This window comes from Oncorhynchus kisutch, linkage group LG10, assembly GCF_002021735.2.
Source record: "Oncorhynchus kisutch isolate 150728-3 linkage group LG10, Okis_V2, whole genome shotgun sequence".
NCBI lineage: Eukaryota > Metazoa > Chordata > Actinopteri > Salmoniformes > Salmonidae > Oncorhynchus > Oncorhynchus kisutch.
The window spans coordinates 46,883,348-47,027,526 of record NC_034183.2 but is presented as its reverse complement, the minus strand read 5'-3'; the positions used below and the strand labels follow the sequence as shown (position 1 = coordinate 47,027,526).

The following is a 144,179-nucleotide window of genomic DNA, read 5'->3' as shown; positions in this document are numbered from 1 at the left end:
TCAAAATGCATTGCTGCCCTTTAAAGACGTCACTCGTTGCTTTAAGCCACAACCCACTGAATGGAGCAAACTTATCTCAAAGTCTGTTCAAGAACATACAAGAATGTTTTAGGAAAACGTGTCGTACAGTACAAACTGTTCCACAACGTAGTCGTTCAAGCAAACTGAAGGCACCCCTGGTTCAAAGCCTAGTTGGAACAAAATCCCGAAGTACCTGCGGCACTCAATACTCCTACTCTGAGATTCTTTGTGAATATCATCAATGCAAAGGGTGGCTATTTTGAAGAATCTCAAATATTTTATTTATTTATTTATTGATCACTTTTATGGTTTCTACATGATTCCATATGTGTCATCTAGTAGTTTTAATGTCTTCACTATTATTCTACAATGTAATACAATTGAACAGTTGAAAAATGGGGAAGTCAAATTATAAAGACAAACGGTCACGTTCTGACCTTAGTTCTTTTGTTATGTCTTTGTTTTAGTATGGTCAGGGCATGAGTTGGGTGGGTTGTCTATGTTCCTTTTTCTATGTGGTGTTTTTGTGTTTGGCCTGGAATGGTTCTCAATTAGAGCAGGTGTCGTTAGTTGTCTCTGATTGAGAATCATACTTAGGTAGCCTTTTCCCACCTGTGTGGGTGATTGTTTTCTGTATTCACCGTACAGGACTGTTTGTTTTCGTTCGTGCTCGTTATTTTGTTTTTGTGTTCATGATAATAAATTATCCATATGGACACTTACCACTCTGCGCATTGGTCCTCCTCTTCTTCCATCACAGATGAGCGTTACAAAAACACTTGAATGAGTATGTGTCCAAACTTTTGACTGGTACTGTAATTCCTTCTCACATCTATCTACATGCTCCCCTCTCACCTTTTCCCTTCGCTTGTGAACTTCAGTGCACAACACATCAGCTGTCTGTGAGCAGGTGAAAAAACCTTTCCAAGTCAAATCTTCATATCATGACCGCTAACCGCTACAGACAGCCTACATTGTTGTCACCATATTAGCTAATGTCATAGTCAACATAGCTACTAGAACTAACGAGGTAGTAAACTCACTACAATCATGCAGTATAGTGTACAGCAAGCAGTTTAGCAGTTACACCGGCAGACACCGGTGGCAATAAATGTGTAAAACTAAAAGCTTACATTGACTTGGAAAAGTTTCAGTGTTGAATAGCCATAGCCAGCTAGCTAACATAGCATCCCTGTCTGTTTGTGCCGGGTGTTTGAGTAGGCTTAACTAGCTAGCTGCATTTGACACTAGCTAACTAAGTAAAAGTGAAAAAATATATACTACGAAATACAGTTAGCTTTCCCTCTCCCTCTTGCTTCTCCTTAATGTTGGAAGAAATTAATTTGTTGAAAAACCTTTTCAACTATCGTCTTTCTGACTCTGAGTCAACTCCACATTTGATGCACTGCAATGCTAGCTGTAGCTTATGCTTTTGGTACTAGATTCATTATCTGATCCTTTGATTGGGTGGACTACATGTCAGTTCATGCTGCAAGGGCTCTGATAGGTTGGAGGATGTCCTCCGAAAGTTGTCATAATTACTGTGCAAATTGACGGAACCATAATCCTCCTAGGTTTTGTATTGAACTCAATGTACCCAGAAGAGGACAGAAGCTAGCTGTCCTCCGGCTACACCATGCTGCTCGTTATGGCGCACACCTGTCACCAGCACCTGCGTGTCATTTGACTCACCTGGACTTCATCACTGATTACTACCGTCCCTATATTTGTCACTCCCTTAGGGTCCTTCCCCAGGCATAATTATTTCTGTTCCTGTGTCATGTCTGTGCGTTGTTCTTGTTTCTTATTTTGTATTATGTTGTGTTTATTTATTAAAACACTCACTCCCTGAACTTGCTTCCGACTCCCAGTGCACATCGTTACACACTGTTTTATTTTCATGAAATTCACAGAGGAGGATGGTTCTCCCCTTCCCCCTCAGAGGAGCCACCACTGGTTAAAACAGTAACAAAGTTTAATGGCTGTAATAGAAGAAAACTGAGGATGGATCAACAACATTGTAGTTACTCCACAATACTAACCTAATTGACAGAGTGAAAAAAAGAAAACCTGTACAGAATACAAATATTTCAAAACTTGAATCCTTTTTGCAACCAGGCACTAAGGTAATACTGCTAAAAATGTGGCAAAGCAATTTACTTTTTGTCCTGATTACAAAATCTTATGTTTGGGGCAAATCCAATACAACACATTACTGTGTACTACTCTCCATATTTTCAAGCATAGTGGTGGCTGGGTATGATTGTAATTGTTAAGGACTGGGGAGTTTTTTAGGATAAAAAAAACAGAGTGGAGCTAAGCACAGGCTAAATCCCAGAGAAAAACCTTGTTCAGTCTTTTTTTCTGCCAGACACTGGAAGATTAATTCACCTTTCAGCAGGACAATAACCTTAGAAACCAGGCCAAATCTACACTGGAGTGGCATACCAAGAATACAGTGACTGTTCCAAGTTACAGTTTTTAGTTAAATCTGCTTGAAAATATATGGCAAGACCTGAAAATGTTTGTGTAGCAACAATTTGATAGAGCTTGACAACCAATTTGATAGAGCTTGAAGAATTCTGACAAGATAATGGGCAAATGTTGTACAATCCAGGTGAGCAAAGCTCTTAGGAATTTACCCAGAAAGACTCATAGCTGTAACCGCTGCCAACAGTGATTTTAACATGAATCACCTCAGGGGAGTGAATACTTATGTAAATTAGATATGGCTGTATTCACATAATTAGCAAGAATTTCTACAAACATGTTTTCACTTTGTCATAGAGTAATTGAAAAAATACATATTTAATCCATTTTGAATTGAGGCTGTAACACAACAAAATGTGGAATAAGTCATGGGGTATACATTTGGTCCTCCATAGAACCCCCATTCCCCCCCGAGAGAAAGAGTTGAAATAAATATATTATATTATATATTCTCTATATGTAACACCACCATCATAAGAAATTAGGTTGTTTAAGTTTTAACCAGTAAACCAGCAACGAATTGCTAGACAGCGGTGGTAGGCCTGATCACCGACAAACAATGAGACAGCCTATAGGGAGGAGGTCAGAGACCTGGTAGTGTGGTGCCAGGACAACAACCTCTCCCTCAATGTGAGCAAGACAAAGGAGATTATCATGGACTACAGGAAAAGGAGGGCCGAACACGCCCCCATTCACAACGATGTGGTTGTAGTGGAGCTGGACGAGAGTTTCAAGTTCCTTGGTGTCCACATCACCAACAAACTATTACGGTCCAAACACACCAAGAAGGTCATGAAGAGGGCACAACACCTTTTCCCCTCAGGAGACTGAAAAGATTTGGCATGGGTCCCCAGAAAAAGGTTCTACAGCTGCACCATCGAGAGCATCCTGACCGGTTGCCATCCAGGACCTATATATACTAGGCTTCGTTCTTGGAAGGCCCAAAAATTGTCAAAGACTCCAGTCCATAGACTGTTCTCTCTGCTACGGCAAGGCAAGCGGTACCGGAGTGCCAAGTCTAGGTCCAAAAGGCTCCTTAACAGCTTCTACCCCCAAGCCATAAGACTGCTGAACAATTAATCAAATGGCCACACAGATTATTTACATTGACATACTAGAAATTAGTGGCTAATTATCTTAAGTAAATAATGAAGTATCACCAGAATATTAATAAGAAAAAATCATCACAAATACAAGACCTGGTAAGTGTTTTATAACTTGGTGAGAGGAGGATGTTACAGCACATTACGGTGTGTGACTGTGAGAGTCTGGTGGCAATTACCTTTCTATTGTCCTGTTAGAAATAAAGAAAAATAAAATATTTTAAACTACTCACCAACTCTGCTCAAATTACTGTCTTCAAAGTTCGTTCGTGCCCAAGATAAATACACTTGAATTAACTTTTTTTCCACAAGATGCACTAGCTTTTACTTTGTTTTGATTAAATATAATTACCTGTACTTTGTGCCTTTATGTGATCCAACATTAGAATTAAGACATTTTAATCAAAGTTCTTTTCTTTTAATCGTTAAGAATTAAGGGCTTGATTTAATCCGTAGCACCACAGCGCAGTAGAAATTTTAAAGGCAATATCCCAGCATTCCTGCATATAGACTGCATTCATGGTAAACGTCGCATATGTCAGTTCAATCGGAAATTACCTTTAAATTTCAATCGCGCTATATTGCTTAACTTCAGCGATACAGATTGAATTGAAAACATTTTGTAACTTCAGGCTGGATGCTCCTAATCCACATTAAATTACATGACAACATAACCCGTTTGTGGAGTTGTTGTGCAGGCTTTGTGTGTCAGCATAAACCAAATACTTCACTTTGTGTCACCTACACAGCACATTATGTTTACCTATCTCAAATTCTCGAATAGTACTGGTTGGGCGTGTAGACACTTCTCTATTGTTCCTCTTTAAAATGGAATTCTGGAACAACAACAACAAAGGGACAATGGCACCCAACATTCCCTCCCAGAATGGTTAGAGCAGGTATCTTGTGACCTGTGGTAAGACATTGAAACAAAGCAGCAATAGGAGGAGGATGTGTGAACCACCTCCATACACTCCTTCTATAGTGTACTAGAACGTTTTAACGTTTCCTTTGGTGCGATGCCTTTGTCCCTGCTAGACATTGGAGAGTCTTTAAGCCCAAGGTAGTTATTTAGTTAGGCCAGAACACTAGTACAATCTTACCAAAAAAAGGTGTTAAGTAAAACCATATACAATCTTACATAAAAAAAGGTCTTAGTAAAACCATATACAGTAGGGTTCTTCGGTTTGTCCCCATATTTGATGCTATATTTATAATTATATAAAATATATGCAACAAATCTTCTACCCACAGGTTTCTGTGCCAACGCACCACAACAAATAAGCAAAGAATACTGACTTCGGGTGCTTCCACATTATCTGCACAGTTTGGTTGCTGGAATTATATTTTGGACGAACGTGAGCAGATAGCCTACAAAATACTTTTGAAGTAACCTAATCAGATTAAAACATTGTGACTGGTTGTGTTTATGCCACACGTAAAAGGTAATAAATAAATAAAAATGTATGACAAATATTTAGCCTATAGGCTATTAATTGGAGAGGAGGCAGAGCTAGCTTTAAGCTTCCTGATTGTGTTGTGTGACAAAACTGCACATTTTAGAGTGGCCTTTTGTTGTCCCCATTACAAGGTGCACCTGTGTAATGATAATGCTGTTTAATCAGCTTCTTGATATGCCATCTATCAGGTGGATGGATTATCTTGGCAAAGGAGAACTTCTCACTAACAGGGATTAAACTAATTTGTGCACAAAATCTGAGAGAAATAACATTTTTGTGTGTATAGAAAATGTCTGGGATCTTTTAATTCAGCTCATGAAACATGGGACCAATACTTTACATGTTGCCTTTACATTTTGGTTCAGTATAGTTTAAGTATTCTCCTTAATCAATTTCCGTTCTGAATGCGGGTTGCGCATTAATAAAAATTCCAGCTGTTGGATATCCTAACTCTGTCTGGATTCCAATAGGAATTACACATAACTTTGCAAACCATAATAATGTGACTTGCGGGCCTGATATGGCCTGTAAACCAGGAGTTTCCTAACTCCACTGAGTTAGGTTAAAACTAGGCCAGCAAAATAAGGTCTTATGACCTCATGTAATGTATTTTGTCAGATCGTTTTAATGATAATATTAGCCTTGGTGAAAGCCACAGGCCTTTTAAAGGAAAGAATTCAACAAGCATGTCTGTGTCACTAACAAATACAGTCGTGGGTGGTAACTCTACAATTCACTCAAAAGGAAAAGCTACTCTGGGAAACATTGACATTAGACTTTACACCATACACCATTTCATTACATTTCACTCTCATAGAGTGGCTAAAAATAAGAAACACTCAAACTGCTCTTTCTAGTATCACTGCTCTTTATTAAGCTTTACGTATCGGCCTCAAGGCCTTCGTCAGAGCTTTTGATCAATGTGTGGATTTCTTATTTTTCCTCATCTTACTCAACTGTTAACATGCACCTGCAACAAAGATAGCTCAGCTGTGCGAGTGCATTTTGATTTTTACTCCACTGTAGAGTGAAATTGTGTGATTTTCACCACAGTAGAGTGAGTGCATTTGATATTTTCTCCAGAATAGAGTGAAATGCCTATTAGTTCACTCCAGTGTATTGTGAATTTCACACAGGCAGTGTTTTTTTCCCCTACTCTGTATGGGTTACAGAAACACTGAAATGTTAACATTTTAACCTTTTGAAAGTGTGAAATTCACTCTATTGATGCATATACACACTGCAAAAGTGTTACAATTAACACTACAACAAGTTATTTTAACACTTCCAATTTTAGTTGTAGTCTAAAGACAAGATTAAATTGACAATAGTCTGATGGGTGACAATATTATCCATTTCCTGAATGAAGATACTGCAGCGCAGCTTAGCGTGGGTAAATGACAAAGAAGGGAACAGAGCAACTTTTTCAAATTATCCTTCATGTAAGTAAGATGTTTTGATTTCATAAACCATTGTTAAGAGCAGGTTCTACGGTTTCTAAAACACATACATTTGCCAAATAACTGAAGTGGGCTCCATTTGAGTACTTCCGGCGCCGACAGAGATGGCCGCCTCGCTTCGCGTTCCTAGGGAACTATGCAGTTTTTTGTTTTTTTACGTGTTATTTCTTACATTAGTACCCCAGGTCATCTTAGGTTTCATCTTAGGTTTCATTACATACAGTCGAGAAGAACTACTGAATATAAGAGCAGCGTCAACTCACCATCAGTACGACCAAGAATATGACTTTCGCGAAGTGGATCCTGCGTTCTGCCTTTCACCCAGGACAACGGAATGGATCCCAGCCGGCGACCCAAAAAAACGACTTCGTAAAAGAGGGAAACGAAGCGGTCTTCTGGTCAGACTCCGGAGACGGGCACATCGTGCACCACTCCCCAGTATACTTCTCGCCAATGTCCAGTCTCTTGACAACAAGGTTGATGAAATCCGAGCAAGGGTAGCATTCCAGAGGGACATCAGAGACTGTAATGTTCTTTGCTTCCTGGAAACATGGCTCACTGGAGAGACGCTATCGGAGTCGGTGCAGCCAGCTGGTTTCTCCACGCATCGCGCCGACAGAAACAAACATCTTTCTGGTAAGAAGAGGGGCGAGGGCGTATGCTTATGGCTAACGAGACGTGGTGTGGCCACAACAATATTACAGGAACTCAAGTCCTTCTGTTCACCTGATTTAGAATTCCTCGCAATCAAATGTCGACCACATTATCTACCAAGGGAATTCTCTTCGATTATAATCACAGCCGTATTATATTCCCCCCCAAGCAGACACATCGATGGCTCTGAACAAACTTTATTTGACTCTTTGCAAACTGGAATCCACACATCCTGAGGCTGCATTCATTGTAGCTGGGAATTTTAACAAGGCTAATCTGAAAACAAGACTCCCTTTATTGTATCAGCATATCGATTGCGCAACCAGGGCTGGCAATCATTGGATCATTGCTATTCTAACTTCCACGACGCATATAAGGCCCTGCCCCGCCCTCCTTTCGGAAAAGCTGACCACGACTCCATTTTGTTGATCCCTGCCTACAGACAGAAACTAAAACAAGAAGCTCCCACGCTGAGGTCTGTTCAACGCTGGTCCGACCAATCTGATTCCACACTCCAAGACTGCTTCCATCACGTGGACTGGGATATGTTTCTTATTGCGTCAGACAACAACATTGACGAATACGCTGATTCGGTGTGCGAGTTCATTAGAACGTGCGTTGAAGATGTCGTTCCCATAGCAACGATTAAAACATTCCCAAACCAGAAACCGTGGATTGATGGCAGCATTCGCGTGAAACTGAAAGCGCGAACCAAGGCTTTTAATCAGGGCAAGGTGACCGGAAACATGACCGAATACAAACAGTGTAGCTATTCCCTCCGCAAGGCAATCAACCAAGCTAAGCGTCAGTATAGAGACAAAGTAGAATCTCAATTCAACGGCTCCGACACAAGAGGTATGTGGCAGGGTCTACAGTCAATCACAGATTACAAAAAGAAAACCAGCCCCGTCACGGACCAGGATGTCTTGCTCCCAGGCAGACTAAATAACTTTTTTGCCCGCTTTGAGGACAATACAGTGCTACTGACACGGCCTGCAACCAAAACATGCGGCCTCTCCTTCACTGCAGCCGAGGTGAGTAAAACATTTAAACGTGTTAACCCTCACAAGGCTGCAGGCCCAGATGGCATCCCCAGCCGTGCCCTCAGAGCATGCGCAGACCAGCTGGCTGGTGTGTTTACGGACATATTCAATCAATCCCTATCCCAGTCTGCTGTTCCCACATGCTTCAAGAGGGCCACCATTGTTCCTGTTCCCAAGAAAGCTAAGGTAACTGAGCTAAACGACTACCCTGGGTCTCGACCCCGCCCTGTTTAGAGTTCCTCGGCGTACACATCACAGACAAACTGAATTGGTCCACCCACACAGACAGCATCGTGAAGAAGGCGCAGCAGCGCCTCTTCAACCTCAGTAGGCTGAAGAAATTTGGCTTGTCAACGAAAGCACTCACAAACTTCTACAGATGCACAATCGAGAGCATCCTGTCGGGCAGTATCACCGCCTGGTACGGCAACTGCTCCGCCCACAACCGTAAGGCTCTCCAGAGGGTAGTGAGGTCTGCACAACGCATCACCGGGGGCAAACTACCTGCCCTCCAGGACACCTACACCACCCGATGTCACAGGAAGGCCATAAAGATCATCAAGGACAACAACCACCCGAGCCACTGCCTGTTCACCCCGCTATCATCCAGAAGGCGAGGTCAGTACAGGTGCATCAAAGCTGGGACCGAGAGACTGAAAAACAGCTTCTATCTCAAGGCCATCAGACTGTTGAACAGCTACCACTAACATTGAGTGGCTGCTGCCAACACACTGACTCAACTCCAGCCACTTTAATAATGGGAATTGATGGGAAATGATGTAAAATATATCACTAGCCACTTTAAACAATGCTACTTAATATAATGTTTACATACCCTACACTATTCATCTCATATGTATACGTGTATACTGTCCTCTATATCATCTACTGCATCTTTATGTAATAGATGTATCACTAGCCACTTTAACTATGCCACTTTGTTTACATACTCATCTCATATGTATATACTGTACTCGATACCATCTACTGTATCTTGCCTATGCCGCTCTGTACCATCACTCATTCATATATCTTTATGTACATATTCTTTATCCCCTTACACTTGTGTGTATAAGACAGTAGTTTTGGAATTGTTAGTTAGATTACTTGTTGGTTATTACTGCATTGTCGGAACTAGAAGCACAAGCATTTCGCTACACTCGCATTAACATCTGCTAACCATGTGTATGTGACAAATAAAATTTGATTTGATTTGATTTTCAAAATATCACTGCTGTAAATTTACAGTGATGAGGTAATGTTTTACAGTAAGAAAAACAGAACTGTGAAATATTACAGCATCTCTGCTGTAAAGGAATATTACAGAATTAAGCTGGCAACTCTACTGCCAGGATAATGCTGTAAATGTACAGTGAAATTCCCACTGAAATCTAAATGTAAGAAAAACAATATATTTGTACATAAAATACATTTATTCAAATTGCTAACAACATTAACAAATTAACAACATAATTGACAATAGAAGTAACAGTTAACACATATGTAACGAAATAAGAGCGTCATTACGACCCAAATGTAAAAACTATATTGTGTGCCTGTGTGTGGGGTGTGTGGGGGAGAGAGTGACAAAGAGAGAAGGGGAGATGGATTTAAAATTGATATTGTGTACAATCCTAGATCAATGTTTAGGGTTAAATAATTGGGTAAGCGGGTTCAGAGGTGAAAAAAACACAACGGAACAGTTGGGCAGGAGAGCATCCAGGAGAGAGAAGTCAGCGCAGCATCAGGTGTTCCTCATGGGGCTCCGTAACAATCCTCCTCAGTTCCGATTTTGTTATCTCTACTCACCCCAATATTAGAAAAATAAAGAATAGAATGAGAGACAGAGACCACCACCACTGTTACTCTGAGTAAAAAGACAGGTGAAAAGGGACATATCAAGCTCGTGTCCTGTGTGCGTATGTGTGTCTGTGTGTACTTAGTGAAACTCAGTGAGCTCTTGGAAGAATGGGGCATTGTAGGGGCTGAGAACAGCTGGCTTCCTCTGGGCCACTTTGTCATGCACTTTGTCCCATCTTCAGGGTTCATCATCTTGGGTTGATTCAAACCTATAGCATATATCCAATATAGTTTATGAAATCAATTGAAGCTTTGAACAAATACAAATAAGACAGCAAGATAGCTAGGGTTTGAAGTATTTCTAACTAATAAAACATTGCTATAGCCTACACAATACCACAGTTTTTTTTACCAGACTCATATTTTCTTTCTGTGACACCAAAGGTTTGCATACTACTGTTAAAAAAGATCAAAGACTCCAAACACCCAAGTCATAGGTCATTGTCTACAGTTGACACTTACATGCGACTTCTGCTATCAGAATACGAAGATTGCATTGAAAAAACAGGTTTAGATGTACAAAGGTGGTCTGATTGTGTTCAGATCTAGTTGACCACTTCAGGCCTTTGATAAAGTAAGACTGGGTTTTATTTGAGTCTCTTATAAAATGGGTAATAGTAATGTATAGCAACCCCAGGTGTAAATAATAAATAGCGGTTACATCTCGGGAAGTTTTGAATTGTCAAGAGGAGTTAAATAGGGGGTGTCCGCTGTCACCATATCTATTCGTTATGGCAATTGAAATGCTAGCTATTAAAATCAGATCAAATAACAACATAAGACTGAAAACTTCTTCAATCCGCCAGTGCAATGGACAACCATAGAGGTCCAGGAGAGTACAAACACGGGTCAGACTTTCAGACCCAGTGAAGCACGCAATCAGCCAAGCCCAGACTGCAATGTCAGACGAAGTGGACACAGCAAATGCACCACAGGTGGGTCCCACTCAGTATACAGTCGTGGCCAAAAGTTTTGAGAATGACACAAATATTAATTTTCAAAAAGTCCACTGCCTCAGTTTGTATGATGGCAATTTGCATATACTCCAGAATGTTATGAAGAGTGATCAGATGAATTGCAATTCATTGAAACGTCCCGCTTTGCCATGCAAATGAACTGAATCCCCAAAGAACATTTCCACTGCATTTCAGCAATGCCACAAAAGGAGCAGCTGACTTCATGTCAGTGATTCTCTTGTTAACACAGGTGTGAGTGTTGATGAGGACAAGGCTGGAGATCACTCTGTCATGCTGATTGAGTTCGAATAATAGACTGGAAGCTTCAAAGGGAGGGTGGTGCTTGGAATCATTGTTCTTCCTCTGTCAACCATGGTAACCTCCAAGGAAACACGTGCCGTCATCATTGCTTTGCACAAAAAGGGCTTCACAGGCAAGGATATTGCTGCCAGTAAGATTGCACCTAAATCAACCATTTATCGGATCATCAAGAACTTCAAGGAAAGCGGTTCAATTGTTATGAAGAAGGCTTCAGTGCGCCCAAGAAAGTCCAGCAAGCGCCAGGACCTTCTCCTAAAGTTGATTCAGCTGTGGGATCGGGGCACCACCAGTACAGAGCTTGTTCAGGAATGGCAGCAGGCAGGTGTGAGTGCATCTGCACGCACAGTGAGGCGAAGACTTTTGGAGGATGGCCTGGTGTCAAGAAGGGCAGCAAAGAAGCCACTTCCCTCCAGGAAAAACATCAGGGACAGACTGATATTCTGCAAAAGGTACAGGGATTGGACTGATGAGGACTGGGGTAAAGTCATTTTCTGACGAATCCCCTTTCCGATTGTTTGGGGCATCCGGAAAAAAGCTTGTCCGGAGAAGACAAGGTGAGCGCTACCATCAGTCTTGTGTCATGCCAACAGAAAAGCATCCTGAGACCATTTATGTGTGGGGTTTGTTCTCAGCCAAGGGAGTAGGCTCACTCACAATTTTGCCTAAGAACACAGCCATGAATAAAGAATGGTACCAACACATCCCCCAAGAGCAACTTACCTCAACCATCCAGGAACAGTTTGGTGGCAATCAATGCCTTTTCCAGCATGATGGAGCACCTTGCCATAAGGCAAAAGTGATAACTAAGTGGCTCGGGGAACAAAACATCAATATTTTGAGTCCATGGCCAGGAAACTCCCCAGACCTTAATGCTATTGAGAACTTGTGGTCAATCCTCAAGAGGCAGGTGGACAAACAAAACCCCACAAATTCTGACAAACTCCAAGCATTGATTATGCAAGAATGGGGTGCCATCAGTTAGGATGTGGCGGAGAAGTGAATTGACAGCATGCCAGGGCGGATTGCAGAGGTCTTGAAAAAGAAGGGTCAACACTGCAAATATTGACTCTTTGCATCAACTTCATGTAATTGTCAATAAAAGCCTTTGACACTTATGAAATGCTTGTAATTATACTTCAGTACTCCATAGTAACATTGACAAAAATATCTAAATATCTAAAAAATATCTAAATACACTGAAGCAGCAAACTTTGTGGAAATAAATATTTGTGTCATTCCCAAAACATTTGGCCACGACTGTATACAGGCAACAGCTCCTTCAACGCCAGCTGATGTTCACTGTATGCAGACTCTAATCAGCCTGCTGGACCGTGTGCTGGACAGAAGACACAAGTGACACTCCTGCAATGTCACCACCAGCAGCACTAACTCCTCAGTACTATACAGAACAACTGGAACAGAAAAGTGTGTGACGTCTGTGGAGCTCTACGCTGACCACTCTACGCTGATGCACTGCAGAATAGAGAACCTCTGCCTGTCATGTTTTACTCCAGGCCATTGGAAGAGAGACTGTCAGGGATGCAGACCCAGACAGGTCGACAACGTCCAGGGGGTGCCATCGGGAAATGAGGACACCCACACTTTGAGAGGGGAAGTGTGGAAGTAGGGCCACAATCCCTCAAGGAAGAAGACTTGGATCTTCTATACATAAACACATATTCAGTAATGCCAGCAGACTGTTGTGTATTTGTTCAGGGGTCAGCAGAGTTGCAAGCTTTTAGTGAGTTGCTTTATGCACAGGTTTTAGTTATTGACCAATTTGAACTGAAGGGCATGCTCAATTTAGGCTTGTCTTGCACTCTTAGTGAAAAAGCAGAACAAAAGTTGAGAAGCAGTTGTCCTACCAGAAGAAAAGCAGACCAGATATAGTTGTAGTTGGCTGTGGGGAGAAACAGACCCATCCAAAATGCATGTACGAGCTGAAGCTACAGCTATATGGACTTAGGTGGGTTGTCCCTACTCTAGTAGTACCAGGTCAGCTTAACCAACTCATCATACTGTAGGTTCCAATGTCCTAAAAAATAGAATGCACCAAATTAAGGAAAACAACCAATTCTGGAGACGCATTTCCAAGGAGGAACATCATCCATCCCCTAAACATGAGCAGTTTCTCGAAATGATGACTTGCACGACCCGATGGAGGGGGAGCAAAATGCCAAGCAAGGTGGTTACAGTCAAGCTGACACAGGCAGTCACCCTACTCCTGAAACACGAACACCTGCTGTGGGGAAGGCTAGCTAGCAATGTTCCCATCTCTCTAGGCAGCACAGTCATTGTCAAACCATGTTCATTTCAAGCTACGCCAAGAGACATCCTCAAGGGGAGGATCATCACACCGATGTTGTTACATCTGCCCCTGCCACTCCCTCTACTTCTCATCACGTGTCTCCCTAACCTGCCACCACTCCCCCAGTGCTCTCTCCCACTCTCTCTCTGTGTGGGTGTATCTGATTGTGTGAGTGGAGAACCGCCTCAGGCAGCCAAGCCTACACTCGACACACCCCTAATCAACCACAATCCCAATGCCTACAAAACCCAATACGAATACAACACGTAAACCCCTGTCACACCCTGGCCTGACCAAATATATAACGAAAACACAAAACACTAAGACCAAGGCGTGACATATACACAATCACAATAAATCCATGATTTATTTTAGTCAGGTTTAAAGAAACCTTAGCTGGGAAGATATGCTTATACAGGGCTTGTGAAATTATTCACTCCCCTTGGCATTTTTACTATTTTGTTGTCTTACAACATAGAATTAAAATAGATATTTGGGGGGTTTGTATCATTTGATTTACACAACATGCCTACCACTTTGAAAATGCTAAATATTTTTGGTGAAACAAACAAGAAATAAGACAAAAAACTTGAGCGTGCATAACTATTCACCCCCCAAAGTCAATGCTTTGTAAAGCCACCTTTTGTCTCTATAAGCTTGGCACATCTAGCCACTGGGATTTTTGCCCATTCTTCAATGCAAAACTGCTTCAGCTCCTTCAAGTTGGATGGGTTCCGCAGGTGTACAGCAATCTTTAAGTCATACCAGAGATTTGAACACCAAACATGTTTGCTTATTTTTTTCTTTAAGCAATGACTTTTTTTATGGCCACTCTTCCATAAAACCCAGCTCTGTGGAGTGTACAGCTTAAAGGCACCATCAACTTAGTGAATGTAAACTTCTGATCCACTGGAATTGTGATACAGTGACAAGTTAAATAATCTTTCCGTAAACAATTGTTATAAAATATACTTGTGTCATGCACAAAGTAGATGTCCTAACCGACTTGCCAAAACTATAGTTTGTTGACAAGAAATCTGGGGGGGGGGGTAATAAACCACTGCTAAGTGGTAATAAACTGTGGTGAGACTTCAGGAGTTAATCCATGTATGTGCGCTAGTGAGTTGGAAGGAACTTTTGAAGCTGCTTTCTCCTGGTCGGAGAGGAGGAGGGACATTTTAAAACCTATGACGTCATATGTGATATATAAACTGTTGTACATGGTACTATGACCAGAGCTCTTGAAAATAAACCCTACTGATTAATTTTGAGACTGGTCTCTGTCCATTTTATGCAAATAAGTATCTTACAAATTCTTAGAAATGGGCAGAGTGTTCTAATTGAATGGGTTAATAACATATAGGAAATAAATTCCTCTAACAAGTGGCCTGATAGGGAGATGACAAATGCATTATGTACCTTTCATCACCAAAGCCATGTTAAACTGTACTGCTGAACTATTCAACCCTTTTGTTAGTGTCAATTCACATACAATATTCAGTTCATAAGCATTGACTAATGTCTCTAGGACAAGGGTAGTGAATCCTGGTCCTGGAGTGCCGCAATTAGTAGTTGGTTAGGCCTGCATTCAGTACATAAAAACTTCATAAAATGTTAAATTGAACAGAAGTGGCGCAGTAGTGAACGACCGGTTGAAAAACTGGGAAGGGTTGGGTTGTGAGTTCAAAATGCACTGCTGCCCCTTTAAATACGTCACTCGTTGCTTCAAGCCACACCCCAGCACACCCACTGAATTGAGCAAACGTATCTCAAAGTCTGTTCAAGAACATACAAGAATGTTTTGTTCAGTACAAACTGTTCCACAACGTAGCCGTTCAAGCAAACTGAAGGCACCACTAGTTCAGAGCCTAACAAAAACCTGAAGTACCTGGGCCCTGGCCTGTCAGCAATGCCACTCCACCTGAAAGGCAACAAAAACATGAATAAGGATGACCTTTGTCTGTAATGTAATCAAGGTGACAGACAGTGACACATTCAATACAGCCTTGCACACTATTGCCTGCATCTAGCTAATCTAGGGTGTAATCATTAGTCCAACAGTTGCAAACAAGAGTATCTATTGGACAAATTCAGGTATGTTTGTCCCCGTTTCGTTTTTCCACAGAATCTGCGCAATGAATACACCCCTGATCACACGCAAACACAGTTCACATTCATACTAGACACTTACAAACAGCTCGTTGTATATACAGTGGGGTAAAAAAGTATTTAGTCATCCACCAATTGTGCAAGTACTCCCACTTAAAAAGATGAGAGGCCTGTAATTTTCATCATAGGTACACTTCAACTATGACAGACAAAATGAGAAAAAAAATCCAGAAAATCACATTGTAGGATTTTTTATGAATTTATTTGCATATTATGGTGGAATATAAGTATTTTGTCACCTACAAACAAGCAAGAATTCTGTCTCTCACAGACCTGTATCTTCTTCTTTAAGAGGCTCCTCTGTCCTCCACTCGTTACCAGTATAAAAGATACCTGTCCACAACCTCAAACAGTCACACTCCAAAATCCACTATGGCCAAGACCAAAGAGCTTTCAAAGGACACCAGAAACAAAATTGTAGACCTGCACCAGGCTGGGAAGACTGAATCTGCAATAGGTAAGCAGCTTGGTTTGAAGAAATCAACTGTGTGAGCAATTATTAGGAAATGGAAGACATACAAGACCACTGATCATCTCCCTCGATCTGTGGCTCCACACAAGATCTCACCCCGTGGGGTCAAAATGATCACAAGAACGGTGAGCAAAAATCCCAAAACCACACGGGGGGACCTAGTGAATGAATGACCAGCAGAGAGCTGGGACCAAAGTAACAAAGCCTACCATCAGTAACACACTACGCCGCCAGGGACTCAAATCCTGCAGTGCCAGACGTGTCCCCCTGCTTAAGCCAGTACATGTCCAGGCCCGTCTGAAGTTTGCTAGAGAGCATTTGGATGATCCAGAAGAAGATTGGGAGAATGTCATATGGTCAGATGAAACCAAAATATAACTTTTTGGTAAAAACTCAACTCGTCGTGTTTGGAGGACAAAGAATGCTGAGTTGAGTTGCATCCAAAGAACACCATACCTACTGTGAAGCATGGGGGTGGAAACATCATGCTTTGGGGCTGTTTTTCTTCAAAGGGACCAGGACGACTGATCCGTGTAAAGGAAAGAATGAATGGGGCCATGTATCGTGAGATTTTGAGTGAAAACCTCCTTCCATCAGCAAGGGCATTGAAGATGAAACGTGGCTGGGTCTTTCAGCATGACAATGATCCCAAACACACCGCCCGGGTGGCTTCGTAAGAAGCATTTCAAGGTCCTGGAGTACCCTAGCCAGTCTCCAGATCTCAACCCCATAGAAAATATTTGGAGGGAGTTGAAAGTCCGTGTTGCCCAGCAACAGCCCTAAAACATCACTGCTCTAGAGGAGATCTGCATGGAGGAATGGGCCAAAATACCAGCAACAGTGTGTGAAAACGTTTGACCTCTGTCATTGCCAACAAAGGGTATATAACAAAGTATTGAGATAAACTTTTGTTATTGACCAAATACTTATTTTCCACCATAATTTGCAAATAAATTCATTAAAAATCCTACAATGTGATTTTCTGGATTTTTTTTCTCATTTTGTCTGTCATAGTTGAAGTGTACCTATGATGAAAATTACAGGCCTCTCTCATCTTTTTAAGTGGGAGAACTTGCACAATTGGTGGCTGACTAAATACTTTTTTGCCCCACTGTATCCTGTACCAGTCAAAAGTTTGCACACACCTACTCATTCAAGCGTTTTTCATTATTTTTACTATTTTCTACATTGTAGAATAATAGTGAACACATCAAAACTATGAACACATATGGACTAATGTAGTACCCAAAAAAGTGTTAAACAAATAAAAATATATTACATATTTGAGATTCTTCAAAGTAGCCATCCTTTGCCTTGATGACAGCTTTGCACACTCTTGGTATTCTTTCAACCAGCTTCATGAGGTAGTCACCTGGAATGCATTTCAATTACAGGTGTGCTTTGTTTAAAGTTAATTTGTGGAATTTATTTACATCTTAATGCGTTTGAGCCAATCAGTTGTGGTGTGACAAGATAGGGGTGGTATACAGAAGATCTACAGAAGCCATAGTTGGTAAAAGACCAAGTCCATATTATGGCAAGAACAGCTCAAATACAGTGCCTTGCGAAAGTATTCGGCCCCCTTGAACTTTGCAACCTTTTGCCACATTTCAGGCTTCAAACAAAGATATAAAACTGTATTTTTTTGTGAAGAATCAACAACAAGTGGGACACAATCATGAAGTGGAACGACATTTATTGGATATTTCAAACTTTTTTAACAAATCAAAAACAGAAAAATTGGGCGTGCATAATTATTCAGCCCCTTTACTTTCAGTGCAGCAAACTCTCTCCAGAAGTTCAGTGAGGATCTCTGAATGATCCAATGTTGACCTAAATGACTAATGATGATAAATGCAATCCACCTGTGTGTAATCAAGTCTCCGTATAAATGCACCTGCACTGTGATACTCTCAGAGGTCCGTTAAAAGCGCAGAGGGCATCATGAAGAACAAGGAACACACCAGGCAGGTCCGAGATACTGTTGTGAAGAAGTTTAAAGCTGGATTTGGATACAAAAAGATTTCCCAAGCTTTAAACATCCCAAGGAGCACTGTGCAAGCGATAATATTGAAATGGAAGGAGTATCAGACCACTGCAAATCTACCAAGACCTGGCCGTCCCTCTAAACTTTCAGCTCATACAAGGAGAAGACTGATCAGAGATGCAGCCAAGAGGCCCATGATCACTCTGGATGAACTGCAGAGATCTACAGCTGAGGTGGGAGACTCTGTCCATAGGACAACAATCAGTCGTATATTGCACAAATCTGGCCTTTATGGAAGAGTGGCAAGAAAGCCATTTCTTAAAGATATCCATAAAAAGTGTTGTTTAAAGTTTGCCACAAGCCACCTGGGAGACGCACCAAACATGTGGTGGCGCTACAAAGTATCAACTTAAGGGGGTGAATAATTTTGCACGTCCAATTTTTCAGTTTTGATTTGTTAAAAAAGTTTGAAATATCCAATAAATGTCGTTCCACTTCATGATTGTGTCCCACTTGTTGTTGATTCTTCACAAAAAAATACAGTTTTATATCTTTATGTTTGAAGCATGAAATGTGGCAAAAGGTCGCAAAGTTCAAGGGGGCCGAATACTTTCGCAAGGCACTGTAAGCAAAGAGAAATGGCAGTCCATCATTACTTTAAAACATGAAGGTCAGTCAATCCGGAATATGTAATAAACTTTGAAGGTTTCTTCAAGTGCAGTCACAAAAACCATCAATTGCTATGATGAAACTGGCTCTCATGAGGACCGCCAGAGAAAAGGATGACCCAGAATTAACTCTGCTGCAGAGGATGAGTTCAGTAGAGTTAACAGCACCTCAAATTGCAGCCCAAATAAATGCTTCACAGAGTTCAAAGAACAGACACATCTCAATATCAACTGTTCTGAGGAGACTGTGTGAATCAGGCCTTCATGGTCAAATTCCTGCAAAGAAACCATTACTAAAGGACACCAATAAGAGACTTACTTGGGCCAAGAAACACAAGCAATGGACATTAGACCGGTGGTAATCTGTCTTTTGGTCTGATGAATCCAAATTTGCGATTTTTGGTTCCAACCACAGTGATTTATTTAGAATTCAAGGCACACTTAACCAGCATGTCTACCACAGAAATCTGCAGCGATACACCATCCCATCTGGTTTGCGCTTAGTGGGACTTAGGACTAGGCGATATGGCCAAAATATCATGGTATTTTTCTCATTTTTGACGATATTTCATGTTTTTGATTAATAAACGTTCTAGTAGAGCATGACCTTAGGGTGGCAACACATATATTCTAAATGATTTCAATGGGTCTTTCTCCATTCAGATTGTTTTATATTGTTCAATTCAACTTCAACCTAAAATAATTTCCTGCATTTCCATCAATTTCTGTATTTCCTGCACTCATTTGAGATCATTTCTCAACTGCCACGATATGGGCAAAAATTCTGGGCCTTATTTTTAACCAAATGTTGCAATTGCTTTTGGAATCATGGAAATAGAATGTTTATTATAATTCTATAGTTAGAATATAAATAATAGTGGGCACTTTGAATACAGTGTTTGACAACGAATGAAAATGCCATGAACAAATTATTGTGACCGGGTAGGAACCAAAGTGATGTTCCGTGTTTCCTAGGGAACCCTATAATCTTTGACTACATGAAATCTTTATTCATATAGCCAACAAATTCATGCTTCGACCTAAATCTTTGATTTAGAAAATACTGTTGCACAAACAACATGCGGATTTAGGCCTGCACCATCACTGGTATCAGGCTGTATTAGCTAGCTACGTTTGCTTTGTTAATAGCCAGCTAACTAGCGATTAGCATTAGTGGCTAACCCGATTTAGCTTAACTTGCTAAGAAAATACAAACTAGCTGTTTACAGATGTAAGAAACACAAACTAATATTGTAATTATATAACGCTTGTGGATTTATATTAAGATCAAATTGGAAACAACATTGTTGTCATCAACATTTTTGCATGTGCTGCATTGACCATGAAGACTGAACGAAAGTGTCTCGTGGTCAAGCAACAAAAAATGCGCTCCTTGAGTGACAGGGGATGGGACTAGGTCTGTGTGGAGAGAGAGAGAGAGGAGAGGAAAGACTCAAGTAGCAGAGTAAACTATAAAAATGGACGTTACTAACGGCGTGTCATATTTAACAAACCAAACATTCAAATACCATTATAGAAAGTAAAGTAAAAACCCAAACCAGTCCATGCATCAATACCGGTATATAGTAAAATACGGTATACTGCCCAGCCCTAGTGGGACTATAATTTTTTTCAACAGGACAATGGACAATGACCCAACACACCTCCAGACTGTGTAAGGGCTATTTGACCAAGAAGGAGAGTGATGGACTGCTGCATCAGATGACCTGGCCTCCACAATCACCCGACCTCAACTCAATTGAGATGGTTATTGATGAGTTGGACCGCAGAGTGAAGCAAAAACACCCAACAAGTGCTCAGCATATGTGGGACCTCCTTCAAGACTGTTGGAAAAGCATTACTCATGAAGATGGTTGAGAGAATGCCAAGAGTGTGCAAAGCTGTCATCAATGAAAAGGCTGGCTACTTTGAAGAATCTCAAATAAAAAAATATGATTTGATTTGTTTATCATTTTTATGGTTACTACATAATTCCATATGTGTTATCTAGTAGTTTTAAAGTCTTCACTATTATTCTACGATGTAATACAATTGAACAGAAGCGGCGCTGTAGTGAACGGCCAGTTGAAAAACGGGGAAGTCAAATTATAAAGAAAAACTGTCACGTTCTGACCTTAGTTCTTTTGTCTTTGTTTTAGTATGGTCAGGGCGTGAGTTGGGTGGGTTGTCTATGTTCCTTTTTCTATGTGGTGTTTTTGTTTTTGGCCTGGTATGGTTCTCAATCAGAGCAGGTGTCGTTAGTTGTCTCTGATTGAGAATCATACTTAGGTAGACTTTTCCCACCTGTGTGGTGTGGGTGATTGTTTTCTGTTTTGTGTATTCACAGTACAGGACTGTTTCTTTTCGTTCGTGCTCGTTATTTTGTTCATAATAAATTATCCATATGGACACTTACCACTCTGCGCATTGGTACTCCTCTTCTTCCATCACAGATGAGTGTTACAAAAACACTTGAATGAGTATGTGTCCAAACTTTTGACTGGTACTGTAATTCCTTCACGCATCTATCTACATGCTCCCCTCCTCTCACCTTTTCCCTTCGCTTGTGAACTTCAGTGCACAACACATCAGCTGTCTGTGAGCAGGTGAAAAAACCTTTCCAAGTCAAAACTTCATATCATGACCGCTAACCGCTACAGACAGCCTACATTGTTGTCACCATATTAGCTAATGTCATAGTCAACATAGCTACTAGAACTAACGAGGTAGTAAACTCACTGCAATCATGCAGTATAGTGTACAGCAAGCAGTTTAGCAGTTACACCGGCAGACACCGGTGGCAATAAATGTGTAAAACTAAAAGCTTACATTGACTTGGAAAAGTTTCAGTGTTGAATAGCCATAGCCAGCTAGCTAACATAGCATCCCTGTCTGTTTGTGCCGTGTTTGAGTAGGCTTAACTAGCTAGCTGCATTTGACACTAGCTAACTAAGTAAAAGTGAAAAAATATATACTACGAAATACAGTTAGCTTTCCCTCTCCCTCTTGCTTCTCCTTAATGTTGGAAGAAATTAATTTGTTGAAAAACCTTTTCAACTATCGTCTTTCTGACTCTGAGTCAACTCCTCACCACATTTGATGCACTGCAATGCTAGCTGTAGCTTATGCTTTTGGTACTAGATTCATTATCTGATCCTTTGATTGGGTGGACTACATGTCAGTTCATGCTGCAAGGGCTCTGATGGGTTGGAGGATGTCCTCCGAAAGTTGTCATAATTACTGTGCAAATTGATGGAACCATAAGCCCCCTAGGTTTTGTATTGAACTCAATGTACCCAGAAGAGGACAGAAAGCTACCCAACAAAGTACTGTTGTATTGTAGACCATTGCAAAACAGCGTGTTTTAATAAATTATTTGGTCAAGTGAATATATTTATGGCGCGTCATCAGACTCACCTGCACTCCATCACTTCCCTGATTACCTTCCCTATATATGTCACTCCCTTTGGGTCCTTCCCCAGACGTTATTATTTCTGTTCCTGTATCATGTCTGTGTGTTGTTCTTGTTTCTTATTTTGTATTATGTTGTGTTTTTTTTTTTTTAAACACTCACTCACTGAACTTCCTTCCCTCCAAGCACACATTATTACAGAATAATGCCTCACCTAAGGGAAGCATCAGGGACTGTTTTTTTCTTATTTTTTCGGTGGGAATGTCTTGGGGCCGCTACAGAATCCCCTGCCTCAGCCGGCTCGTCAGGCTCCACTGCTTCCACCGGCTCGTCAGGCTCTCATGCCTCAGCCGGATCACTAGGATCCCCAGCCACTTTAATAATGGGAATTGATGGGAAATGATGTAAAATATATCACTAGCCACTTTAAACAATGCTACCTAATATAATGTTTACATACCCTACATTATTCATCTCATATGTATACGTATATACTGTACTCTATATCATCTACTGCATCTTTATGTAATACATGTATCACTAGCCACTTTAACTATGCCACTTTGTTTACATACTCATCTCATATGTATATACTGTACTCGATACCATCTACTGTATCTTGCCTATGCCGCTCTGTACCATCACTCATTCATATATCTTTATGTACATATTCTTTATCCCCTTACACTTGTGTCTATAAGCTAGTAGTTTTGGAATTGTTAGCTAGATTACTTGTTGGTTATTACTGCATTGTCGGAACTAGAAGCACAAGCATTTCGCTACACTCGCATTAACATCTGCTAACCATGTGTATGTGACAAATAAAATGTGATTTGATTTGATTTGATTTGCCATAGCCGGTCTGTCAGATTCCCGCACCCCAGCTGGCGACAGGTTCCTGCGCATCAGCAGGGGTTACCGGTCCGCTCCTGATCCCCGGGATCGTCCCTTTGGTTGGCGTCCTGCGGCTGAAGCTGAATAAGAGTGGGTACCATCACGTATGCTCCCTCTCCAGCACTCTAGGTTGCCATGCTCCATGGCAAGGTTTCCTGCGCCTCAGTAGAGGTGACTGGCTCCTGATCCCCGGGGAGGGGGTACTGTCATGTGTGCTCCCTCTCCGGCCTCTAGGTCACCAGGCTGCTCGTTATGGCGCACACCTGTCACCAGCGTTACGCACACCTGCGTGTCATCAGACTCACCTGGACTTCATCACTGATTACTACCGTCCCTATATTTGTCACTCCCTTAGGGTCCTTTCCCAGGCGTAATTATTTCTGTTCCTGTGTCATGTCTGTGCGTTGTTCTTGTTTCTTATTTTGTATTATGTTGTGTTTATTTATTAAAACACTCACTCCCTGAACTTGCTTCCGACTCTCAGCGCACATCGTTACACACTGTTTTTATTTTCATGAAATTCACTGAGGAGGATGGTTCTCCCCTTCCTCCTCAGAGGAGCCACCACTGGTTAAAACAGTAACAAAGTTTAATGGCTGTGATAGAAGAAAACTGAGGATGGATCAACAACATTGTAGTTACTCCACAATACTAACCTAATTGACAGAATGAAAATAAGAAAACCTTTACAGAATACAAATATTTCAAAACTTGAATCCTTTTTGCAACCAGGCACTAAGGTAATACTGCTAAAAATGTGGCAAAGCAATTTACTTTTTGTCCTGATTACAAAGTCTTATGTTTGGGGCAAATCCAATACAACACATTACTGTGTACTACTCTCCATATTTTCAAGCAGAGTGGGGGCTGGGTATGATTGTAATTGTTAAGGACTGGGGAGTTTTTTAGGATAAAAAAAAACTGAGTGTAGCTAAGCACAGGCTAAATCCTAGAGAAAAACCTTGTTCAGTCTTTTTTCCACCAGACACTGGAAGATTAATTCACCTTTCAGCAGGACCTTAGAAACAAGGCCAAATCTACACTGCAGTGGCATACCAAGAATACAGTGACTGTTCCAAGTTACAGTTTTTAGTTAAATCTGCTTGAAAATATATGGCAAGACCTGAAAACCAATTTGATAGAGCTTGAAGAATTCTGACAAGATAATGGGCAAATGTTGTACAATTCAGGTGAGCAAAGCTCTTAGGAATTTACCCAGAAAGACTCATAGCTGTAACCGCTGCCAACAGTGATTTTAACATGAATCACCTCAGGGGAGTGAATACTTATGTAAATTAGATATTGCTGTATTCACATAATTAGCAAGAATTTCTACAAACATGTTTTCACTTTGTCATAGATGAATTGAAAAAATACATATTTAATCCATTTTGAATTGAGGCTGTAACACAAAAAAATGTGGAATAAGTCAAGGGGTATACATTTGGTCCTCCATAGAACCCCCATTCCCCCCCGAGAGAAAGAGTTGAAATAAATATATTAGATTATATATTCTCTATACGTAACACCACCATCATAAGAAATTAGGTTGTTTAAGTTTTAACCAGTAAACCAGCAACTAATTGTTAGACAGCGGTGGAAGGCCTGATCACCGACAACAATGAGACAGCCTATAGGGAGGAGGTCAGAGAACTGGTAGTGTGGTGCCAGGACAACAACCTCTCCCTCAACGTGAGCAAGACAAAGGAGATGATCATGGACTACAGGAAAAGGAGGGCCCCATTTACATGCCCCCATTTACAACGATGTGGTTGTAGTGGAGCTGTTGTAGTGGAGTTTCAAGATCCTTGGTGTCCACATCACCAACAAACTATTACGGTCCAAACACACCAAGAAGGTCGTGAAGAGGGCACAACAACACCTTTTCCCCTCAGGACACTGAAAAGATATGGCATGGGTCCCCAGAAAAAAGTTCTACAGCTTCACCATCGTGAGCATCCTGACCGGTTGCATCCCCGCCTGGTATGGCAACTGCTCAGCATCTGACCGTAAGGCGCTACAGAGGGTAATGCGTACAGCCCAGTACATCACTGGGGCCAAGCTTCCTGCCATCCAGGACCTATATACTAGGCTTTGTTCTTGGAAGGCCCAAAAATTGTCAAAGACTCCAGTCCATAGACTGTTCTCTCTGCTACGGCAAGGCAAGCGGTACCGGAGTGCCAAGTCTAGGTCCAAAAGGCTCCTTAACAGCTTCTACCCCCAAGCCATAAGACTGCTGAACAATTAATCAAATGGCCACACAGATTATTTACATTGACATACTAGAAATTAGTGGCTAATATGTGTATCTTAAAGTGGTCCTATGGACAGATACTCCAATCTCCGCTGTGGAGCTTTGCAGTTCCTTCAGGGTTATCTTTGGTCTCTTTGTTGCCTCTCTGATTAATTCCCTCCTTGCCTTGTCCGTGAGTTTTGGTGAGCGGCCCTCTCTTGGCAGGTTTGTTGTGGTGCCCTATTCTTTCAATTTTTTAATAATGGATTTAATGGTGCTCCGTGGGATGTTCAAAGTTTCTGATATTTTTTATTACCCAACCCTGATCTGTACTTCTCCACAGCTTCTGCCCTGACCTGTTTTTGAGAGTTCCTTGGTCTTCATGGTGTCGCTTGCTTGGTGGTGTCCCTTGCTACGTGGTGTTGCAGACTCTGGGGCCTTTCAGAACAGGTGTATATATACTGAGATCATGTGACACTTAGATTGCACACAGGTGGACATCATTACACTAATTATGTGACTTCTGAAGGTAATTGGTTGCACCATATCTTGTTTAGGGGCTTCATAGCAAAGGGGGTGAATACACACGCACGCACCAGTTTTAAATATTTTTTTGTTTTTTGTTTTTTTGAAACAAGTTATTTTTTAAATTTCACTTCACCAATTTGGACTATTTTCTGCATGTCCATTACATGAAATCCAAATAAAAATCCATTGAAATTACAGGTTGAAACACAACACAATAGGAAAAACACCAATGGGGATGAATACTTTTGCAAAGCACTGTAAGTCCCATGCCATTACTTTATATTATATGATTTTATAGTAAGAAGAATATAATTAAACTTAGCTGAATAAAATAAAGAATATTTTTCCCATTCTGGAGCGAGTGCACAAATGAAGTGGCTATGTTGAAAGTGAGAGTGATCACTTGAAGCAGGTCACATATACTTGATTTACTGTACAGCTACAATGTATTCGGAAAGTATTCAGACCCCTTGACTTTTTCCCCTTTTTGTTACATTACAGCTTTATTCTAAAACGGACTAAATCATTTTTTCCCCCTAATCAATCTACACAGAACAACCCATTTAGACATTTTTGCAAATGTATTAAAAATTAAAAATACCTTATTTAAATAAGTATTCAGACCCTTTGCTATGAGACTCGAAATTGAGCTCAGGTGCATCCTTTTTCCCTTGATTATCCTTCAGATGTTTCTACAACTTGATTGGAGTCCACCTGTGGTAAATTCAATTGATTGGACATTATTTGGAAAGGCACACATCTGTCTATATAAGGTCCCACATTTGACAGTGCATGTCAGAGCAAAAACCAAACCATGAGGTCAAAGGAATTGTCCTTAGAGCTCTGTGACATGATTCTGTTGAGGCACAGATCTGGGGAAAGGTGCCAAGACATTTCTGCAGCATTGAAGGTCCCCAAGAACACAGTGGGAGAAGTTTGGAACCACCAAGACTCTTCATGGAGCTGGCCGCCTGGCTCAACTGAGCAATCGGGGGACAAGGGCCTTGGTCAGGGAGGTGACCAAGAACTTGATGGTCACTCTGACAGAGCTCCAGTGTTCCTCTGTGGAGATGGGAGAACCTTTCAGAAGGGCAACCATCTCTGCAGCACTCCACCAATCAGGCATTTATGGTAGAATGGCCAGACAGAAGCCACTCCTCAGAAAAAGGCACATGACAGCCCACTTGCAGTTTTCCAAAAGGCTCTTTAAGGACTCTAGACTATGAGAAACAAGATTGAAATCTTTGGCCTGAATGCCAAGCGTCATGTCTGGAGGAAACCTGGCACCATCCCTACAGTGAAGCATGGTGGTGGCAGCATCATGCGGTGTGGATGTTTTTCAGTAGCAGGGACTGGAAGACTATTCAGGGTCAAGGAAAAGATGAACGGAGCAAAGTACAGAGAGATGCTTAATGAAAACCTGCTCCAGAGCACTCAGGACCTCAGACTGGGATGAAGTTCACCTTCCAAAAGGACAATGACCCTAAGCACACAGCAAGACAATGCATAAGTGGCTTCGGGACAAGTCTCTGAATGTCCTTGAGTGGCCCAGCCAGAGCCCGGACTTGAACCTGCTCTAAACATCTCTGGAGAGACGTGAAAATAGCTGTGCAGCGACGCTCCCCATCCAACCTGACCGAGCTTGAGATGATCTGCAGAGAATACAGGTGTGCCAAGCTTGTAGCATTATACCCACGAAGACTTGAGGCTGTAATTGTTGCCAAAGGTGCTTCAACAAAGTACTGAGTAAAGGGTCTGAATACTTATGTAAATGTGATATTTCTGTTTTTTTTTACAAGTTTGCAAAGATTTATAAACCCTCTTTTTACTGTGTCATTATTGGGTATTTGCATAGATTGATGTTAACATTTAAACGCTGAGGTAAACACTCAGGCACTATTTCAAAGAAAGGGAAGAAAATCTATACAAAAGTTTATTCAGATTAAGAAGGGTTCTTTGACAAACCCTTCTTGCCTTCCAAAGTATCCTTCTTGCCTTCGGAACAATCATCAAAGAACCCTTTCTTCCGAAAATGTTTTTTTTTTTAGGATGAAAACGGTTCTAGGTAGAACTCTTTGCCTTACAAAGAACGTTTGTCTTCCAAAAAGGGTTCATCAGATAAAAACAGTTATTGGCAGAAAGGGTTCTGCCAATAACTGTTTTTATCTGATGAACCCTTTTTGGAAGACAAACGTTCTTTCAAACGTTCTTTGTAAGGCAAAGAGTTCTACCTAGAACCTAGAACCTATCCCTCCGCAAAGAACCCTTTTGGAACCCTTTTTTCTAAGAGTGTAAACTGAAATGTACTCTAGTGCTTTGTATTGGAACAGGGTGTCTCATGCTCAGAGAGAAACAAACACACCTCTTATGTTTTGTTCAATCACTCTCACAAACTCATTATATCTACAAATGTAAAGTTTTTGAACAACAACAACAAATACAACTCCAACAACAATCAGCTCTGCAGCCAGTGTGACAACATTTGTTCCATTAATGCCATGGAAATGGCCACAACATACAGTTTCATGGTCCTGTTCAAGTCAGGCTAAAGTCACATGTTGGCTAAGAATTTGATCTAAAGCTCGTACTTACTCTACATAGAAAGGACATGAGAGGAGATCATATGAGTTATTTAGAGTTTTTCTGTGAAGTATGTCGCCCATTGAGCCCCTGAGGTGTTGACCAGCTGACATCACAAGGGACGTCAGAGGTTTGTTAAAGGTAATTTAAACTGAACTGACTTTGACTTTCTAAATCTAGGGCAGGGGGTTCATTCCATGACTGCATCCATCTTGATATTCAGTGGCTTACTTTTCTTGTTTTCTTGTCTCCTTTCCTACACTGATGTGAAAGAACAGGGACAGTTGAAATCAGATTCAAAGTGAGGAGCGCCATTTTGTATTCACCACCTATCCTTTGTCTCTTCAGGTCAGCCCATGTGAGGAGGAGACGAGGTGAGGTAGTGTTGGGTGAAAGGTTGCTGGTTTAACTGCCTGAGCCGACTAGGCAAAAATATCTGTAGATGTGCCCTTGATCAAGGCACTTAACCCTAATTGCTCCTGTACGTCCTTCTGGAAAAGATTGTCTGCTCAAATGTTTTAGAAATTAAGCTGTTTTCGACTATTGAGATACACCCCAGAGTTCTGTTTTCTAGACTACTCTCCTCTTCGTGGGGGTCAAAGCTGAGCTCTTTGGGTCGTGCAAAAGTGCTGTCCTATCTGCTTTTATAGGTGGGGAATATGGTTTGATATGAATTGGAAAATGTTTGCCCAATGTGCATCCAATTTTTTTTATATTTTAATTTCACTCTACATTATAAACTTAATATCATAATAAATGTGGATTACCTCCAGAGGTGGTAAGAAAGATCTGATCACAATGTGTCTTTAAATCATCTACACCTGTCTAAAAATGTGGGCACAATCAGAATGTGGACAAGATCAGGACAAAGAGTCCATGTTAGCACCAATTATAAACAGGGCTACTCCATTGCCCACTAGTGATTGGTAATGTCGACCCAGTAGTGCTCAGTGAACAAATTACATGCAAGTGCTATTTATTTAGTCTAAACGTGACAGCCAGGCTGTTATTGCGAAACAGCAAAGGCTTTAATTACAAAACAGAAATATATAATAGTCTACTACACGTGACGGATCTAGTCACAGCCTCTTTTTCAATAATCCTATACTTGCTTTTCAAAGACGCATCAAGATCAATCGTCTCACGTTATCTAACTTGGCACACATTTATTTATAAACCACCTTTTCTACTCTTAAGCGCTTGAAGTCCATTGCACATTCTGTGGTGAAATGGGCGTGTTTTGGGGACTGATGCAAATAACACTCAGTTGGTATAAATAGTTTCTCTGCAAGCATTTCCCTCAGGCCAGTGAATACATCTGAACTAAGCTGATCGAAAAGACACACTCAGCACAATGTAAGTAGAAATGATAGGTCATCATTGCATTGATTAGGTTTGTTTGATTTGTTATGGTGTTAAGTAATTAAAGGAAGAGGGATTTGTATAGAAATAGAAATGGGTAATAACATAGTTTCTGTCTTTTAAGGTATTACAATATTGCAATCTTAATGAGTTATGTCTGTATGATATATTTTTCATATGATGATGTCACTGCCTGTTTGTGTGTACTTTAGGTTTTTCATGTGACGACAGCACGTGACAAATACATTTGATTTGAAAATCTAAAGTACACAAAACATTGGTTTTGTGTACTTTAAGTTTTCAAATCAAATGTATTTGTCACATGCGCTGAATACAACATATGTAGTAGACTTTACAGTGAAATGCTTACTTCCGAGCGTTTCCCAACAATGCAGAGTCAAAATCTAAGAATAATTTGCAAAATAAAAATGGAAATAGTAACACACTAAAATAACTATAACGAGGCTAAATACAAGGAGTACTAGTACAGAGTCATTGTGCAGGGGTAGAATGTTGTTGAGGTAATATGTATATGTAGGTAGGGGTAAAAGAGACTAGGCAATCGGGATAGATAATCAACAGAGTAGCAGCACCATATGTGAAGAGTGTGAAAGAGTATGAAAGTGTGTCTATGTGATGACACTGACTGTTTGTGTGTACTTTAGGTTTTTAATGTGATGACACTGACTGTTTGTGTGTACTTCAGGGTTTATTTGGCAGGGTTGGTTGGCTTGGTTCTCATCTTGACTGCTGAAGCCAGAGTTGGGTAAGGAAGTTCTAATACACTCCTGTTATTATTTTTCACACATCCTAACTACGTGTTTCAGAATAATACTGTTTGTATAATGAATGAACAGTATCCGGGCTAAATCGTATGCTATTGTTCTTTATTGATTTGTTTTCCACTGTTTCCTTTAAGAAACTCTTCTGAGTCTCGCTTCTGCACAGAGTCAAAGGAATGTCTGCTTTATGATCTGGTGTGCAAGAATGACGATTATGAGGTCAGTCTTGTGCAGCACAAATTAACGGCACATTGGGGCTACAATTTAGGAGTTTGTTTCACCACCTCTTTTGTGACAATTTTTTTTATGTTTAGTTGTTGGTCAGGGTAGCAGATACAAAACAATAGCATTTGCATTAAAATATATCAAATCAACAACATGATGATCATCATTATCATCCCCATTTTGGTTATCATATTGTGTTTCGGTAATCTGATCAGATCAGTTCTGCAGGGTTGTTGATCAGTTATGCACTTTTTGCGCAGTCTCATCCTAATCCCGTCCCCAACATCTGCAACTCAAATACACAGCAGAGGACTCTTGAGTGAAGGTTTGTGCCTGTGTTACAGGTGCGCCACTATGACTCAGTGAAATGGGTGTCAACAGATGAGGAAGCATACTTCATGGACAAGGCCACCTACACTGCCTTCAGGAGACTCCTCAACTATATCACCGGATCCAACAAGGCTGGTGTGTGTGTGTGTGTGTGTGTGTGTGTGTGTGTGTGTGTGTGTGTGTGTGTGTGTGTGTGTGTGTGTGTGTGTGTGTGTGTGTGTGTGTGTGTGTGTGTGTGTGTGTGTGTGTGTGTGTGTGTGTATCAACCTATTTGTGTGTGTGTGGATGCACGTGCATGAATCTGTTTCCATGCGTGTGTATACCTGGTAACAAGTGCTTACACAGATCTTTCCTATAGGCGTCAACATTGACATGACAGCTCCGGTGACTGTCAAAGTTGAAGAGAAGAAGTGGGGGTCGTCTGTCTTCACCCTCAGCTTCCTCCTGCCGTCTACCCATCAGATGACTCCTCCCCAACCCACTGATGACAAGGTAAAGCCAAATCCTAAATGGACCCTATGCACATGATCTGAGAGGATTTGATTGGTATAAGTAATATGGTGAATCTTCCACTTAGCCTATCAGAGGGCAAAGTTGAGCTATTACCATATTGCTGACACCTGTCAAAAACCTGTAAACCTGACACAATTACATCCACATCGGTAGCCAGGGGTCTGTAGTATTTGTGTGCTTTATTGAGTGGTTTTTTTCAAATACTTAAGCTGAGCTCAATTATGCTTGCCTGGCTCAATAGCGCCAATGGAATAGTCCCAAAAGTTAAAACCTCACCCACCTGGCACTTTAGTAAAACTGAATCTAAGTTGAACATAATATGATTGTCTATCAGACCTGGGTTCAAGAAGTATCTTTCAAATAGTTAGATATAGCTTTTATAGTGTCAGGTGGGCAGGGTTTGCACTTTTGGGACTGTTCCATGGTGCCATTGAGCCAGGCAAGCTCAATCGAGCGCAGCTTAAGTATTTGAAAAATAACAAATACCATTTGAACCCATGTCAAGTATGTCATGTTTTTTTAACAATGGTTAACAATGTAGATGTCATTGTGATTTCCCCGTACAGGTGTACTTTACTGAGATGCCAGACATGAAAGTGTACGTGAGGGGCTACGGTGGATGGATGATGTCTTTGACATCCAGTGTAAACTCCATGCTGCTGAAAAGGCAGCTAGACAAAGTCCAGGCCACCTACAACAAAGACTACCACTATGCTGTGGGATATGACAGGTGGGAGCACAGATACAAATCCTTCAATATACTCATATCCAACATCAAACCAAATTCCACCACAATACTTTTTTCAAATATACTTTAATATTTTGTGTGTGTCCTTCAGCCCAAAGAAGATTCTGAACAGGCACAACGAGGTGTGGTACATTGTTGAGGGAGAGCCTGTCTGCCCAACCTCCTCCTAAACATCCTCCTCCACTACTGCTGAGTCTGGCATTACTGGTTTGAGGAGGACCAATTGGAGGTGCATGGTAGACTGAGAACAACAATATGAACTAAGAGATGTGTCCTTGATCTCGTGGCACTGTAATCCAAAATCAATATGCCACATGCTATAGAGTGTATACACACTGCATGTCTTCAAATTTTCTCATACTTATTCAGGATTCAATTTGTTAGAGAGGTGACGAGCACCCCCTAGACCTGTGATTCAAACTCTGAACAATCAATGTTGACTAAGATTTGGAACTTTTTCTCAATAAAATATGAATTGTGTCTGTGTTGAGTTTCTTTGCTTAAATATATGCCAAACAAATCCTCTACAGCTCTTTAGTCATACTCAACTGGTGGTGAATACAGTATGATTATAATGAACATAAAATCTTGGGTACTGGCGTCAGATACCATATTTGTAACATAGTCTGCCCAATGAGAGATTTCAATGAACATTACAAATGAACATGTTACATTTTAGTCAGTTAGTAGAACTTCCTCTCTAGAGCGACTTCGTTTCAGTCACTCCTTTCACAAATACAGTGAAGTCGTGTACAGTGAATACTATACACCGTTCGCCATTCAGTGCCGCCGTTAATAATGAGGTCATGTTCATAGAAGAAAAATTCTCAAATAGTTCAGATAAGTAAGAAAACAGATCAAGTATACTCTTAGAAATAAGAGTTCTAAAAGGGTTCTTTGCAGAGGGATAAGGTTTTACCAAAAACTGTTTTGTTCAGAAGAACAATTTCTGGAAGACAAGGGTTCTTTGTAAGTCAAAGGGTTTTTCCTTAGAAACTATACATATCCCAAGAACCATTTTTGGAAGAAAGGGTTCTTTGATGACTCTTTGAAAGGCAATAAGTGTTCTACATAGAATAATCCAAAGTTGAAGTCGGAAGTTTACATACAATTAGGTTGGAGTCATTAAAACTCGTTTTTCAACCACTCCACCCATTTCTTGTTAACAAACTATAGTTTTGGCAAATCGGTTAGGACATCTACTTTATGCATGACACAAGGACCTTGTAAAGATGCTGGAGGAAGCAGGTACAAAAGTATCTATATCCACAGTAAAACAAGTCCTATATCGACATAACCTGAAAGGCCGCTCAGCAATGAAGAAGTCACTGCTCCAAAACCGCCATAATAAAGCCAGACTATGGTTTGCAACTGCTCATGGGGACAAAGATCATACTTTTTGGAGAAATGTCCTCTGGTCTGATGAAAAAAAAAAAAAAAAAAGAGGGTTAAATAATGAACAAGTAATTGGGGAATAGAAACCAGGTGTGTAAGACAAAGACAAAACAAATGGAAAATGAAAAGTGGATTGGTGATGGCTAGAAGGCCGGTGACGTCGACCGCCGCCAAACAAGGAGAGGGACCAACTTCGGCGGAAGTCGTGACATGAACGAGTGTATTTATATATATATATTACTGTGAATATTTATCACATAGTTTGTGCATCTTATATTTTGATAAATTGAATGTTAATACTGTGGACCTATGTTATACATTTTACCCCCTGTTTCAGGAAGTGATGTCACTGGCCACTATATATGTAAGAACTTTCACCCCCCACCTGGGAAAAAGGATGCCTGATGAAGACCTAAGGGTTGAAAAGTGTTACAATAAAATCACCTGGGAGCATGAGCAGCAGTGTGCAGAGTTTTCTTTTCTGTTTTCTATTTTTATCTCCAAGGTTTTGGCATCTTCCATAAATTGCAGCTACGAATCCGCCATATAAATAGGTTAGAAAGAATAAGATGAATCTTGGGTAAAACCGATAACTATTGAAAGATAGTTGACATGCGTTTCTTTACATTATAATGGACATTGTGCAGCTAAATATACAGCTGTTTGTAATTAATAAACAATGCCATGCTGGTGGGTGGTAACATTCAAATAAAAGCCAAGCCCTGAAACTGAGGCTGAAAAGAATTGGTATGTCATATTGTAACGCAGGTCAACTAATGTTGAATAGTAATCGTTACTAGTGAAATTCCAGTAACCAATCATATTATACCATATTGCTATTGATATGTTTATGTTGACAGCTATTACAAATCAGCTATTACAAATCAGAAACTGCATGAAGAGCAGTTTATTTTGAGCCAATCGAAACTGAATATTCGCTTAGTCCCTCTCCTAACCTCACGTTGTACACCAGTCGGCGCCAACATGCAAAAAAAGAACTAAAAAGGAATGCGAAGAGCTACCGCCATTCCATGGAAGGAAAATTAAGTTTCAAATCGTTGAGAAGTTGTATAAAACTGAACTAAAAAAGCAAGAACTGGATATTAACACTCAATTATCTATACAAACGTGCTGTGACTGGATTGAGGGAAAGATTGATGCCAGGATTTAGTGAGTTTTCATAAAGAAAACGAGCTGCTAGCGATTAGGCTAGCTAAGCTGTTGCTAGCATTTTGTGCATGTTCATACTTAACCAAGCCTACGCACAAGCCGTTAACAGTTAGGCTAGCTCAGTTATCGATCAATTAAAATAGCAAACGTTCGTGATCATGCTAATCATGCATGGCAAACTATTTGTTTTCATACTAGTATCAAATGTGATGAACTACTATCATAATCCATTTGGTACACTTACGGTTTAGATTACTTTATAAGAAATTGTGTGTAAGTGTAAGCACTAGTACTTTTCATTTGCCCAGGCTAGTCTATTGTTCAGTCCACGTGAACCTCGTGCTGTAGTTAAAGTGTAAAGCATTTTGACTAAGTTTTATTTTCTTATTTCTGTAAGAGATTACAGCTAAGCACGATATGAATGGTTATATGAAAAGGTACTCATGGTGTATATATTGTGTGATTCTGTTTGTAAAACAGATCAGTTTTTTTGAGTATGGCTTCAGTTCCACCACACCAAGCGAGCCGTACTGAATTTGCGCTGTGGTGTGGTAGGATTTTTCTTGCAAGACATCAATTGCATCATTTTAAAAATATATATTTGACCTTTATTTAGGTTCTATAAAGAACCATTTAGGGCTACTGAGTGGCGCAGCGGTCTAAGGCTAGAGATTACAGACCTTGGTTCAATTCCAGGCTATATCACAACCGGCCGGGATTGGGAGTCCCATAGGGCAATTGGGACCAGCGTCGTTTGGGTAAGGGTTTGGCAGGGGTATGCCGTCATTGTAAATAAGAATTTATTCTTCACTGACTTGCCTAGTTAAATAAAACAAATAAAAAACATGCTCTAAAGGTTCTATATCGAACTTTTATGGTGCTATGAAAAGCCTTTTCTTAAAGATAGGCTCAGCGAAATGACTTTATCACGAGCAACACCAAAGATTTTAACATGGTGCTATTTGCAACACTTCGCTCTCACACAGTCACACACACTTTCTGTGCATGTGCACCAAAACAGAGGAGAAGTTGAGCCTCGCACTTCAACACTCTTATTTGTTGTGGAAATTGACACACTGCTGTTTTAGTTCTGCATCTACATAATATTGCTGAGTCTACCTTTAAAGTTAGAACTGCTAAAGCAGTCATTCTGCATATTTATTTTTTACTCTGTAAATTTTTAAGTCATGCCACCCTCCGTCCGAACTCTTTTCCTAAATAAGTCTATATAACATACTGTCCGCATTAGAATCTTAATATCACAAACAGAACTGGAGTTTTAGGAGGGCATGTTCTTTTTTGATTGGTTTTCCCCATTGCATCTCCTCCTGACAGTAGGGCCTTTTCCGCTCCTTCTTCCAGTTGAAAGTGTAGTGCCCAGCAGATAAACACCCCAATAATTTCCTTGAATCTGAACCTAAACTAATTTCACACATATAACAACAGATGAAAAATATTAAGTAAAGTACGATGGGGAGAAAGGGGTAGAATGGGTGAGTTGATAAGCGAGGGTAAGCAACGATGCATAATCACCCCTTGTGAATGAAGAACAGGGTGGGCCATTCCACTGTATTAAAGGTCCTAAATGATGTCACCATTGTCATTAATTCTAAGCAATGTTGTGCTGCTATTTTTATTGACTTGGCCAAAGCTTTTGATACGGTAGACCACTCCCTTCTTGTGGGCCGGCTAAGGAGTATTCGTGTCTCTGAGGGGTCTTTGGCCTGGTTTGCTAACAACCTCTCTGAAAGTGTCAAAAGTCAGAAAATCTGCTGTCTCAGCCACAGCCTATCACCAAGGGTGTACCCCAAAGCTCGATCCTAGGCCCCATGCTCTTCTCAATTTACATCAACAACACAGCTCAGGCAGTAGGAAGCTCTCTCATCCATGTATATGCAGATGATACAGTCTTATACTCAACTGGCCCCTCCCCAGATTTTGTGTTAAACGCTCTGCTTTCTTAGTGTCGAACAAGCTTTCACTGCCCTTAACCTTGTCCTGAAGACCTTCAAAACAAAGGTCACGTGGTTTGGTAAGAAAAATGCCCCTCTGGGATTACTACCTCTGAGGGTTTCGAGCATGAGGTACTTACCTCATACAAGTACTTGGGAGTATGGCTAGATAGTACACTGTCCATCTCTCAGCACATATCAAAGCTGCAGGCTAAAGTTAAATCTAGACTTGGTTTCCTCTATCTTAGTCACTCCTCTTTCACCCCAGCTGCCAAACTAACCCTGATTCAGATGACCATCCTACCCATGCTAGATTACTGAGACATAATTTATGGATCAGCAGGAAAGGGTGGTCTGGAGCGGCTAGATGTTCTTTACCATTCGGCCATCAGATTTGCCACCAATGCTCCTTATAGGACACATCACTGCACTCTATACTCCTCTGTAAACTGGTCATCTCTGTATACCCATCGCAATACCCACTGGTTGATGCTTATTTAGAAAACCTTCTTAGGCCTCACTCCCCCAGAGGTTGTTTTACTGACACCACACTCTGAGTGCACTCACCTCCTCCCTGTAGGCTGTCTCATCGTTGTTGGTAATCAAGCCTACTACTGTTTTGTTATCTGCAAACTTGATGATTGAGTTGGAGGCGTGCATGTCCACGCAGTCATGGGTAAACAGGGAGTACAGGAGGGGGCTGGGCACGCACCCTTGTGGGGCCCCAGTGTTGAGGATCAACGAAGTGGAGATGTTGTTTCCTACCTTCACCACTTGGAAGTCTGTTTGTTTTTTTATGTTTGGTTTCTGTTTCGGCCTAGTATGGTTGTCTCTGATTGAGAATCAGACTTAGCTAGCCTGGGTTTCACTGTTGATTTGTGGGTGTTTGTTTCCGTGTGTGTGTTTGTCGCCACACGGTATTGTTTTGGTTTTTGTAGATTTCACGTTATCGCTTATTGTTTTTGTTCGAGTGTTCATTTTGTCTTTATTAAAATACACTTACCACGCTGCATCTTGGTCCGATCCTTACTCCTCTTCAGACGAAGAGGAGATCTGCCGTTACAGGAACACCTACCAACCAAGAAGCATAGTAACAGGCAGCAGCAGCAGGAGAGGCAGCGATACCTGGAGAACTGGACTTGGGAGGAGATTCTGGACGGTAAAGGAGGGGAATATCGCCGTCCCAAGGCAGAGCTGGAGGCTGCGAGGCAGCGAAAGCAGAGAGGCGGCATTATGAGGAACTAGCACGGCAGAGCGGCTGGAAGCCCGAGAGGCAGCCCCAAAATTTCTTGGGAGGAGGCACACGGGGAATGTGGCGAAGCCAGGTAGGAGAACTGCGCCAACTTCCCGTGCTTACCGGAGAGCGAGAGGGACCGGGCAGGCACTGTGTTATGCGGTGGAGCGGTTTTCCCAGTGCGTGTGCATAGCCCGGTGAGGTACATTCCAGCTCCTCGTATCGGCCGGGCTAGAGTGGGCATTGAGCCAGGTGCCATGAAGCCGGCTCTACGCATCTGGTCTCCAGTGCGTCTCCTTGCGCCGGCGTACATGGCACCAGCCTTACGCATGGTGTCCCCGGTTCGCCAGCACAGCCCAGTGTGGGCTATTCCACCTCGCCGTACTGGCCTGGCTACGGGGAGCATTCAACCAGGTAAGGTTGGGCAGGCTCTGTGCTCAAGAGCTGCAGCGCGCCTGCACGGTCCGGTCTACCCAGTGCCACCCCCACGCACCAGCCCTCCGGTGGCAGCCCCCCGCACCAGGCTGTCTCTCCGTCTTCTGCCTACAGGGTCTCCCGCCTGTCCTGAGCCACCAGAGCCGCCAGTCTGCCCTGAGCCGCCAGCCACGTCAGTGAGCCAGGAGCCGCCAGAGCCGGCAGTCTGCCAGGAGCCACCAGCCGGAGCCGCCAGAGCCGGCGGCCAGCCAGGAGCCGCCAGAATCACCTTTCACTCCGAAGCTGCCACCTGTCCAGCACTGCCGGAGTCTCATGTCCTTCCGGTCGGAAGGTCGCTGGCGAGGGTCGCCGCTCATAAGAAGCCACGGGGGAGGTTGAGGAGGCGGACAAAAACTGTGGTGAAGTGGGGTCCACTTCCCGCGCCAGAGCCGCCACCGCGGACAGACGCCCACCCAGACCCTCCCTATTGGTTCAGGTTTTGCGGCCAGAGTCCGCACCTATGGGGGGGGGGGGGGGGTACTGTCACGTTACTTCCTTTGTTTTGCTTTATTTAGTATGGTCAGGGATGAGTTGGATTGGACAGTCTGTTTGTTTTTTTGTGTTTGGTTTCTGTTTCGGCCCAGTGTGGTTCTCAATCAGAGGCAGGTGTCGTTAGTTGTCTCTGATTGAGAATCATACTTAGGTAGCCTGGGTTTCACTGTTGGTTTGTGGGTGTTTGTTTCCGTGTGTGTGTTTGTCGCCACACGGTAATGTTTTGTTTTTTGTAGATTTCACTTTATCGTTTATTGTTTTTGTTCGAGTGTTAATTTTGTCTTTATTAAAATATCGTCATGAACACTTACCATGCTGGATCTTGGTCCGATCCTTACTCCTCTTCAGACGAAGAGGAGATCTGCCGTTACATTCTGTTTGTACATCCTGTTTGAGTTTCTGCATATAGGAAGGGAGGAGAAAAATGGAGTTGGTCAGATTTGCCAAAAGGAGGGTGGTGAAGGGACTTGTATGCATCGCGGAAGTTAGAGTAGCAGTGAACCAGAGTATTACCAGTGTGAGTACTTCAGTAAATATGCTGATAGAATTTAGGTAGCCTTGTTCTCAAATTTGCTTTGTTAAAATCACCAGCTACAATAAATGCAGCCTAAGGATACATGATTTCCAGTTTGCATAAAGTTTAGTGAAGTTCCTTGAGGGCCGTCATGGTATCGGCTTGAGGGGGGATATATATACATGGCTCTGACAATAACCGAGGAGAATTCTCTTGGGAGATAATACTGTCTGCATTTGATTGTGAGGAATTCTAGGTCAGTTGAACAAATGAACCACTCAACCAGCTTCATGAGATAGTCACCTGGAATGCATTTTAATTAAAAGTTGTGCCTTGTGAAAAGTTCATTAGTGGAATTTCTTTCCTTTTCCAAATGAAGCCGGCTCTACGCATCTGGTCTCCAGTGCGTCTCCTCGGGCCGGCGTACATGGCGCCAGCCTTACGCATGGTGTCCCTGGTTTGCCAGCACAGTCCAGTGCGGGCTATTCCACCTCGCTGCACTGGCCTGGTTTGAGTTTGAGTTTATTTTTATTTTTACAGGGACAGTGCACATTAATCAACATTTCAGTAAAAGTGCCGGTTTTAGCCAACCGGCTAATTTTCAACCGCAGTCCCTGGGCAGGTTATTAAAAACAATTACAATATAGACAATAGCAACATAGAACAAGCAAGACATAGCAACATAGGACAAGCAAGACATAGCATACAGACAGAGCAACATAGGACAAGCAAGACGTAGCATACAGACAGAGCAGCATAAAACAAAAAGCAGCAAGACAAAATTCATAAAAGCAACAAAGTGTGTCCACACCTCACAAGCTACAGACAACAGACAACATGGAGAGTGGCAACACACAGCTAGGGACCATGTTCACAAATCTGATTGACCTTTAGCCATGTCTTCAAGCATTTTGTGAAAGTGTGATATGTGGTGCAGTTATGTGTGTCTGATGGCAGTGTATTCCAGACATGGGAAGCTCTCACAGAGAATGCAGATTTACTAAAGGTGCTTTTCCTTAGGGGAACTATACAGTCACCTCTCATGGCAGACCTTGTGGATCTGCTGCCATATGTCTGGGTTTTCTGTTTAACAAAAATATTGAGTGGAGGGGGAGCCAGGCCATTGAGGATCTTGAATACAAGACATGCGTCGGTGTATTACACTAGATTTTCCCAACTCAAGAGCTCATGCTTTCTAAGGATGTGACAATGATGATGGCTATTGGGCTTCCTATCAAGCACTTTGAGAGCCTGTTTGTAGACAGACTGAATAGGTTTTAATGTTGTACAGCGAGCTTGGGCCCAACTAGTCAAGCAGTATGTTAAGTGGGGGAGTATCATAGATTTGAAGTACAGTTTTGCTACCTCTGTAGTCAAACAATTTCGTATAAATCGGAAATTAGCTAGGTTGAATTTGGTTATTTGAATTACCTTTTTCACATGCTTTTTAAAAGAGAGGTTGGAATCAAGTATGATGCCAAGGTACTTAAAATCGGATACCACCTGGAGCTTCTCCCCTGACACATAGACATCTGGCTCAGTAGCATCTGTTGCCCTCTTTGTGAAGAACATGCAAACAGTTTTTTTCACATTGAGATGCAAACACGAGTCACTGAGCCACTTTGCAACCTGGACCATACAGTAGTGAGTTCTTGTGCAGCTTGTTGTTTGCTCTTTGCATGCACATATATCACTGTATCATCTGCATACATTTGAACTTCAGACCCAGTACAGACAGAAGGCAGATCATTAATGTACAGGCTGAACAGGAGGGGCCCCAGTATTGACCCTTGGGGCACGCCCACATCATAGCTACGAGTGGGCGACAGCTCATTGCTCACTCTGACACACTGAGTTCTGCCTTCAAGGTATGATTTCATCCATCTCAAGGCATCAGGGGAAAAGTTGAACTTGGACAATTTTGTGATGAGAATCTCATGGTTAACAGTATCAAAAGCCTTCCTTAGGTCCAGAAACACAGCCCCAACAGCACCCCCTTTGTCCATCTTGGACTTCACATTTTCCAGAAGAAAGCAGTTGGCCGTTTCTGTGGAGTGTTTCGCTCTGAAGCCAAACTGCATGGAGTGTAATGTGAAGGGGCTGTTGTTGAGGTGGGCAATCAGTTGTTCTGCTACACACTTTTCAACAACCTTTGACACCACAGGTAATATACTAATGGGCCTGTAGTTACTCACGTTAGCAGGGTCGACTGATTTAAAGATGGCCGTTATTATGGCCGACTTCCATACCCTTGGAAACACACCGAGACCAATAGATGTGTTGGTGACCTTAGTAATGGGGCCAATGAGTGACTCTTTGTAGTTTTTAAGAAAGGTAGAGTCCATCCCAAACACATCTTTGGCTTTAGAGTTCTTTAGTGAGCTAATCACCTTGTTCACCTTTGACTCAGAAACACTCAACACAGGTTGAGTCATGGTCATGTCACCAGGCAGGCTAAAACTCAACCCATGCAAAACCTTCTGATTAGAAGGTCCTGTGAAGATTGTATTTTCAGCTAGCAACTATCAGCAAATAACACTGATCACATTTTGAAAAACTTTTACAGAAACGCTGCTCAGCAAGGAAGAAGCCACTGCTCCAAAACTGCCATAAAAAGGCCAGACTACGGTTTGCAACTGCACATGGGGACGGAGATAGTACTTTTTGTAGAAATGTCTTCTGGTCTGGTGAAACAAAAATAGAACTGTTTGGCCATAATGACCATTGTTATGTTTGGAGGAAAAAGGGGGCTGCTTGCAAGCCGAAGAACACCATCCCAACCATGAAGCACGAGGGTGGCAGCATCATGTTGTGGGGGTACTTTGCTGCAGGAGGGACTGGTGCACTTCACAAAATAGATGGCATCATGAGGGGGGAATTATGTGGATATATTGAAGCAACATCTCAAGGCTACCCAAAACAATTGACCAAAGTTAAACAATTTAAAGGCAATGCTACCAAATACTAATTGAGGTCATGTAAACTTCTGACCCACTGGGAATGTGATGAAAGATATAAAAGTTGAAATAAATCATTCTTTCTACTATTACTCTGACATTTCACATTCTTTAAATAAATTGGTGATCCTAACTGACGTAAAACAGGGAATTTGTACTAGGATTAAATGTCAGGAATTGTGAAAAACTGAGTTTAAATGTGTTTGGCTAAGGTTTATGTAAACTTCCGACTTCAACTGTAGTACCAGAAAAGGGTTCTTTAGCCAAGTAACAATAGCGGAACCTTAATGATGCTATATTGAAACCCTTTTTAAGGTTGCAGTGACACATCCATAACCTGAGCGGAAACCAGATTGCATACCAGATAGAATAGTATAGACATCAAGAAAGCCAGTCAGTTGATTATTGACAAGTTTTTCAAACTCTTTTCATAAACAGGGAAAAATAGACTTTAGCGTCTTGCCTATGCCGCTCTGTCATTGTTCATCCTTATATGTATATATTTTTTATTCCATTCCTTTACTTAGATGTGTGTATTAGGTAGTTGTTGTGGAATTGTTAGATTACATGTTAGATATTGCTGCACTGTCGGGAACTAGAAGCACAAGCATTTCGATACACTTGCAATAACATCTGCTAACCATGTGTATGTGACCAATACAATTTGATTTGAGCTGTCATCAAGGCAAAGGGTAGCTACTTTGAAGAATTGTGTTTTGTTTCACACTTTTTGGTTACTATACAATGTGTCATTTCATAGTTTTGATGTCTTTACTATTATTCTACCATGTAGAAAATAGTCAAAAAAAAAAAAAAAATGGAATGAGTAGGTGTCCAAACTTTTAACTGGTACTGTAAAAAAATAAAAATTTTGCTGCAGCTCTCTGGCCCCCTGAATTGCTGAATTATTAACCCATATTTTTTTACCTGACGATTATACTCTCCCCAAGGTTTGGAAGGGGGAGTACATGACCTAAATAATTATCAGCATATTGCCTGGCTAAACTATTAAAATCATTGAATTCTCAGCTAAGATGTTTGTTATCTATGAAATGTATTCTAAATGTACATCAGTCGGGTTTTAGACCAGGTCATAACACTATCTCTGCTGCATCCCTAGTTATAAATTATGTGGTTAACTGTATGGATGAAAAGCAACATTGTGCTGCACTCTTCATTGACCTGTCAAAGGCTTTCAAAACTTTTCACTCACTGCTAATTCAGAGGTTTTCCTCAACTGGCCTAGACCAGGCTGCATGTAACTGGTTTGAAAATTACTTGACAGAACTCAATGTCCTGATGGTGTAAAATCAGGTTTCCTGGATATTACGAAAGGTTTCCCCCAAGGGGTCGATTCTGGGTCCTGTACTGTTTACATGAACAATGTTGATCTGCACTTGTAACCTGCATTTTTATGCCGGTGATACTGATGTGTATGCTATTGCCCCCCTGTTGACCAGACTCTCTCTGAACTATAGTCTGCCTTTATTGTACTACAGAAACTTTATTGACCTGGAATTAGTACTGAATGCAGGTAAAACAAAGTATATGTTCTCTAGAGTGCATAAAAATAAGTTTGATTTAAGCATATGTACTGGTGTCCAAATTGATTGTGTCACTGCTTACAAATATCTGGGCATCTGAATAGATGAATATTGATATATTCATATTCATAATATTGATGAGTTACGATGCTGAGAATAAAAATGGGTTTCTTCAATAGAAATAGGTTTATACAGCAGGAAATGCAGAAGTATTTTCTTTTCTGCTTATGATCAGCATATCAAAAATGTAAGGATACAAACTTCCAACCACTGATCAAGACAATGGCGTGAAACTCCTGGACAACAGTTTGTGATTGTCCATTCCATATTGTCCACTTTACTTTGACCTGTCCTATTTTTAGGATATGTTTGTTAAAATAACAGCGCATTTTTTATTTGATTGGGTGCCATTTAGGTGAGGGTATTTGATTTGAGAAACCTGCATGATGTAGAAAGTATCTGTCTCATTACACTGATATTCATTTTATCTCCAGTCTGTAGGCTACAAAAAAGGCCACACACTCTTTCTACCATATCCTATATCTGCTACATGATATATGTTAGGTCACTTTTGGGATGGAAATTTGGTGGAGTGCCGCAGTGATGCGTCTCTCCAACAGCACCCTATAGAGACATGCTGGGAATAGACAAGTAAAATATGTTGCGCCCTTGCCTTTGACAAGGTGAGCACTGTTTATCACACAGTGGCATTAGCACTCACATAAAAAGTCCATATGCCACTGGTTGAGAGACATTGTCATTGTTTTTGGGCAGAATTATGTGAGTTTTTATGTGTTGTTGGAGGTGCGTCTTGGTTAGTTTAGCTCAGAAAATGTCGCCATCGTCATTCTGCCGCCATAAGTGGGCTGGCCGTACCTGGTCTCAGGGTACTCTGGAAGTTCCTTTGGTCAAGACGGAGTTAGCTAAATCAGCTTTAAGTTTTATTGCACCTTCAAAATGTTCTTACATTTGATATTCTGGTGCCTCTAGGGAAATTCAGAAAGCTGATTGAGGACCTTGTTAATGTGTTTGTTTTTTATGACCGTTTTTTTTTCTTTCTGCTTGCATTTTGTATTTATATTTTGATGTGTTTATTTTCTTGAATTTCTGTAATTCAGGGCTCATCTGTAAAAGAGACCTTGGTCTCCCTGATAAAATAAAGGAGAAAAAAAATAACAGTTGAGGAATCATATTTTAACTTGTCTGATTGAGCTTACCATCTTGCACACATCCAAATACATAGGCCTATTAGATTTACTGTATGAGCAAAGGTCTTTTTTGATTTACACAAAAAAGCCCAACCTATCTGAAGATAGTTGACATTTAAATATATACGCTATACAAATAGGCTATATTGTGTAGGGTATTCAGTTCTAGACAACCATTAAAAAGGTATCTGGTATGCGTGCATGCATGGTTCCTAATACATTTTAATTGTAGCCTAATGACTCACCACTGTCCCTATTTTTTTTCTGTGCTTCACGGTCTATCTGTCTTGATGGGCTGAGCCGATGCAACTCGATAATATTTGTTCCGCATTCGACGTGTCCGCAAAGCGCCAGAGTATAATATCGTCCTTTACGGAAAATACCGAAGGGTGTGGTCAATTGAAGTGAAATAGATTTGTTGTCTTCTAATTAGATGTGTGTTGCTGTTCCAGCACTGTGTCGGTGTGCAGCTCTTCGCCAAGAGAACCAAGTTCATGCAAATCTGCGAACATCCACCAGGGCGCATTTGTGAGCTATTACTCCCGATTTAAATGCCCTCACACACACCAACGCTTCAACCATACGCGTAGAAACAGCTACCAGTGTTCTACCCACCCGCTCGCCTGCTTCGGGGCCAAGAAATAAGAGAGAGGCGGGATAGACATGCCATCAAGGACAAAGGGGGAGCGGATTCAATAGACAGCGGGATACCTTTCCACATATTTTGGAAAATCAATGGTAGTGATTACGATATTAGATTGGTGTAGTCACAAAACCCCCTGCATACTCACACAAAGAGCAGGGCCGGGTGGAAGTAAATTATAATTTAAACAAATTTAACGCGCAGCGTCAGGGCTGGTATTTTATATAAGGGACTCGAAGGAACGCAGTAAAAAAGAACATAGCTCAACCAACAATAGCCAGATTTTTGACTGAAACGCGAATACCAGTGTGTAAGAGAAACGGAAAATAATAGTGGAGTAGTTCAGGACGTGATTTTCCAGGTATGTATGTTTCCCTCGCTGTTAACTATTACGCATAGGCCTAATAATAAGCGCAGGTCTCTTTTTCTTCTCCATCACCTTGCACAACAAACGCTACCTGCAATGAGATCTTAAACCAAACAAATATACTCTGGTTTTCTCTGACGCAAATACAAATTAGGCCTATTCATGTTTGAATAGTGGTTGTCGGGCAAATATAATGATTTTGTGGATATTTTGAAAACGAAGAGGGATGTGATATCCTTTCCCTCTTATTTTATGTTGTGAGATAGATTTACATGGTCAGATATTGATGGAAGGCAACACTAAAAACACAAATGATAAACAATACTGCACTGCTGATAATATCACGTTATGAGCAATTTCACCTAGGCACTTTTATTGTAGATTTAAATATACGAAATGGTATATAGGGATATGTTCAATGACATTGAAATGCTTGATATACCCATGTATATACCTTATTACATCTCTTGAGTTTAGCACCACTGTCATAGCATGAGCTTACCCTACCCTATCATAACCTAAAATAATGTTTAATTACCCCATTGTTTACAAATAACAATAGTGTGAACAAATGTAAATACATGTTTTAAACTATCATGTGGATTACACTCATTTGTCTATGAATTTGAGAGGGGTTTGTTTATACATTGGGAATGGATGTGTTGGGGAAATGAACCCTCCCTCATACACATTTTGTAAATTAGAATTTGTTCTTAATTTGCTTACCTGGTTAAATAAAATAAACAACAAACAGTTTTAAACATTTTGAAGCTATACCTTGTTTGTTTATTGTTTGTAAAGAATGGAGCAGTACAACCTTGGCTTATGATAGAGTAAGACATTTGGGCTAAGCCCATGTGTATGTTATATTCTTTAGGAATCAAAAATGTAAATGACCATTGAACAGATTCCCAGGTCACAGACTGTACAATATCTGTCTCTCTAAAGCAGGGGTGTCAAACGCATTTTGCCCTGGGGACCTCATTCGGTCTTCAATGAGGGCTGCACTGAAATTGGTTATATTTCTTGCCTGTTGAAAATAAAGGTCCATTTAAAATGTGTTTTTTAAAAACATTTGTATTTTTTTAGTCCACCACCACTGCGAGCCAGATTGTACCCCCTCCGTATGTTTGACACCCCTGCTCTAAAGCAAACTACAGATTTACTGTAGGTTTTTAATGATCAGTGTAGTTGCTGGTGCTGTTGTTCTGATTAAAGTACAATACTGCAGTAAGGCATGCATTGAGAAATGTACTCAGATTTCGAAGCATTTTCCTTTTGCTCTCTTGCTTTACTTTCTTACCATCATTTAGGCTGTATCTGTTCTCCCTTCCTTCCTCAAAATCTCTTTCTCTCCCCACTTCTGTTTTCCTCCACTCTCTGTCAGGCTGTTCTGATACTAAGCCATGGTGTCTACAGTTCTTGCTGTGACACTATCTGTCACCATCCTCCACCTAACTACAGGTAACACGTGTGTGTGTGTGTGTGTGTGTGTGTGTGTGTGTGTGTGTGTGTGTGTGTGTGTGTGTGTGTGTGTGTGTGTGTGTGTGTGTGTGTGTGTGTGTGTGTGTGTGTGTGTGTGTTGTGTGTGTGTGTGTGTGTGTGTGTGTGTGTGTGTGTGTGTGTGTGTGTGTGTGTGTGTGTGTGTGTGTGTGTGTGTGTGTGTGTGTGTGTGTGTGTTAGTGCTGAGCGATTAACTGAAATGTTGGTTATTTTTAGTTTTTTTTAAATAACAAATTGACTGAAATCAGTTACATTATTTGAATTTCATGTCATTCAGCTTTTTTCTGTGAGCTCAATGCAATGTGCGCTGTAGTTTCTCTAGAGATAAGTCCGATCATATGCCCGAACTGTGCTTAGTAGTCGGGAATTGTAGTTTATTACAACAGTCCAAATTTCTTTATACTGTAGTTATCCACAGAAAATTTGATAATTAACTACAATGATCATAATCCATTGTGCGGATAAACTTGTTCGGTCTTTGTTTCTTTTACGTCTGCTACTTGAGAGAAGAATGCGCAATCAAGAGGGCAGTTTATTTGCGAGGTATCTCTACCTGAAAATACCATACATGATCTAAGTGATTGATAGTTGGCATTCAGCAGTCATAAAAGTATGGCTTATTTACTTTGAGAAACTACTAAAATAGTGTCTTTGTCAGACAGCATAGCCAGCAGCTCTATAGAGATGAGATGATGACTTGGAATTACATAAGTTGTCAAATAAAACAAATGTAATATACACAATCACTGAAATATTTTATTAAAGTAAAGTAATGTGAATAACTGATGGTTAATATATGATAAACAGTCATGGGCAGTCACTACTATCATGGGACTTTTATTAATGGATATATCTGCGTTACAAAATTCAACCCACATATTTAAAACATTTAATGTTTTAAAAAATTATTGAAATGGAACATTTTATCTTTTTTTTATAATCAAACCGACCTCAAATAGCTCTAATCGCTCAGCACTAGCGTGTGTGTGGAAGTGATAGAGAAAGAGGCAGCAATGTTTCTTGTGACAGGTGTTTCTTGATACATTTTGAAAAAATAACGAATTTGCCAATCATAGTTTAAATTCCTCCCTTTGAAGTTTGTTTTCACAAGTCATTATATACATTTATATATATCTCTTTCCACTTAGGTGTGAGCTTTGTGACACCTGACCATGAGGCTACTCCCACAGCAAGTCCTGGTCCCCATCCATTGGGTGAGCTGATCCATGCAGCACTTCTGAGTAAGGAGTACCTGGGCCATGCCCCAATCAATACAGGTAGTATAGCTCACCAATAGCAGTTTTACATTATTCTATCAATGCTGATATTAATTAATATCAGTCAAATTTTATTAGTCACATGCACCAAACACAACCAACAGTGAAATGCTTACTTACGAGCCCCTAACCAACAATGCAGTTGTAAAAAATATGGATAAGAATAAGAAATAAAAGTAACAAGTAATTAAAGAACAGCAGTAAAATAACAATAGCGAGACTATATACAGGGGGGTACCGGTACAGAGTCAATGTGTGGGGACACCGGTTAGTTGAGGTAATATGTACATGTAGGTAAGAGTTATTAAAGTGACTATGCATAGATGATAATAACAGAGAGTAGGAGCGGTGTTAAAGAGGTGTGTGTGGGGGAGGGGGTATTTAATTAGATGTTCAGGAGTCTTATGGCTTGGGGGTAGAAGCTGTTTAGAAGCCACTTGGACCTAGACATGGTGCTCCGGTACCGCTTGCCGTGCGGTAGCAGAGAGAACAGTCGATGACTAGGGTGGCTGGAGTCTTTGACAACTGTTAGGGCCTTCCTCTGACACCGCCTGGTATAGCTGTCCTGGATGGCAGGAAGCTTGGCCCCAGTGATGTACTGGGCCGTTCGTACTACCCTCTGTAGTGCCTTGCAGTCGGAGGCAGAGCAGTTGCCATACCAGGCAGTGATGCATCCTGAGGCGGAGTAGGTTTTGTTGTGCCCTCTTCACGACTGTCTTGGTGTGCCTGGACCATGTTAGTTTGTTGGTAATGTGGATGTGGACAATATGCTACTACTAATTAATAATAACAACAGAAATACTTTTATTTGTAAAGCCCTTTTCAAATGAACTTAAACCAACTGCATATATAGAAGGGTAGGCTGGGGCCAATCAATACACTCATGACAAAACTTGGCGTGTTTAAAACAGGGATGGGCAACTTTGATGGGGTTGGGGGCCACAAGAAATCGTAACTTATCACAGGGGACTGTAGTGGCTTGTGGGTCTGCGTACCCAAATCAATATCCACACATTCACTCCTTTTGGGGCCCTAAGCGAAATTAAGTTTTACACATCATTTCATGCAATTCTACTCATTTTGCCATAGGGTGTAGAAAAATGTTTGCATTTTTTTATATAATATCTGACAGAGTGACTTGTTATCAACGTGGGCCCCCCATTCGGTATTTCAACCATTATTACTACAAGTTTAGATAGCTGGCCGCAAGGCTAATTTACAATCTAAAAAATGTTAGCTGACTTCAGCTAATTCAGTGACTTTCAGTAACTGACATCACAAGAGAAAACTGCTGATGCAAAACCATATTTCAAAATTGAACCTTGTGTATTCTACTATTGTGGGCTCTCCTTCTCCGTGGCCGACGTGAGTAAAACATTTAAACGTGTTAACCCTCGCAAGACTGCCGGCCCAGACGGCATCCCTAGCCACATCCTCAGATCATGCGCAAACCAGCTGGCTGGTGTGTTTACGGACATATTCAATCAATCTCTATCCCAGTCTGCCTTCCCCACATGCATCAAGATGGCCACCATTGTTCCTGTTCCCAAGAAAGCTAAGGTAACTGAACTAAATGACTATCCCCCCATAGCACTCACTTCTATCATCATGAAGTGCTTTGAGAGACTAGTCAAGGATCATATCACCTCCACCCTACCTGGTACCCTAGACCCACTCCAATATGCTTACTGCCCCAATAGGTCCACAGACAATGCAATCGCCATCACACTGCCCTATCCCATCTGGACAAGAGGAATACCTGTTCATTGACTACAGCTCAGCATTCAACACCATAGTACCCTTCAAACTCATTATTAAGCTTGAGACCCTGGGTCTCGACCCCAGCATGTGCAACTGGGTCCTGGACTTCCTGACGGGCCGCACCCAGGTGGTGAAGGTAGGAAACAACATCTCCACTACGCTTATCCTCAACACTGGGGCCCCACAAGGGTGCGTTCTCAGCCCTCTCCTGTACTCCCTGTTCACTCATGACTGCGTGGTCACTACAGTGGTAGGCTTGATTACCGACAATGACGAGACAGCCTACAGGGAGATGGTGAGGGCCCTCGGAGTGTGGTGTCAGGAAAATAACCTCTCACTCAACATCAGCAAAACAAAAGAGATGATTATGGACTTCAGGAAACAGCAGAGGGAGCACCCCCCCTATCCACATTGATGGGACAGAAGTGGAGAAGGTGGAAGGTTTTAAGTTCCTCGGCGTACACATCACAGACAAACTGAATTGGTCCACCCACACAGACAGCATCGTGAAGATCGCCTCTTCAACCTCAGGAGGCTGAAGAAATTCGGCTTGTCACCAAAACCACTCACAAACTTCTACAGATGCACAATCGAGAGCATCCTGTCGGGCTGTATCACCGCCTGGTACGGCAACTGCTCCGCCCACAACCGTAAGGCTCTCCAGAGGGTAGTGAGGTCTGCACAACGCATCACCGGGGGCAAACTACCTGCCCTCCAGGACACCTACACCACCCGATGTCACAGGAAGGCCATAAAGATCATCAAGGACAACAACCACCCGAGCCACTGCCTGTTCACCCCGCTATCATCCAGAAGGCGAGGTCAGTACAGGTGCATCAAAGCTGGGACCGAGAGACTGAAAAACAGCTTCTATCTCAAGGCCATCAGACTGTTAAACAGCCACCACTAACATTGAGTGGCTGCTGCCAACACACTGACTCAACTCCAGCCACTTTAATAATGGGAATTGATGGGAAATGATGTAAAATATATCACTAGCCACTTTAAACAATGCTACCTAATATAATGTTTACATACCCTACATTATTCATCTCATATGTATACGTATATACTGTACTCTATATAATCTACTGCATCCTTATGTAATACATGTATCACTAGCCACTTTAACTATGCCACTTTGTTTACATACTCATCTCATATGTATATACTGCACTCAATACCATCTACTGTATCTTGCCTATGCCGCTCTGTACCATCACTCATTCATATATCTTTATGTACATATTCTTTATCCCCTTACACTTGTGTCTATAAGGTAGTAGTTTTGGAATTGTTAGCTAGATTACTTGTTGGTTATTACTGCATTGTCGAACTAGAAGCACAAGCATTTCGCTACACATTTCGCTACACTCGCACTAACATCTGCGAACCATATGTATTTGATTTGATTTGATTTGTATACTGTGTCCTTCACTATCTATTCTTTACTATCTATTGCATCTTAGTCGCTCTGTCACTGCTCATCCATATATTTTATACTTATGTATTCTCATCCCATTCCTTTACTAGATTGTCTGTATTAGGTTTTGTTGTGGAGTTTGTTAGATATTACCTTTTAGATACTGCTGCACTGTCGGATCTAGAAGCATAAGCATTCCGCTACACCCGCGATAACATCTGCTAGCCATGTGTATGTGACCAATAAGATTTGATTTTTGATTTGATTTGATATTCTAACTCTAACTCTAACTAAGCTGAAATGAAAAATCCCAGAAATGTTCTCAAATTTTCTGCACAACTGTGTTTACTTCCCTGTTAGTGAGCATTTCTCCTTTGCCAAGATAATCCATTCATGTGACAGGTGTGGTGTATCAAGAAGCTGATCCCATTCCTGTTGTTAAAGGAGTTTATCACACAACACAATGCCACAGATGTCTCAAGTTATGAGGGAGCGTGCAATTGGCGTGCTGCTGCAGGAATGTCCACCAGAGCTGTTGCCAGAGAATATAATGCTAATTTCTCTCATTTCTAGAGAATTTACATACATGTGGTCTGCGGACTCAGAACCGCAGACCACGTGCATGGCGTCGTGTGGCGAGCGTTTTGCTGATGTCAACATTGTGAACAGAGTGCCCCATGGCGGGGTTTTGGTATGGGCAGGCATAAGCTATGGACAACAAACACAATGGCGTTTTATCGATTGGAAATTTAAATGCATAGAGATACTGTAACGAGATTCTGAGGCCTATTGTTGTGCCATTCATCCGCCGCCATCACCTCATGTTTCAGCATGATAATGCATGGCCCCATGTCGCAAGGATCTGTACATAATACCTGCAAGCTAAACATTTTCCAGTTCTTCAATGGCCTGCATACTCACTAGACATGTCACCCATTGCGCATGTTTGGGATACTATGGGTCAATGTGTATGACAGTGTTCCAGTTCCCGCCAATATCCAACAACTTTGCACAGCCATTGAAGATGAGTGGGACAACATTCTACCTGCCTGATCAACTATGCGAAGTTCTCCAGAATGTCAGCAGACGACTTGCCCTGTCTCCATGTTCATAGTAGGTACCACGTGAATGCAATAGTAACTGTTCTGCATCTGTAAAATCAGATCAAATTTGATTTATTTGTCACATACACATGGTTAGGAGATGTTAATGCGAGTGTAGCGAAATGCTTGTGCTTCTAGTTCCGACCATGCAGTAATATCTAACAAGTAATCTAACAATTTCACAACAACTACCTTATACACACAAGTGTAAAGGAATTAATACGAATATGTACATACAGATATATGAATTAGCGATGGCCAAATGGCAAAGGCAAGATGCAGTAGATGGTATTAGAGTACAGCATATACATATGAGATGAGTAATGAAGGGTATGTAAACATTGTATAAAGTAGCATTGTTTAAAGTGGCTAGTGATACATTTATGACATACATTTTTTATTATTAAAGTGGCTAGAGTTGAGTCAGTATGTTGGCAGCAGCCACTCAATGTTAGTGATGGCTGTTTAACAGTCTGATGGCCTTGAGATAAATTCTGTTTTTCAGTCTCTCAGTCCCCGCTTTGATGCACCTGTACTGACCTCGCCTTCTGGATGATAGCGGGGTGAACAGGCAGTGGCTCAGGTGGTTGTTGTCCTTGATGATCTTTTTGGCCTTCCTGTGACATCGGGTGGTGTCGGTGTCCTGGAGGGCAGGTAGTTTGCCCCCGGTGATGCGTTGTGCAGACCTCACTACTCCCTCTGGAGAGCCTTGGGGTTGTGGGTGGACCAGTTGCCATACCAGGCGGTGATACAGCCCGACAGGATGCTCTCGATTGTGCATCTGTAAAAGTTTGTGAGTGTTTTTGGTGACAAGCCAAATTTCTTCAGCCTCCTGAGGTTGAAGAGGAGCTGCTGCGCCTTCTTCACCACGCTGTCTGTGTGGGTGGACCATTTCAGTTTGTCCGTGATGTGTACGCCAAGGAACTTAAAAACTTTCCACCTCCTCCACTAATGTCCCGTTGATGTGGATAGGGGGCTGCTCCCTCTGCTGTTTCCTGAAGTCCACGATCATCTCCTTTGTTTTGTTGACATTGAGTGTGAGGTTATTTTCCTGACACCACACTCCGAGGGCCCTCACCTCCAGGCCATTTCGTTGTGGCCCTCACCTCTAGGCCATTTCGTTGTTGTTGGTAATCAAGCCTACCACTGTAGTGTTGTCTGCAAACTTGACGATTAAGTTGGAGGCGTGCATGGCCACGCAGTCATGGGTGAACAGGGAGTACAGGAGAGGGCTGAGAACGCACCCTTGTGGGGCCCAAGTGTTGAGGATCAGTGGGGTGGAGATGTTGTTTCCTACTCTCACCACCTGGGGTCGGCCCGTCAGGAAGTCCAGGACCCAGTTGCACAGGGCAGGGTCAAGACTCAGGGTCTCGATCTTAATGACGAGTTTGGAGGGTACTATGGTGTTAAATGCTGAGCTGTAGTTGATGAACAGCATTCTTACATAGGTATTCCTCTTGTCCAGATGGGATAGGGCAGTGTGCAGTGTGATGGCGATTGTGTCGTCTGTGGACCTATTGGGGCGGTAAGCAAACTGGAGTGGGTCTAGGGTGTCAGGTAGGTTGGAGGTGATATGGTCCTTGACTAGTCTCTCAAAGCACTTCATGATGACGGATGTGAGTGCTACGGGGCAATAGTCATTTAGCTAAGTTACCTTAGCTTTCTTGGGAACAGGAACAATGGTGGCCCTCTTGAAGCATGTGGGAACAGCAGACTGGGATAAGGATTGATTGAATATGTCCGTAAACACACCAGCTTGCTGGTCTGCGCATGCTCTGAGGACGTGGCTGGGGATGCCGTCTGGGCCGGCAGCCTTGCGAGGGTTAGCACGTTTAAATGTTTTACTCACGTTAGCTGCAGTGAAGGAGAGCCCGAAGGTTTTGGTAGCGGGCCGTGTCAGTGGCACTGTATTGTCCTCAAAGCGAGCAAAGAAGTTGTTTAGTTTGTCTGGGCGCAAGACATCGTGGTCCGCGATGGGGCTGGTTTTCCTTTTGTAGTCTGTGATGGACTGTAGACCCTGCCACATACCTCTCGTGTCTGAGCCGTTGAATTGCGACTCCACTTTGTCTCTACAGTATACTGACGCTTAGCTTGTTTGATCGACTTGCGGATGGAATAGCTACACGGTTTGTATTCGGTCATGTTTCCGGTCACCTTGCCCTGATTAAAAGCAGTGGTTCACGCTTTCAGTTTTGTGTGAATTCTGCCATCAATCCATGGTTTCTGGTTGGGGAGGGTTTTAAATAGACGCTGTGGGTACAACATCACCGATGCACTTGCTAATAAACTCGCTCACCGAATCAGCGTATTCATCAATGTTATTGTCCGAAACTATGAGGACATATCCCAGTCCACGTGATCGAAGCAATCTTGAAGCGTGGAATCGAATTGTAATACGAGTTGCAACAATTTAAAAAACAGAATGGTGTTCTCCGTTTTGCTCTACAGCCCCCACAAGTGTCACAGGACTCATCTGAAGTTAACCCGGTACCGGTTAAAACATTTTATGGATGTATGGAGGTAGTTTTGTGACAACAAAAAACGGGGGTTAAATATGAGTCCAAAAAACTAAAATATTCCCTAAATTTTCTTATGTCCTATATATAGGACAGACATTTCAAAACCTTATTCCTTATGAAGTATTTTTTTACTCTCTGTTTTGCCATTTATGAATGTGTTATTCAATGTGTTCTTATGGGCTATAGTAGTAATGGCAAAATTCAATATTTTATCAAATACTAAAACAAATATTTAGATTTTTGTGTGACCATCTTAAAATAATTCCATATGTTAGCTTCCCCCCTCATTGATATTATGGAGTATTGTGTATAGGCCAGTGAAAATCTCAATTTATTCATTTTTAAATTCATACTGTATCACAGCAAAATGTGGAAAAAGTCAAGGGGTGTGAATAATTTTTGGAAATTGATCCGACTGCAAAAGAGGGGGCCCATGGGCCGCCAGTTGCAAATCCCTGGTTTAAACACTCTGCCTTGATTGCAGGCACAACAACCAAACCTATTCAGGCTGTACCACAGCTTGGGCAGACTGAGCCTGCAGCCACTGTAATGCTACCAGGGGTGCTAACCACAGCCCTGACCTCATCGCCCCCAGCCAGCCAATCAGGAGCAGGAAAAACTGTAACATCACCCACAGAGGAGGAGACGACAACCACTTTGATCACCACCACAACCATCACCACAGTGCATATGCCGGGTAAATGAATGGCGGGATTGCATGCCTAACATTATGTAATGTTAGGATGAATGTAGTGTTTCATAGGCATTACTTCCATAGGGTTGAGATATTTGTGCATTTTCAGTCAAGTATCCTGACTTTCTCTCTCCAGTGCAGTGCAATGCCAGTCTCTCTGGGATGGAGGGCATTGTGGAGTCTCCAAATCCTCTCTCCTCATCCCCTTACTCTCCTCTGGAGTGCATCTACAGCATCACAGTGTATCCGGGTTATGGAGTGGAAATTCAGGTAAGGCACCGTTAGTCATCAAATAAAATCAAATGTTTCACATGCGCCAAATACAACAACTTTGTTCAGTTGCTAAAAACAAAGTTGCAGACCCCTCCAGCTACTTTTCAAGGCTGCCTTTGGGGAGTTTTGATACTGAGGGTTTCTATAGTTTTGATAGTATTTAGCTAGTCTTGCTAACGCCAGCCTCTCTACATCCTTGACGTGAGTCTGGAACAGCTGCTTTGATGTGTCGGCAAGAAGCGACCATAATGAAGGGGTTGTGCCCTCAGACTTCAAAGCGGCATCCTACACTGGTTGGATATCCCGATTTTGAATTGAATCATGATCTATTGTTTTACATAGGACCGCTTCAGCCCTTCCGCTTCCAGGATAAGCAAACACACACAGTAGCTAGCCAACACAAACCTTCGGAAGTTCGGACATTGTTGGCCACTATTCTTTATTTATTCAGGGAAAACCCATTGAGACCGTCTCATTCACAAGAGGGCTCTGATAACAACAATATAACAACACAAAACAGCAATCAATACAAAACTCAACATTTATGAAAAACAGCCACAGTACTCCGCTACAATTAACACCCTAAGCGGCAGAGTGACACCAGAACATCTAATTGTAATGAGTTCTCCAAATTGTTCCAGCAGTGAGGCGCATTAAAACTAAAAGCGGATTTACCTAATTCGGTGGAGACCCGAGGAACCTCAAGTTAACCAACCCTGTGAACGTGTTTGGTAACGCATGTTTTTATACTTAAACAACGAAGTCAGAAGCTTGTGTAGTGGAGCTTTGTAAACAAAAAGGGAATAGTGAAGTGATCTACGGGACTTTAATGAGAACCAGCCAACCTTTTAGTACAAGATACAGGGATGAGTATTAAAACTGCAACCTGTGATAAAGCGAAGGGCGCTATTGTAGACGGCATCCAAAGGTTTAAGAGTAGTCAAATCAAATCAAATCAAATTTATTTATATAGCCCTTCGTACATCAGCTGATATCTCAAAGTGCTGTACAGAAACCCAGCCTAAAACCAAAAACAGCAAGCAATGCAGGTGTAGAAGCACGGCTGCTGAATTCTGGTAAATTGTGTCACCCTAGTCAAGAACTGGCAGGAAAATTGACTGTACAATCTGATCCTGCCATTTAAGGAGAGGCAAGATCTATTTCTAAAAAAGAAGCCCAGGATTCTAGCAGCCGTATTTAGCACTAACTGACGTTGATTTAGTGATTTATCCAGGTAGCCGGAAAGTAGAGCATTGCAGTAGTCTAACCTAGAAGTAACAAAAGCATGGATTAATTTTTCAGCATAATTTTTTGGACAGAAAGTTTCAGATTTTTGCAATGTTACGTAGATGGAAAAAAGCTGTCCTTGAAACAGTCTTGATATGTTCGTCAAAAGAGAGATCAGGGTCCAGAGTAACGCCGAGGTCCTTTATGTCTTTATTTGAGACGACTGTACAACCATTAAGATTAATTGTCAGATTCAACAGAAGATCTCTTTGTTTCTTGGGACCTAGAACAAGCATCTCTGTTTTGTCCGAGTTTAAAAGTAGAACGTTTGCAGCCATCCACTTCCTTATGTCTGAAACACAGGCTTCTAGCGAGGACAATTTTGGGCTTCACCATGTTTCATTGAAATGTACAGCTGTGTGTCATCCGCATAGCAGTGAAAGTTAACATTATGTTTTCGAATGACATCCCCAAGAGGTCAAATATATAGTGAAAACAATAGTGGTCCTAAAACGGAACCTTGAGAAACATCGAAATTTACAGTTGATTTGTCAGAGGACAAACAATTCACAGAGACAAACTGATATCTTTCCGACAGATAAGATCTAAACCAGGCCAGAACTTGTCCGTGTAGACCAATTTGGGTTTCCAATCTCTCCAAAAGAATGTGGTGATCCATGGTATCAAAAGCAGCACTAAGGTCTAGGAGCACGAGGACAGATGCAGAGCCTTGGTCTGATGCCATTAAAAGGTCATTTACCACCTTCACAAGTGCAGTCTCAGTGCTATGATGGGGTCTAAAATCAGACTGAAGCATTTCATATACATTGTTTGTCTTCAGGAAGGCAGTGAGTTACTGCGCAACAGCCTTCTCTAAAGTTTTTGAGAGGAATGGAAGATTCGATATAGGCCAATAGTTTTTTATATTTTCTGGGTCAAGGTTTGGCTTTTTCAAGAGAGGCTTTATTACTGCCACTTTCTAGTCAGGACCGAGGGACAGATGAACAGAGCAAAGTACAGAGAGATCCTTGATGAAAACCTGCTCCAGAGCTCTCCGGGCCTCAGACTGGGGTGAAGGTTCACCTTCCAACAGGAAAATTACCCTAAACACACAGCTAAAACAACACAGGAGTGGCTACGGGAAAAGTCTCTGAATGTCCTTGAGTGGCCCAGCCAGAGCCCGGACTTGAACCCAATCAAACATCTCTGAAGAGAGCTGAAAAAAGCTGTGCGACGACGCTCCCCATCCAACCTGACAGAGCTTGAGAGGATCAGCAGAGAAAAATGGGAGAAACTAAGGGATTACAAAAAATGTCATTTTAATCCGTTACGTTACCAACAAAAATATTGTAATCTGATTACAGATACTGTTGAAAAACTAAATGATTACTCCTAGGATTACTTATAAATTCAGATGGATGTTTGCGAAAAAATCTTTGTCACTTCTCTGCTTTCTCAAGTACATTCAAATCAGTGTTTTAAAAAGGCACAAGTTTAAGTTTGTTCCACCTGAGCGAGTCTGACCACAAGTCAGAGACCACTATGATGACACACCAATGTGTTTGATGGATTGTGGGAAAAGAGCAGGAATAGGCTTTTTTAGGCTAAAGTCCTAGCTATGTCTTCCAATGGTGACTGTTATCCAAAGATTATCCAATTTGAATAAATGCTTGGAGGTAAGGATGACAGCAGTGATGTACTCTATGGCGATACAGATATCACTTATTATTGATATCTACTGTACATAGTTCATTGATGTGAATCACACTTCTGCTCTCTCATTTAGCTATTTTCGCCTTACGGATTGTGGTTGTTGTGAATGGCTGTTCACAAATATAAATGTGTATTTGAACCCAATAATGGTTGAATTCAAGAAGTTTAAGCTGCCTATCAATCGTTGTTTTTGAATCCAGTGGGCAGCCAGTGAAAAATGTGCTCTTGCAACAGCTGCATAGTGTGGATCCAAGCCTATCGAATAAAAGTGGGGCTTTTATTGTTCAATCTAATTCATGCTAATAAATAAAAAATCCATAGGCATAATGGACACATGCTCGAACTTGCACACTTTTGATAGACTTAAAGGGGCAATCTGTAGTTGCAACATCCATTTTTCGATTTATAAATTATATATACAGTATATACACACTACTGTTCAAAAGTTTGGAGTCACTTAAAAATGTCCTTGTTTTTGAAAGAAAAGCTAATTGTTTGTCCATTAAAATAACATCAAATGAATCAGGAATACAGTGTAGACATTGTTAATGTGGTAAATAACTATTGTACCTGGAAACGGCTGTTTTTTAATGGAATATCTACAGAGGCCCATTATCAGCAACCATCACTCCTGTGTACCAATGGCACATTGTGTTAGCTAATCCAAGTTGATCATTTTAAAAGGCTAATTGATCATTAGAAACCCCTTTTGCAATTATGTTAGCACAGCTGAAAACTGTTGTTCTGCTTAAAGAAGCAATAAATCCGGCCTTCTTTATACTAGTTGAGTATCTGGAGCATCAGCATTTGTGTGTTCGATTATAGCCTCAAAATGGCTAGAAACAAAGTACTTTCTTCTGAAACTCATCAGTCTATTCTTGTTCTGAGAAATGAAGGCTATTCCATGCGAGAAATTGCCAAGAAACTGAAGATCTGGTACAAGACTGTGTACTACTTCATTCACATGTCTACACTGTATTTCTGATCATTTGGATGTTATTGTAATGGACAAACATGTAGCTTTTCTTTCAAAAACAAGGACTTTCTACGGTAGTGTATACCCATTGATACTTGAGTAATGTAACTTAGAAATCACTCATGAGCTTAGTTCAACTGTCACACTGCTGAGAACCTAAAATATAACCTTGTTTAATTCCAATGTTTTTGGCCACTGCAGTCCTTTGTCATTCTCTACACGCAAATTCTAATGGATTTAAAGCCAAAATTAGTATGACATCCTTGCACTTAAATCATACTACATTTTCGAAATGACACATAATAACACATTTTTGCAAACACGGTATAGCCTCACAACATGTTTAAAACAAAAACATGTGTATCATGGATGGTCAGTCCTTGCATCCATAGCTCTGTCTATTAATCCGAGAATGGTTACATTTCTCCAGACCTATCCCTCAGCTTTTTTCTAAAATAAAGACGGAGCTCCCATTTTGCTATTGTTTCCTCTGTAGATTTGCCATTTAAACAGCTGCATATTATCAAGATATCAACATTTCACCAACAAAAATGTAAACAATAGGCCTACAGCATATGGAATTCATTTTTTACATGTAAATAGCACTTTCAGTAGTGCTCAAAGCATGCCATTCCATGAAAGCAGTATTTTTTTTCCAACTCGAATCAATGAGCCCAATCAGTCCTCCATGACAACAAAATCATAAACAACAGAGTAGGGCTGGCTAATAAGTCCTTCATTTTTTTGGCCATGCTCAGGTACAACAATTTGGCTAATCTATACTTCCATATGTGACCCGATTCAGGAAACTAGGTGTATGTCGCAAGTCACGACTTCACAGGAGAGCCGTTTAAATGTATAACTTAAAAAAAAAATCTAAATGCGTTTTTGGGCAGAAATGCCTTCTTGAGCATGTGCACTTTCATGTGCCTTAATAACAAACTTGTATGCTATACGAATACGAATACAATTGTTAAATTACCTTGTTGGTTAAGCCACAGAATAAGCTGGCAACCTTCCAACTAGCCATGATTGGCTGAGATAATGAGTGGGCTGAACATGCCGAGAGAGGAGTTTGGATTGGTCTGCCAAAGAAGCTGGTCAGTCTGTGTTAGTAATCCTGTCGAAAGCGGCTTTGTGTATTGTGTCGTGGAGCTGCATAAGTGTGGCTCTCCACTTTTTGGAGGATCAAGTTTTGAAATCAGTGGAATTAGAGCTAAAGAGATGGAGGAAACACCCGTCTCCGGATTACATCTTCAAACTAAGGGCAACAGTGGCATGGCATTCCTGACACGATAATGTATACAGGTAAGATAGCTAGCTACATTTTCAGATATTACACGTTTTCTAATTTTGGCAGAAATTGGTTTCAATTCAAGCTAAAGTGTACTGTTAACTAAGGTTAGCTGGCTAGCTCCCTAGCTGATGTTATCATTCATTTCCTAGAGCCATTTGCTGTTCTAGTTAGCTAACATTGAACACGATTGGTTAGCTCCCAGCACTGTGCCATTGTTGGCACTGTTCATTGTTGTTTAACTAGCTAACATTAGCTGGCTGACTCATTAGCTAACATTATGTGATGTGTGTGAACTTACACTTTGTTTACCTAGCTAGATAACGTAAACTCACCCCATTCCATACAAATGTGCGCATCCGCAACATTCAAACGACGCTACAAAGAAAACGAATGGGACTGTAGCGACTGTGTTGACTTCAAAATCGGGGGGGGGGGGGGGGGGGGGGACTAGGTTTCTATTCAAGCTTTGATCGACATGGTAATGGCTCTATAGTATTGGAGAAAAGCTGAAAAAACGGACCCTCCGTTACATCGGGACGTGTCATGTCGTAACGTACAGCGCGCATAAAGCAACTATTTCTGTCTTACAATCTTTCTCCACTAGGTGTAGCACTACTCTCATCCTTTAAAAACAAGAAATGGACAGTGACGGGGGTAAGGGGGGATACCTAGTAATTTTTTTGCGTCAACATTGCATGCGATCATCATTCTCAAAGCCGCTGTTTATTTCTGAGATCACTTTAGCACCGCCCTAAAAACCCGATTCAAATTCGACACAAACCTTCAAATAGGTATGTAATGACACATTATATAAACTCTTTATAGTGTTTAATTTATATTTTAGAGGCGATAAGGTGATAAGTTGGACAGATCGAGTGAAAAAAAGGCGTTTTCCCACACATCTCCTCTCCGTCTCACTATCACGCATTAGTTTTGCTTCCCCACCCGCCATTTTTAAAAAGACCCGACGGGGCTCATTGCCTGCTTGAATTATGCAGAAACGGGCAGTGTTTAGGTCATGTAATTGATTATGTTGGAAAGGGGAGAAATTGTGCTTTACAGTGGTATTGACATTACAGTTGATCTGCAAGTATTACATTTGGGGCGCTAAAATAAGGCGATGTACGAGTTTACGTTACATTGTTTACCTAGCAAGCTATATGTCTAATGCTAAAGTGTACTGTTAGCTAGCTAATGTTAGCTGGCTGGCTCCCTAGCTGACGTTATTAATCTTTTCTCAGAGCCGTGTGCTGTTCTAGTTAGAGCCTAATGCTAGCTGGCTAACAATGAACATGGTTGGTTAGCTCCCAGCACTATGGTATTGTTGGCACTGTTCATTGTTTAACTATTTAATGTTGGCTGGCTGGCTCGTTAGCTAACGTTACGTGACGTGTGTACAACACTGTTACGATCAACTAGGAATGGTGGGTGGAATCAGGCGCAGAGAGCAGGGTTCAGTCGTTTGTCAAATTTATTCACCAGCGCAACAAAACGGTCACGCCAACACACAGGGCGTATATAAGTTGCCAGTCCAAACAACAGGACAAAAATAGTCCGGAGAAGAAAGACACGAATAAATCACACCATCAAACACAGAGTAACAAAAAACAAGCCCGCACAAATACCCAGCGGGCCTAGTGCCCTTAAATACCCTACAAACAAACCCTAATACAAAACAGGTGTACCCAATTAACCAATAACCAAAACAAACGGAAAGGGAATCGATGGCAGCTAATAGGCCGGCGACGACGACCGCCGAGCCCCGCCCGAACAGGAAGAGGCACCATCTTCGGCGAGGTTCGTGACAGTATCCCCCCCCCTGACGCGCGGCTCCCGCAGCGCGCCGACCCCGGCCTCGAGGACGACCCGGAGGACGAGGTGCGGGGCAATCCGGGTGGAGGACGGTGGAAATCCCTCAAGAGGGAAGGATCTAAAATGTCCCTCCCCGGTACCCAGCACCTCTCCTCCGGACCGTACCCCTCCCAGTCCACAAGGTACTGCAGGTCCCTCACCCGGCGTCTTGAGTCCAGAATAGCTCGTACTGTGTACGCCGGGGACCCCTCGATGTCCAGAGGGGGTGGAGGGACCTCCGGTACCTCACTGTCTTGAAGGGGACCAGCTACCACCGGCCTGAGGAGAGACACATGAAACGAGGGGTTCATGCGAAAATATGAGGGAAGTTGCAATCTATAACAAACCTTGTTTATCCTCCTCAGGACTTTAAATGGCCCCACACACTGCAGCCCCAGCTTCCGGCAGGGCAGGCGGGGGGGGCAGGTTTCAGGTCGAGAGCCAGACCCTGTCCCCTGGTGCGAACACCGGGGCCTCACTGCGGTGGCGGTCAGCGTCTCTCTTCTGCCGTTCACTGGCCTGCCTGAGAGAATCCTGGACTGCCCGCCAGGTCTCTCTAGAGTGCTGTACCCACTCCTCCACCGCAGGAGCCTCGGTCTGACTCTGATGCCACGGAGCCAGGACCGGCTGGTAGCCCAGTACGCATTCAAATGGCGACATATTCGTGGACGAATGCCGAAGAGAGTTCTGGGCCAACTCTGCCCACAGGACGTACCTCACCCATTCTCCTGGCCGGTCCTGGCAATACCCCTACCCACTTCCTGGTTTACTCTCTCCACCTGCCCATTACTTTCGGGGTGATAACCAGAGGTAAGGCTGACCGAGATCCCCAGATGCTCCATAAATGCCTTCCAAACCCGGGACGTGAACTGGGGACCCCGATCGGAGACTATATCCTCTGGAACCCCATAGTGCCGGAAGACGTGGGTAAATAGAGCCTCTGCAGTCTGTAGGGCCGTAGGGAAACCAGGCAATGGGAGGAGACGGCAGGACTTAGAGAACCGATCCACAACGACCAGAACGGTAGTGTTCCCCTGAGATGGGGGAAGATCAGTAAGGAAATCTACCGAGAGATGGGACCATGGCCGTTGTGGAACCGGGAGGGGCTGTAACTTCCCTCTAGGAAGGTGCCTAGGAGCCTTACTCTGGGCGCATACCGAACAGGAAGAGACATAGCTAGGGATGTGAGGCTCTACGGTGGGCCACCAGTATTTCCCCCTAAGACCCCGCACTGTCCTATCAATCCCCGGATGACCCGCAGACGGTAGTGTGTGGGCCCACCGAATCAATTTATCACGGACACCAAGCGGTATGTAACTTCGACCAGTCGGACACTGTATAGGCGCAGGTTCAACCCTCAACGCCCGCTCGATGTCCGCGTCCACCTCCCATACCACTGGGGCCACCTGCCGAGAGGCTGGAAGGATGGGAGTGGGTTCGATGGACCGGTCCTCGATGTCATAGAGAAGGGACAGCGCGTCGGCCTTAGTGTTGAGGGAACCTGGTCTGTAAGAGATCGTAAATCTAAAACATGTAAAGAACATGGCCCACCTAGCCTGACGCGGATTCAGTCTCCTCGCTGCTCGAATATACTCCAGATTACGGTGGTCAGTCCAGTTGAGAAAAGGGTGTTTAGCCCCCTCTAGCCAGTGTCTCCACACCTTCAGGGCCTTTACCATAGCTAGTAACTCCCGGTCCCCCACACCACAGTTCCGCTCCTCCGGACCCAGCTTCTTAGAAAAGAAAGCGCAGGGACGGAGCTTCGGTGGCGTGCCCGAGCGCTGAGACAGCACGGCTCCAACCCCAGCCTTGGACGCATCCACCTCCACTATGAATGCTAACGAAGGGTCCGGATGCGCCAACATGGGAGCCCCAGTGAACAGTGCCTTCAACTGGTTGAAGGCTCCATCGGCCTCTGCTGACCACCGCAGACGCACCGGCCCCCCCTTCAGTAGTGAGTTAATGGGCGCCGCTACTTGGCCAAAACCCTGGATAAACCTCCGGTAGTAATTGGCAAACCCTAAAAACCGCTGCACCACACGGTCACACTCCATCATCATCCCCGAGCTGGAAATGCGATAACTCAGGAAGGAAACGGCTGGTTTGGAGAACACACATTTCTCAGCCTTGACGTATAGGTCATGTTCCAGCAGTCGCCCAAGAACCTTGCGCACCAGGGAAACACGCGCGGCGAGTGTGGTAGAATAAATCAAGATGTCATCAATATAGACTACCACACCCTGCCCGTGCAAGTCCCTGAGAATCTCATCTACAAAGGATTGGAAGACGGCTGGAGCATTCTTCAACCCATACGGCATGACGAGGTACTCATAGTGGCCTGATGTGGTACTAAACGCTGTTTTCCACTCGTCTCCTCCCCGAATACGCACCAGATTAATACGCGCTCCTGAGGTCCAGTTTTGTGAAGAAACGCGCACCGTGGAAGGATTCCACCGCCGTAGCGATGAGAGGTAGCGGATAACTAAAACCCACTGTGATCGAATTGAGACCTCGATAATCAATGCGCGGACGCAGACCTCCCTCCTTTTTCCTCACAAAAAATTAACTCGAGGAGACGGGTGACATGGAGGGCCGAATGTACCCCTGTCTCAGAGCTTCCGTGACATATGTCTCCATAGCCAGGGTCTCCTCCTGTGACAGTGGGTACACATGACTCCGGGGAAGTGCAGCATTCTCCTGGAGGTTTATCACGCAATCCCACCGTCGATGGGGTGGTAATTTGGTCGCTTTCTTCTTACTAAAATAGCCAAATCGGCATATTCTGGGGGAATGCGCACGGTGGAAACCTGGTCTGGACTCTCCACCGTCGTGGCACTGATGGAAACTCCTATACACCTCTCTGAACACTCGTCTGACCACCCCTTAAGAGCCCCCTGTTTCCAGGAAATAAGGGGATTGTGAATAGCCAGCCAGGGAACCCCCAACACCACCGGAAACCCAGGTGAATCAATAAGGTAGAAACTGATCCTCTCCCTATGATTCCCCTGCGTTACCATGTCCAGCGGAATCGTGGCCTCCCTGACCAGCCCTGACCCTAACGGTCGGCTATCTAAGGAGTGCACGGGGACAGGTGGGTCTATCTGCACTAACGGAATACCCAATTTACGGGCGAGTCCACGATCCATAAAACTCCCAGCTGCGCCTGAATCGACTAGCGCCTTATGCTGAAGAGAGGGGAAAAACGCAGGAAAAAAAATTAACTAAAACATGTGACCAACAGGGAGCTCTGGGTGAGTTTGGTGCTTACTCACCTGGGGTGGCCGAGGAGTGTTCCGCCGACCATCTCGACTCCCAGAGGGACTCCTCCAACACCGGTCTGAAGTGTGTCCTCTCCGTCCACAATAGGAGCAGGAGGAGCCCCCTCTGGTCCCCCTAGATGCAGCTCCTCCCAACTCCATCGGAGTGGGAGTGGGAGAGCTGGAAGGTGGAATTAACAGGACCCCTTCTGAACGCCCGCGGGCAGCTAGCAGGTTGTCCAATCGAATAGAAATGTCTATTAGTTCATCCAGGGAGAGAGTTGTGTCCCTGCAAGCTAGCTCCCGGCGGACGTCCTCCCGGAGACTACACCGGTAATGGTCCATCAGGGCCCTGTCATTCCACCCAGCACCAGCAGCTAGGGTCCTAAACTCCAACGTGAAGTCCTGCGCGCTCCTCGTCTCCTGGAGGTGGAACAGTCGCTCACCCGCCGCTTTACCCTCTGGTGGATGATCGAACACAGCTCGGAAACGGCGGGTGATCTCCAGGTAGTTGTCCCGAGCCGAGTCTGGACTGTTCCAGACCGCGTTAGCCCAGTCCAGGGCCCTGCCCGTTAAACAGGAGACGAGGAGGCTCACACTCTCCTCACCCGAGGGAGCCGGATGCACGGTAGCCAGGTAGAGCTCTAGCTGGAGCAAAAATCCCTGGCACCCAGCCGCCGCTCCATCGTACTCCCTCGGGGGGGAGAGATGCAGTGCGCTGGACCCAGAGGACGACGTAGGTGGAGTAGGTGGTGTCGGCAGTGGGGGAGCTGGGGTAGACGTCGGTAGACCACTCCTCTCCCATCGTTCCATCCTCTCCATCATCTGATCCATCGCCGTCCCAACCGATGGAGGACAGCTGTGTGGTGATGGACGCGCTCCTCCATAGTGGGGAGAGGGGTGGTCGCTGCTCCTGCTGACTCCATTTCTGGTGGTGCGGGCTTCTGTTACGATCAACTAGGAGTGGTGGGTGGAATCAGGCGCAGAGAGCAGGGTTCAGTCGTTTGTCAAATTTATTCACCAGCGCAACAAAACGGTCACGCCAACACACAGGGCATATATAAGTTGCCAGTCCAAACAACAGGACAAAAATAGTCCGGAGAATAAAGACACAAATAAATCACACCATCAAACACAGAGTAACAAAAAACAAGCCCACACAAATACCCAGCGGGCCTAGTGCCCTTAAATACCCTACAAACAAACCCTAATACAAAACAGGTGTACCCAATTAACCAATAACCAAAACAATCGGAAAGGGAATCGATGGCAGCTAATAGGCCGGCGACGACGACCGCCGAGCCCCGCCCGAACAGGAAGAGGCACCATCTTCGGCGAGGTTCGTGACAAACACCCGTTGAATATGGCCGGTGTCAGTAAACGTCTGCAAGCGCAATGAAATTGTTGCCAGCAGAGCTGGTTGGGGTGTTTTCATTCTATCCAGAGGTAAACAAATCATCGTCCAGAGCATGCGCTTCGAGAGCGAAATGAATTGGGTGGGGCGACGCACAATTGGCCTAGCGTCGTCCGGGTTAGGGAGGGTTTGGCCGGTAGGGATATCCTTGTCTCATCGCGCAATAGCGACTCATGTTGCGGGCCGGGCGCAGTGCACGCTAACCAGGTCGCCAGGTGCACGGTGTTTCCTCCGACACATTGGTGCGGCTGGCTTCCGGGTTGGATGCGCGCTGTGTTAAGAAGCAGTGCGGTTTGGTTGGGTTGTGTTTCGGAGGACAAATGGCTTTCGACCTTCGTCTCTCCCGAGCCCGTACGGGAGTTGTAGCGATGAGACAAGATAGTAACTACTAACAATTGGATACTGCGAAATTGGGGAGAAAAGGGGGTAAAATAAATAAAAATGTAAATAAATGTTAAAAATGTTGTTTCATAAGACCGAATCCAGGTGGTGTTTAACATATTTCCAAGTCCTATTCTTGAATATCAAGGGGTATAACATGCCAAAGCAGCAGCTACTCTTCCTGGGGTCCAGCAAAATTAAGGCAGTTCATATCATTTTAAAACAATACAATACATTCACAGATTTCACAACACAGTGTGTGCCCTCAGGCCCTTACTCCACCACTACCACATATCTACAGTACTAAATACATGTGTATGTATAGTGCCTATGTTATCGTGTGTGTGTGTGTGTCTGTGCCAATGTTTGTGTTGCTTCACAGTCCTGCTGTTCCATAAGGTGTTTTTTTTTATCTGTTTTTAACCTAATTTTACTGCTTGTGTCAGTTACTTGATGTGGAATAGAGTTCCATGTAGTCATGGCTCTATGTAGTACTGTGTTTCTCCCATAGTCTGTTCTGGACTTGGGGGACTTTGAAGAGACCTCTTGTGGCATGTCTTGTGAGGTATGCATGGGTGTCCGAGCTGTGTGCCAGTAGTTTAGACAGACAGCTCGGTCCATTCAACATGTCAATACCTCTCATAAATAAAAGTAGCGATGAAGTCAATCTCTCCTCCACTTTCAGCCAGGAGAGATTAACATGCATGTTATTTATATTAGCTCTCTGTGTACATCCAAGGGCCAGCTGTGCTGCCCTGTTCTGAGCCAATTGCAATTTTCCAAAGTCCTTTTTTTGTGGCACCTGACCACACAACTAAACAGTAGTCAAGGTGCAACAAAACTAGGGCCTGTGGGACCTGCCTTGTTGATAGTGTTGTTAAGAAGGCAGAGCATCGCTTTATTATAGACAGACATCTCCCAATCTTAGCTACTACTGCATCAATATGTTTTAACCATGACAGTTTACAATCTAGTGTTACTCCAAGCAGTTTAGTCATCTCAACATGCTCATTTTCCACATGATTTAGTTGAGGTTTAGGGTTTAGTGAGTGTTTTGTTCCAAATACAATGCTTTTAGTTATAGAAATATTTAGAGCTAACTTATTCCTTGCCACCCACTCTGAAACTAACTGCAGCTCTTTGTATTGCAGTCATTTCAGTCGCTGAAGTAGCTGAGGAGTATAGTGTTGAAACTCTGGCTTTACTCAAAGTCAGTGGCATGTTGTTAGTAAACATTGAAAAAAGCAAGGGGCCTAAACAGCTACCCTGGGTAATTCCTGATTCTAACTGGATTATATTTTATAGGCTTCCATTAAAGAACACCCTCTGTGTTCTGTTAGACAAGTAACTCTTTATCCACATTATAGCAGGTATATCTCACTGGTCACCCCCTAAGCCAATTCCTTCTTTGGTCGCCTTTCCTTCCAGTTCTCTGCTGCCACTGACTGGAACGAACTGCAAAAATCACTGAAGCTGGAGATTCCCATCTCCCTCACTAGCTTTAAGAACCAGCTATCAGAGCAGCTCACAGATCACTGCAACTGTTCATAGCCCATCTGTATACAGCCCATCTATCTACCTCATCCCCATACTGTATTCATTTATTTATTTATTTTTGCTCCCTTTGCACCACAGTATCTCTCCTTGCACATCCATCTTTTGCACATCTACCATTCCAGTGCTATATTGTAATTACTTAGCCACCATGGCCTATTTATTGCCTTAACTCCCTTATTTTACCTAATTTGCACTCACTGTGTATAGACTTTTTTTTCTACTGTATTATTGACTGTATGTTTTGTTCATTCCATGTGTAACTCTGTGTTGTTGTATGTGTCGAACTGCTATGCTTTATCTTGGCCAGGTCACAGTTGCAAATGAGAACTTGTTCTCAACTAGCTTACTTGGTTAAATAAAAGTGAAATAAATAAAAAATAGCAGGGGGTGTAAAGCTATAACACATACGTTTTTCCAGCAGCAGGCTGTGATCAATAATGTCCAAAGCTGCACTGAAGTGTAACAAGACAGCCCCCACAATCATTTCATCATCAATTTCTCTCAGCCAATCATCAGTCATTTGAGTCCAGGAGCCAAGATTATTTGGATGGACTCATTCCTGTAGAGTATCTTCTGTTTCCAGAAGGTGTCAAAGTTATCAATAAAAGTGACTCCAGCAGAGCTACAGTAGTCTTTTAGCAAGATGTGAAATGCCAGCAGTCTGCTGAATCTTTCACATCTGCGGCCAACGATGGTACTGGGCCTGAAATTTTTGGCAGTTTTTTGGAGTCTTTTAATGCTAAAATCAGTTCTTTAAAAACAATTTTCAAATGTTCCGAGCTAGCCCTCCTGATGTCGTTTGACCACACATGGACTAGAACAGTGTCAGCTCCCGGCATCTGTGGTAGAATAGTCGGAAGCAATCTTATTATATCCTGTACTCGTGCTCCTGGTAGCAGAGGGTTTTTGGCTTGGGGACCGAGATGTTTCTCACCATAGAGCTGCCTATGATGACAGCCGGTGATGTTGAATGGGCCGGTCTCTCAGGCAGCCTCACAGTCTGGTGAGACTGGGAGCTCCGAGGATCTGAACCTGAGGTAGAAGCCACCGGAGAGGGAGAGAGAGCCGAGGACGAAGACGCAGGTACCTCCGGATCCGATCTTGATTGGGAAACCACCACGGACGATGTCTCCAGAACTTCTGGATCCAGGGCATAAAAGCTGTTTCTGGTCTGTGTCAGTTCCGGGCTCAACATCTCCATGGAGACCTTTGTTGCCAGAGAATGCCTTCTTCGACTTCCACGGTGAGTGACGTACCTCCATGGCTGGTTGGTTGGGTTGAGATCAGCTTCGTTCTCCAGGGAAGGGGGAGACCCCTTCAGGGATGGAACCCTGCCTAGCAGCGAAACTTCCTCCAGACCAGAGTGGCGTCCGGCTACTGGGATGGAAGAAAAATAAAAGGTAGGTGGGCGTGAGTTCCCCAGTAGCTCATGTAGGTTTGCTACTTGCTTGCTAGAAGTAGCTACTTCGCTCCTGTAGTCCTCCGTAAGCAAGCAGTTGCTACATTGACATTCAACACCGTCCACATTGTCCTGGATCAAAGCAAAGTAAACACAGCTCCTGCAACGTTGGAAACGTTCAATAGCGGCCTCCATTTGAGTCCACAGAGCCAGCTAGGCTAGCTAGGCTTTTGCATCTCTCCCCTATATGGAATCTTGCAGGATCCCGGGACAGATAGCAGCACTCACAGCAATTTAGCCCAACAGAGCCGCAGGATTCAAAATAAAATACAAAATATATAAAAACACTGTCAGCTTTTAAACCGAGGTCTTTAGTTCAGGTTTCAGCATTCGACAGGTTTCAGTTTCGGTCGTACGACCAACAATACAACTTTCCCGAATTGTATCCTTTGTTCCAGGGCAATTTCCCTTATCCAGAGGCTGCTCCAAAACATCACAGAAGAGGTATTCGCAGTGGACTTCTAGTCCAACTCAAGAGGCGTGAACACCATCCACCGCTTCTGAGTATATTATTCGGTAATGTTCAGTCTCAGAATAATTAAGTAGACGAGGTCAGGGCATGGATCTCCTTCCAGAGAGACATCAGGGATTGTAACATACTCTGTTTCCTGGAAACATGGCTCTCTCGGGATATACTGTCCTCGTCCGTTCAGCCATCTGGTTTCTCAGTACATCGTGCAGACAGAGATAAAGAACTCTACGGGAAGAAGAAAGGCGAAGTGTATGATTCATGATTAACTACTCATGGTGTGATTGTGATAACATACAGCAACTCAAGTCCTTTTGTTCACCCGCCCTAGAATACCTCACAGACCCTATTACATCCCAAGATAATTATCTCCGGTTAGAGTCACAGCCGTGCATATTCCCCCTCAAGCCGATAGCACGTCTGCCCTCAGAACTACACTGGACTTTATGCAAACTGGAAACCACATATCCTGTGGCCACATTTATTGTAGCTGGGGATATTAACAGAGCAAATTTGAGAAAAACACAACCGAAGCTATACCAACACATTGACCAGCGCGTGTACTACATTCCTATATGAAGTAACTGAAACAGGAAGTATCCATGATAAGGTCTAGTCAAAGATGGTCTGACCAATCAGAATCCATGCTTCAAGATTGTTTTGATCACACGAACTGGGATATGTTATAGCTGGGATAGCCTCTGAGAATAACATAGATGAACACACGGATACGGTGACTGAGTTAATCGGGAACTGTTTAGGAGTTGTTCTATCCACTGTGACTATTAAAACCTAACCAAACCAGAAACTGTGTATAGATGGTAGCAATCACGCAAAACGGAAAGCGCAAACCACTGCATTTAACCATGGCAAGGTGACTGGCAATATGGCTGAATACAAACAGTGTAGTTATTCCCTGCGTAAGGCATTAAAACAGGCAACACGTCAGTACAGAGTCAAAGCAGAGTCGCAATTCAACGGCACAGACATTAGATCTATGTGGCAGGATCTACAGACAATCACGGACTACAAAAGGAAAACCAGCCACATCGCAGACCCAATGTCTTGCTCCCGGACAAGCTAAACACCTTCTTCGCCCGCTTTGAGCATAACACAGTGCCACCGACGTGGGCCGCTACCAAGGACTGTAGCTCTCCTTCTCCGTGGCTGACGTGAGTAAGACATTTAAACGTGTTAACCATCGCAAGGCTGCCAGCCCAGATGGCATCCCTAGCCACATCTTAAGAGCACGCGCAGACCAGCTGGCTGGAGTATTTATGGACATATTCGATCTCTCCCTTTCTCAGTCTGCTGTCCCCACTTGCTTCAATATGTCCACCATTGTTCCTGTATCCAAGAAAGCAAAGGTCACGGAGCTAAATGACTAAATGGCTAAATGACTTCTGTCATCATGAAGTGCTTTGAGAGGCTAGTTAACCTACCAGTGAAAATAGAGGGCGCCAAATTCAAACCACAGAAATCTCATAATTACAATTCCTAAAACATACATGTGTCTTACATCATTTGAAAGCTTTTCTCGTTGCTAATCCCACCAAAGTGTCCGATTTCAAATAGGCTTTTCAGCGAAAGCACTACAAACTATTATGTTAGGTCTCCACCAAACCACAATAAGCACAGCCATTTTCCAGCAAAATATAGCCTTCACAAAAACCAGAAATAAAGATAAAATGAATCACTAACCTTGAATTATCTTCATCAGATGACACTCATAGGACTTTATATTACACAATACATGCATGTTTTGTTTGAGAAAGTCCATATTTATATTTAAAAAAATTATATTTTAAAATCTGAGTTTACATTGGCGAGTTAGATTCACTAGTTCCAAAAATATCAAGTGATTTTACATAGCCCCATCATTCAACAGAAATACTCATCATAAAAGTAGATGATAATACAAGTTATACACATGGAATTATAGATATACCTCTCCTTAATGCAACCGCTGTGTCAGATTTCAAAAAAACTTTACGGAAAAAGAAAAGCATGCAATAATCTGAGATGGCGCTCAAAAGTAAAAATACCACAGCTGCAAAGATTGCATCAACATAAACAGAAAATTACATGATACATATTCCCTTACCTTTGATGATCTACATCAGAAAGCACTCCAGGAATCCCAGGTCCACAATAAATGTTTGTTTTGTTCGAAAATGTATGTTATTTATGTCCAAATACCTTCTTTTGTTAGGCGTTTGGTCTACATATCCAAACGTTAATTCTGGTAAGCGTTATATCGGACGAAAACTTCAAAAAGTGATATTACCAGTCAAAGAAACATTTCAAACGAAGTGCAGAACCAATCATTAGGATGTTTTTAACATATAGCTTCAATAAAGTTCCAACCGGAGTATTTCTTCTTGTCTACGTGAGCAATGGAACGCAACTGACTACCATGAGGGAAAAGTGCATCACAAAATGGCTGTTTGATGGGCATCTGATATATCCTGCTCTCATTTACTCCCACAATAACATCGAAGCCTCATTATAATTTCTATTGATGGTTGACATCTAGCGGAACCCCTCTAGGCAGTGCAACATCATTCATATCTCAAGGGAACTTCATTGGGGACTCTGGTGAATACATACAAGCTCAGATTTCTGACTTCTTGTTTTGAATTCAACTCAGGATTTTGCCTGCAAACATGAGTTCTGTTAAACTCACAGACATCATTCAAACAGTTTTAGAAACTTCAGAGTGTTTTCTACCCAATACTAATAATAATATGCAAATATTATTAATATGTTGTCGAAGAAAGGTGGGAGCAAGATTAAAAAACAGCTTCTATCTTAAGGCCATCCGACTGTTAATTAAATAGCCATCACTCGTCGGCTTCCACCCGGTTAAGCAATCCTGCACCTTAGAGGCTGCTGCACTATATACATAGACTTGAAATCACTGGCCACTTTAATAGTTACTATTACTAGTTACTTTAATAATGTTTACATACTGCTTCACTCATGTCATATGTATATACTGTATTCTATTCTACTGTATTTTAGTCAATGCCACTCCAACATTGCATGATCTAATATTTATATATTTCTTAATTAGATTATTTTACTTTTAGATGTGTGTTTTGTTGTGACTCGTTTTTAGATACTACTGTACTGTTAGATACTACCAGACAAGAATTTTGCCACACCCGCAATAACATTTGCTAAATATGTGTATGTGACCAATACAATTGTATTTGATTTGATTTCAGTGGGTGTAAAGCCATTATACAAAGGTTTTTCCATGAACAGACTATGATCGATAATGTCAAAGCAGCATTGCAGTCTAACAAAACAGCTCCCACAATCTTTTTATAATCAATTTCTCTCAGCCTATTATCAGCCATTTGTGTAAGTGCTGTGCTTGTTGAATGTCCTTCCCTATGAGCGTGCTGAAAGTCTATTGTCAATTTTTTTACAGTAAAATTGCATTGTATTTGGTCAAATATTTTTTTTCTCCAAAACTGTACTAATGGGTTACAGGCTGATTGGTCAGCTATTTGAGCCATTAAAGGGGGTTTTACTATTCTTGGGTAGCGGAATTTGTTGCTAGCATGCCATATGCCTAAGTTTACTAATCTTGCCAATTTAAACAATTGTTAAAGTAAATGGCAAATCAGTGGCTGTTGTGATGAGTTTTCCTTTTTTCCCATAATGTCTTTATATAATTTCTCTTTGTTTCAAACTATAATTTCTTCTTTTTATTCCGTTTAGTCACATGATTTCTCAAATCAAGAGCCGGCTTTCTATTCCGCAACAAAGCCTCCTTCACTCAAGCCGCCAAGCTTACCCTAGTAAAACTGACTATCCTACCGATCCTCGACTTCGGCGATGTCATCTACAAAATGGCTTCCAACACTCTACTCAGCAAACTGGATGCAGTCTATCACAGTGCCATCCGTTTTGTCACTAAAGCACCTTATACTACCCACCACTGCGACTTGTATGCTCTAGTCGGCTGGCCCTCGCTACATATTCGTCGCCAGACCCACTGGCTCCAGGTCATCTACAAGTCTATGCTAGGTAAAGCTCCGCCTTATCTCAGCTCACTGGTCACGATGGCAACACCCATCCGTAGCACGCGCTCCAGCAGGTGTATCTCACTGATCATCCCTAAAGCCAACACCTCATTTGGCCGCCTTTCGTTCCAGTACTCTGCTGCCTGTGACTGGAACGAATTGCAAAAATCGCTGAAGTTGGAGACTTTTATCTCCCTCACCAACTTCAAACATCAGCTATCTGAGCAGCTAACCGATCGCTGCAGCTGTACATAGTCTATTGGTAAATAGCCCACCCTTTTCACCTACCTCATCCCCGTACTGTTTCTATTTATTTACTTTTCTGCTCTTCTGCACACCAATATCTCTACCTGTACATGACCATCTGATCTTTTATCACTCCAGTGTTAATCTGCAAAATTGTAATTATTTGCCTACCTCCTCATGCCTTTTGCACACATTGTATATAGACCCCCCCTTCGTTTTCTACTGTGTTATTGACTTGTTAATTGTTTACTCCATGTGTAACTCTTTGTTGTATGCTCACACTGCTATGCTTTATCTTGGCCAGGTCGCAGTTGCAAATGAGAACTTGTTCTCAACTAGCCTACCTGGTTAAATAAAGGTGAAATAAAAAAAATAAAAAATAAAAATTTGCAGTATGTTTGCCAATCGGTTGTGCATCCAAACTTATTTTCTATACCTTTTGCCTCATCCCTCTCAACCATAACATTTGAAATTCCTCATGAATACACAGGAATTTAACACTCATACAGTCATTTTCTTAATGGGTGCATGCTTATTAGTAACTGGAATAAGCAATTTCATAAGTGTGTTAAGTGCAGCATCTGGTTGCTCCTCATTACACACCACATACCATAAAATATTCTTTACATCGTAAACATAGGAATCACTACAAAACTTCTTGTATGACCTCTTATAAGCTATATTAGGCCCAGCCTTTGGAACTTTGGTTTTCCTACTATATTGTGATCACTACATCCAATGTTGTTGGGTACTGCTTTAAATGTCTGCAGCATTAGTAAAGATGTGACCAACACATGTTAATGATTTAATTCACGTGCTGATTGTAACTACCCTGGTATGTTGACTGATAACCTGAAACAGGTTGCAGGCACTGGTTACAGTTTGAAGCTTTTTCCTGAGTGGGCAACTTGATAATAAAAGCCAGTTAATATTTAAATCACCCAAAAAAATATAACTCTCTGTTGATATCACATACATTATCAAGCATTTCACACATATTATCCAGATACTGACTGTTAGCACTTGGTGGTCTATAGCAGCTTCCCATAAGAATGGGCTTTAGGTGAATCAGATTAACCTTTAGCCATATTACTGCAACAGTGTTTAACATGAGATCCTCTCTAAGCTTTACAGGAATGTGATTCTGAATATAAACAGAAACACCTCCACCATTGGCATATGTTTTTTCTGTTCATTTTATAACCATGTATTGCTGCCACTGTATCATCAAATGTATTATCTAGGTGAGCTTCAGAGAATATGAATATGAATGTCATCTGTTACAAGCAAGTTAATGATTTCATGAACTTCTTAGGCTACATATGTTAATATGGGCAATTTCTTCAATTTTTCTGGGGTTCGTGATTGTTTTCAATGCTTCACTGGGAGGCTTAGCAGAAATAGACATGATCATGTTATTTATGTTTGAGCTGATAGTGCAGGGTGAGCTGCACACAATGGACTTCCTACTAGGGCACACCGTGTCAGTGCTAACAGTTTAACTCTGGTTCATGTTACTGCATACAATAGCTGTAGGCTTAACAGAGGCATTCAGGGCCGTTAGAGGGACATAAATTATGTTACTTACATTGTGTCTTCCAACGCCCCTGGGATAATGTACATTTGCTGCAGCATTATGATAACTCAGAGACACAATGGTAGGGATTAACTGAGCTGGTCTTGGGTCATTGAGTCCAGGAGTAAATATGATTCAGATGGACTCCATCATTTCTACAGGAAATGTAGAAAGTTTCCAGAAGGTGTCAAAGTTATCTATAGAGCTACAGCACTATTTTAGCCAGGTGTGTAATGCCAGCATTCTGCTGAATCTTTCACACCCGCTACCCTATGATGGTACCGGACCTGAATAATTTGGCGCTTTTTCAGTTCGTTAAAATCCATTTTGAGAATTTCTGAGCTAGCCCTCCTAATGTCGTTTGACCCCACATGGAATACGACAGCGTCAGCTCCCGGCAACTGTCGTAGAAATGTCGAAAGCAGTCTTGTAATGTCCTGTACTCATAATCCAGGATAGCACAGAGTTTTTGCCCTGGGAACTATGATTTCTTTTTACCATAAAACTGGCAATGACGACAGCTGGTGCAATAGCTGAGGAGGAACGTCTGTTCTTTCGCCTCAACTCAACCTCGGGCCCCTCGAGGACCGAAGGGCCCGATGGACCGGAGCCAGCTGTAGTATCCATTGTGGATGATGAATGGACTGGAGTCTCAGACAGCCTCACAGTGGATCTGAACCCGAGGTAGAAGCCACCGGAGAGTGAGACCAGACAGAGGCGCAGGTACCTCTGGATCCGATCTCGAATTGGAAGCCCCCAGGGAAGAAGGTGCCGAAACCTCTGGATCCAGGGCGGCGAAGCAGTTTCTAGTCTGTGTCCGGTCCAGGCTTAACATCTCCAAAGAGGCCCCCGTTGCCAGAGGACCCTGCTTTCGAATTCCACTGCAAGTGTTATATCTCCATGGCTGGTTGGTAGGATTGAGAACAGGAACATCCACCAAGTCATCCAGGAGCATCCCACCAACTCCATTCTCCAGGGAAGGGGGAGACCCCTTCTGAGAGGGATCGCTGCAGAGTACCAGCCAGTCAGCTGTGGGGAGCAGACACTTCCACCAGGCTAGAGCGGTGTCCGGCTAATGGGGTAGAAGAGAAAGAAAAAGTAGGCAGGTGTGGTTTCCCCAGCTACCTGTTTGCTAAGAGTACCTACTTCACCCATGTAGTCCTCTGCAAGCAAACAGTTGCAGTATACATCATGTGAAATCCATTCGACATTGTGTAGAACCAGTTTTGAATAATGTATACATGTTGGTGAGGCATTTTTACTCCTCAATGATTCCTTAATGAATCACTAGATGTCCACCATCTCCCCTCTCCCCAGGTGAAGAAAGTGAACCTATCCAAGGACGAGTCCCTGACTATCCTTGGCTATGGCGGGACGGGTCCAGAACTCTTAGCCAATGAGACCCTGATGCGTGAGGGTCAGGTGATTCGAAGCTCAACCAATCAGGTGCAGATTTACTACCGCAGTCTCCGGCAGACTGATCATGGTGTGTTCAGCCTACACTATCAAGGTAAATTCGGAGTGGCGTCTTTTCTTTTTCCAAGAAAACATGTTTGAGTCAATACAATGGTTTTATAGGGGTGCTGTCCACAACAAGGAGGGGAAGCACACCAAACTTGAGGTGATTATTTTAGTTTAATAAAAATAAAAAAGTGAAACGACTACTCAAATTTCGCATTAATACAGTGCCTTGCGAAAGTATTCGGCCCCCTTGAACTTTGCGACCTTTTGCCACATTTCAGGCTTCAAACATAAAGATATAAAACTGTATTTTTTTGTGAAGAATCAACAACAAGTGGGACACAATCATGAAGTGGAACGACATTTTTTGGATAGATCAAACTTTTTTAACAAATCAAAAACTGAAAAATTATTCAGCCCCTTTACTTTCAGTGCAGCAAACTCTCTCCAGAAGTTCAGTGAGGATCTCTGAATGATCCAATGTTGACCTAAATGACTAATGATGATAAATACAATCCACCTGTGTGTAATCAAGTCTCCGTATAAATGCACCTGCACTGTGATAGTCTCAGAGGTCCGTTAAAAGCGCAGAGAGCATCATGAAGAACAAGGAACACACCAGGCAGGTCCGAGATACTGTTGTGAAGAAGTTTAAAGCCGGAGTTGGATACAAAAAGATTTCCCAAGCTTTAAACATCACAAGGAGCACTGTGCAAGTGATAATATTGAAATGGAAGGAGTATCAGACCACTGCAAATCTACCAAGACCTGGCCGTCCCTCTAAACTTTCAGCTCATACAAGGAGAAGACTGATCAGAGATGCAGCCAAGAGGCCCATGATCACTCTGGATGAACTGCAGAGATCTACAGCTGAGGTGGGAGACTCTGTCCATAGGACAACAATCAGTCGTATATTGCACAAATCTGGCCTTTATGGAAGAGTGGCAAGAAGAAAGCCATTTCTTAAAGATATCCATAAAAAGTGTTGTTTAAAGTTTGCCACAAGCCACCTGGGAGACACACCAAACATGTGGAAGAAGATGCTCTGGTCAGATGAAACCAAAATTGAACTTTTTGGCAACAATGCAAAACATTATGTTTGGCGTAAAAGCAACACAGCTCATCACCTTGAACACACCATCCCCACTGTCAAACATGGTGGTGGCAGCATCATGGTTTGGGCCTGCTTTTCTTCAGCAGGGACAGGGAAGATGGTTAAAATTGATGGGAAGATGGATGGAGCCAAATACAGGACCATTCTGGAAGAAAACCTGATGGAGTCTGCAAAAGACCTGAGGACTGGGACGGAGATTTGTCTTCCAACAAGACAATGATGATCCAAAACATAAAGCTGAAAGAACTGAAAACTGCTGTTCACAAATGCTCTCCATCCAACCTCACTGAGCTCGAGCTGTTTTGCAAGGAGGAATAGGAAAAAATGTCAGTCTCTCGATGTGCAAAACTGATAGAGACATACCCCAAGCGACTTACAGCTGTAATCGCAGCAAAAGGTGGCGCTACAAAGTATTAACTTAAGGGGGCTGAATAATTTTGCACGCCCAATTTTTCCGTTTTTGATTTGTTAAAAAAGTTTGAAATATCCAATAAATGTCGTTCCACTTCATGATTGTGTCCCAATTGTTGTTGATTCTTCACAAAAAAATACAGTTTTATATCTTTATGTTTGAAGCCTGAAATGTGGCAAAAGGTCGCAAAGTTCAAGGGGGCCGAATACTTTCGCAAGGCACTGTACATTATCAAGATGTATCACATCCGGCCGTGATTTAGAGTCCCAGGTTTGGCCGGGGTAGGCCGTTATTGTAAATAAGGATTTGTTCTTAGCTGACTTGCCAAGTTAAAATAAAGGTTAAATATATATGTTTTCATAAAATAAGTTATTCCACCCCAGTGAGCGCTTTGAGGGTGATGGTTTGTTCACATGTCATCATGCCTTGTTTTGTACAATTGATCTGTAGCACTCTCTCTTTCTTCTATCTTTCTCACTCCCTTAATCTGTCCTACATGCAACAGCCTTCCTCCTCTCCTGCTTGTTCCCTCTTTCTCCTGATGGAGGGGGTGTGACAGTAACGGACATCCACCCCGGAGGCCATGCCCACTTCCACTGTGACCCTGGCTTCCAGGTCAGGGGCCACGAGGTAGCCACCTGCTTGAACATGACTCAACCCCATTGGAGCTCTCCTGAACCTCAGTGTGTGGGTTAGTGTTCGCTATCTTCTGACTGTAGAATCTTTGACCATGTCAATAGGATACAATAATTGTCTGGCCTGCACAGAAAATGTGTTTCCTGAAACGCACAATGCAGCTTTGTTTTTGCCAGTATGGGTACTGTGAGCTCATTGGAAATTGTTTGTCCACGGAAGGCCCCACATCTCACACAGTTGAGGGAAGTTTCTGTGGCTGGCCCCAATGCTAGTGTCCACACACAGTGTACATAACTGATGACACTTGTTCTTCCCAACTGTTAGCTGTGTCATGTGGAGGGTGGATCCGAAACGCGACCGTGGGTAGAATCTTCTCGCCGCCTCCTCCATCGACGAGTAACCATAGCAACGGCAATAATTTCAGCTGCCATTGGCTACTGGAGGCCAAGGAGGGACACAGGCTTCACCTCCACTTTGAGAGGGTTGCGCTGGACGAGGACAATGATAAGTAAGTTAAGATGTTAAAGGGGCAATCTGCAATTGCTACATCCATTGTTTTACTTTTAAATTAATTATATATACCCTTTGATCCTTACCTCTTTTGGCTGCATCCCTTTTTCTCAATTTCCGCCTGAAGACATACCCTAATCTAACTGCCTGTAGCTCAGCCCCATAGGCAAGGATATGCATATTCTTGGTATCATTTGAATGGAAACATTCTGAAGATTGTGGAAATGTTAATTGAATGTAGGAGAATATAACACAGTAGATCTGGTGGAAGGAAAGAGAAAGAAAAAGCATACGTTTTCTGTTTTTTATTGTTGTAGCATCATCTTTCACATGTACTAGAATAGCAACACAGTCAGATAGGATGCTGGGAGATAATTTTGATGGATAACACAAGAGGGCAACTGTAGGTGTGCAAAGTTTCAGACTTATAACTTCAGGAATGGGTGAGCTACATGACATTTAGCATGAAGTCACCCAGGTGTCCCACACAAGTTGCCCAAATACAAAAGTGCAAATAACTATATACAACATATCAAAAACACACACAAAAAACACACACACAAAAAAAAAAAATTGAAATTAATTAGAAATTAAAAATAAATAAAAAAACAGTACACCCTTTGGAAGTCCTCTACACAATATTTTGGTGCCTGTGCCCTGTCCCATAGCAGTCTCTTTCTGAACTGAACAAGTGGTACAGGTCATGCGACACAGAACACAACGACGCCTCCATGCTGTGCCCTTTTGGCCCTGAGGCACAGTTATGCCTGCAGTAATGAACTGTGGCATATGAACACCACTGGAGGCAGGAGTAGAGGGGGCAGAGGTAGAGCGGGCAGCTTGGCACCAAGGGCTCCCAGTCGGAGTCGCTATCACTGTGAAAGAAAACATTTTCAAAAATATTTGTATTGTATGAGCGTTTTATCATCACATAAAATAAACAGATATGTTTTGTATAGAGCAGAGGGAACAGTGAAGTGCTGTTTCATTCAACTCCGGCCATTGTTGTGGGCCTGCCCTCCGCCGAGAAGCACCCAATGGCTATTTCATATGGAAATGGAGTGGAGTAGCAGGCGCAGTGGCCATGTGTGTGTTTGTTGTTCTACTCCATTCCATTTGAATAAAAAAATGGAAAATATACATATCTGACATGGAATATATATTTAATACACACACCTACACACACACACACAAACAAACCACACATTTCATTGCAAATTGCAAAATATATATATATATTTGCACTTACCCGTCCAGAAGTACGTCCTGTCCTTGCAGAAACAGCTCCTCAGCTCATGTTTGAATCATAACACTCAAAGATTCCTCAAACAAAAAAATCTGTCTCACTTTCCAGATCAATCTCTTCTATAATCTGGTGCAAATCTGTATACTTAGACTTTGACTTCGCTTTTCCTGATTTATTCGCCATGATGTCTTCAATCGTTGAAAATACAATTTTCCAAAATACTGCTGTGGGTAACAAGCGTGACAGCAAATCCTCTGATAGTCAAGGCGAGAATGGAGTTCCTTACGTGTGCATTTACAAACAAGGAATGGTGGTCCAACCCAAAACCATTACATACTGGCGTTTACCTCAGCTAGATTTCAAGAAGATCAGTGGTCATTGGGCAGAAATACAGTCAATCAACGAAGCTTCGCTAAAATTATTGGTGCGCAAGGTAGACATTGCTCGTTGTCTTCAAATCAGTTCACTTCTGTCAATACTCCCCGCAAAAAAAACAATGACGTTTGGCTGTGTTGCAAACATCCAGAGGAATGCACTGAAACCAACCATGACTAGATAAATGATGGTTTACCGTGTGTAATTACGTCGAATGCTCCGTAAAAAAATTGATAGAGATGGAATTCACGGCACAAACAGGTTACAAAATGTTTCGATTTAGGCTATAAAAAATAATTTTATCCAAGAAAACGGCACTTCATTTGATCACTGGGACCCTCAGGAAGAGAAATAAGAGCAAGATATCAGAATGTAAGTCATAATTTTACCTTCAGATGTGAATGTGTAAAAACTGTCATGGCGAAAAATGTTTTTGTTGTTGAATGCTCTTCTCAAATAAAAGCATGGTATTTGTTCTCTGTAATAGCTATTTGCAATCAGAAAACGTAGTTTGATTACCAAGATCCTAATATTTTGAAGGATGTAAGACATTTTCAAGAATGTTACGACGTTGTATTTTTAGTTGTCACTCTGAAATTTCCCCTGATGTTGATCCCTGTACGGGGATCGCAGCCATAAGAGAATGTAACTTAAAAATGCCTCATGAGCTTAGTTCAACTGTCTTACCCCATCATTACCCAAAATATAACCTTGTTTTTACTTCTATCTAATTGTAAACAAACACTGTATGAAGTTCAAACATGTTAAAGTCACATGGATGGTCAGTCTATGAATTTGAAAGTGGTTACATGTCTCCAGCCCCATCCCTCAGCTATTTACCGTGCTTCTACACCTGCATTGCTTGCTGTTTGGGGTTTTAGGCTGGGTTTCTGTACAGCACTTTGAGATATCAGCTGATGTACGAAGGGCTATATAAATAAATTTGATTTGATTTGATTTACCAAATCAGTGGCGTGGTAAAAGCTGTGTTATTGTTCAAACTGCAGATTCAGCTGATTCAGATTTACATTATTCCACATGAATAATGTAAAACCGATCTTAGTACAATTCTATTTTCTAACCCAGTACTGTGTATTGGTTGGACAATAACTTACTTCTCATGGACTTTGAAAAAGTGAAGTTGCAAAAGTACAACAATAATTTGGCTGCATTGTATTGTGAGTTCAGCATAGACCATCATAGGCTGATCCAGTATAGATGCTGGTTTTGCTAGTGACCAGCCTTCACTGTGTTTTTGCTGGTGACCTGCCTTCGCTGTGTTTTGGACACTGGTGTTAGTTTTCACTCTGTTTGTCATAACCTAACAGACAACTAGTCCAAGCTCAAATCAAGTTTTTACCCGACTTGTCTAGTTAAATAAAGGTTACATTTTTAAAAAACAACTGGCGGCAACCGCAGCACAATCAATAGGAGGTAAACAGTGGCTGGTGCTGAAAATATAGTTAACTTGTTATGCAAGTATTGCACAGAAAACCTTCACCAGTCGAGCAATTCATTTTTACAATAATCTTCATTTTAATTAGACTTTACAAACAACAAGAGGGCTTAATTGGAGTCTATTTCTTCGGAGCCTAGACCAATATGAAATAAATTAACTGGCTGAGGTAGGCTATGAGGCTTAGCAGCCTAATAGAAGTAGTATTTTTTTATTAGGCCTACTTACAATTGCAACTGGTCAAAAAATGTAGCATCCTACATAAAACAATAATTAAAACAATAATTTGCACGTTCGAACTAAAACGATGTAACGATGTAACGATGCACATTTGTAAATCCCAAACTCTAAAAGTAATTGGAAAGGTAGGTACAAATTATGTGTGACATTGTGGTTACAATAAAGAATGTAAACAAGATGCTGTGTTTATTTACAGTAGTGATGGACAACTGGAGGCATTTTGAAAACAGGTTTTCAAACACTTGTTTTTCACAAATATAGTAGTACTGTAGGAGGTGTAGCCCATAATGCAAATGTTTTCTATTAGCCCGGCTACTGTTGTGAAAATCCCTCAACTTGCAATGTATTCGATGCTTATGTATTCTAAAGTGTTGCATTTCTTACTCAAACCAGCAGTAACGAGCGGCCTGGTGACCTATAGGCTTGAGAGGGAGCACACGTGACAGTCAGACTGCACAAAGTGCCTAATAAACAAATGCAGGTGTCTTATATCTTCACAATGCTTTAAATGCTTTATTATCCAAATGTTTAACTTGTTATGGCTGCAATCCCGGTAACGGGATCGATATGACAACTACCAGTGAAAATAGAGGGCGCCAAATTCAAACCACAGAAATCTCATAATTACAATTCCTAAAACATACATGTGTTTTATATCATTTTAAAGTTAATCTTGTTGTTAATCCCACCAAAGTGTCCGATTTCAAATAGGCTTTTCAGCGAAGCACTGCAAGCGATTATGTTAGGTCTCCACCAAACCACAATAAGCACAGCCATTTTCCAGCAAAATATACCATTCACAAAAAGCAGAAATAGAGATAAAATTAATCACTAACCTTAAATTATCTTCATCAGATGACACTCATAGGACTTCATATTACACAATACATGCATGTTTTGTTTGATAAAGTTCATATTTATATAAAAAAAATCAGAGTTTACATTGGCGTATTAGATTCACTAGTTCCAAAAACATAAAGTGATTTTGCATAGCCACATCGTTTCAACAGAAATACTCATCATAAATGTAGATGATAATACAAGTTATACACATGGAATTATAGATATACCTCTCCTCAATGCAACTGCTGTGTCAGATTCAAAAAAAGTATACGGAAAAAACAACACATGCAATAATCTGAGACGGTGCTCAGAACAGAAGCCAAATTAGCCGCCATGTTGGAGTCAACAGAAACCAGAAAATACATGATAAATGTTTCCTTACCTTTGATGAACTTCATCAGAATGCAGTCCTAGGAATCCCAGGTACACAATAAATGCTTGATTTGTTTGAAAATGTCCGTTATTTATGTCCACTTAGCTACTTTGGTTAGCGCGTTTGGTAAACAATTCCAAAGTCACAAAGCGCGTCCACTATAACGTGACGAAATGTCCAAAAGTTCCGTAACAGTCAGTAGAAACATGTCAAACGATGTACTGAATCAATCTTTAGAATGTTGTTTACATATATCTTGAATAACGTTCCAACTGGAGAATTAGAATGTCTTCAGATGACCAGTGGAACGCAGGTCCTTCCCCTGTGAACGCGCATGGTGAAAGAATGGTCAACTCGTGGCACTGGTGACTATTTCTTGTCTCATTTGACTCCCCTTCACATTAGAGTCATCAGACAAAGTTCTATTGACTGCTGATATCTAGTGGAAGGCGTAGGAAGTGAAAACTCATCCATATCTCACTGTAATTTCAATGAGAGCTTGGTTGAAAATCTGCCACCCCCAGAAATTATACAAACAGGAAGTGGAATTCCTCAGGTTCTATTATACTCACAGACATAATTCAAACAGTTTTAGAAACTTCAGAGTGTTTTATATCCAATACTAATAATACTATGCATATAAGAGTAACTGAGACTGAGGAGCTGGCCGTTTACAATGGGCACCTTTTCATCCAAGCTACTCAAGCTGCCCCTGCAGCCATAAAAAGTTAAAGCATATACTGCACAGGTACACATTAGGATTGTTAAAATAGATTCACACTTCTGATCACCTCAAAATTGCATATGGGGTAGAACATGTTAAAGGATGATAGGTGACAATCTAAAAAAGAGATTGAACGGGATCTTAAAGCACTTGCAAATTCATAACATATCATACGAATTGCAGGAAACATACATTTATCGTGTAGGACGTAACATGTCATACAAAATGAATGACGTCGTATACAATAATATGCATAAATAAACTTAGTTCACAAGATTAAACATTTAGGATCTAGGTTGTGAGATGTTGGAAACCAACCAGAAAAACTATGGGCATTTCTATCAGCATCTTTATGCTTTCGTTAATAAAATAATGATAAAAATACTCTTTCAAAATGCTGATGTTTATTTAGTTGTGGATCCATAATGAATTACTATGGGAATAAATGTCACTGAATTACAGAAATATTGGAATAAAGTTGTCTAATGAAGGTAAACAAAATGTTTAGAAAATACTCTTTCAAACACATGGTCACGTTGTACAGCGCCATTATGGCTATTAGCAGGGCTATATTTTGGCCTTTATAAATATTATTTTGGCCTTTATTCAGATTACAATCGCTCACTGTCATTTAAAAAAAATGAAATAATTTCAAAAATATTGTTATATACAGTGCCTTGCGAAAGTATTCGGCCCCCTTGAACTTTGCGACCTTTTGCCACATTTCAGGCTTCAAACATAAAGATATAAAACTGTATTTTTTTTGTGAAGAATCAACAACAAGTGGGACACAATTATGAAGTGGAACGACATTTATTGGATATTTAAAACTTTTTTAACAAATCAAAAACTGAAATATTGGGCGTGCAAAATTATTCAGCCCCTTTGCTTTCAGTGCAGCAAACTCTCTCCAGAAGTTCAGTGAGGATCTCTGAATGATCCAATGTTGACCTAAATGACTAATGATGGGAATGGGAAAAAATGTCAGTCTCTCGATGTGCAAAACTGATAGAGACATACCCCAAGCGACTTACAGCTGTAATCGCAGCAAAAGGTGGCGCTACAAAGTATTAACTTAAGGGGGCTGAATAATTTTGCACGCCCAATTTTTCTGTTTTTGATTTGTTAAAAAAGTTTGAAATATCCAATATATGTCGTTCCACTTCATGATTGTGTCCCACTTGTTGTTGATTCTTCACAAAAAAATACAGTTTTATATCTTTATGTTTGAAGCCTGAAATGTGGAAAAGGTCGCAAAGTTCAAGGGGGCCGAATACTTTCGCAAGGCACTGTATAGCCTTCCCACTGTGGACATCTATTTCAGCACTGTTTCGCACTGCTCTGAGACAAGCATGGAGAAACGAAAATGTTCAAATATTCCATGATATTCTTAAGATATATGTGTTAACTGAATACAAGCGAGTGATGTCTGCCAAATAATCAAGTTAGGTTTCTCCAGAAATAAATCATTTAAAATAACAAACTGGCTTTATTTACAAGTTGCAGCCATTTACAAGAAAATGTCTCACCCCATGTTCAACAAATGCCTTTTTCTTGCTCACTCTAGGTTAAATGGAAACGAAATCTCCAAAATATTGTTACTTTTGAACCTCTCTTGGGTAGGGGGCAGTATTTTCACATCCGGATGAAAAGTGTGCCCAAAGTAAACTGCCTGTTACTCAGGACCAGAAGCTAGGATATGAATATAAGTGGTAGATCTGGATAGAAAACACTCTAAAGTTTCTAAAACTCTTAAAATTATGTCTGTGAGTATAACAGAACTGATGTGGCAGGCGAAACCCCGAGGACAAACCATCCCCCCCCAAAAAAAATTCTGCCTACCACTGTTTTCAATGGCTGTCACTTTTAATATAAGGAAAAATCCTCCCAGATTGCAGTTCCTAGGGCTTCCACTAGATGTCAACAGTCTTTAGAAAGAGTTTCGTGCTGGTTTTTGAAAAAAATGGGGTCCCCGTGTTGAGGATTAGCATAGCAGATGTGTTGTTGCTTACCCTTACCACCTGGGACGGCCAGTCAGGATGTCCAGGATTCAGTGGCAGAGGGAGGTGTTAAGTCCCAGGGTCCTAAGCTTAGTGATGAGCTTTGAGGGCACTATGGTGTTGAACGCTGAGCTGTAGTCAATGAATAGCATTCTCACATAGGTGTTTCTTTTGTCCAGGTGGGAAAGTGCAGTGTGGAGTGCATCATCTGTGCATCTGTTGGGGTGGTATGCAAATTGGAGTGGGTCTAGGGTTTCTGGGATAATGGTGTTGATGTGAGCCATGACCAGCTTTTCAAAGCATTTCATGGCTACAGACGTGAGTGCTATGGGTCTGTAGTCATTTAGGCAGGTTACCTTAGTGTTCTTGGGCACTATGGTGGTCTGCTTGAAACATGTTGGTATTACAGACTCAGAAAGGGAGAGGTTGAAAATGTCAGTGAAGACACTTGCCAGTTGGTCAGCGCAAGCTCAGAGCACACGTCCTGGTAATCCCGCTGGCCCTGCGGACCTGTGAATGTTGACCTGTTTGAAGGTCTTACTCACATCGGCTGCGGAGTGCGTGATCACACAGTCATCCGGAATAGCTGATGCTCTCATGCATGTTTCAGTGTTACTTGCCTCAAAGTGAGCATAGAAGTTATTTAGCTCGTCTGGTAGTTTGCAAGCCCTTCCACATCCGACGAGCGTTGGAGCCGGTGTAGTACGATTCGGTGTAGTTTGATTCGATCTTAATCCTGTATTGACGCTTTGCCTGTTTGATGGTTCGTTGGAGGGCATAGCAGGATTTCTTATATGCTTCCGGATTAAAGACCCGCTCCTTGAAAGTGGCAGCTCTACCCTTTAGCTCAATGTGAATGTTTTCTGTAATCTATGGCTTCTGGTTGGGGTATGTAAGTACAGTCACTGTGGGGATGATGTCCTCGATGCACTTATTGATAAAAAACAGTGGCTGATGTGGTGTACTGCTCAACGCCATCGGAAGAATCTCGGAACATATTCCAGTCTGTGCTAAACTACAGGACTACTTTGTTAGCATCTGCTTCGTCTGACCACTTTTTTAAAGACCGAGTCACTGGTGATTCCTGCTTTAATTGTTGCTTGTAAGCAGGAATCGGGAGGATAGGTTTTCGCCTGCCATATGAGTTCTGTTATACTCACAGATATCATTCAAACAGTTTTAGAAACGTCAGAGTGTTTTCTATCCAATACTAATAATAATATGCATATATTAGCATCTGGGACAGAGTAGGTTCACTCTGGGCACGCTATTCATCCAAAAGTGAAAATGCTGCCCCATATCCCAAAAAGGTTAAGGAGAAGTCTATCTTTAATTCTGTGAATAACACTAGTATCTTTTATCAATGTTTATTATGAGTATTTCTGCTAAAATCACAGGATGTTTTGGAATTAAAACATTACTGCACGTAAGGCGCCAATGTAAACTGAGATTGTTGGATATAAATATGCATATTATCGAACAAAACATACATGTATTGTGTAACATGGTGTCATATGACTGTCATCTGATAAAGATCATCAAAGGTTAGTGATTAATTGTATTGGCTGGAAAAATGGCTGTGTGTTTTTTCGACTTGGTGGTGATCTAACATAATCATATGTTGTGCTTTAGCTGTAAAGCATTTTTTAAACCGGACACGATGGGTAGATTAACAATATGTTTATCTTTCATTTGCTGTATTGGACTTGTTAATGTGTGAAAGTTACATTTGCCTTTTCAGCTGAATATTGTCGAGGTGTTCCGCTAGCGGAACCCCTGCGCTAGAAAGGTAAACAAAGCTTCCAGGACTTCTTTATCAGTGAATTCCCAAAAAGAGAACTCCTGACCAGCATTTTTAGTATCATTCAATAGATTTCCACCATCTACATCCAAACTACTCTATTCAAGACCTGGCTTTGAAATACATTCAAATATTAAGCCTGCAGATATAAAATGGTGATTCAATTAATTAATTATATCAATTTTGTCAGTAATAGGGCCAGAATCTAAATTATTTAATTTGGGGAGAGAAGAGGAGACACAACCCTTCAGTGATTTAACAGCTTTCCAGAATTTTGCTGGGTTCCCTGTACATTCAGATAGTGTATTAACATAATAATCTGATTTAGCTTTTTTAACTAGTTTTACACACAGATTTCTCAATCGCCTAAAATACTGCCAGTCTGGGCCGGAGTCTGTGAGTCTAGCTTTGGCCCAGGCAGCATCTCTGTTGTGCATGACTTCAGATAGCTCTGGACTGAACCAAGGACAAGACCGATTTTTAATTCTCCATTTTTTAAAGGGAGCATGTTTATCTACAATACAATTGAAAACATTTGTGAAGGGGTTCAGAGCCACCTCTGGGTCAGGTATAGATGCAATACAATCAAAATCTCAAAAATAAATGTTAGTGCGAGTGTAGCGAAATGCTTGTGCTTCTAGTTCCGACAATGCAGTAATAACCAACAAGTAATCTAGCTAACAATTCCAAAACTACTACCTTACACAAGTGTAAGGGGATAAAGAATATGTACATAAAGATATATGAATGAGTGATGGTACAGAGCAGCATAGTCAAGATACAGTAGATGTTATTGAGTGCAGTATATACATATGAGATGAGTATGTAAACAAAGTGGCATAGTTAAAGTGGCTAGTGATACATGTATTACATAAGGATGCAGTAGATGATATAGAGTACAGTATATACGTATACATATGAGATGTAGGGTATGTAAACATTATATTAGGTAGCATTGTTTAAAGTGGCTAGTGATATATTTTACATAATTTCCCATCAATTCCCATTATTAAAGTGGCTGGAGTTGAGTCAGTGTGTTGGCAGCAGCCACTCAATGTTAGTGGTGGCTGTTTAACAGTCTGATGGCAGATAGAAGCTGATAGAAGCTGTTTTTCAGTCTCTCGGTCCCAGCTTTGATGCACCTGTACTGACCTCGCCTTCTGGATGATAGTGGGGTGAACAGGCAGTGGCTCGGGTGGTTGTTGTCCTTGATGATCTTTATGGCCTTCCTGTGACATCGGGTGGTGTAGGTGTCCTGGAGGGCAGGTAGTTTGCCCCCGGTGATGCGTTGTGCAGACCTCACTACCCTCTGGAGAGCCTTATGGTTGTGGGCGGAGCAGTTGCCGTACCAGGCGGTGATACAGCCCGACAGGATGCTCTCGATTGTGCATCTGTAGAAGTTTGTGAGTGCTTTTGGTGACAAGCCGAATTTCTTCAGCCTCCTGAGGTTGAAGAGGCGCTGCTGCGCCTTCTTCACGATGCTGTCTGTGTGGGTGGACCAATTCAGTTTGTCTGTGATGTGTACGCCGAGGAACTTAAAACTTACTACCCTCTCCACTACTGTTCCATCGATGTGGATAGGGGGGTGTTCCCTCTGCTGTTTCCTGAAGTCCACAATCATCTCCTTAGATTTGTTGACGTTGAGTGTGAGGTTATTTTCCTGACACACTCCGAGGGCCCTCACCTCCTCCCTGTAGGCCGTCTCGTCGTTGTTGGTAATCAAGCCTACCACTGTTGTGTCGTCCGCAAACTTGATGATTGAGTTGGAGGCGTGCGTGGCCACGCAGTCGTGGGTGAACAGGGAGTACCGGAGGGGGCTCAGAACGCACTCTTGTGGGGCCCCAGTGTCGAGGATCAGCGGGGTGGAGATGTTGTTGACTACCCTCACCACCTGGGGGCGGCCCGTCAGGAAGTCCAGTACCCAGTTGCACAGGGCGGGGTCGAGACCCAGGGTCTCGAGCTTGATGACGAGCTTGGAGGGCACCATGGTGTTAAATGCCGAGCTGTAGTCGATGAACAGCATTCTCACATAGGTATTCCTCTTGTCCAAATGGGTTAGGGCAGTGTGCAGTGTGGTTGAGATTGCATCGTCTGTGGACCTATTTGGGCGGTAAGCAAATTGGAGTGGGTCTAGGGTGGGTGGAGGTGATATGGTCCTTGACTAGTCTCTCAAAGCACTTCATTATGACGGAAGTGAGTGCTACGGGGCGGGTCTCAGATACAATACAATTATCAGGGTCTGCCTGAGAGGCCCAGATCTTGACATGATCCACTTTAGGTAATAAACTACGAATATTACGATGTAAAAATGTCAAACCTTTTCTGCATTTAAAATCATACAGAGTTTCAATACAAGTCAGATTACTTTGAGATTTCAGAACAACAGGAGACTGTTGAATCAAAGATTGGATTAAACCTATTTTTTTTTTATATATTTTTTTTAGAGGGTGGATCAGATTAATATTGCGGAAAGAATGTTGCTTCCAATGTAATTGTCTGCATCATTTCCAATCCCCCATATTTTTTGGGAAAATATATATATCCATACACGCATGCATACTGTATATATACATACACATACCTATATAGACATACATACTTTTTTAAAGAATATACCTTTATTATTATTCCCCGCAAACCCTACCGCCGATCCCCCAATTGAAGTAAACTAATAAACACTTCTGCTTCTACCTTCAATCCATACATTTTATACACATTCTACAGACACAGTCTACTTTACAATAGTTCTCTCTTGTTTGTTCTTAGTCCTTCCTCTATTTCTGATGTCCATCCAGTTTGATTTCTATTTGTAACTATGCTATTTCACAAAAGCTCCGAACCTATATACATTTTACAGATCCCGTATGCTTTACATTGTTTATCTTGTTATTAGTCCCACCCTTCAGCTCCATTCAACCCCTCCCATCTGTCTCTCAACATCATCCATTTCGGATTTCTACTTGTCATACATTGTTCTGTGATGCTTCACAAAGGAATTGAACCTTCCTATTCTCATAGCTTCTACAGATTGTAAATTAAAAATAAACATTTTTGCTAAAATAATTATTATATTATTGATTGATTGACTATGGCTTTCAAATCACCCAGTATTGCTATCTGTAGTGTTAGTTCTAGGCAAATGTTGCAATTCTTCAGCCATTCCTGGACCTATGACCAAAAATGAGCTACATATGGACAATACCAAAATAAATGATCTAATGACTCTGCCTCCTCACAGCAGAATCTGCAGAGCTGGAAAGATTGTATCCCCCATATATATAACATTCTATTAGTTGCAAGAATTTTGTATAGTAATTTATATTGAAAAATTTGAAGTTTTGAATCCGGCGTTGGTTTGTGTATCAATTCATAAACCATGTGCCATGGAATGGGTACATCGAAAATCTCTTACCAACTATTTTGCAATTTATATGGCACAGCTGTCAGTTTTTTGGTCCTTAAATGAAATTGGTATATGTTTTTATTTATCACACTTTTCTTAACCATTTATGATCTTTAATACAGGGCCGACATACAAGTTCCTTACTTTTTCCCCTTCTACTTGCCTCTTCCATTTTTGTGGTAATGCTGCTATTAATTGGTTGTAATTTTGGGTAGAGCAGACATTTCCATATGTCTGTGTTAGCTGCATGTGTGACATAACTCCACCAGTCCTATTTAGGATATCATTTACTAAAATTATACCTTTTTTAAACATTTCTTCGATAAATACAGTTTTTTTTATCGATTAGTATATTTGAATTTAACCGACAATATTTGTTGTACTATTTGTTCCGTCCTTTCAGGTGGATTAAACTGAAATTGCAACCAACTTTCTAAGGCTTGTTTAAAAAATAAAGATATTTTCGAGATTATTTCCTTTTCAAACAACCGAAAGTGAGCAGGTGTAATCTGAATAAGGGGGGGGGGGGAGACCCTTCCTGAATATAGGATGAGACATTCGTACCAATTGACTAGAGAACCAGTTTGGATTTAAGTATAACTTTTGTATGACTGATGCCTTTAGTGAGAGGTCTAATGCTTTAATTATTTCTGCCCACCGAATTCATATTCGTTATATAAATAGGCCCTTTTAATTTTATCTGGTTTGCCGTTCCAAATCAAATGGAATATTTTTTGTTCATATAATTTAAAAAGCAGGTCGCTCGGTGTAGGCAAAACCATAAGCAAATAGGTAAACTATGATATAACTAAGGAGTTATTAATCAGGGTGATTTTTCCACAAATAGACAGGTATTTTCCTTATCTTATCTTATCTATTTTTGCTAACTTTCTATAAAAATGTATTGTAGTGAGATCATTTCTTTCTTTTGGTATTTGTATACCGAGTATGTCCACATCTCCGTCAGACCATTTAATTGGTCAACTACATGGTAATTTAAAATGTGCATTTTTTAGTGATCCAATATGTAATATGGTACATTTATCATAATTTGGTTTTAATCCAGAGAGGATAGCAAAAGTATCTAGATCCTCTAAGAGGCCGTGGAGAGACTCCAATTGTGGTTTTAAAAGAAAACATGAATCATCAGCGTACAATGACACCTTAGTTTTTAAGCCACAGGTTTCTAATCCCTTAATATTATTGTTTGATCTAATCTTTGCAGCTAACATTTCAATGGCAGTAATAAATAGATATGCCGAGTGGACAACCTTGTTTTACTCCTCTAGGTAGTTTAAAACTTTCTGAGATGTCGCCATTATTTATTATTTTACACCTAGGGTTACTATACGTAACCTTAACCCATTTCATAAGAGATTCCCCAAAATTGAAATATTATAGGCATTCATATATAAACTCCAGTCGTACTTTGTCAAAAGCCTTTTCTAAATCAGCTATGAAAACCAGGCCTGGTGTCCCCGATATTTCATAGTGTTCTATTGTTTCCAGTACTTGTTTTATATTATCTCCAATGTATCGTCCATGTAAAAAACCTGTCTGATTAGGATGAATAATATCTGACAATACTTTTTTAATTCTATGTGCCAAGCATTTTGCTAGGATTTTTGCAACACTACACTGAAGTGTAAGAGGTCTCCAATTTTTTTCATGGACTGGATCTTTATATATACCACTTGGGTCCTGTTTCAGTAATAATGATATCAGACCTTCTTGTTGCGTGTCTGATAATCTACCATTTATATAGGAGTGGTTAAAACAAGCCAATACTGGTCCTTTGAGTAAAAAAAGTTTTGTATATTTCCACTGGTATGACATCCAGCCCTGGAGTTTTCCCATCCTTAAAGCCCCCAATTGCCTCAAGCAGTTCCTCCTCTGTAATTTGGCCTTCACATGAGCCTTTCTGTACAGATATTAATTGTACATTATTATTAGGAAAAAAATCCATACAATTAGTATCAGTTAGTGAATCATGCGTGACTCCATTTGTAACAAGTTTTAATACATTTTTTTTGGTAGCATTTCTATATTGAAGATTGAAAAATAATTTGGTGCATTTTTCCCCATATTCCATCCAGTTTGCTTTATTTTTTATAATATATTACACTAGATATTTCTTGAATAAGTTCCTCCATTTCTTTTTGTTTTTCCTCTAACTTATTCTGTGCCTCTATAGTACCGTTTTTATTGCGATCTAACTATACTGTTAGTCCTTCAATTTCCTTTGTTAATATGGACTCTTTTGATCTAAATTGCTTTTGTTTTATAGATGAGTACTGAATTGCATTGCCCCTAAAGGCACATTTAAAAGTGTCCCATACAGTAAGGGGATCTGCTGTACCTATGTTATGTCTGAAAAAGTCAGTTATAAATTATTCTGTCCTAGTTCTAAACAATTTATCATCTAGTAGGCTTTGATTAAATTTCCAATATCCTCACCCACGTGGAAATTCTGTAAGAGTAATATATATGCCAATTATGTGATGATCCGACCGCATTCTGTCCCCTATCAACACTTTTTAAACTTTTGGTGCCAGAGAGAATGGTATAAGAAAGTAGTCAAGGCGACTAGCTTGATTAAGCCTCCGCCATGTATATCTCACTAGGTCAGGATATTTAAGTCTCCATATATCCACAAATTCCAATATATCCATGACATTCATGATTTCCTTAAGTGCCTGAGGGTGATAGTTTGTAGTTTGTAGTGTGATTTCCTTTCCAGTCCATAGAGGTATTTACGACCGTATTAAAATCTCCCACCATAATAATAGAGTCTAGTGTTGCTTGTAGAGTTGATAGATTCTTATATATATTTTCAAAGAAGCTTGGAACATCATTATTCGGACCGTATAAGCCATATCTGTTTATTGTCCAGTAATCCATCTACCTTGAGGATCTGTTTGGACAATTTGCACATTTGGATCAAAATTATTGTTAATTAAAACCATCACATCTTTTGAATTTCTTTGCCCATGGGAGAAGTATATTTCGCCCCCCCCAGTTCTTTTTCCACAAAACTTCAACTAAAACTGTTGAATGGGTTTCCTGTAAACAATATATATTATATTCCTTCTCTTTTAGCCAGGTAAATACTGATTGTCTTTTCTTATTGTCTGCTAGGCCATTACAATTGTAACTGGCTATATTTATTTCACTACCTATCATAATGAGACACAACTTTCAATTATTTTTATCAAAATATATGTTTGTAAACGTACCATTAAAAAGTAACATGATGATTGAGTGTCTATATAGCTGTACTATGATCTTTGGCTTTCTACTAAGTAAACCTCCAATTGGTCCCTACTATTCCACCCGCTAAAAGCCCTCCTCATCCCGAGTTGGTTTGTCATCCCAATGCCCGGGAGTTGGTTTGTCATCCCAATGCCCGGGAGACCACCCTCGACCCCCTGTATCCCATAACCCATAACTGACTGGGATCCATCCTTTGAAAAGAGCACACAGTGCCATTTACCGAATTGAAGTAGATTAACTGCCAAATGCATTTCCATCGCCCTCACCTCGATTTGTATTATATATAGCTGTGGATCATCCTCTATTGTCCCTAACATATTTTACTTTTCGCAACAGTTGTGGGATACACACTCAACCAATACCCCCACACAACTCACTAACTCAACAATTTCACCACCCCAGAGCCTAACTCAAGATAGTTCTTCATTTACAAATGTACTTGCAGTTGCAGCTGCACGAGAAGGCTTGCAAGACCGCACAAAAAAATAGGCAAAAATGAAGAGATTTTATTTACAATTGTCACATCCTAGATGTGACAAATCGTCTGTGTCTTTAGAAGTCACGTTTCCGTTTTGAAATCAGTTCCCCTGTCTTACTCTCCGTCATGTTTGGGTGTTGCTTGTTTTCGTAAAATATTTGTTGATAAATGTCTCTAGTCTTAAGATTTGTTTTGTGTTATTATCCAGGTTGAAGGTTATCACCCACCAGATTATGTAGTGCTAATATTTTAGTCTAACTTGCCAATATTGAATATTACGTTTTATCTTGAGGTGCCCTTACATAACTTAGTTCAGTCCGCCATTACCTTTACGTCTGCCATGCCCCTGAAACAGCTAATTACTATCGGCTATCTCCCTCAAACCAGTGGGCTGGTTTGAATAAGCAGCAGGTGTTGGATCAATATCCACCCTTAAACCTATTAGGGGAAAAAAACAAAGTAGGAATAGCAATTACATTTCTCCGGTTAGCACCATTTGGTGCTGTCACCACTTTCAGATACAACATGTGGAACTCGCAAAGAGACCAAAGTGGAGATGGTATAAACTGACTAACATGTAATGCTAATATTGTCCTCATATCAATTTTGTTGGCCAACAACCTTTCCAATGTTTGATGATAACACCTGGGAGCCATTTTCACCCAGGTGAATTCCGTCTTCCACAAAGTAGCCAGGCCTATTCCAGAAGGACATGCCCAAGTCCTTGGTCAGACATTATTAACCACTGGGGAAGAGACCAAAGATGGCCAAAACACTCACAACGGTGAGATGGAATTGGGCCTGAGACAATTATATGTCCGGCTAATTTCTGAGCATTCTCCAGGAGTTGTAAGAAATTATCTCTTAGCTTTACAGATTTCACACGCATAATATCATTAGACCCAATATGGAACACAACAGTTTGAGCAGGAGTCTGTTTCTTGATGGTGGGCATGATTTCTAATAAATCCAATATCTTAGCTCCAGGAAAACAAAGTGTATTTCAAACTTCCACTGTTCTAACCATGCTTCCCATAATAATAGTTGATGGCTGTTGTCCATTTAGAGCCGGAGCCCTCAGGCCAAACCCTAGCCCCATAAGGGGCTTCTCTAACTCGCCCCCCACAAATGATAGGAATAGTAGACTACAGTGAAGCAGAACCTACCTTATTCCCCGGCGATCCCATGAAAATGTTGGCCGATACCGAAGGAACCTCCGACGCTTCATGAGAAGATGCAGCTGTTATCATTAACTTCTAGTGTAGTAGAAGTATTTCAAGCTAGAATCCAATACTGGTAACCAGCATCAAGTCATATCATGCTGGCTTGCAAAGTGATGTTTAATTCACAGTGGAATCCAGCCAGGGTGGGGATATCCAACAATTGGAACTTTTCTTCACCCCCAATCTGCATTCAGAAGGACTGCCAGGATTAAAAAGAAGAATGAATGAGACTAACTAAACCATCTAAACTTCAGTAATGAGTGCAAGAAGTCCATCTAACATATTAGTTTAGATAAATGTATGTTATTTATCTTTGTGTAAAATAAGATGAATTAATCAAATGCAAAAACAAACTAAACTAAAATGATATTGAAACAAACCATTTTAAAACTCAACTGCAATAGAGCATGCTGGAAAATATGATAATGATGGGCGTGGTCAGGCCAGTTTGACCAACTAAACCAGGTTGGACCTGCATAGAACAGCATGGACCAGCTTGGTCACCACCATACCACTGTCCAAAACACAGTGAATGTTGGTCACCAGTGTCCAAAACACAGTGAAGGCTGGTCACCAGCTTGACCAGCTAGACCACAAAACTAAAATATTTTAAAATTTGGTTGTGCATCAGCAATTTTTCTCTTGTTATGTCAGTCACTGACAGTCACTCAATTAGCAATGTCAGATAACAGTTTTTTGATTGGTAAGTTAGTCTAGCCAGCTATCTAAACATTTCGAATACCGACCAGGCAAGCAGGACACGTGCCCATGGGCCCTGATCTGTAGGGGGCCCCCATTGATTGTATTAGTCACTCTAATTCAGATATCATATTAACATGGCATGAGTAATGGAAAAATGTGTAGAATTGCAGGAAATTAGTTATAAAATATTTTCTCTTTGCCCTGTGGCAAAATGTGTAGAATTGCAGAAAATATGCGTTAAAACGGCAACATTTCTCTATGCCCCATGGCAAAATGTGTAGAATTGACGGAAATGTATTTTAAAACATACATTTTCTGTCCGCCATGGGGGCCCTCTTGCTTAGGGCCCCCAAAAAGCTAGGGCCGGCCCTTGCTACTGTTATAATGCATTTAGTTAAGAGAGTTAAGTAGTCTATCTACACAAATAGATGTATAAAATACGTTCAAATACCCTGTGTAAATAAGCTCTATTAGAGTTGCTGTCTCGTGGACAGACTACGTAAACTACGTACCATAGAGCTGTCATGATACCACAAGATGAGTGAGATAATGAGCAGCATTAGTTACAGTAGTTTGGACATGTCTGTAACTTGCAAAGAGTGAGGGTGGAGCTCTTCTTTCCAGTTCCAAACCACATTCTATTTCTTCTCTTAACATGTATGGAACCAGAACTTAATCGAGCATCTGACCAAGACTTTAGTTCTGGGTTAATAACCAAGATTATATTCAAGTTAACACTGCAACTATGAGAATGCCACAGTGTATTTAGTGATCTTTGTTGACTGGTGTTTTGGCTCACTGCCCGCAATTTACTGCTTGTTTCTACAGCACCAACTTGCGAGTTGGTCATCTCCCGCTCGTACAGTGTATGTGCAGCCAGGACCTATAGAGAGAGTAAGGCCTCTGCTTTCTCTCTGTTTGCCATACTGGTGTGTGCTTGTGTGTTTGCCATTTCACTGGCTGTGCTTGTTTCAGGAGGCAGGGTTAGGGCTGTATTTGCGAACCCACTGAAGCTCATAGCAAACTGTTAATAAATTATTTTCAAGAAGAGAGACACAGAAGCCCAGCTAGCCTGTAGTTTCAAATGGAGGTTGCTAACAAATGTTTTCAACGCTGCAGGAGCTGTGTTGGTGGGAGTGTTGCCGCTCTGTCGTCTCTCCGCAGCCGACTGGCTGGTGCCCTGCAGGGATTCCTCCCTGAAGGGGTCTCCACATTCTCTGGAGAATGGAGTTAGTGTGATGCTTTTGGATGACTTAGTGGATGTTCCTATTCTTCACCCTACCAAGCAACTATGGAGGCATGTCACTCGCCATGGAGGTTGAAAGCAGCAGCCTTTTCTCAATAAGGGCCCCCTTGGCTGTGGTAGGCCTGGAATGGATACATACTTCAAACAACTTTGCCGCCCTGGATCCAGAGGTTCTGACACCTTCATCCCTGGGGGCTTCCACTTCGAGATCAGATCTGGAGGTACCTTCATCCCATGTTCTGTCTCCCTCTCTGGTGGCTTCTACCTCAGGTTCAGATCTTCAGAGCTCCCCCCTTCGTTGGACCATGAGGGTGTCTGGGCGAAAGAAAGTCCAGACCTCCTCAGATATTTCACCAGCTGTCATCATCGACAGCTCTATGGTGAGAAACATCTCGGTTCCTGGGGCAAAAACTATGTGCTATCATGAGTATAGGACATTACAAGCATGAGCCTGAGTACAGGACATTACAAGATTGCTTCCTACCATTCTCCGACAGCTGTCGGGGACTGACGTTGTCGTAGTCCATGTTGGATAAAATGACACACATTAGGAGGGCTAGCTCGGAACTGCTGAAAATGGATTTTGAAGAACTGATTCTAGCTCTGAAAGATTCCAAAAAGCGGCCAATTATTCCAAGCCCGGTAACACCGCTGGGCCACGGCTGTGAAAGATTCAGGAGGCTACTGGCATTTACACACCTGGCTAAAATACTACTGTAGATCTGTTGCCATAACTTTTATAGATAACTTTGACACCTTTTGGAAACAGAAGATGCTCTACAGGAATGACTCTATCCTAATCATCTTGCCTCCTGGACCCTGTCCAAGCATTTCAAGGCTGCGTTGAGACAATGACGTATCAGTGACCCAAGCCCTGCTCAGATAATCCCTACCATGGTGTCGCTGAGTTGTTGTAGTGATGCTGCAAATGTGCATTGTCCCAGGGGTGTTGGCAGTCATAAGAGAGTAACCTGATTTATGTCCCTCTAACTCCCCTCAATGCCTCTGTCAATCCTACAGCTATGCAGTCCTATGCAGTATTAATGCGCCTATGAACCTGAGTTATACTGTTAGCACTGAGGAGGTTTGCCCTAGTAGGAAGTCCACTGTGTGCATTATCAGCTCAAACATATCACCGTCATGTCTACCTCTGATAAGTCTCCCAGTAAAGCAATAAAACAATCAAGAATTCCAGAAAAGTGCTAAAAATAGCCCACATTAAACTGGTCCCCGGCTACCTTCAGACTAGTCTTGTGAGGTTTATGGGCATCCTAGAGCATAACAACCGACAGGTACGTGTGTGTTAAAGACTCACCTTTTCATAGAGAGGTCATATTAGTGTTTGGACGCTACAGACAGATTGGCAGATTGGCTGTACCGACGTTAAACGAGTCCCGTAATGCTTGTGGGGGTCGTAGAGCAAAACTGTGAACAACATCATGTTCATGAGAGTTTCATGAGTGTCATCTCTCCATAGACGGGGTTGTTGGCCAAGTAGTTTGGACGCTACATAAATGTTTTACTATGTGAATTAGCATTCCGCTACCCATGAATAGCAAAGGATCCTTTACTGGCTCAAACAGCCAACCAATCAGCCTGTTAATCACCCTTAGTAAACTTTTGGGGAACAAATGGTGTTTGACCAGATACAATGCTATTTCACAGTAAACAAATTAACAACAGCATGTTTATAGGGGAGGGGCATTCAATATGTATGGCACTTACACAAATCACTGATGATTGGCTGAGATAAATTGCTAATAAAAAGTTTGTGGGATCTGTTTTGTTATACTTCAGTGCAGCTTTTGATTATCGATCATAATCTGCAACTGGAAAAACATATGTGTTATGGCTTTACATCCCCTGCTATATTGTGCATCGAGTGTTACCTGTCTAACAGAACACAGAGGGTGTTCTTTAATGGAAGCCAATCCCACATAATCCAGTTAGTCAGGCATTCCCCAGGGCAGAATATGTGGCAAGAATTAAATATGTGGCAAGAATTAAATTAGTCCTAAATATTTCAAAAATGTAAAGCATTGTATTTGGAACACATCATTCACTAAATGCTAAACCTTGTTGAAACATATTGATGCAAAAGTAGCTAAAATGGGGAGAGTCCATAATCTGTCCAAAATAAAGCGCTGCTCTGACTTATTAAGAACACTATCAACAAGGCAGGTCCTACAGGCCCTAGTTTTGTCGCACCTGGATTACTGTCCAGTCGTGTAGTCAGGCACCACGGGAATTAGGAAAATTACAATTGGCCCAGAACAGGGCAGCACGGCTGGCCCTTAAATGTACACAGAGAGCTAACATTAATAATATGTCAATCTCTCCTGGTTCAAAGTAGAGGAGAGATTGTCTTCATCACTACAAGTATTTGTGAGAGGTATTGATGTTAAATGCACAGAGCTGTCTTTTCAAACTACTAGCACACAGCTCAGACACCCATGCATATCCCACAAGACATGCCACCAGAGGTCTCTCACAGTCTCACAGGTCTCTCACAGTCCCCAAGTCCAGAACAGCTGCACCATCGAGCGCATGCTGACTGGTTGCATCACTGCCTCGTATGGCAACTGCTCGGCCTCCGATCGCAAGGCACTACAGAGGGTAGTGCGCATGGCCCAGTACATCACTGGGGCCAAGCTTCCTGCTATCCAGGACCTCTATACAGAGGAAGGCCATAAAAATTGTCAAAGACTCCAGCCACCCTAATCATAGACTGTTCTCTCTGCTACAGCATGGCAAGCGGTTCCGGAGCGCCAAGTCTAGGTCCAAGAGGCTTCTAAACAGCTTCTACCCACAAACGCATAAGACTCCTGAACATGTAATCAAATGGCTAATCAGACTATTTGCCTTGCACCTCCCCCTTTACACTGCTGCTACTCTCTGTTATTATAGTCACCTTAAAAACCTCTTAGCTGTCACAACTTCCGCCGAAGTCGGGTCCTCTCCTTGTTCGGGCGGTGCTCGGCGGTCGGCGTCGCCGGTCTTCTAGCCATCATCGATCCACTTTTCATTTTCCATGTGTTTTGTCTTGTTTTTCCTCACAACTGGTTTCAATTCCCTCAATCATTTGTTGTATATGTAACCCTCTGATTCCCCCATGTCTTTGTGTGGGATTGTTTATTGTAAGTGCTTGCTATTTTTATGCCGTGGGTTTTGCTATTAAACTGTTCCGGCTATTACCAAGTTCTGCTCTCCTGCGTCTGACTTCCCTGTCACCGATTACATTAGGGCACGGATCCCGCTAGCGGGATCAAATTCGACACATGAAATTCGACACATGAAATTGCAGAGCGCCAAATTCAAAATAAAGAATTATAATATTAAACATTCATGGAATAGAAGTGTCTTACATCATTCAAAAGCTTAGAATATTGGTAATCGAACTACGTTGTTAGATTTCAAAAAGGATTTATGGCGAAAGCATAGCATTCGATTATCTGAGGACAGTGTCCCACGTCAACATATTTTTCAAACCAGCACAGGCATCACAAAATCACAAATGGCGATAAAATAAATCACTTATCTTTGAAGATCTTCCTCTGTTTGCAATCCCAAGGGTCCCAGCTACACAATGAATGGTTATTTTGTTCGATAAAGTCCTTCTTTATATCCAATAAAGTCTGTTTAGTTGGCGCCATTGATTTCAGTAATCCACTCGTTCAACATGCATACAAAGGAATCCAAAAAGTTACTGGTAATGTTTGTCCAAACAAGTCAAACAATGTTTCTAATTAATCCTCAGGTACTCTAATATCAAAATAAACAATAATATTTAATACAGAGATTAGTATGTTCAATAGGGAAGATAAATAACTAAGAGCGTGCCACAAGAATACTTTCCTAATGAGGGACACCTTGGATACACTACAACTACTAAGCCAGAAACCTTGTTTAAAGACTGTTGACATCTAGTGGAAGCCATAGGTACTGCAAAAAAATCTGGATGGATTTTCCTCTGATATTTGCTTGCCATATCAGTTCTGTTATACTCACAGACATTATTTTAACAGTTTTAGAAACTTTAGAGTGTTTGTTATCCAATTCTACCAGTTATATGCATATCCAAGCTTCTGAGCCTGACAGGCCTGTTTACTTTGGGTAGGTCAGACAGGTGGATATTCAGGAAAATAGACCATGCGCTAACCCTACCTATAAAGTACATATTACCTCAATTACCTCGACTAACCGGTGTCCCCGCACATTGACCCTGTACCGATACCACCAGTATATAGCCTTGCTATTGTTATTTTACTGCTGCTATTAATTATTTGTTACTTTGATTTATTTTTCTTCTCATAATTTTTTGGGGTGGTGTTCAAAAAATTATAATATATACATTTTAAACTGCATTGTTGGTTAGGGCTTGTAAATAAGCGTTTCAGTCTCGTATTTGAAGCATGTGACAAATACAATTTTATTTGAGACTATGGGAGGAGCTCAGTACTACATAGAGCCATGACCACATGGAACCCTATTCCACATCAAGTAACTCATGCAAGCAGTAAAATCTGATTTGAAAACAGATAGATATACACCTTATGGAACAGCGGGGACTGTGAAGAGACACTCACACAGGCACAGACACATGCATTCACACACACACATGATAACATCCGCACAACACACACGCGTACACATGGATTTTCTGTGGTAGATATGTGGTAGTAGAGTAGCGGCCTTGGCAGCAGCTAATGACAATCCATAATAAAATCAAATACCATGGTTAAACGTCTTGACGGAATAACCTCTCTCCCTTCACTCTTCTTTTCTCCCTTCTTTCCTTCCTTTCATCTTTCCTTCCTTTCTACCATCCTTCCTTCCTACCCGCTATTCTTCCTCCCTCTGCACCCCCTTTCTCCCCACCTGCATACAAAGCTCTCCCCCGCCCTCCATTTGGCAAATCTGACCATAAATCTATGCTCCTGATTCCTGCTTACAAGCAAAAACTAAAGCACCAGTGACTTGCTCAATACGGAAGTGGTCAGATGGCGCGAATGCTACACTACAGGACTGTTTTGCTATTACAGACTGGAATATGTTCCGGGATTCATCCAATGGCATTGAGGAGTACACCACCTCAGTCATCGTCCCCACAGTGACTGTACATACATATCCCAACCAGAAGCCATGGATTACAGGCAACATCCACATTGAGCTAAAACCTAGAGCTGCCACTTTCAAGGAGCAGGAGACTAATGCAGACACTTATAAGAAATCCCGCTATGCCCTTAGACAAACCATTAAGCAAGCAAAGCGTCAATACAGGATTAAGATTGAATCCTACCACACCGGCTCTGATGCTTGTCGGATGTGACAGGGCTTGAAAACTATTTCGGACTACAAAGGGAAACCCAGATGCGAGCTGCCCAGTGATGTGAGCCTACCAGACAAGCTAAGTGCCTTTTATGCTCGCTTCAAGGCAAGCAACACTGAAGTGAGAAGGCTGTTCATTGACTACAGCTCAGCGTTCAACACCGTAATGCCCATGAAGCTCATCACTAAGCTAAGGACTCTGGGACTAAACACCTCCCTCTGCAACTGGATCATGGACTTCCTGACATGCCACCCCAAGGTGGTAAGAGTAGGCAACAACATATCTGCCACGCTGTTCCTTAACACTGGCGCACCTCAGTGGTGTGTGCTTAGTCCCCTCCTGTACTCCCTGTTCACCCACAACTGCGTGGCCAAACACGACTCCAACACCATCATTAAGTTTGCTGATGACACAACAGTGGTAGGCCTGATCACCGACAACGATGAGACGGCCTATAGGGAGGAGGTCAGAGAACTGGCAGTGTGGTGCCAGGACAACAACCTCTCCCTCAATGTGAGAAAGACAAAGGAGCTGATCGTGGACCACAGGAAAAGGCGGGCAGAACAGGCCCCCATTACCATTGACGTGGCTGTAGTGGAGGGGGTTCAAGAGTTTCAAGTTCCTTGCTGTCCACATCACCAAGGAACTATCATGGTCCAAACATACCAAGACAGTTGTGAAGAGGGCAAGACAACACCTTTCCCCCTCAGGAGACTGAAAAGATTTGGCATGGGTCCCCAGAACCTCAAAAGGTTCTACAGCTGCACCATCAAAAGCATCCTGACCGGTTGCATCACCGCCTAGTATGGCAACTGCTTGGCATCTGACCGTAAGGCTCTAAAGAGGGTAGTGCAAATGGCCCAGTACATCACTGGGGCCAAGCTTTCTGCCATCCAGGTCCTATATAATAGCCGGTGTCAGAGGAAAGCCTATAAAATTGTCAGAGACTCCAGTCACCCCATTTATAGACTGTTTTCTCTGCTACCGCATGGCAAGCGGGACCGGAGCGCCAAGTCTAGGACCAGAGTCTCCTCAACAGTTTCTATACCCAAGCCATAAGACTGCTGAACAATTAGTAAAATCGCCACCGGACAATTTACATTGACCCTCCTCTTCCCTTTTGTACACTGCTGCTACTCGCTGTTTATTATCTATCCATAGTCACTTCACTCCCACCTACATGTTCAAATGACCTCAAATAACCTGTACCCCTGCACACTGAATCGGTACCGGTCCCCCTGTACATAACCTCATTATTGTTATTCTTATTGTGTTACTTTTTTATTATTACTTTTTATTTTAGTCTACTTGGTAAATATTTTCTTAACTCTTCTTGAACAGCACTGTCGGTTAAGGGCTTGTAAGTAAGCATTTCTCGGTAAAGTCTACACTTGTTGTATTCTGCGCATGTGACAAATTAAGTTTGATTTGATTTCCGCCTCTCTACTCTTCTTTCTTCCCCTCCATCCTTTATTCTCCCTCTTTGTCAGGCTGATTGTGCGAAGCGGAAACAACTCCATGGCTCCGCTGCTCTTTGACTCAGACCTGGACGATGTTCCAGAGCGTGGCATCGTGAGTGAGGGCTTCATACTCTACCTGGAGCTCACGGCCGACTCCTCTTTCATCCCGCTACTGCTAGCTCTGCGCTATGAAGGTGAGACCTTAAAATGCTCCCAGCATCAGTACACAGTTTCTCTTGTCTCTTTCTCACTCTTAATTGTTAATTGACTGTGCAGTACAGTCACTGCTGCTTGCTTTAGTTTAGGGCTGTCCACGTCAAAATAAAATCTTGGTTGACCGAGAGTCGTCTTGTCCTTAAGACCAATCGATTGGTCGAAACTTTTAAACATATTTTTCAATATGTGCTTGAATAAAACCAACTACATATGCACTGAGCTTGTCTGATGGTTTAAGCATACTGTTTGATTAAATAATTAAGACACACAAATGACTCAAAGGTCAGACTGTGTTAAAAACATGACAGCAAGTGCCTGTGTGACTGGCGCACATTGTCTCGCTCTCATCGCATGCATATAACCAATAGGGCCTGACCTATAGCTTATCATAATCACATCAATACATTTGTTATAACAAACTCCAAACACAGTAAGGTTGACAGCAAAATGGATGAGAAAGACGTGAAAAACGTGAAACGGGCGAATGTTTACTGGTTGCTCAGGAGGGAGAGGGGAAGTCAGATCTGTGGAAGACATTTGACTGTGGAAACTACTGGAGGAGGGAGGGTATAAGAGTAAGCGTTGTATGAGTATTATGTGTGCCAAACAGCTGCTGTTAAATTACAATATGAAATTGAAATATGAATATGAAAAATGAATTTTTTTCTGACCATTTGGAACTGTGTAAACAACACTAAATAAATAACTGTACCAGAGAGTCTGTTCAAACACAAATAAATCATACAAAGCCTTTATTACAGCAGACAAAAAATTGTTGCATGCATTCTTGAATTGCAGTTTATTTGTTGCGTCGGCAAATTATTCAAAGCTCCCTTTGTTATTTCATTATAAAACTAAAATGCTTAATTGCATTTCAAAGCATAAATGTCTCGCATAGTGTGATGGCATGAACAAATTAATGATTGATTCAGTAGCCTATATATTGAAATGTTGGCCTAAGTAGTTAAGTAGTTACGGTATTAAGACTAAACAGGACGCCCTCTAATGCCTACAGTTCAATGGTGGTTATACCAGATCTACTAATGATAACGACATGACTTATTATTATAATGATGATCATAATAATAATGGTAATAATAACCATAAAAAGGAGATCAAGAAAAAGGAGTGTATAGGAGCAAGAGCTGTGTGCATATTATGTGTGACAAACAGATGCTGTTAGATTACAATATTATTTTTTCTGCCTGTTTGGAACAGTGTAAACAACCCAAAAAATTAAGTAATGCCAGTCTGTTCTAACGAAAAAACAATTGTAAAGCCTTTAAAAACAGCCAGATCTGCTTTATCCGACATTGTGCCATTGCATGAGACTTGGTGCTCATGGAATCATTAGGCTATTAAACAAGCACCTGGACTACTGTTCAGTCGTGTGGTCAGGTATGACAAAGAGAGACTTGAGAAAATTGCAGTTGGCTCAGAACAGGGCAGCAAGGCTGGCCCTTAAAAGTACACAGAGAGCTAACATGAATGACATGCATGTCAATCTCTCATGGCTCAAAGTGGAAGAGAGAATGACTTCCTCATTGCTTTTTAAGAGGTGTTGACGTGCTGAAGGTACAGAGCTGTCTGTTTAAAATACTAGCACACAGCTCAGACACCCATGTATACCCCACGAGACATGCCACCACCGGTCTCTTCACAGTCCCCAAGTCCAGAACAGACTATGAGAGGCGCACAGTACTACATAGAGCCATGACTACATGGAACTCTATTCCACAGCAAACAGATTTAAAATGCAGGTAAAAATACACCTTATGCAACAGTTGGGACTGTTGCATATGAACAAAAGCATTCATTGAAAGTTGATGCATGTAGGCCCTTCACACAGTGCATTCGGAAACTATTCGGACTCCTTTTCTTTTTCCTTATTTTAAAATGGATACAATATTTTTTTTCCTCATCACTCTACACACAATACCCCATGAGGACAAAGCAAAAACAGGTGTTTAGACATTTTTGCTGATTTATGTTTTAAAAAACGAAATACCTTATTTACATACGTTTTCAGACCCTTTACTATGAGACTTGAATTTCACATCACATGCTACCTGTTTCCATTGATCATCCTTGAGATGTTTCTACAGCTTGATTGGAATCGACCTGAAGTAAATTCAATTGATTGGACATGATTTGGAAAGGCACACACCTGTCTATATAAGGTCTCACAGTTAACAGTGCATGACAGAGCAAAAACCAAGCCATGAGTCCGAAGGAATTGTCCGTAGAGCTCTGAGACAGGATTGTGTCGAGGCACTTATCTGGGTACCAAAACGGGTACCAAAAGGGTACCAAAACATTTCTGCAGCATTGAAGTTCCCCAAGAACACAGTGGCCTCCATCATTATTAAATGGAAGAAGTTTGGAACCACCAAGACTTTTCCTAGAGCTGGCCACCCAGCCAAACTGAGCAATCAGGGAGAAGGGCCTTGGTCAGGGAGGTAACCAAGAACCAATGGTCACTCTGACAGAGCTCCAGAGTTCCTCTGTGGAGATGGGAGAACCTTCCATCTCTGCAGCACTCCACCAATCAAGCCTTTATTGTAGAGTGATAAGACAGAAGGCACTCCTCAGTAAAAGGCCGCTTGGTGTTTGCCAAATGGCACCTAAAGGACTCTCAGACTATGAGAAACAAGCTTAAACTTTTTGGCCTGAAACCTGGCACCATCCCTGCGGTGAATCATGGTGGTGGCAGCATCATGCTGTTTTATTGTTTTTCAGTGGCAGGGACTGGGATACTAGGCAGGGTTGAGGAAAAGATGAGTAGAGCAAAGTACAGAGAGATCCTTGATGAAAACCTGCTCCAGAGTGCTCAGGGCCTCAGACTGGTGCAAAGGTTTACCTTCCAAGAGGACAACAACCCCAATCCCACAGCCAAGACAAGGCTTCGGGACAAGTCTCTGAATGTCCTTGAGAGAGCCCGGACTTGAACCCAATCGAACATCTCTGGAGAGAAAATAGCTGTGTAGCGTCACTCCCCATCCACCCTGACAGAGCTGGTGAGGATCTACAGAGAAGAATGGGAGAAACTCCCCAAATACAGGTCATCTTGTGGCATTATACCCAAGAAGACTCAAGGCTGTAATTGCTGCCAAAGGTGCTTCAACAAAGTACTGAGGAAAGGGTCTGAATACTTATGTAAATGTAATATTTCCCTTTTTTTTTAAATATACATTTGCACAAAAAAAATGTTTTTACTTAGTCATTATGGGGTATTGTGTGTAGAGGGGGGATAAAATGTTTTAATAAATTTTAGAATAAAGGTGTAACATAACAAAATGTGGAAAAAGTCAAGGGGTCTGAATACTTCTTGATGGTAATACTAGGCACTTCATTCAATTTATTGAATCAGTCATTGTTTTCTTGCTCAAACCGTGAACAACACCTGTCAAACTCAGATATTTCTCTCAAAACACAGGGACTGGTATTATCAGAGGACACTGGAGTTTGCCAAAAAGCAGTTGGTTATTCTGGCTGAAATGACTCTCCTGCCATGTACAAGTTACTGACATGGCAGATTCGGATGGGACAAAAATGACAGATATGGTGTTTTGTGCTTGTGCACATAATTACATTACCCGACCACCCCATTCTGAATAGGGCAAGGCCTATTCGCTCGTCTCTGCTGCTGCTGCCTCTGCCGCATTGTTCTTTTTGCTATTATGCACATATCTGCTTTATTATTTTTTACACTATTCTTTTTTACATAATATAACCACAAATACAATTTCCGTATCACATGTCTTAGAGTAATGGACTGTGCCATTGCCGTGGCCTCCGCAATGGATTAGTCCAATGATACAGGCGGGAATCAAACAGGTGTCTTGTGCACCATAAAAAAAGAAATCTCGGCCGACCAACAGTCGATAGACCAAACAATCGACCAGTCAACTAAATGGGGTCAGCCCTACTTTAGTTAATCTTATATTATGCTTTATCCTACTTCTCTCTCTTTCTCTCCTTATATTCACACGTGCACACTATTTTATCTCTCTCTCTCGTTCTCTCTCGCTTTCTCTCAGCCTTTGACGGGGAACACTGTTATGAGCCCTACTTGCCCCATGGTAATTTCAGCAGCAGTGACATTACCTTTCCGTTGGGCACCACAGTCATCTTCTCCTGCTCCCCAGGCTTTGTCATGGAGCAGGGCTCCGGGGTCATTGAGTGTGTGGACCCAAGCGATCCACACTGGAATGAGAGTGAGCCTGTGTGTAAAGGTAATACTATTGAATACTACCATTTCATTATGATAATGTGTTTGTAAAGCCCCTTTCATTCACTAAACAACAAAAAAAGATAATAATACAGTTAATGTTATAATAACCTTTTCACCCCCCCTTCCCTATCTTGCTTTCTATCTTCCGCCCCTAACTCCCACTCTCTCTCTCAGCTTTGTGTGGGGGAGAGTTGACTGATCCCTCCAGCACTGTTCTGTCCCCTGATTGGCCACAGAGCTACTCCAAGGGGCAGGACTGTGTGTGGCAGATCCATGGTAATGAGGAGAAGCGCATCGAACTGGACATCCAGATGTGAGTTTTGCCTCTCCAACACCCAAAAGGCTTTAAGCTGTGGTTGGAGCATTTGGGAGAGGGAATTGTTCTCCTTGAATTTTCCCATGCCTCTTTTGCCTCTGAAACCTCATTGCATAACATGGGCGCTCTCTTTGCATAGTTGTTTTTTTAGCACTACACCAGAGGTATATGATGGAGATAGAACTCAAAATAAGTATGTTTGTGCATGTTTTGAAAGGAATATACTTAAAGCATAAAACAAAGGTTGAACAATGTGAACCTTGCATTTCGTCGCTTCACTGATGCTGCTTCCGTGGCTGGTGTAGCGAGTCTCATTGATTATAATGTGTGCCTTTCAACTGTGACTGACATACATTTAGAAAATGTGATGCTTCCAGTGACGTTTTTATTGTAAGGATTAGAAATGACAATGATTGTGAGAATATATATTTTATGATTCCATTTGAAGTGACATTGTGAAAGTTTTTTTCCTCTCTTCATGTATTTTGTCTCCCTCAAAGTTTGAATATCCGCCACAATGACGTTCTCACCATATTCGATGGTCACGACCTCATGTCCCATGTGATTGGCCAGTACCTGGGGTCACGAGAGCGTTTCCAGGTCGTGTCAGGTGGTTCTGAGGTCACTATTCAGTTCCAGAGTGACCCTGACGATTCCTCCTTTATTCTCAGCCAGGGGTTCCTTATTCACTACCGTGGTACGTACACATACAGGACTTTTACATACAGGACATTACATTCACATAAAGGACATGATATGATTGCCCATACATAACATCACACAAATACAATATTTACATTTTCCAGGCGTGTATTCAGTGAGGCAATATGTTAATAACTTTGTAGATATAATATGAACAGACAAGACGATTTACGTATTCTACCTCAATTGTGTGTTCTACACGATTATTTTTCAATCTGAATGTTCTGAACAAGCACTTGGTTTATCCTACATCTAATGACATCAACTTCTTTCACATCCAGAGGTAGAGCCTAATGACACCTGCCCTGCCCTCCCTCAAATCGAATTTGGTTGGATTAGCTCCTCCCACACCTCTCCTGTGAGGGGAAGTGTGTTGACCTATCAGTGCCAGCCGGGGTATGACATCAGTGGCTCTGACATCATCACTTGCCAATGGGATCTTTCCTGGAGCAACAGCCCACCCACCTGCATCAAAGGTGAGCTAAAGTGCGTTCCTGCCCGACAACATTGCTGACTCATGCCAGATCATATATTATAGCAATCTGGTGCCCGACGGCACAGTCAATGTGGTATGCAACAATTGGTTGATGCAACGCAACACCTGAGCAGGGGAACACAACCCGAACTTCCAACAACCCTTCGGATGTGTTTGAGAGCATACATTTTGCTCCGTTGCAGATCACCGACTGAGCATACATCTTAGAGGTTGAGTAAGGCTTAGATTCAATCAGATCTAGCATTTACTGGCGATAGCCGACATCCGCAATAGCTGTTTTGGTGGTGTTGGAGGTGGAACTGCATTGGCGTTTTCAAATTGGTGAGCAGCTGCACTTGATAATTGTCATGAAGCCAGACCTGTCCCACTCACGTTCGAAGTTCAGAAAGAGAAAGTGTAGGCTACATAGAAATAAAGACACTCAAATTAAAAATCATTAAACGAAATCATGAGAATATGATATATTATTCCAGTGTTCGAACTTCTAAGCAAGGCTATATGGGATTACTCTTAATGCGACTCTGAGCAGCCAATGGCAATGTCTGCGTTAGGTATACGGCCAGGAGACGTTTGGAGATTTGACAGCTCTAACACAGTTCCACCTCCGACGCCACCCAAACAACCACTATGCAGATGTTGGCTAAATTGAATAGAGCCATAGGTCCTTTCAGACACTGAAAGTGAAGATTTTAGAAATAGGTTGCTGGTAAACATTCTGATCATGTTTCCAATTAAAAGTCCCAATATGACATATCACTTTACATTTGTATTTTGGGAGAAATTTACATTTAACCCGAATTTGACATGTCATGTTGGAAAAGTGATGTCAAAAGAATAACACACGAGTGAATACACAGCAGGAGTGAGCCACTGTCCACATAAGATGGTAAAGACCCATATCATACCGAGTCCTCATTGGCACTGAATAAAACCAACTTATTATCTGACCATATCCTGTGATTTCTTTATTCTGTATCAGCAAAAAATGTATCACTTATACGGTGTGTAGGCTTTTAGCATAGTCCTGCTAACCACTAGCAGCCTTGAAACACATCACTTATTAGCAGTTCAGCAGACCTGCATTTCTCGTGCTGTTGCACAAAATCAAGAGACTTTTACCATCATAGTAGACATTGAACATCGATAACAAAAAAACTCTGTTGTTGGGCAATAGTACAGTGGTTCTTCCTTTAAAAGTTGCGTCATACTACAGCACAGCTTGCAGAGTGCTGCATAAATGTATGGCACATTAAAGTGCATGAAGTCATAATATTTTACTGTCAGCCATTGTTGTCATTAATGCTAGTTTGACCACCAGAGGGCATTGTTGAGAAGCGAAGTTATTGAAATAGCATGGAGCTCTAGGCCTACGTCCTGTTTACTGTAGCTGTTTTTGCTTAACTTATTTATTGGCATAATGGCCTACTTCAATATACAGTATATCAATCATTCATTAATTTATGCATGTCATCACACAGCATGCAAGTCATCCAAGTCTTAAAATACAGTCAAGCATTTTAGTTATAAAACCAAATAATTAAACAATAAATGAACAGCATTTGACTGTTTTTGATTTATTTTATTTGTTTATTTCACCTTTATTTAACCAGGTAGGCTAGTTGAGAACAGGTTCTCATTTACAACTGCGACCTGGCCAAGATAAGGCATAGCAGTGTGAACAGACAACAACACAGAGTTACACATGGAGTAAACAATAAACAAGCCAATAATACAGTAGGGGGAAAAAATTGTCTATATACACTGTGTGCAAACGGCATGAGGAGGTAGGCGAATAATTACAATTTAGCAGATTAACACTGGAGTGATAAATGGTCAGATGGTCATGTGCAAGTAGAGATACTGGTGTGCAAAAGAGCAGAAAAGTAAATAAATAAAAACAGTATGGGGATGAGGTAGGTAAATTGGGTGGGCTATTTACCGATGGACTATGTACAGCTGCAGTGATCTGTTAGCGCTCAGATAGCAGATGTTTAAAGTTGGTGAGAGAGATAAAAGTCTCCAACTTCAACGATCGGTGCTAAAGTAGTTGACCACACACAGATAGGATATTACTTCAAATCCTATTATAACAATTGCATGACTTTGGGTGTTTCAGTAAGCAACAATTCGTTGCCTTCCTTAGCCTAGTTTATTCCAATATTTCTGTCATTCAGGGATATTTATTCCCATAATAATTCGTTATGGATCAATCCAGATGTGGTTAGAAAACAGTGCATTTGGTGGGCTATGCAAAGAGATGGAAGAAGTGATATGCCTCGCAAACATCCATTAATACCGTTAAAGTCTCAATGAATAAACCGCAACATGTCGGCTAACACGGAACCCAAACCGGCTGCGCTATCGTGCATTAATTTATTTTGCCCCCCCCACACCAAACGTGATCACGACACGCAGGTTAAAATATCAAAACAAACTCTGAACCAATGACATTAATTTGGGGACAGGTCGAAAACAATTAAACATGTATGGCAATTTAGCTAGTTAGCTTGCACTTGCTAACTAACGTTAATTAGCTAGCCGAATCGTTTCTAGTCATCGCTCCTCTTTCCAGGCTTTTTCATTTTTGAACTTATATGGTGATTGGCATCTAACTTACACGTTTACCACGACCGGCAAAACATTTTGTCTTTCAATCGCTCACATGGGTATAACCAATGAGGAGATGGCACATGGGTACCTGCTTCTATAAACCAATGAGGAGATGGGAGAGGCAGGACTTTCAGTGTGATCTGCGTCAGAAATAGGAATGACTTATATTTTAGTTCTTGGCAACGCAGACACTCATTGGTGCACGCGAGCAGTGTGGGTGCAGTAATTGAATAACATGGATTTCTAAATTTATTTTGCGGCGCTCACGCACGCGACGTGTCCGGTCTGGTCAGCATGTTAAGCGATTGAATTCACGAATGCATTTGACTTTTTTAAATAGTGGCTGTACTTGTCACACCCTGATCTGTTGCAATTGTCTTTGTGCTTGTCTCTACCCCCCTCCAGGTGTCGCCCATCTTCCCCATTATCCCTAGTGCATTTATACCTGTGTCCTCTGTTTGCCTGTTGCCAGTTCATTTTGTTCGTCAAGCCTACCAGCGGTTTTCCCCTTGCTCCTGTGTGTTTCTAGTTCCTGTTTACTAGTTTTCCCGGTTTTGACCATTCTGCAAGCCCTGACCCTGAGCCTGCCTGCGGTTCTGTACCTTTTGGCCTCTTATCTGGATTACTGACCTTTGCCTGCCCTTAATCTGTCGTTTTGTGTGCCCCCTGTTCTAGTAATAAACTTTTGTTACTTCGACACTGTCTGCATCTGGGACTTCCCTAAAATCGTGATAATACGAACTGGCCATGACTGACCCAGCAGACTCAGACCCGCTCCCCAATGCTGTCTCCCTGGAAGAAGCCACTATTGGAAGACACGAAGAGTTACTTCAATATCTTATGGAGGGACTCCATACCCTGGCAGAACGCAATGATCAGGCGTACAATACATTGCGGGAGCAATTCCGTCACACCCGTAATCTCCCAGCCTACGCCAGTGTGCCGAGAACCCCACTTACCTCCACCAGAGCGCCACGCTGAAGATTCCGGAACCTGCCAGGCTTTTTTCTCCCAGTGCTCCCTCATTTTCGAGCTGCAGCCTTCTTTCTGCAGCCTTCTTCCTCGGACATTCACACCTCCATTACTTTACGAAAATATAGTAAATTTGTGCCACCATTTAGACTACAAATAGATCCGTGTTCTAACTCCCCCTTGTGATAGGCCCAAAAATGCTATTTTACAGGAAACAAATTGACAAGATAATGTCAGCATGCTTATAGGGAAGGACACTCAACAAGCACAGCACTTACACAAATGACTGATGATTGGCTGAGAGAAGTTGATGATAAAATGAACGTGAGGGCTGTCCTGTTAAAAATCAAATTTGATTTGTCACATACACATGGTTAGCAGATGTTAATGCAAGTGTAGCGAAATGCTTGTGCTTCTAGTCCCGACAATGCAGTAATAACCAACAAGTAATCTAACTAACAATTCCAAAACTACTACCTTATACACACAAGTGTAAAGGGATAAAGAATATGTACATAAAGATATATGAATGAGTGATGGTACAGAGCGGCATAGGCAAGATGCAGTAGATGGTTTCGAGTACAGTATATACATATGAGATGAGTATGTAAACAAAGTGGCATAGTTTAAAGTGGCTAGTGATACATGTATTACATAAAGATGCAGTAGATGATATAGAGTACAGTATATACGTAGACATATGAGATGAATAATGTAGGGTATGTAAACATTATATTAAGTAGCATTGTTTAAAGTGGCTAGTGATATATTTTACATCAATTCCCATCCATTCCCATTATTAAAGTGGCTGGAGTTGAGTCAGTGTGTTGGCAGCAGCCACTCAATGTTAGTGGTGGCTGTTTAACAGTCTGATGGCCTTGAGATAGAAGCTGTTTTTCAGTCTCTCGGTCCCTGCTTTGATGCACCTGTACTGACCTCGCCTTCTGGATGATAGCGGGGTGAACAGGCAGTGGCTCGGGTGGTTGTTGTCCTTGATGATCTTTATGGCCTTCCTGTGACATCGGGGGGTGTAGGTGTCCTGGAGGGCAGGTAGTTTGCCCCCGGTGATGTGTTGTGCAGACCTCACTACCCTCTGGAGAGCCTTACGGATGTGAGCGGAGCAGTTGCCGTACCAGGCGGTGATACAGCCCGACAGGATGCTCTCGATTGTGCATCTGTAGAAGTTTGTGAGTGCTTTTGGTGACAAGCCGAATTTCTTCAGCCTACTGAGGTTGAAGAGGCGCTGCTGTGCCTTCTTCACGATGCTGTCTGTGTGGGTGGACCAATTCAGTTTGTCTGTGATGTGTACGCCGAGGAACTTAAAACTTACTACCCTCTCCACTACTGTTCCATCGATGTGGATAGGGGGGTGTTCCCTCTGCTGTTTCCTGAAGTCCACAATCAGCTCCTTAGTTTTGTTGACGTTGAGTGTGAGGTTATTTTCCTGACACCAGGGCCCTCACTTCCTCCATGTAGGCCGTAATCAAGCCTACCACTGTAGTGTCGTCTGCAAACTTGATGATTGAGTTGGAGGCGTGCATGGCCACGCAGTCGTGGGTGAACAGGGAGTAAAGGAGAGGGCTCATGAGTAAGGTTGGGTTTTTTGCAGATCCAAGGTTACGACTGTTCAGAATGATGATATGATAAGAGGTAATGATTAATAAGATTACTGTTTATCGATGTAATAGATATATATCTTATAGAGTTTAATTCTGGAAATGGTAACTCTTTAAACAACCTCTTCTGTGGTGCCCCAAATTCCTAATGAGTTAGTTGTTACATGATTAATTTAATCGAGTAACAATTAAACTGTTACGGTTTTCTTGCGGTGAAGAGGACCAAAATGCAGCGTGGTTAATTCGATACATCTTTAATGAAGATGATACACGAACAATACAAAAACAGTAACGTGAAAACCTGAACAGCCTTCTCTGGTGCAAACAAACACTGAGACAGGAACAATCACCCACGAAACACTCAAAGAATATGGCTGCCTAAATATGGTTCCCAATCAGAGACAACGATAAACACCTGCCTCTGATTGAGAACCATTTCAGGCAACCATAGACTTTTCTAGATAACCCCACTATACCACAATCCCAATACCTACAAAAAAACAAGAAAAAACACACCACATAATAAACCCATGTCACACCCTGGCCTGACCAAAATAATAAAGAAAACACAAAATACTAAGACCAGGGCGTGACATAAACATAGTCAGTGGATGAAATAAATAACAGTCATCAGATTAATACAAGTAAAGTCACAACAGGAGTTTCATGTGTCTCTTTTCAAAATAAGCAAAGCTAATCGTACTATGGTTCATAAGTGGCAGGTTGCCTCAATAGCTGCAGAATTTATTTTCAACTTTTGCATGCAAACCCCACTTTGGGAACGTAATGCCAAGGTACCAGAGGACAATAGACTCAACATTACAATTCAGCATGATACATGTGTCACCAAAATATATTTAATTAACATATTATTTTTTATGTTATGATTTGCTCAAGCTATATTTTTCATAAATATATTCTGGAAATACAGTATTTGTAAATATATAAATATATACATTAACTGTATGTACATACACTGAGTGTACAAGACATTAGGAACACCTTCCTAATATTGAGTTGCACCCCTTTTTGCCCTCAGAAGAGCATCAGTTCGTCGGGGCATGGACTCTACAAGGTGTCGAAAGCATTCCACAGGGATGCTGGCCCATGTTGACCCCAATGCTTCCCACCACAGGAGGCTGCTGAGGGGAGGACGGCTCATAATAATGTCTGGAATGGAGCAAATGGAATAACGTCAAAACCATGTGTTTGATGTATTTGATACCACTCCACTCATTCCGCTTCAGCCGTTACCACAAGTCCGCCCTCCCCAATTAAGGTGCCACCAACCTCCTGTGCTTCCCACTGTTGTGTCAAGTTGGCTGGATGTCCTTTGGGTGGAGGACAATTATTCCACGCAGCGTTGAAGTTCTTGGTACACTCAAACCGGTGCGTCTAGTTGATACCCCGTTCAAAGGCACTTAAATCTTTTGTCTTGCACATTCACCCTCTGAATGGCACATGTACACAATCCATGTCTCCAATGTTTTAACTGGTGACATCAGTAAGGGATCATAACTGGTCATGGAAAGAGCAGGTGTTCCTAACGTTTTTTATACTCAGTGTATATTATAATGCATTTGTTTTCTGTATGGGTTTATTCAGGGACAGTGGACAATCATCTACATATCAGAAAATAAGTGTGCCGGAGTTCACTCATTTAGCTCCGTTTCATCTGTAGTACCAGGGTAGATAAAACAATATATACAAATATTAGATCATGTCTTTTATACCCTTATCGTCCGCAGTCCAGCAGTGTCCTGATCCGGGGGAGGTGGTGAATGGAGCACGTTCGGTACGCCCAGAGTCTGGATTTGCTGTTGGAACGGTGGTGCGCTTCTCCTGTAACCAGGGTTACCAGCTGGAGGGCCCTGGTCAGATCTCCTGCCATGGACGGGATACGGGCACCCCCAAGTGGAGTGACCGCAGCCCCAAATGTGTCTGTGAGTCACTCCCCTGGGTGTTTGTCTGTGTGTTGAGATGGATATCAAACTGTAATCCTATGGGATTATACAGTGCCTTCAGAAAGTATTCACACCCCTTGAATTTTTCAACATTTTGTTGTGTTACAAGGTGGATTAAAATAGATGTAATTGTCTTTTTTTGTCAATGACCAACACATAATACTGTAATGTCAAAATGGAAGAAAAATTCTAACATTTGTAAAAATAAATTTAAAAAAATATATATATATGAAAATAAAACACTAATATATTGTATCTGGATTAGATAAATATTCAACCCCCTGAGTTGAATCAGCTTTGGCAGTGATTACAGCTGAGTCTTTCTGGGTGAGTCTCTAAAAGCTTTCCACACCTTGGCTGTGCAACATTTGCCCATTTATTATTTTCAAAATTCTTCAAGCTCAGTCAAATTGGTTGTTGATCAATATTCGACAACTATTTTCAGGTCTTGCCATAGATTTTCAAGCAGATTTAACTCGGCCACTCAGGAACATTCACTGTCTTGGTAATCAACTCCAGTGTAGATTTGGCCTTGTGTTTTAGGTTATTGTCCTGCTGAAATGTGTATTCATCTCCCAGTGTCTGTTTTAAAGTCACCTTCGGCCTCATGTTGAAATCTCTGAGCGGTTTCCTTCCTCTCCAACAAGTGAGTTAGGAAGGACGCCTGTATCTTTGTAGTGACTAGGTGTATTGATACACCATCCAAAGTGTAATTTATAACTTAACCTTGCTCAAAGTAATATTCAATGTCTGCTTTTACATTTTTTACCCATCTACCAATAGATCTTTGTGTTCAATCTGTGTTTGAAAATCACTGCTCGCTTGAGTGACCTTACAGATAGTTGTATGTGTGGGGTACAGAGACAAGGTAGTCATTGAAAAAATCATGTTAAAAACGTTTATTGCACACAGAGTGAGTCCATGCAATTTATGTGACTTGTTAAGCACATTTTTACTCCTGAATTTATTTAGGCTTGCCATAACAAAGGGGTTGAATACTTATTGACTCAATACATTTTAGCTTTTCATTTGAAATTCATTTGTAAACATTTCGAAAAATATAATTCTCCTTTCACATTATCCGGTATTGTGTGTAGGCCAGGGAAAAAATAATCTCAGTTTAATCCATTTTAAATTATACAACAAAATGTGGAAAAGGGGCTGTTAATACTTTCTGAAGGCATTGCTCTTTTTCTCTCTCTCTCTCTCTATCTTTATTTCCTTTCCCAAAACAGTGAAGTATGACCCATGCCCAAACCCAGGTGTGCCAGACAATGGTTACCAGACATTGTACAAGCATAGCTACCAGGCAGGAGAGGCGCTACGTTTTTTCTGCTATGAGGGCTATGAACTCATTGGGGAGGTTATTATCAACTGTGTCCCGGGCCACCCATCTCAATGGAACAGTCCACCACCCTTCTGCAAAGGTGACAATCTACATTGGACTGCTGGAAATGAGGATGAGGGGTTAGAGGGGTTTCAAGAAATTCTGCATGAGAATTGAAACACTTGAACATATGGTAAAGAGTGAATGAGGAATGATGATCTTATAATAATAATAACAATCTGCATTTCTCTATCTATCAGTGGCATACGAGGAGCTGTTGGATGATCATAAATTAGAAGGTGATTTTTCGTCTCCCTCTACATCTTCTTTAGGGGAATTTCGACACTTTTCAACCTCATATTCATTCTCCTGTTCCTTACAAAGACTATGAGATTCATGGTGACACAGGGAGAAGGAAAATGCCTCCCCCTGGCTAGAAACTCATAGTAGGTTTTTTATTTGTATTTTGTTTTTACTTTTTAAAAGTTTTTAATGCAACTTGATGATGTCATGAAATTTCTTCTTATCTCTAACGACAGAGCATTGAAACGTCATGGTAACCAATTTTCAACATAGACAAACCTTGTATGATGAATTTGTAGTTTTGAAACAATGTCATATCTTCACTTTATCTCCACTATGAGATATTTTTAAATCCAGTTTACCAACAAGTTAATACTTGTTATGTTGGATTTACGTCTCCATCTCAACCAAAAATCAATGTTGAAGAATAATGCAGGGATTCAATCTGATCACGGGTTGTGGAAAATGTGGATTTTAAGGTCAATGTTCCTGCGTTCATGGAGATCAGCTTCACGGTAAATGCTGCAGATTCCGGCTCAATCATGGGAACACATTGGGAATTCTACAAACTTTTGGCTGTCTTTTTGAGTGGGTGAATATAGGTTGTAATCTCATTGATCAATGTCTCAACCAAATATTACCCTATTGCCCACGTTGAAATTATGTGGTGTACTCAGTGGGATAGTGCTGGAAATAATGAAAATGAGGTTGACATTTGGTGGAATTCCCCTTTAATCGTCTTGATTTAACTTCTTCTTTCATTTATTATTTTTTATTATTTCCCTAGTATCCCAGTCATTGGAGCCCTCCCACCAGATGCTAAGTGAGAACATTGCCTTGGCAATCATCCTGCCAATCATCCTGGTCATCCTTCTGATTGGTGGAATCTACATGTATTACACAAAGTACGTACTGCGCAGTTCAGCAGTCACAATTCAAATGCATTCTTCTTACTTTCACCAAATATTGGCATGGTACTGAGCCATTGCATAGATCAGATATCAGAAGTTGACTGTATGCTTTATTCTCTCCCTTTAACATTTATTTCCCTCTCCCTCAGTGTATGTAGACTGCAGTGGAAGCCACTTTTCTGGAAGTCTCTCTCTCACACCCACTCATACAGCCCAATTACTGTGGAGTCTGACTTCAACAACCCTCTATACGAGGCAGGGGTGAGTATTTTCTCTATTTTTGCCTAATGTGTAAGTATTGCTCAAGCGCTCTCACTTTGGGGGTAGATTCTATCAGATCCGCGCTAGCCAGCATAGCAGTTGTTTTGGAAGTCTCTGAGGTGGAACTCCATTAGAGCTGTCAAATCTACAAGTGGTTCCTTGCGTTACCCTATCACAGACTCTGCCAATGGATGCAACGAAACCACACCCAACTTTATACCCGACAAGTCATGCAGCCGCATGACACGTTCAAACACTCTAATGTGTGATGTTCTATTGTCTACAACTCAATTAAACTGATAGGCTAAAAATCCCCCCATCCAAATTAACTTGAAAACCTGCATTAGCCTGTCATTATTTTTTTATCATGGATAGCCCTGTCTGTGTAACCAACTGGGAATCAAACCCAGGTTATTGGTATAACTAAACCACCAAGTAAAATTGTTCTATGTCACTAAGCTAGAGTTTAATGTAGAGCTCATGTACAGGTATATTGTATCAACTTTAATAAATTGACAATTCTTTTTTCAACTTTTCACCTTTTGGCTAGTATTTAGGAAAATATATTTACTTTTTATTTGTCTGGAAGTTGAAATGCTATTGACTGTAGTTTAACGAGAAGTGAATACTCTAGTCCATTGCTTATGAATCCTGGAGGTTGCATGTCCTAAACTGCTGAGGATATTTTGCTGTAGCATTTAAAACCAACTATTTTCTTCTTCAAATTAATTGTTATTTGGGTCTGTTGTATTGCTACCTGGTTCCTAGGACACACGGGAGTATGAGGTGTCCATTTGAAGAAGAAACGTCTTCAGAAGAATTAAAACCCACAGATAGAGAGATCTGGAGGAAGAGGAACAACTTTCTTTTTCTTTCAGATGACTTCTTTCACTCCCCTCATCTCCCATCTCGTTATTTCCTCTTCCCTGCCTCTCTCTTTCATTCTCTCTCTTTATCTTTGAGTTTGTGTCTTTACACCTCACTTTTCTTTTGTGTGTCTCTCTAATTTCCCAGTCACTCTTTCTGTCAGTGATTGTAGGTTTGCGTCTCCTTGGGCCAGATTAAATCCGATCGTGTTCAAGCCGCTAAGCATATTTTAAAGGCAATGTTCCAGCGCTAGTGGAGACGGCATTCACGGTAAATGCTGCATATGTCGGTTCAATTGGAAATTACCTTTAAATGTCAATCGCACTTTAACATGGATTTTCCATGGCCCAAGATTGAATCTAGGCCCTTGTCTTCATCTGTTCATAGTGTGCAGCGATGTCTCCCAGTGGTGTGCTGTTTTCCACAGTCCAACTTTTTGTCTAAAATTAGGATTGGTGCCTTACAGAGGTTAAGTGGTGGATAATATGGAAGGAGAGACATAAAGAGGGAGAGCCAGAGAGGGAGAAAGGGGGAGTGCAGAGATATATTTATGAGGTAAATAATGAAAAGGGAAAGACAGGAAAGCAGACACATACTCTCTCATGCTCAGTTGCACACAGTATACACACACACCGAGAGAGAGAGAGAGAGAGAGAGAGAGAGAGAGAGAGAGAGAGAGAGGAGAGAGAGAGAGAGAGAGAGAGAGAGAGAGAGAGAGAGAGAGAGAGAGAGAGAGAGAGCGAGATGCATACACACATTGAATGTAAATATTTGGTGGAATATTGAGGCTCATATATACAGAAAATTCAGTGGCAAAATATGACATTGCATAATGTATCTTCATGTTTCAACTCTCGTTGCCATAGTAAAATGTAAAATTACAAAGCCAGCGTTTCATATTGTTCTTTGCCATTTTTGAAGTGTATTTCCACTTGATGTTGAATGACATTGAGAAAAAGGTGAGGACCTGAATGTTGTCACGCTTATAGCACGCAATGATTGTATATTTTACCGCTTCTGCTGAATCATATTATTATGATTATCAACGATTATCATTGTTATCAGTGCAAATTTGAAGTTGTTGTAAGAAAATAAGCTAACTTGGCTGCTTGATGTGATGCAGTATTTAACTGATATGTTTTTTGAATTTCTTACCAGTTTATTGTCTGAACAGTAAATCTACTTTAATTCATTGTGCCAATATGGGGGTCCAGGGGACTCTTTTGCATTGTAAAGGTATTATTTGCATTATATTTTGTCATGAAGGCATTATTTATTTGCTGAAATTTAAGATTAAATCAAAGTCTGAATGGTGAAAAGAGGTCTTGTCTTCATTAAATACCAAATGTTTGTAGTTCTTGTGTGGATCAGTTGGTAGAGCATGGTCCTTGCAATGCCAAGGTTGTAGGTTTGATTCCCATGGAAAATGTATGCACTCACGACTGTAAACCGCTCTGTATAAAAGCATATATTGCTATATTCTTTCAAAAATTGTTATAGCTTTTAAAGTCTATTGTGCATGTACAGAAGACTGAATGCCCAAGACAAAATATCAGATGTGTACATTATTTAAGTTTGATCTGTTATACTTTATGGAGGAACTGCTCTTTGGAGGAACAATCACACCAATTTAATCTGTTAATCAGATTGAGGAACACATTGAGTTGACCAACCCTTTAAGCCTGTCAACCATATTTAATGACACAGGAGATAAGGGTGACAGCACATACTAATTGATACAAAAACACCAATCAAACACAGAATGGAAAGGAGAAATGCAGTGACACATAAATACGGTGAGGAATGGGTCACACAGCAAAATAAACCCAAAACAGTGTTGTGGTTCTGTAAATCACCAAATAACAGTAAACGAGCAATTCTAGCATTGTGATGTCTGTGCAAATTGGTATCACTTTCATTGTGTTGGCCTATTTCCAGATAGTCAAAAGGATGTGGAATCACAATCATGTCAAGTTCATGTACAGCAATTGCTAAATGGATTTAGGGGACTGTGACACATTTACTGTATACATGCATTGCTAGTGACAACAAGGTGAAATTAAACAAAATAGTTCAAACAGAGAATGTAAATGAGGCTATGGTTCAAAACCTATTGCCCGTGGAGTGTTTAAAAGAGGGAATCTCAACTGCTCAGAGAAGACCCTCAGACTGCCAGCATTACTGTACCCCCCTATTGTTCTCTCTTGCCTGACCTTCAGCTAGCGAGGTATGTTGTCCTTGGCTCCGCAATTTTTCAATATAAAACCGTGGTGCCTGAGAGCTGTGACTGCGCCATCGGCTAACATATTGTGCGTTGTCTCTTCGTGCACAGGGCAAATAAAAATCCAACAAGCAGACCTCCAGTTGTGGCAGTGTCCTCGTTAAATTACACAACGCAGAACGAACCACGCTACACAGACAATAGACTTTACAAATGACATGCCTTTAAAAACATTAACATGTAGTGTGCGTACGTGCAGCTCAATCAAATCTCAGACACCTAAGATATTGGGAATTAATACTACCACTTAGAGACAGAAAGTTGTGGTAGAGGTTTATCAGATGAGGAAATCATAAGCTTTATGAAAACTGAATCAGATGAACAGCGTGTAACTGGAGATGTTGACGTCGAAATAAGCGAGGATACACTGAAATTGGTTTTGTCAGATGAGGCACATTTTGGAGGTTACGGCATATTTTTTTTTAACTAGGCAAGTCGGTTAAGAACAAATTCTTATTTTCAATGACGGCCTAGGAACAGTGGGTTAACTGCCTGTTCAGGGGCAGAACGCCAGGTTTGTACCTTGTCAGCTCGGGGATTCGAACTTGCAACCTTTCAGTTACTAGCCCAACGCTAACCACTAGGCTAGCCCTGGAGGGTTCAGGAATTTGGAGGGTTCAGGCACCTCTGTTGCTGTAAATGTGTATTTTCCTTAATATGTTTTGTAATTTTGTATATTGTATGTGTTTGATGTATTTATGCAGGGCTCATCTGTAAAAGAGGCAGTAGTCTCAGACGTATTAAATATTAAAAAATACCACTCCAAATAATGGTGTGTTTACATTGACTCGTGATGAATCTCCCATTGTGCATTGAGGACATCGTCCCCACAGTGACTATACCCCAACCAGAAGCCATGGATTACAGGCAACATTCGCACTGAGCTAAAGGGTAGATCTGCCGCTTTCAAGGTGCGGGACTCTAACCCGGAAGCTTACATACAGCTTAAGAAATCCAGCTATGCCCTGCAACGAACCATCAAACGGGCAAAGCGTCAATACAGGGCCAAGATTGAATCATACACCGGCTCCGACACTCGTCGAATGTGGCAGGGCTTGCAAACTATTACAGACTACAAAGGGAAGCACAGCCGCGAGCTGCCCAGTAACACAAGCCTACCAGACGAGCTAAATCACTTCTATGCTCGCTTCGAGGCAAGCAACACTGAGGCATGCATGAAAGCATCAGCTGTTCCGGATGACTGTGTGATCACGCTCTCCGTAGCCGACGTGAGTAAGACCTTTAAACAGGTCAACATACACACGGCTGCGGGGCCAGACGGATTACCAGGACGTGTGCTCCGGGCATGTGCTGACCAACTGTCAGGTTGACGGGGCTGTAGTGGAGCAGGTTGAGAACTTCAAATTCCTTGGTGTCCACATCAACAAAAAACTAGATTGGTTCAAACACACCAAGACAGTTGTGAAGAGGGCACGACAAAGCCTATTCCCCCTCAGGAAACTAAAAAGATTTGGCATAGGTCCTGAGATCCTCAAAAGGTTCTACAGCTGCAGCATCGAGAGCATCCTGATCGGTTGCATCACTGCCTGGTACGGCAATTGCTCTGCCTCTGACCGCAAGGCACTTCAGAGGGTAGTGCGTACGGCCCAGTCCATTACTGGGGCAAAGCTGCCTGCCATCTAGGACCTCTACACCAGGCGGTGTCAGAGGAAGGCCCTAAAAATTGTCAAAGACCCCAGCCACCCCAGTCATAGACTGCTCTCTCTACTACATGCCAAGCGGTAACGGAGTGCCAAGTCTAGGACAAAAAGGCTTCTCAACAGTTTTTACCCGCAAGCCATAAGACTCCCCTCAAACCCTCTTTTACGCTGCTGCTACTCTCTGTTTATCTTATATGCTTAGTCACTTTAACTATACATTCATGTACATACTACCTAAATTGGCCCGACCAACCAGTGCTCCCGCACATTGGCTAACCGGGCTATCTGCACTGTGTCCCACCACCCATCAACACCTCTTTTAACGCTTCTGCTACTCTCTGTTCATCATAAATGCACAGTCACTTTATGTACCTACATGTACATACTACCTCAGTAAGCCTGACTAACAGGTGTCTGTATAGAGCCTTGCTACTATTTTTTTCAAATGTCTTTCTACTTGTTGTTTTATTACATTTTAGATACAGTTGAAGTCAGACGTTTACATACACTTCAGTTGGAGTCATTAAAACTAATTTTTCAAGCACTCCACATGTTTCTTGTTAACAAACTATAGTTTTGGCAAGTTTGTTAGGACATCTACTTTGTGCATGACAAGTAATTTTTCCAACAATTGTTTACAGATATTTCAATTAATCACAATTCCTGTGGGTCAGAAGTTTACATACACTAAGTTGACTGTGCCTTTAAACAGCTTGGAAAATTCCAGAACATTATGCCATGGCTTTAGAAGCTTCTGATTTCCAGCATTCTAGTCAATTGGAGGTGTACCTGTGGATGTATTTCAAGGCCTACCTTCAAACTCAGTGCCTCTTTGCTTGACATCATGGCAAAATCAAAAGAAATCAGCCAAGACCCCAGAAAAGAAATGTGTAGACCTCCACAAGCCTGGTTCATCTTTGGGAGCAATTTCCAAATGCCTGAAGGTACCACGTTCATCTGTACAAACAATAGTATGCAAGTATAAACACCATGGGACCACGCAGCCGTCATACCGCTCAGGAAGAAGACGCATTCTGTCTCCTAGAGATGAACGTAAAAGTGAAAATCAATCCCAGAACAACAGCAAAGGACCTTGTGAAGATGCTGCAGGAAACCGGTACAAAAGTATCTATATCCACAGTAAAACGAGTCCTATATCGATATAACCTGAAAGTCTGCTCAGCAAGGAAGAAGCCAATGCTCCAAAACCTCCATAAAAAAGCCAGACTACTGCACATGGGGACAACAATCGTACTTTTTGGAAAAATGTCCTGTGGTCTGATGAAACAAAAATAGAACTGTTTGGCCGTAATGACCATCGTTATGTTTGGAGGGAAAGGGGAGGCTTGCAAGCCGAAGAACACCATCCCAACCGTGAAGCACGGGGGAGGCAGTATCATGTTGTCGGGTTGCTTTGCTGCAGGAGGGACTGGTGCACTTCACATAATAGATGGCATCATGAGGTAGGGAAATTATCTGGATATATTGAAGCAACATCTCAAGACATCAGTCAGGAAGTTAAAGCTTGGTCACAAATGTGTCTTCCAAATGGACAATGACCCCAAGCATCCTTCCAAAGGTGTGGCAAAATTGCTTAAGTACAACAAAGTCAATGTATTGGAGTGGCCATCACAAAACCCTGACCTCAATCCCATAGAAGATGTGTGGGCAGAACTGTAAAAGTGTGTGCGAGCATGGAGGCCTATAAAACTTGACTCAATTACACCAGCTCTGTCAGGAGGAATGGGTCAAAATTCACCCAACTTATTGTGGGAAGCTTGTGGAAGGCTTCCTGAAACGTTTGACCCAAGTTTAACAATTTAAAGGCAATGCTACCAAACACTAATTGAGTGTATGTAAACTTCTGACCCACTGGGAATGTAATGAAATAAATAAAAGCTGAAATAAATAATTATCTTTGCTATTATTCTGACATATCTATTTCTTAAAATAAAGTGGTGAGTTTAAATGTATTTGGCTGAGGTGTATGTAAGCTTCTGACTTGAACTGTATACAGTACCATTCAAAAGTTTGGACTCATTCCAGAGTTTTTCTTTATTTTTATTTTTACTATTTTCACCATTTTTACCATTTACATACAGTATTTACGGCTCTGACTTAGAATGTGTGGACAACTACAAATACCTAGGTGTCTGGTTTGACTGTAAACTCTCCTTACAGACTCACATCAAACATCTCCAATCCAAAGTTAAATCTAGAATTGGCTTCCTATTTCGCAACAAAGCATCCTTCACTCATGCTGCCTAACATACCCTTGTAAAACTGACCATTCTACCAATCCTCAACTTCGGCGATGTCATTTACAAAATAGCCTCCAATACCTACTCAATAAATTGGATGCAGTCTATCACAGTGCCATCCGTTTTGTCACCAAAGCCCCATATACCTGTATGCTCTTGTTGGCTGGCCCTCGCTTCATACTCGTCCCCAAACACACTGGCTTTATCTCAGCTCACTGGTCACCATAGCAGCACCCACCTGTAGCACGCTCTCCAGCAGGTATATCTCTCTGGTCACCCCCAAAACCAATTCTTCCTTTGGCCGCCTCTCCTTCCAGTTCTCTGCTGCCAATGACAGGAACAAACTCCAAAAATCTCTTAAACTGGAAACACATCTCCCTCACTAGCTTTAAGCACCAGCTGTCAGAGCAGCTCACAGATTACAGCACCTGTACATATCCCATCTATAATTTGGCCCAAACAACTACCTCTTTCCCTACTGTATTTATTTATTTTGGTCCTTTGCACCCCATTATTTCTATCTCTACCTTGCACATTATTCCACTGCAAATCAATCATTCCAGTGTTTTACTTGCTATATTGTATTTACTTTGCCACCATGGCCTTTTTTTCGCCTTTACCTCATTTGCTCACATTGTATATAGACAGATTTTTTTACTGTATTATTGACTGTATGTTTGTTTTACTCCATGTGTAACTCTGTTGTTGTATGTGTGGAACTGCTTTGCTTTATCTTGGCCAGGTCGCAATTGTAAATGAGAACTTGTTCTCAACTTGCCTACCTGGTTAAATAAAGGTGAAAGAAAATACATTTGATAACATTCAGCTCCAGTCATTACCATGAGCCCGTTTTCCCCAATTAGGTTGCCACCAACCACCTGTGATCTTTACCAACCCCCTTCTTTCTCTCCCTCCCATCGCTCTCTCTGTTCTGTGGGTTCTAGTGGTGTGATATGCACACATCCATAATACCACTTCTCTACATTTCTACCCTGCAGGTATCCTGGAGACGATTTGGGATAAGCACAGTGTTACGGCTGCCACCCCCCCTCCCTCTCCCACCTCAGGAGAAAGTGGTGAGAATATGGGCTGTAAATCAGGCGGAACATGTGCTGGCCATGACATGCATCAACGACTTGGTGTCCAAGAACTGTGTGCCGCTTGACTTTGAGGAGTACCTGCTGAGGATGTTTCAGCAGACTTTCTTCCTGCTACAGAGGCTGACAAGGGAGAACAATGCACACACCGTCAAGAGCTGGCTGCAGGAGCTTAATGAGAGGTAGGCCCACACATGGAATAAAATAGAACCTTCAGAAAGTATTCACACCCTGTAATGCTCCGGGTGTCGTGGGTGTGGAGTCAAATGCAGGAGACAGAGAGTTCAATGCTGTGCGTCTTTTAATAGCGCCTAACACACCACAGGGTGCTCACAAAAGTAACGTTCCCAAACACAGGGAATCAAAATGTACAATGGAACAAATCACGACCAGGCACAAAACACGTACCTCTACAACAGAGCCGAAGGTTACATAGAAATAATCCCGCACAACAACCAGGCGGGCCGGCTGTCTAATAAAGACAAACTAATTAACCCTACACAGGTGCTACCTCTAAACATACAAGGAGGGGGAGGAAAAACAATCAGTGGCAGCTAATAGGCCGGTGACGACGACCGCCGAGCGCCACCCGCCCGGGAAAAGGAAACACCCTCGGTCGGACTCGTGACCGTACCCCCCCCCCCTGACGCGCCGGCCTCGAGGTCGCCCCGGAGGACGAGGTGCAGGGCGATCCGGATGGAGGCGATGGAAATCCCTCAACATGGAGGGATCCAAGATGTCCCCCACCGGTACCCAGCACCTCTCCTCCGGACCGTACCCCTCCCAGTCCACGAGGTACTGCAGGCCCCTCACCCGGCGTCTTGAGTCCAGAATGGCCCGGATCGTGTACGCCGGGGTCCCCTCGATGTCCAGAGGGGGGGAGGGACCTCCGGTACCTCACTGTCCTGCAGGGGACCAGCCACCACCTGCCTGAGGAGAGACACATGAAACGAGGGGTTAATACGATAATAGGAAGGGAGTTGTAATCGATAACACACCTCGTTTATTCTCCTCAGGACTTTAAAGGGCCCTACACACTGCGGACCCAGCTTCCGGCAGGGCAAGCGGAGAGGTAGGTTTCGGGTCGAGAGCCAGACCCTGTCCCCCGGTACAAACACGGGGGCCTCACTGCGGTGGCGGTCAGCACTCCTCTTCTGCCGTCCACTCGCTTGTCGTAGAGAGTCCTGGACGGCCCTCCAGGTCTCCTTGGAGCGCTGTACCCATTCCTCCACCGCAGGAGCCTCGGTCTGGCTCGGATGCCATGATGCCAGGACCGGCTGGTACCCCAACACACACTGAAAAGGGGACACGTTAGTAGAGGAGTGGCGTAGTGAGTTCTGAGCCATTTCAGCCCAGGGAATGTATCGTGCCCACTCCCCTGGCCGATCCTGGCAATACGACCGCAGAAACCTACCCACCTCCTGGTTCACTCTCTCCACCTGCCCATTACTCTCGGGGTGATAACCGGAGGTCAGGCTGACGGAGACCCCCAAGCGTTCCATGAACGCTCTCCATACCCGAGACGTGAATTGGGGGCCCCGATCAGAAACGATGTCCTCCGGCACCCCGTAGTGCCGAAAGACATGGGTGAATAACGCCTCCGCAGTCTGTAGGGCTGTAGGGATACCGGGCAACGGGAGGAGATGGCAGGACTTAGAGAACCGATCCACAATCACTAGAACCGTGGTGTTCCCCTGAGACGGCGGAAGATCGGTCAGGAAATCTATGGACAGATGTGACCATGGCCGCTGTGGAACGGGGAGGGGTTGTAGCTTCCCTCTAGGAAGGTGCCTAGGAGCCTTACTCTGAGCGCACACTGAACAGGAGGAGACATAACCCTTAACGTCCTTAGCCAACGTAGGCCACCAATACCTCCCCCGAAGGCTCCCCACTGTCCTCGTCACCCCAGGATGACCCGAGGAGGGTAGGACGTGAGCCCACCGAATCAGTTTGTCCCGAACACCAAGCGGCACGTACCTTCGCCCCGCTGGACACTGAGGAGGCGCGGGTTCAGCCCGTAACGCCCGCTCGATGTCCGAGTCCACCTCCCATACCACTGGGGCTACCAACTTTGAGGCGGGAAGGATGGGAGTTGGTTCGGTGGACCCATCCTCCGTGTCGTAAAGGCGGGACAGTGCGTCAGCCTTTACGTTCTGGGAGCCCGGTCTATAAGACAAAGTAAACCGGAACCGGGTGAAGAAGATGGCCCACCTTGCCTGACGTGTGTTAAGTCTCCTAGCTGCCCGAATATACTCCAGATTCTGGTGGTCGGTCCAGATGAGAAAGGGGTGCTTAGCCCCCTCAAGCCAGTGTCTCCACACCTTCAGAGCCTTAACCACCGCTAGCAACTCCCGGTCCCCCACATCATAGTTACGCTCCGCTGGGCTGAGCTTCCTTGAGAAGAAAGCGCAGGGGCGGAGTTTTGGTGGCGTACCCGAGCGCTGTGATAGCACGGCACCCACCCCAGCCTCGGACGCGTCCACCTCCACTATGAATGCTAGAGAGGGGTCCGGATGCGCCAACACGGGCGCATCAGTGAACAGCGCCTTCAACTTGTTGAATGCTCTGTCCGCCTCTGCTGACCACTGCAAACGCACCGGGGCCCCCTTCAGCAGTGAGGTAATGGGAGCCGCTACCTGGCCAAAACCCCGGATAAACCTCCGGTAGTAGTTGGCAAAACCCAAAAACCGCTGCACCTCCTTTACCGTGGTCGGAGTCGGCCAATTACGCACAGCACTAATGCGGTCACCCTCCATCACTACCCCCGAGGTGGAAATGCGATATCCCAGAAAAGAGACGGCTCGTTTAGAGAACACGCATTTCTCAGCCTTGACGTATAGGTCATACTCCAGCAGTCTACCAAGCACTTTGCGCACCAGAGACACATGCGCGTGTGAGTGGACGAGTAGATCAGAATGTCATCGATATAAACAACCACTCCCTGCCTGCACAGGTCCCTGAGAATCTCGTCTACAAAGGATTGAAAAACGGCTGGAGCATTTTTTAACCCATACGGCATGACGAGGTACTCATAGTGGCCTGATGTAGTACTAAATGCGGTTTTCCACTCGTCTCCCTTCCGAATACGCACCAGACTATACGCGCTCCTGAGATCCAGTTTTGTGAAGAACTGCGCTCCGTGTAACGATTCCACGGCCGTAGCGATGAGAGGTAGAGGGTAACTATACCCCACTGTGATGGCGTTTAGACCTCTATAATCGATACACGGACGCAAACATCCCTCCTTTTTCCTCACAAAAAAGAAACTCGAGGAGACGGGTGAAATGGAGGGCCGAATGTACCCCTGTCCCAGCGACTCCGTGACATATGTCTCCATTGCCAACGTCTCCTCCTGGGACAGCGGGTACACGTGACTCTTGGGAAGCGCAGCGTCTACCTGGAGATCTATCGTACAATCCCTTCCCGGTCGATAAGGTGGTAATTTTGTCGCTTTCACTTTACTGAAAGCGATTGCCAAATCGGCATACTCGGGGGGGAATGCACACCGTGGATCCCTGGTCTGGACTCTCCACCGACGTGGCACCGATGGAAACTCCCAAACACCTTCCAGAACACTCCTCTGACCACCCCTGGAGAACCCCCTGTCTCCACGAAATTTTAGGATTGTGCCGGGCCAACCAGGGAGTCCCCAGCACCACTGGAAACGCAGGCGAATCAATAATAAAGAAACTGATACGCTCACTATGATTCCCCTGCGTCACCATGTCCAGTGGGACCGTGGTCTCCCTGACCATCCCTGGCCCTAATGGCCGGCTATCTAGGGAGTGCACGGGGAAAGGAGAATCTATCGGCACCAGCGGAACCCCTAACTTAAGGGCGAGTCCGCGATCCATAAAGTTCCCAGCTGCGCCTGAATCGACTAGCGCCCTATGCTGGGAAGAGGGAAAAAAGTGAAGGAAAAAGGTTAAGACAAACATGTGGCCAACAAGGGGTTCTGGGTGAGTTTGATGCTGACTCACCTGGGGTGACCGAGAAGCGTTCCGCCTGCCATCTCTACTCCCAGACGGACCCCCCCAGCACCGATCAGACGTGTGTCCTCTCCGACCACAGTTGGTGCAGGGAAGGCCTCCTCCTCCGGTACCCCTCGGCGCAGCCCCTCCCAACTCCATCGGAATGGGAGCGGAGGGGCTGGGTGGTGGAACGCACAGGACCCTCTCTGAACGCCCGCGGGCAGCCAGCAGATTATCCAGTCGAATGGACATGTCAATCAGCTGATCCAGTGACAGAGTGGTGTCCCGACACGCTAACTCCCGGCGGACGTCCTCTCGGAGACTACACCTGTAGTGGTCCATGAGGGCCCTGTCGTTCAACCCAGATCCGGCTGCCAAGGTCCGGAAACTCCAGCGCGTAATCCTGGGCGCTCCTCCTCTCCTGCCTGAGATGAAATAGTCGTTCTCCCACCGCTCGGACGTCTAGAGGGTGATCAAACACGGCACGGAAGCGGCGGGAAAACTCTGGGTAGTGCTCCCGCGCTGAGTCTGGGCCATTCCAGACTGCGTTCGCCCACTCCAGAGCACGACCCGTGAGGCAGGAGATGAGGACACTCACCCTCTCTGCTCCTGAGGGAGTGGGTCTGATGGTGGCCAGGTATAGCTCCAGCTGAAGCAGAAACCCCTGGCAACCCGCCGCAGCTCCATCATAAGCCTTCGGTAGCGTCAGACGGAGGGTGCTGGAGTCGGGAGATGGAGAGTCCGGAACCGTGGGTGCCGAAGGTGGAGAGAGGAGACCACTCCTCTCCCATCTGTCCATTCTCTCCATCACTTGATCCATCGCGGATCCGATCCGATGGAGGACGGTGGTGTGGTGGAGAACCCGTTCCTCCATCGATGGGAGAGGGTTGGCTGCTGCTCCTGCTGACTCCATTCAATTTGATAGGTGCGGGATTCTGTAATGCTCCGGGTGTCGTGGGTGTGGAGTCAAATGCAGGAGACAGAGAGTTCAATGCTGTGCGTCTTTTAATAGCGCCTAACACACCACAGGGTGCTCACAAAAGTAACGTTCCCAAACACAGGGAATCAAAATGTACAATGGAACAAATCACGACCAGGCACAAAACACGTACCTCTACAACAGAGCCGAAGGTTACATAGAAATAATCCCGCACAACAACCAGGCGGGCCGGCTGTCTAATAAAGACAAACTAATTAACCCTACACAGGTGCTACCTCTAAACATACAAGGAGGGGGAGGAAAAACAATCAGTGGCAGCTAATAGGCCGGTGACGACGACCGCCGAGCGCCACCCGCCCGGGAAAAGGAAACACCCTCGGTCGGACTCGTGACACACCCTTTGACTTTTTCTACATTTTGTTGTTACAAAGTGGGATTAAAATGGATTTAATTGTCTTATTTTTTTCCCCCAATGATCAACAGAAAATACTCTTTCAAATAAGAAAAACTATTCAAAAATCTGTAATAAAAAAAAACATGGAAAATAAAACGCTAATATATCTTCACTAAAAAAAGTATTCAACTCCCTGAGTCAATACATGTTAGGATCACTTGGCAGTGATTACAGCTGAGTCTTTCTGAGTAACTCTGTAAGAGCTTTCCACACCTGAATTCAAATCAAATTTTATTTGTCACATGAAGCCGAATACAACAGGTGTAGACCTCACAGAATTGTGCAACATTTGCCCATTATTCTTTTCAACATTTGTCAAGCTCTGTCAAATTGGTTGTTGATCATTGCTAGACAACCATTTTCAGGTCTTGACATAGATTTTCAAGCAGATTTAAGTCAAAACTGTAGCTCGGCCACTCATGAACATTCACTGTCTTCTTGGTAAACAACTCCAGTGTAGATTTGGCCTTGTGTTTTAGGTTATTTTCCTGATGAAAGGTGAATCAATCTTCCGGTGTCTGGTGGAAAGCAGACTGAACCAGGTTTTCATCTAGTGTGCTTAGCCCCATTCCATAAATATTTTATACTTAAAAACTCCCCAGTTCTTAACGATTACAAGCATACCCATAACCCATGATGCAGCCAGCACTATGCTTGAAAATATGGAGAGTGGCAGGTACTCAGGACAAAATGCTAATTGCTTTTCCACATTTTTTGCAGTATTGCTTAAGTGCCTTGTTGCAAACAGGATGCATGTTTTGAAATATTTTTATTCTGTACAGTCTTCCTCAATTTCACTCTGTCAATTAGGTATTGTGGAGTAAATTAACTACAATGTTGTCAATCCACCCTTAGCTTTGTCCTATCACAGCCATTAAACCTTCTTATCTTTGTAGTGACTGGTGTATTGATTAGGGCAGACCCCATTTAGTCAACTGGTCGATTGTTTGGTCGATTGTTTGGTCGATAGGCTGTTGGTCGACCGAGATTTCTTTCGTCGAGCAGTCCAATGTTTTTTTTTTTTTTTTTCATGGTGCACAGGACACCTGTCTGATTCGTTGCGGAGGCCACGTGGATTGCACAGTCCATCACTCTAAGATCTGATGCAGAAATTGTATATGGTTGCCTCATGCAACCACAATATGTCAGATAAAGCAATTTCACAGATTTGGACAGGAAGCACCTGAGCTCAATTTCGAGTCTCATAGCAAAGGGTCTGGATACAAATAAGGTATGTGTTTTACTTTTTGATTAATTAGTCAATGTTCTAAACCTGTTTTCGCTTTGTCATTATGGGTGTACACATTATGTGTAGATTGAGGAAATAAAATAATGTAATACATTTTAGAATAAGGCTGTCATGTAATGAAATGTGGTAAAGTCAACAGGTCTGAATACACTGACCATGGCCATATTCAATCATTTTTTAAATGTTAAATAGCAGGCTACACCAAATGACCATTGCTTTTAGGGGTGGAATCGATTATCCTGATTGGATAAGAAGTACTTTAGTTACAACATACTTCCACAAAATACTACACTGAACAGAAATATAAATGCAACATGTAAAGTATTGGTCCCATGTTTCATGAGCTGAAATAAAATATCAGAGAAATGTTCCATACTCACAAAAAGCATATTTCTCCCAAATGTTGGGCACAAAAAAATCCAGGAGGAGTATTAATGTCTGTAATAAAGCTCATTCCGATTTTCTAGGCTTGGCTCCCCATTGGGTGGGCCTAGCTCCCAAGTGGGTGGGCCTATGCCCTTCCAGGCCCACCCATGACTGTGCCCCTGCCCAGACATGTGAAATCCATAGATTAGGGCCTAATTAGTTGATTTCAATTGAATGATTTCCTTATATGAACTGTAACTCAGCAAAATCTTTGAAATGGATTAATGTTGCGTTTATACTTTTGCTCAGTATAATACCACAGTAACGGCAGGGTAGCCTAGTGGTTAGAGCGTTGGACTAGTAACCGAAAGGTTGCAAGTTTAAATACCCAAGCTGACAAGGTACAAATCTGTCGTTCTGCCCCTGAACAGGCAGTTAACCCACTGTTCCTAGGCCGCCATTGAAAATAAGAATTTGTTCTTAACTGACTTGCCTAGTTAAATAAAGATTTTTAAAAATGAAACACTCAATAACTGACTTGCCTAGTAAAATAAAGGTAAAATAAAAATTAAAAACTTCAAAACACACTGCTTAAATATAACCAGGTTAGAATGGTCAGGATTCTGTGACTTTCTCCCCTGGGAATCTGAGAGGACTGCAGATATTATGCATGTATGAGCCATACATTGACACATCAAATCAAAAACATAAGGTCTAAAAAATAAAAAATAAATAGCAATGTAGTTTCCAAGATCCTGTCTAGCATCTTTAGTTTAATCAAAGTTAATTTTTCAAATTATAGGATTTGAATGCTGATTCCATCTTTGTGGGGCTGTATTTTCTTTGGACCTCAATACATGCAGAAAACTGTTCCACAGCTGAAACACCTTGGAATTGGTGCATTTCTACATTGTATTCATTTGGCCGGCTCTGGGCCACAGACAGATTTTTGAACTAGTTGCCTCGGGGATTTGAACCAGCAAGCTTTGAGTTACTGGTCCAACCCTAATAACCACTAGGCTACCTGCCCCCATACAGGTCACGCCCTACATTGCATTGAAGTCTCAAGCTATATTTCTGAACCCATAACCAAATCTTGTATGCACTGGCCAGCTACTTAATTTGATTCTAGGGGCTGTGGTATTCAAATTCTGCACTGAACAGAAATAGCAGACTTGAAGTGGACTGAAATAGGTACGGTTACTCTTCATATCCAAGTCATGCCCTGACCACTCCTCTCAAAGCCTGTCCCCAGCCCGCTCCCCCTGTGCTTACAACCCATGCAATCCGATGCACTTAATGACAATAAGGAGGTATCTGATATTTTACCTTTATTTAACTAGGCAAGTCAGTTAAGAACAAATTCTTATTTTCAATGACGGCCTAGGAACAGTGGGTTAACTGCCTGTTCAGGGGGAGAACGACATATTTGTACCTTGTCAGCTCAGGGGTTTGAACTTGCAACCTTCCAGTTACTAGTCCAACGCTCTAACCACTAGGCTACCCTGCCACTAGGCTACCCTGCCAATAGGCTACCCTGCCAATAGGCTACCCTGCCAATAGGCTACCCTGCCAATAGGCTACCCTGCCAATAGGCTACCCTGCCAATAGGCTACCCTGCCAATAGGCTACCCTGCCGCCCCACTTATTAATAAGGAAAGCATGTCACACCACACACACAAGTGCATGATTTGAGTGCTCTGCAATAACGATGGCTGGTCGACGAACCACCCTTCAGGTGATTCGTTGAGTGCCCCGACACAAAGGATACAAAGATCTTCTTTAGCAAAAATACACCCCTTAGTCTATAATGCAAACAACAGATGTGTGGAATGGGTCACAAGGTTAGGATTCGTGTAAAATAAATTAATAATTCACAGCAGACAGTATCTGCTGTGAAGACTGTTCACATTGTGTGGAAACCAAGGTTTGGTCACTAAAACAAGGTTCCTCTCATAATTATCCAAACCCGAGCCATCTCAACCCAGGTATTTCCCAATACACAAACACTAGCTCATGCTATGGAATGGTTTCTTTAGGTTTTATCACCAAAGGCATCGTAAATCCACTGTCAACATCATTAAGCCCCAGAGGCCCAATTCAGAAGACCACGCACAGATGAGTGTCTAAATTCTTGTACCTTTAAAAAAAATTTAACCTTTATTTAACTAGGCAAGTCAGTTCAGAACAAATTCTTCTTTACAATGACGACCTACCCCGGCCAAACCCGGACGACGCTGGGCCAATTGTGTGCTGCCCCAAGGGACTCCAAATCAAGGCCAGATATGATTCAGCCTGGATTCAAACCAAGGGACTGAGATGCAGTTTCTTAGACCGCGTTCTAAGAACCCTATTCTATTCCATAAAACCATTTGATGCAATATCAGTATTATAACAATCTTGTAATTTTGCTCTCACAACGGCTGAATCTGCCGAGTTGATGTGTACGCTTTAGAATGTTTTAATTATAGGACTTTTCTCAGTTATATTTTACAATTTCATGGATTGAACTTGAAATTGAAAACTTTCAGGATGAATACAGCAAAAACCAAACCTTTTTTTTTTATGATTCATACATACTTTCCTAACCCAAAAATGTGCCTAAATAATCAACAAAATCAGAGTACTTTTAAATCTACCAGTTGGTGCTGAAACAAAAAATAAGATAAATATACTGAACAAAAATATAAATGCAACATGCAACAATTTCTAGGATTTTACTGTTACAGTTCATAGAAGGAAATTACTACATTTTAATAAATTCATTAATTTCACATGAAATTAACATTAAATTATCTGGCAACAGCTCTGGTGAACTTTCATGCAGTCAGCATGTCAATTGCACGCTTCCTCAAAACTTGAGACATCTGTGGCATTTTGTTGTGTGGCAGAACTGCACATTTTAGAGTGGCCTTTTATTGTCCCCAGCACAAGGTGCACCAGTGTAATTATCATGCTGTTTAATCAGCTTCTTGATATTCCACACCTGTCAGGGGGATGGATTCTCTTGGCAAAGGAGAATTGCTCACCAACAGTGACGTAAACAAATTTGTGCACAGCATTTGAGAGAAATAAGCTTTTTCTGCTCACGGAAAATTTCTGGGATCTTTTATTTCAACTCATGAAATATGGGACCAACACTTGACATGTTGTGTTTGTATTTTTGTTCAGTATAGATGGCATTCTTTCATTGAACCATATATATTCTGAACCTGTTCTCTCTATGTATTCTATTGAGTCTGTGGACAAATTTAAATTAAAAGGTACAAGATAAATGTATTGAAAACCCTAAACCCGAGAAAATCTGTTGTGCAGCAAGTGGGAGGGTTGAATGAAACGTATTCAGAGAGCGCAAGGTAGCCACACTTGCAAAGCATTTTATGCAACTGAATAAGGTAAGTCTGAATACCAAATACTGAGAAGTGAGTAGGAAAGGTGTGTGTACGTGGGAAAGGCATGCATACGTAGGAATGGCATACATTCCTAAGTCGGAATCAGACTCAAAGGAGAGTAATAGCAGTGGCATCTTTTGTAGGCACTAACTTCATTATGGTTTGTTGGACAAAGCCTATGGGAAAATTAATGGAGTTTGTTGGGTTTTTGGATAAACTGCAAAAAACAACGCTTAGGAGATCTCATACATTTTGTCCAGGAGAGAATCTTCATCTAACGACATTTTTTAAAATTAGTATTTATGTAATTCAAAAAAGCACATGAAGGCTTCATATCTAATAAAGGTCATATTAACTGACTGATACATTATAATCTCATAGAACAAAATGTATAAGATCTCCAAAACCTGTGTTTAACAGACCTTATGTTCTATGTTAATCACAAAACCCTATTCTTTCCCCATTCATTTTCACCACAAGAATGGCTGAACAAACCCAGAAGTAAATCACTTCAGAGTACTGATCTAGAGACTCATCCAACTCCTCCGTGAGAAGCGCTCTTTCCAACTTTTGCAGGATGTTTAGACTGTCCTGGTCAAAATAGTCGCCAAACTGAACCTCCACACCATCCAACACTTTAAAAAATTCTGCCCTATAGTGATCCACTGCTTTGCCAGCAAATCGTCATGAGTGTGTCTCAATGGATTCAATGGAGTCAATCAATGTTGTTGCATTCTCATACAGTGCAAGGTAGCTTCGTAATTTCTGCTGTTTACGTTGGATAACTGGGCACTTATTAGATTTAGCTGGTGTGCTGTTACAGTTACAAAGTGGCGGTGGGTTTGGCAGATGAGCTGTGAATTTT

At 42.2% G+C, this 144,179-nt stretch overlaps 2 protein-coding genes across 3 annotated transcripts; both read left to right on the top strand.

The window, feature by feature from the left end:
- Positions 1-29,822: 29,822 nt before the first annotated feature.
- Positions 29,823-33,059, top strand: LOC109897553 (heme-binding protein 2-like). The gene is made up of 7 exons (XM_031833807.1): positions 29,823-29,975; positions 30,688-30,747; positions 30,901-30,982; positions 31,333-31,453; positions 31,677-31,810; positions 32,398-32,561; positions 32,671-33,059. Coding segments are annotated over exons 1-7 (642 nt in total). The 5' UTR covers positions 29,823-29,973; the 3' UTR covers positions 32,750-33,059.
- Positions 33,060-46,022: 12,963 nt separating this feature from the next.
- LOC109898250 (seizure protein 6 homolog) lies at positions 46,023-126,961 on the top strand. Of its 2 annotated transcripts, none has more exons than XM_020493147.2 (19): positions 46,023-46,523; positions 47,917-47,993; positions 49,181-49,246; positions 56,600-56,812; positions 56,946-57,079; positions 79,860-80,052; positions 82,035-82,220; positions 82,490-82,673; positions 108,878-109,041; positions 113,104-113,298; positions 113,472-113,610; positions 114,114-114,310; positions 114,597-114,791; positions 121,758-121,952; positions 123,209-123,400; positions 123,561-123,599; positions 124,391-124,508; positions 124,664-124,775; positions 125,544-126,961. In XM_020493147.2, the coding sequence occupies exons 2-19, from the start codon at positions 47,936-47,938 to the stop codon at positions 125,571-125,573; spliced, it is 2,610 nt and encodes an 869-aa protein (XP_020348736.1). In that variant the 5' UTR covers positions 46,023-46,523; positions 47,917-47,935; the 3' UTR covers positions 125,574-126,961. The 2 variants fall into 2 exon arrangements, with proteins under 2 accessions (XP_020348736.1, XP_020348735.1); XM_020493146.2 differs by having other exon boundaries at positions 46,028-46,523; positions 49,181-49,309.
- Positions 126,962-144,179: the final 17,218 nt, after the last annotated feature.

What these genes read in the sequence shown, in the direction of transcription:
- LOC109897553 (XM_031833807.1), top strand. An exon ending in ACTGCTGAAGCCAGAGTTGG is followed by an intron (nt 30,748 to 30,900) that starts GTAAGGAAGTTC and finishes GTTTCCTTTAAG; the next exon opens with AAACTCTTCTGAGTCTCGCT. An exon ending in CACCGGATCCAACAAGGCTG is followed by an intron (nt 31,454 to 31,676) that starts GTGTGTGTGTGT and finishes TCTTTCCTATAG; the next exon opens with GCGTCAACATTGACATGACA.
- LOC109898250 (XM_020493146.2), top strand. Translation starts at nt 47,936, where the DNA reads ATGGTGTCTACAGTTCTTGCTGTGACACTATCTGTCACCATCCTCCAC. An exon ending in ATCGAACTGGACATCCAGAT is followed by an intron (nt 113,611 to 114,113) that starts GTGAGTTTTGCC and finishes TCTCCCTCAAAG; the next exon opens with TTTGAATATCCGCCACAATG. An exon ending in GGATGATCATAAATTAGAAG is followed by an intron (nt 123,600 to 124,390) that starts GTGATTTTTCGT and finishes TTATTTCCCTAG; the next exon opens with TATCCCAGTCATTGGAGCCC.